Source organism: Pseudorca crassidens, chromosome 13, assembly GCF_039906515.1.
Source record: "Pseudorca crassidens isolate mPseCra1 chromosome 13, mPseCra1.hap1, whole genome shotgun sequence".
NCBI lineage: Eukaryota > Metazoa > Chordata > Mammalia > Artiodactyla > Delphinidae > Pseudorca > Pseudorca crassidens.
Genome location: NC_090308.1, coordinates 43,190,028 through 43,334,206, shown reverse-complemented (window position 1 = coordinate 43,334,206; position 144,179 = coordinate 43,190,028). Strand labels below are relative to the sequence as shown.

At 39.3% G+C, this 144,179-nt stretch overlaps 3 protein-coding genes and 1 long non-coding RNA gene across 11 annotated transcripts; 2 read left to right on the top strand and 2 right to left on the bottom strand.

Annotated features, from left to right (window-relative positions):
• The first annotated feature begins 33,019 nt into the window (after window positions 1-33,019).
• Window positions 33,020-103,194, top strand: DSE (dermatan sulfate epimerase). Of its 7 annotated transcripts, none has more exons than XM_067702293.1 (6): window positions 33,020-33,194; window positions 65,786-66,254; window positions 91,728-91,981; window positions 95,592-95,831; window positions 98,226-98,433; window positions 100,518-103,194. In XM_067702293.1, the coding sequence occupies exons 1-6, from the start codon at window positions 33,116-33,118 to the stop codon at window positions 102,280-102,282; spliced, it is 3,015 nt and encodes a 1,004-aa protein (XP_067558394.1). In that variant the 5' UTR covers window positions 33,020-33,115; the 3' UTR covers window positions 102,283-103,194. The 7 variants fall into 7 exon arrangements, with proteins under 7 accessions (XP_067558394.1, XP_067558395.1, XP_067558396.1 ...); XM_067702294.1 differs by having other exon boundaries at window positions 33,054-33,498; XM_067702295.1 differs by lacking the exon at window positions 33,020-33,194 and adding an exon at window positions 33,788-33,935.
• Window positions 103,195-120,242: 17,048 nt separating this feature from the next.
• On the top strand, window positions 120,243-122,493 carry CALHM6 (calcium homeostasis modulator family member 6). 2 transcript variants are annotated; one of them, XM_067702945.1, is made up of 2 exons: window positions 120,243-121,050; window positions 122,011-122,493. In XM_067702945.1, exons 1-2 carry the CDS (start codon window positions 120,304-120,306, stop codon window positions 122,431-122,433), a joined length of 1,170 nt encoding a protein of 389 aa, XP_067559046.1. In that variant the 5' UTR covers window positions 120,243-120,303; the 3' UTR covers window positions 122,434-122,493. The 2 variants fall into 2 exon arrangements, with proteins under 2 accessions (XP_067559046.1, XP_067559047.1); XM_067702946.1 differs by having other exon boundaries at window positions 120,244-120,588.
• LOC137204994 (uncharacterized) lies at window positions 122,019-127,023 on the bottom strand. The gene is made up of 2 exons (XR_010933945.1): window positions 126,901-127,023; window positions 122,019-122,434 (listed from the first exon to the last, which is right to left on the bottom strand). It is a non-coding gene; the product is annotated as an uncharacterized lncRNA (long non-coding RNA).
• A 12,888-nt stretch (window positions 127,024-139,911) lies between these two features.
• Window positions 139,912-142,574, bottom strand: TRAPPC3L (trafficking protein particle complex subunit 3L). The gene is made up of 2 exons (XM_067702944.1): window positions 142,401-142,574; window positions 139,912-140,031 (listed from the first exon to the last, which is right to left on the bottom strand). The coding sequence occupies exons 1-2, from the start codon at window positions 142,572-142,574 to the stop codon at window positions 139,912-139,914; spliced, it is 294 nt and encodes a 97-aa protein (XP_067559045.1).
• Between the last annotated feature and the right edge of the window lie 1,605 nt (window positions 142,575-144,179).

Below are 144,179 nucleotides of genomic sequence, written 5' to 3'. Positions count from 1 at the left end.
TATCTTGCAGTATATGAACAGAAAATACATTCCTGTTGAAAAGGTTCATGATGACCTAGACATATAAACAGTTGAATGGGAGATGATATACAAGCTACAAGATGCTAAATGATGTGATAGAATTAATTTTAGCCAAAATCTTGCTCATCTGAATGTTATAACTTATAAAAGTTGTGTTAAAAATAAAGAAATGGGGAGACGGTGGGGCAGGGGTGCAAAGGAACAAAAGGGAACGGGGCAGTGCTTTCCCTGTCCACTTAGGCACTGGGAAGCCTGTTGGGATCCTGGGCCTAATCCTGTGCCCTCGGAGCCTCCCTCCTGCCACGCAGAACCCAAGCCCTGCACCTACACCCTCACTCATGGCCCTACCTCCAAACTCCGGAACCCCACACTCCAGAGGCCCTCCTTTCCACGTGCTGCCTCTCCCCTTACATGCAGGTCCTAAGCAGAGGTCCCACCCCACATTTGAACGTCGCCCCACCTAGGCCTCGCCCCACACTCAAACGTCACCCGTACCCGCCTAGGTCCTGCCCCACCCTAAACCCCGCCCCTGCCTAAGTTCCACCCCCACCTAAACTCTGCCCTCATAACCAAGGCTTTTTTTTTCTTTCTTTTTTCCTCTTTTAGATTGGGATTCTGTTTTACCTTGCTGATTCATTGTTGTTGATTCTTTTATATTTTTATTTTTCCTAATAAATCTTTTATTTTTCTAATTTTATTTTATTCTTTATAGTTTGTTAGTGATCTCTCTTTTTGGCTTGTTGCCCCCACCCCTTTTTTTTTTCTTTTTTCTGCTGTGGTTTTATTTTACCTTATTGCAGTTGTTTCAATTATAGTTTTATTTTTCCTAATATATTTTTTTATCTTTCTGGTTTTATTTTGTTTTTTACTCTTTGATATTGTACTGCTCTTTTTTCTGTCTTTCTTCTTTTTGTATTTTTTTTTACCATGCCACGAAGCTTGCGGGATCTTGGTTCCCAGGCTGGAGGTCGGGCTCGAGCTCCTATGGTGGGAGCTCCAAGTCCAAACTGCTGGACTAACAGAGAACCTCAGACCTCAGGGAATATCAGTCGGAGTGAGGCCTCCCGGAGGTCCTCATCTCAGCACCAAGACCCAGCTCTATCTAACTGCCTGCAAACTCCAGTGCTGGACATCTCAAGCCAAACAACGAGTAAGACAGGAATACAGCACCACCCATCCAAAAAAAAATGAAATGACAAAAAAATATGTTACAGATGAAGCAAGGTAAAAACTTACAAGATCAAATAAATGAAGGTGAAATAGGCAACCTACCTGAAAAAGAATTCAAAGTAATGATAGTAAAGATGATCCAAATGTACTAAATAGCAAAGAGATCACTGAAGAAATCAAAGAGGAAATCAAAAAACACCTAGAAACAAATCACAATGAAAACACGATGACCCAAAACCTATGGGATGCAGCAAAAGCAGTTCTAAGAGGGAAGTTTATAGCAATACAGTCTTACCTCAAGAAACAAGAAAAATCTCAAATAAACAACCTAACCTTACACCTAAAGCAATTAGAGAAAGAAGAACAAAAAAACCCCAAAGTTACCAGAAGGAAAGAAATCATAAAGATCAGATCAGAAATAAATGAAAAAGAAATGAAGGAAACAATAGCAAAGATCAATAAAACTAAAAACTGGTTCTTTGAGAAGATAAACAAAATTGATAAACCATTAGCCAGACTCATCAAGAAAAAAAGGGAGAACTCAAATCAACAGAATTAGAAATGAAAAAGGAGAAATAACAATTGACACTGCAGAAACACAAAGGATCATGAGAAATTACTACAAGCAACTATATGCCAATAAAATGGACCACCTGAAAGAAAGGGACAAATTCTTAGAAAAGCAAAACCTTCCAAGGCTGAACCAGGAAGAAATAGAAAATATAAACAAACCAATCACAACCACTGAAATTAAAACTGTGATTAAATATCTTCCAACAAACAAAAGCCCAGGACCAGATGGCTTCACAGGCGAATTCTATCAAACATTTAGAGAAGAGCTAACACCTATCCTTCTCAAACTCTTCCAAAATATAGCAATGGGAGGAACACTCCCAAACTCATTCTACGAGGCCACCATCACCCTGATACCAAAACCAGACAAAGATGTCACAAAAAAAGAAAATTACAGGCCAATATCTCTGATGAACATAGATGTAAAAATCCTCAACAAAGTCTAGCAAACAGAATCCAACAGCACATTAAAAGGATCATACACCATGATCAAGTGGGGTTTATCCCAGGAATGCAAGGATTCTTCAATATATGCAAATCGATCAATGTGATACACCATATTAACAAATTGAAGATAAAAACAATATGATAATCTCAATAGATGTAGAAAAAGCTTTTGACAAAATTCAACACCCATGTATGAAAAAACTCTCCAGAAAGAAGGCATAGAGGGAACCTACCTCAACATAATAAAGGCCATATATGACAAACCCACAGCCGACATCATTTTCAATGGTGAAAAACTGAAATCATTTCCTCTAAGATCAGGAACAAGACAAGGTTGCACGCTCTCACCACTATTATTCAACATAGTTTTGGAAGTTTTAGCCACAGCAATCAGAGAAGAAAAAGAAATAAAAGGAATCCACATCGGAAAAGAAGAAGTAAAACTGTCACTGTTTGCAGATGACATGATACTATACATAGAGAATCCTAAAGATGCTATCAGAAAACTACTGGAGCTAATCAATGAATTTGGTAGGGCAGCAGGATACAAAATTAATGCACAGAAATCTCTTGCATTCCTATACACTAATGATGAAAAACCTGAAAGAGAAATTAAGGAAACACTCCCATTTACCACTTGCAAGAAAAAGAATAAAATACCTAGGAATAAACCTACTTAAGGAGACAAAAGACCTGTATGCAGAAAACTATAAGACACGGATGAAAGAAATTAAAGATACAAACAGATGGAGAGATATACTATGTTCTTGGATTGGAAGAATCAACATTGTGAAAAATGACTATACTACCCAAAGCAATCTACAGATTCAATGCAATCCCAATGAAACTGCCAATGGCATTTTTCACAGAACTATAACAAAAAATTTGACAATTTGTATGGAAACACAAAAGACCCTGAATAGCCAAACCAATGCTGAGAAAGAAAAACAGAGCTGGAGGAATCTGACTCCTGGATCTCAGACTATACTGCAAAGCTACAGTAATCAAGTAATTGATTGCCAGTACAATGAATCATTGTACTGGCAGAAAAGCAGCAATATAGATCAATGGAACAGGATAAAAAGCCCAGAGATAAACCCACACACAAATGGTCACCTTATCTTTGATAAAGGAGGCAAGAATATACAATGGAGAAAAGACAGCCTCTTCAATAAGTGGTGCTGGGAAAACTGGACAGCTACATGTAAAAGAATGAAATTAGAACACTCCCTAACACCATACACAAAAATAAACTCAAAATGGATTAAAGACCTAAATGTAAGGCCAGACACTATAAAACTCTTAGAGGAAAACATAGGCGGAACACTCTATGACATCAATCACAGCAAGATCCTTTTTGACCCACCCCCTAGAGAAATGGAAATAAACAAATGAGACCTAATGAAATTTAAAAGCTTTTGCACAACAAAGGAAACCATAAACAAGAGAAAAAGACAACCCTCAGATGGGAGAAAATATTTGCAAGTGAAGAAACTGACAGAGGATTAATCTCCAAAATATACAAGCAGCTCATGCAGCTCAATATCAAAAAAACAAATAACCCAATCCGAAAATGGGCAGAAGACCTAAATAGACATTTCTCCAAAGAAGATATACAGATTGCCAAGAAACACATGAAAAGATGCTCAACATCACTAATCATTAGAGAAATGCAAATCAAAACTACAATGTGGTATCACCTCATACCAGTCAGAATGCATCATTAAAAAATCTACAAACAATAAATGCTGGAGAGGGTGTGGAGAAAAGGGAAGCCTCTTGCACTGTTGGTGGGAATGTAAATTGATACAGCCACTATGGAGAGCAGTATGGAAGTTCCTTAAAAAACTAAAAATAGAACTACCATACAACCTAGCAATCTCACTACTGCACATATACCCTGAGAAAACCATAATTCAAAAAGAGTCATGTACCACAATGTTCATTGCAGCTCTATTTACAATAGCCAGGACATGGAAGCAATCTAAGTATCCATCAACAAAACAGATGCATGGATAAAGAAGATGTGGCACATATATACAATGGAACATTACTCAGCCATAAAAAGAAACGAAATTGAGTTATTTGTAGTGAGGTGGAAGGACCTAGAGTCTGTCATACAGAGTGAAGTAAGTCAGAAAGAGAAAAACAAATACCGTATGCTAACACGTATATATGGAATCTAAAAAGAAGAAATGGTTCTGATGAATCTAAGGGCAAGAAAGGAATAAAGACACAGACCTTGAAAATGGACTTGAGGACACGGGGAGGGGAAAGGGTAAGCTGGGACGAAGTGAGAGAGTAGCATTGACATATATACACTACGAAATGTAAAATAGATAGCTAGTGGGAAACAGCTGCATGGCACAGGGAGATCAGCTCCGTGCTTTGCGACCACCTAGAGGGGTGGGATAAGGAGGGTGGGAGGGAGATGCAAGAGGGAGGGGATATAGGGATATATGTATGCATATGCTGATTCACTTTGTTGTACAGCAGAAACTAACATAACACTGTAAAGCAATTATACTCCAATAAAGATGTTAAAAAATGAAAGAAACATTATTTTTAAACTAATATTAAAATGCCTGAGTGACATGTGGTCTGCTGTATTTACTTGCATGTTTTAAAGAAAAGAATAACATCAAATTCTATTAGTGTCGTTATATTGTGCTCAAAATATGTATGTATTTTATGCTAAGTTCATAGTCTTTGATGCAAAAACATTAATGACTATGTGATACATGTGAATATTTATGACTATAAAGAGAATAAGCTAATGATAGTGATATATTGATAATGTCGAAGTTTAGATTTTATCTTTGTTAATGCAGTAGCCCTATGAGGTGTAAATACTATCATTATCTCTGTTTTACAGATAAGTAAACTGAGGCACACAATAAATATTTGCTCAATGTCACACAGCTGATAAGCGGTAGAGCTGGTACATAAATTTAAATAAAGTGACTCAGAAACCCCTGCTCCCTACTGACATGCTATGCAGTACCTCATATATATGAGGAAAACATATATAAGAAAAGATGCTTTGTGCAGGATTTACTTTAGCTAAATTTTTCAACAGTGTCATTATTCATCATTTAAGATTAGAAATGCTCTTATTGCAGAATTCATCTGGAAAAAATGAAAAGCATTGGTATTACTGATGATTAGAGAGAGTCCTGAGGTCAAATAAAGGCTAACGATTTACAAAATTTGATGAAGTCTGAGATTTCAGATACCCCATGGTAAGAAATGGTTTCACATACTTCTTAATCACTATTTGTAAGCTAAAATGTCCCATGTGATTTGGTTTATTTTTTAGAAGTGGCTCTGAAGATATCAAATATGTTAAGTCTGCTGTGATTTATAGAGACTTTTTACTCCTGTATTCAATAATACCCTTAGCAATTTGGGGGGACATAATAAAATTTGGCATAACCGTGACGATTATCTTCAGCAATTGCAGCAGAAATTTTATAATTACATTGATCCTGTCAGGTAAGAGAAACAACAATAACCACAGAGAGTAGACTTCATCAGTTCCTTTCTGTAAAACAAGAGCTTTGTTTTTCTTCACACCTCTGTTTTGTGTCCTGATTAACCTTACTTTTCTGGCTCTATTTATCTTTAATTAACATGCATCCTTTCATAGTGAAATGTTTTAAATTTTGATCCTATAAATTCAGAAATCATTATAATTCGTAAACTGAATGAAAAATTGCCTTTGTCATAAATACAGAGAGAGTGGAAAGCTTAGCTAAACAACTTGACCCACACCCAACCAGCATCTGCAGGGTTTTTGTTACCTAATTTGCAAAATCCACGTAGCTTATTCTATGCACACAGCTGTAGAGTGATAGAAAGCTTTTTCCATTTTCCAGCAAAGTACTGTACACGCAGCAGCATGCTTATAAAACAAAGCAACTTCTTGCCAGTTAATCAAGATTCTCCAGCTTCCCCTTGTCAAGTGTGTCTGGACCTCTGAGGGCTTTCCTAGACATCTTCGCCCAGGTCCATCTGGAACTGTACGTTCCTCTATGATTACAAATAGCAAAACTGAGTATTCCAGAAATATTTCCTCTAATCTTTATTTGTCTCATGTGCCCTGTGCTAGAATCTCTGTTCATCTGTATCCATTTACTAGTAACTTGCTTCTGTCAGTAGATAAATTAGTTGGTCTTCTTGTCTATAACTGGCTGAAAAAGCCCAGCATGGGATCCTCCACCCCAGCCCCATCCATCTGTTCACCATATCCCATGGCCACGTGTCCCAAACTTTTCCTCTCCCATAGCTGATGTGGCTACTCTGCGCTTCCAAGAACTTACATAATGATAAAACTTAGAACATTTACAAGTTGTCAGGGAACATGCACTCACCCACAAATAATAATCTTTTTTTCATGTTTTTTCAAAAATAAACTTTCCTTTTTCTCTTTTAAACATCATGGTTTATTTCAGTTGAATTGAAAACAATCTCCAAAATTTTTTTTTTCACAACTGGAATTGGAGGTTGGTGAAAGGAAGTGGTAAATATAGTTTCGAAAGGAATGTTCTGTTAACAAACTCAGATATTATTTTGTGAGCCACGGGAAACCATCATTTTGTTGTTTTAACATGGAGTGAAATGATCAGAGCTATGGTTTAGAAATAGTAATCTGACTACTGTGTTTTGGATGGATTAAAGAGAAGAGAACAGGGTCATGAAAGCCAGTTATTGCTGTAGGATCAATCTGGGTGAGAAAGTAATGAAATCCTTAACTAAGGAAGTAGTAGTGAAAATGACTAGGAAGGAGACAATTGTCAGTAGAATTGGTAGGATTTAACAACTGAGTAAATTGGGGGAGATGGAAAGTCAAAGGTAACTGAGGTTTCAGGTTGCCTGTTGCCCACTCTTAGTGCTAATGCTGTTGTAGAAATATGGAACAACAGAAGAATATCCATTCTGCAGTTAGGGAGATAGTGAAATACCCAAGAAGAGGTATTTAACCAGGCAGTGGAAATACAGAAGTTATAAGTTTTGAAAGTCTCTTTACTGATAGTTTTTGAAAATGGATAGAATTTCTATGTGAGAGTGTGTAGTATAGAAAGATGAGTTGCATGGGGTTTTAAAATACATTCACTGAGACAAAAAGGATTGAGAAAGACAAGTACACAAGAGGAATAGTCATGGATGTGTGAGGGGACCCATGAGAGTACACAACCACAAAAAACCAGGGAGGAGAGCTTCATGCAGAAGGTTTATATACCTGGAGTTGATTGAGACTCTTGGATATGCAGATTAATGTTTTTACTCAAATTTGTTATGTTTTCAGTTATTATTTTTTCAAATATTTTTCTGCTCTCTTCTCTTTCTCCTCTTTTTGTGGAACTCCCACTACTTGGATGATGGCACACTTGATGTTGTCCCACAGATCTCTGTTCTTCAGTTTGGATAGTTTCTACCAATCTGTCACTGATTCTTTCTTGTGCCATATTAAATCTACTATTGAGCCCTTCTAGTGAATTTTTTATTTTAGTTTTCAAATCCAGAATATATGCATTTGGTTCTTTTTTACTAATTTCTGTCACCCTACTAAGAATTTCTATTTGTTGATTCATTGCTATCATACTTTCCTTTAACTCTTAATCATAGTTTACTTCAGTTCTTTGAACTAAATAGCTGCTTTTTTAGAATAAGTGTTTTGTATTTTTTGTTTGCAAGATTCAACATTTGGTGGCAATCAGAGAATGTTTTTATTGACTGCTTTATTTCCTGAATATAGGGCACACACTCTTGTTTCTTTGCACATCTCATAATCATTTTGTTGAAAACTGGACACATTAGAAGTCCAGTGTTCTATCCATGGTGCCACAGAGCTCTACATAACTGGATGTATTAGACAATATATCTCAATGAGTCTGGATTCTGATTTTTTTTTTTTACTTCTGAAGGTTATTTTTGCTGTGGATTTTTGTTTGCTTGTTTAAGTAACTTGCCTGGGCTAAATTTGTGAAAATTTTCTCCTCTGCCATTTGCGTGTGCTGATGCCTCTGCTCAATTTAAAAAATATATAGATGTATGTATACAAATATAGAATATATGTATATCTATATGTATCTATACATTATATATATCATATATATCTATGTATGTATATACATATTTTAAAACTGAGCAGAGTTATATATGTATGTATAAAGTGTATCTACACCCCCCCAAACACACACACACACACATACATGCACACACACACACACAGTTATTTTTATTCTAAGCCTGGTTTCCTAAGGATGTCCTTTTGTCTACAAAAGGCTGAGTGATTGGACAGAGGTTGTGTTCAACACCTTAAGCCATAAGACTTCTGTCCTCTGCCAGTGAACCTCTGTGTGTGTAGGGGAGCTCATTCAAAGTTCAGGCTGTTCCCAAGTCTGCTCCAGCTCCAGCTTTTACTTTACACTGGGCCTTTTCTTATCTCCTCTGTGCATGCACACAGCTCCAGGGTTGGCTAGGAGTGGGTGACTATCTTTGGCCCACTCTAGTCACCACATATACACAGCCAAGAATGTGCCTCAACCATGACCACAAGCTCAGACTGGTAGAGCTCTTAGCTTTCTTTGTTCACCCACCTAAGTGAGATGATCACTTTCACTGAGAATGCTGCTGGGAGTGGTTGTCTGCCACCACTCCAGGTTGACAAAGAGGCTGCCAGTCCTCATAGCTGCCCTGCCTCTACAAAACTTCTGTCCTTACTGAGGGCAGAGTGGGAGGCAGGGGAGGAATAGGAGAGCAGGGCAGGGTGGGAGCAGCTTTAGGACAGAATGGCACAGATTCTAATTATTCTTACTCTAAGTTCAGCAGTTTTTCAAACCTAAACCCTTCACAGATTGTTGTATGCCTTTGGTCAGTTTTCAGAGTACTGCTACAATGATTGTTTTTGTCGATTTTATCTAGCTCTATGGTTGCTTTTTGGAGAGAGGATTTATCAGTCTCCTCAAGTGTTCATTACTAGAAGCTCCACACCTATTTATTGCCTTAAGAAGAATGGATTATATATTAATTCTGTTTCATGTTTACATGAATAAAATTTTTAAAAGATTACTCTGAGCTCATAAGCTTTAAGAGATTAAGTCACCCAAATCTGTTTCATTTAAAAATTTTATAATTTACTTTTTCTCTATCTCAAAGTGATTTAATGTGTCCTAAAGAAATAGGATAATAAGAAAATTGTAAAGTGATCAGGCCATTTCAACGCATTAATAAAAACTGTTCAAGGGGATTAGCTGAGGACTAGCATGAAGGTCAATGTAGTATCAATATACTTACTTCCTCACAGAGCAGAGACCTTCCACTCTCTAACTTCTGTGGCAATAAACTTTTTTGTTTGGCCGTGCCATGCATCTTGTGGGATCTTAGTTCCCCAACCAGAGGTCGAACCCAGGCCCACTGCAGTGGAAGCACAGAGCCCTAACCACTGGACCGCCAGGGAATTCCTGGCAAAAAAAACTTCTTTTAAAGAAGCATGATTATATCAGAACTCATTCTTCAGAGAAAGGAACTTGAATCTCTTTTTCATATCACAAAAGCTTTCTTGAGAGAAGCCTGGATAAGCAAATCACTTTTAGAACTTGCAGGGTCTTGACTTCTCCCACATTTTCTCAGGGAAAAGTGTTAAACAGACAATCATTAGCCCATTAATCATAAAAATATCCACTGACACAATTGTCTCCTCTTTGAGAGAGAGCAAAGAATCCAGTCAGGTCTTACACTGTATTCAACTGGTGATTATGATATTTAAGACTGTCCTTAAACAGCAAAGTATAGGGCTCTGTAAACATCAGGCAAGTCCTCACTGTTGTCATGGTATTCTCAAAGAGGAGTTACGTTCCACATGTGTATTTTCACTGAACACGTACACTACCATCAGCCTCCAGTAAAGAAAAAAGGTAGAGCAATATCTGGGTGTTTTTCGTGACTTTAGACATGATGAAGATAGACTGTTTTATTTATTGTATAATGATTTTCCTGGCATATCTTCTGTTCAAAGAAAGGAAAGAAAGAAAGCCCTGAAAGTCCCACGAAACATCCCAGTCTCTGTTCTGTGTTGTATTATTTTACACAGAACTTACAGTCTTAGAAAAGAATGTTTATTCCTGTGTTAAAAGCTACTCAAATTGGCTAATATTACCAATACTCTAGTTTGTTTTTACATAGTGGTTAGTAGAACATTTGCTGTGATTGAGCATGAATTTGGGGGGTTTTTTGTCTTTCTTTTTTCTTCCAAATAGTCAACATCATTAATAACTTTCCTGTAACAGAGATGTGAATGTTTTCTCCTCACTGAATCCCCAGTCTCATGAATCCACAGTCTTAGAACCCTTATTTTAACCGAATAGTCATCTGATCTCAGTTTGGCTGTTCCTTACCCAGATCTCCTGGCAGCAACAGAGTAACCCTTGCTAGTACCTGTGGGAGAAAACAGTGTGTTTTGAGTATAGTAGAAGATAAAAATAAATCTGATACTTCATATCACATTTTAAAACTTTTATTTTTTTATTTAAGAAAAGTGTTAAGTTGGTAACCTTATTAACATTTAAATTTCTAAGAACCATTTTTATAGCTGATTATAATATTATTATTCTTATTGGCTAAGTATATCACAACTACGTTCTACTACAATTTTATTATAGTAATGCTTGTTCTTTATTAATAACTTCATTATTTTTACCTCCTTATGAAATAGCTACATATATGCTGAAATTTTTAATAATGTTCCACAAAAAGAGAAAAAGAATAAGGGTTATTGACCGTCTTGGATTAATTTTTCATGAATCCAGTGTCCTCAAGTATATAATTTTAGAAACAGATTTATCAATTTAATTCAAATGATCAGTCTTTGCTGATTAAAATAGTCCTCTCTGTCATCAAGTGTACTCCGATTCTAATCTCAGGGCTTTAGGGATTTGAGTTTGTAATTAGAAAGCTCCCTGGTAAGCTATGAATGAGATAAAGGTCTTGAATGTTCGTCTCAACTCTGGTAGAACCTGGAGAGTTGTCTCTTACATTTTATCACACACCTTTCTAGTGACTGCAGTTCTCCTATTCCAGAGTGCTGCTTTTTAGTTTATGAGAACTTTAAGTCCCATCATTAAACCTTTACTAATTGTGTGTAACCTCCTTGGTTACAATTAGTTTCCACTGGACTGTAACCAAAGCTCATTCCAGTCTCTGCCCATCATCTGGGAAAAGTTAGTTAGAATCTCCAGACCTCAATTCTGTCCATAAATATGTAAAACAAAAGGGTCAAACTAGATGTCTAGCTGTAACATTTCATGATTTTAGGTGTTTATATATTCTTGGAATCAGTATCAATAAACAGTGGTGCCTTGATGAATGTTACTTTGTGTGAGTCAGCTATTATCTAACTACACATTATCTATCTACACATAGCTTCCTGGGCACAACCAGTTTTTTCAGACCTTACCTTACCCTGTTACTATGTCCAAGGATAAGTTCAACTAAAATGACCAGTTAGAACCATTTCTTTGCTCAATCATAAAGGTTCCCCAAACACAGGTCTGCCTCAGATGATAAAGTACCTGCCCTAGAAGAATCTCTCAATATGTACTGAATTGGCATGGGTAATTGATCCTAATTTCTAGGCTCTGCGTGGAGGCAGCTGTGCCAGGAATGGTGGTTCTGAAAGGCAAAAGGACTTAAAAATCTACAGAGTCAGTGCTAGAGAGGGTAGAGTCACTAGCTTTGGAACTGGGTAGTAGGAAATTGAGAAACAAAAAGCAGGAACTTTGGGATTCTTTGAGGAGAACACTTCAAACCACCACAGCCCACATGTTTGTGCTAAAGAAGTAAGAGGGCCAAGAAGAAAATGTTAGTCAGGTCTGGGACTTCACTCATTCCAATAACATGCCTGGAAGAGAAATCACTACCCGTTTTACAACATAACCTTAGGGCAAGTCTGGGCAAAAAAGTTGGCTTCCCAAAACTGACCTGGCTTGCCAAACCAACCCACGCACATGCCCTACACATGGAATCTTCCTTTCTTTCCTCCTTCCTTTCCTCTGTTCTTTCTTCCTTCATCCCTTCCTCCCACCCTCCCTCTATTCTCTTCCTCCTCCTCCTTTCTCCATGCTCCCTCCTCTCCACTTCCTCTCCCTCCTCCTTCTCTCTCTCTTTCCCCTTCTCCAGAATAATCTGTGGGATTGTGGAATGTGTTCGTCAGACAAGTTCATCCGGGACGATTAAGAATAAGAGAGGCATGAGTCTTGTGGTCATCATAAGTGTTTGGGCTTCCCCACCACCGTACTCATTTACGTTATCTAAGCACTAAAACCTAGGTCTTTACTAATTTATTGTTCAAGTATACATATAAGTAAATGTGTTTGTGTGTATGTGTGTACATGGAAGTGTATATCTCTGTGGGTTTGTCTTTGTATAAACACTGATGGATATTTTTACAAATGACCTGACAATGACCTTTAATTTGTGTTTAAGCAGAAGGAACTTTATGTTCTACTTTTCCTCTTGAGAAATGGAAAGACTACTTAAGGGTGTGTGTGTGGCGGGGTGTCGAATCATGTGTGTGAGTGTGTGTTAGGTAATATTTAATGGAAAATTTGGGGATATTTTCCTTTGTAGTAGTCCAAATTAACCTGTTTATGTCATGGATAGTTGCTCTGAATAAATATCTTTCTTCATGGAGGCCTTCTTAATTTCCAGAAAATCTTATAAATGTTTATCAGTAAAATCTTTAAATAGACTTTGTTTCATTAATAATAATAGCTACTTTTGAGCATTTACTCTGTCTGGCATTGTGTCCAACACTTTACATTCATCCTTATAACCTTGCAAGATGGGCATTAATATCCCCAGAAAACTGAGATTTGGGGGTGCTAAGTAATTTTCCTGAGCTTATAGAGCAAATAAATTGTACAGCTGTTACTTGAACATAGATATGATTGTCTCTATCCATAGGACACTTGCCGTTGTGATATAGAGGGACTCGGGTAGATGTGGGGCTTATTTTATAATTTTTCTCCTTTGATGAGGGCTTCTCTATCAAGATGTTTGTTTTTTCTGAACTTTAATGGGCTAATGTAAAATAATTTGATAATTATTATTTTAAGTTTAAAAAGTCTTAGAGTCAATCTAAACATAGTGATACGTTTTCTTAGATTCTTAGAAAAGGTTTTAGAGTATATGGAAGCAGCCTTCAGATACTGAATCATAGTGGTTATCTGCTTTTAAAAAGTGATGTAACGTCATTTTCTAGAATGTAGACTTCAGATAGCTTTTAAATATACGCCTATATTTACAGCAATATGTAGAGGTAATATTTTCTGATATATAGTCCTTCTCTTAAAAAGAATGAATATAATATTTAGTGCAGTCTACACAGGAACAGTCTTCCTCATGTTTGTCCTTGAGAAGTGAGGTAAGGATTGGAGATTCATTAAGTAAATGTTAACCTAGACTATATAAATTTAATTATCAAAATCCCTTTTTTAAAAAATTAAGGAGATTGGAAAACGTTTTTATTTCCAACCAATGAGTAAATTTTTATGTATTGATTGAAAGCATTTTGTGTGCTATGTGCTGCTTTGGTCTTAGACAACATAACCTCATGTAGATCCTACAGCTGCTGTTCAGGCCAGTTTTCATTCTCAAGTCAGGCTCTTTCAGTTGCAAGAAACAGAGTTGCCACTCTCATTGCTATCTCAAAAGGGGTAACTTATTTTAAGAGAGAGTGGATGGAAGGTTTGCACAATAAGGGAACCATGAAGCGTATGGAATTGCTGTACAATAAGGCCTTACAAGAACTTCAGTTAGAACTCTGTCAGAATGGGAAGCAGCTCAAGAAACTCACTCTTTCCACCTCAGGAAGGATAATATTTTTCTGGCATTAATTCTTTTTTAAATGTTTGGTATCATTCACCGGTGAAACCAGCTGGTCCTGGGCTTTTCTTTGTTGGGAGGTTTTTGATTACTGATTCAAACTCCTTACTCATTAATTTGTTCAGATTTCTATATCTTCATGCTTCAGTTTTGGTAGGTTTTATGTTTCTAGGAATTTACCTATTTCTTCTAGGTTATCCAGTTTGGGGGCATGTAATTGTTCACAGTAGTCTCTTACGATCCTTTATATTTCTGTAGTATCAATTGTAGTGTCTCCTATTTCAGTTCTGATTTAATCCTTTAAGTCTCCCTCTCTCTCTCTCTTCAGTTAGTCTACTTTCTTAGACTGCTTTCTTAGTTAGTTTAGTTTTTAGTCTAGTTTGTCCATCTTATATTTTCAAAAATTCAATCTATTTCATTGATCTTTTCTATTGTTTTTCTATTCTTTACTTATTTCTGCTCTGACCATTGGTTATTTCCTTCCTTCTGCTAAAATTGGGCTTAGTTTGTTCTTTTTTTCCTAGTTCCTGGAGGTACAAAGTTAGCTTGTTTATTTGAGATTTTTTTCTTTTTTCTTAATATAGGTTAGAACTGCCTTTTCAGCATTCCTTAGGTTTTGATATGTTGTGTTTCAATTTTAGTTTGTTTCAAGATATTTTTAAAATTCTCTTTTGATTTTTTTCTTTGACACATTGGTTGTTCAAGGGTGTTTTGATTAATTTCCACATATTTGTGAATTTCTAACTTTCCTCCTGTTATTCATATCTAATTTCATACCATGCGTGTCAGGAAAGATACTTGGTATGATTTCAGTTTTCTTAAATTTGCTAAGACTTGTTTTGTGACTTATCATGTGATCTATCCTGGAGAATGTTCTGTGTGCACTTGAGAAGTGTATTCTGGTGCTATTGGATGTAGTGTTCTGTATATATCTATTAAGTCTATTTGCCCTAAAATATGTTTCACATCCAGTGTTTCCTGGTTGATTTTCTACCTGGATGATCTATGCATTGTTGAATGTGTGGTATTAAAGTCCCCTACTATTATTGTATTGTCTATTTCTCCTGTCAGGTCTGTTAGTATTTGCTTAATATATTTAGGTGCTCCATTGTTGGGTGCATATGTATTTATAACTGTTATATCTTCTTGATGACTTGACCCCTTTATCATTATATAATGACCTTCTTTGTCTCTTGTTATCATGTTTGTCTTAAAGTCTATTTTGTGTGATATAAATATAGCTATCCTTGCTTTCTTTTGGTTTCTATTTACATGAGATATATTTTTTCATTCTTTCACTTTGAGCCTATGTGTGTTAAAAAGCTGAAGTGAGTCTTTCGTAAGCAAGTTGTTGGGTCTTGTTTTTTTAATCCATTAATGTCTTTTGATTGGAGAATTCATTCCATTTATAGTTAGAGTAATTACTGATAGGTAAAGACTTACTAATGCCATCTTATTAACTGTTTTCTAGTTCCCTGTTCCTTGCTTCCTCTTTTGCTACCTTCCTTTATGAATTGACAATTTTCCATAGTGGTATGCTTTGATACTCTTCTCCTTACCTTTTGTGAATCTACTATAAGTTTTTGCTCTGTGGTTACCATAAGGCTTACATAAAACAGCTTATAGACATAACAGTCTATTTTATGCTAATAACAACTTAACATTTATTGCATAGAACAACACTACCCTTTTATTCCACCCTTTTATGTTTTTGATATTATAGTTTACCTATAATAGAAATTACTTTTATATTGTGTATCCACTTGTTTCAGCATTTCTTTCAAGTGGTTATAAACTCTCAGCATTTCTTGCAAGTGGAGATAAACTCCCTCAGCTTTTGTTTGTTAGGAAAAGTCTTTATCTTGCCTTCATTTCTAAATGACAGCTTTGTTGGGTGAAGTATTCTTGGTTGGCAATTTCTTTCTTTCAGCACTTTGAATATATCTTCCATTTCTCCCCGGTCTGCAACATCTCTGCTAAGAAATCTGCTAATAGCCTTATGGGGGTTCCCTTATATGAGAGAAATTTTTTTTTCCTAGCTGGGCTTTTAAAATCTCTCTTTGTCTTTGATTTTAGATGGTTAAAATGTGTCTTGGAGAAGATCATTTTAGATTGAAATTTTGGTGTGAACTATTAGCTTCATGAACTTAGATGTCCAAATCTCTCCCCAGGTTTGGGAAGTTCTCAGTCATTATTTCTTTAAATAAGCTTTCTACCCCTTTCTCCCTCGCTTCTCTTTCTGGGACTCCAATGATATGAACGTTGTTTCTTGGAATGGTGTCCTATAAATCTCATAGGCTTTCTTCATTCCTATTTATTCTTTTTTTTTTTTTTTTTTTGCGGTACGCGGGCCTCTCACTGTTGTGGCCTCTCCCGTTGTGGAGCACAGGCTCCGGATGCACAGGCTCAGCGGCCACGGCTCATGGACCCAGCCGCTCCGCGGCATTTGGGATCCTCCCGGATTGGGGCATGAACCCATGTCCCCTGCATCGGCAGGCGGACTCTACGCCACTGCGCCACCAGGGAAGCCCTTATTTATTCTTTTTTCTTTTTCTCCTGAGATTGAATAATTTCAGTTGATCTGTCTTCTAACTCGTTGATTCTCTCTTCTTTTCAATCAACACTGCTGTAAAGTTCTCTATTCAGTTCTTCAGTTCAATCATTGTATTCTTCAGCTCCAAAACCTCTGTTTGGTTCTTTTTTATGTTTCTATCTCTCTGTTGAACTTCTCATTTTGTTCTTGTATTGTTTTCCTGATATTGTTAAATTGTTTATTTGTGTTGCCTTATAGTGCTCTGAGCGTCTGTAGGATAATTATTTTGAATTCTTTGTTGGGCAATCCCTGGATCTCCATTTTGTTGGGGCCAGTTATTAGAGCTTTTACTGTATTCCTTTGGTGAAGTCATGTTTCCCTAATTCTTTGCATTCCCTGTAGCCTCGGGTAGGTGTCTGTGTTTGAAGAAGGGCTGACTTTATCTGTGTTTTATGGGCTGACTTCATTAAGGGAAGACTTTCACCTATGGGTGGGGGCACACTGAAGTGTACTCTGGCCCCAGGTCTAGTGGTACAGGGTGCCAAGCATGAGGGTATGTAGCAGCACTGGGTTCTTAGGGGGAGATGATGTCTCTTTGCTTCAGGCTGCTGGGGTCCACATCACTGACAATGGTGTAGTGCTTGGTGAGTACTGCAGGAGGTCCACAGTGGCTGCAAGGGCTATTGGGGTCCTCAGTGGTACTTCTAGGTCCAGTGGCTAGGGACCAGGGCAGGCAACAGTGGCGGCTGGAACTGGTGGTGTGCACACACTCAGCTGTGGGGGCCACCTGCAGGTACCTGTGTAGTGGTAAGGGTTGGCTGCAAACACACACGTAGTGTAGTGGTGGGGGCCAGGAGCCAATGACATGTTCACTGGAATCTGCAGGGGCCCTGGCTGTTAGCATGTTCTTCTGTGTCTCCAAATCTCCCCCTAGGTATGCACCCTTCAGGAGGTTTGTGATGGGCATCAGGCCAGTGGGTGAAGGTGCATGGCTGGAGGGGCTAGAATTGAATGTGCACACGGCAGTGGGGGCAGCTGTGGGAGTCTTGTACTCATGAGTTGCAGAGGCCTAGGCTGGTTGCTGGTGTCCTTCTGGGCTCTGGTCGGGGTGGGAGAGGGGAGGTAATAGGGAGGGACTCAGGTGACTGGCGTCAATGAATGAGAACACCTTTCATCTGTTGGGTGAAAGCTAGTGAAATCTGCAGGGGGTCTGTTGTGACTGTGCTGGCCACTAGTTTCTTCAGTGGCAAAATCAGCTGGGTTTGTCTGCATATCAGGTCTCTGTAACTGCAATTGCTCCTACTGCATAGCTGCCATTGGTAGCCCCTGCTTTGTTTCCTTGTTTCCTAGCTGTCTCTGTGTGTCTCAACTTTGCCTGCCTGGGTAAGGGGAACCAAAGTGGGACCTTTGTGTAGTGTTCCAAAAGGCTGGGTAAGCAAGTTGCTCACCCAGCTGTTCCTTTCCTGACAAAGGGAACTCCCTCTAGCTGGGAAGTTCACTCTTGGTGCTGAGCAATGCCAGCCAGGGGATGGGATGATAACAGGCAAAATGAAGCTGTCTTCATTCTCTTCTGGTGCTGTTATTCTTAGGTGTTTCATTCCACTGTGCTGTTAGGGTTTCTTAAGTGGACTCCAGAGCTCTCCCAGAGCTGTTTTTGTTTGTGGATAGCTGTCTAATTGCTGATTTTTGTGGTGGGATGCAGGCTGTATTCTCCTACATCACCATTTTGGTCTCACCTATTGTTTTTTGGCTGATACTTTTAAATTATCTGCTCCAGTTAGGCCACAGATACCCTCATCTATTGATGCACTTGAGACCCCTTTGCTTTTCCTTTGGAATAACATTAGCTAGGGCTCATTCAACATAATTTCAACTCGTATGTTTTCTGAAAATTCCCTAGTAGCCTCCTTTGTCCATGCTTAAATGATTTTGGAAGTCGAGAAGGGAGACTTCTAATATGTATACCCATTTTTTTTCTGTCAGTAAAATGGAAGTATTATGGGACTCTTCACTTTGATAAGTTCTCCCAACTACTCTGTTATCACTCAGTTGAACACATATGAAGGTGATAATGTCTTAGATCGAGGGCAACCAGTCTACAAACAAATGTTAAGTGGCTCAAAAATAGATCTATAACCACAGCTGCAGCTCCATCAAGTCACCAGCTGGACACGTCCTGGGAGAATAGAATCTGGCTTCCTTTGTTTTGCAACATCAGCTCACTGTTTTTTGTTTTTAATACATTTTAACTTGAAAAAGTTAAATTACCCTCAATAACTGAAAGCACCCCATGCTGTCAGAATTAGTGTTGAAATCTTCCAGCTCACATAGGAGACAGAAGATAGTCCTCATGCCCACTCTCTGGAGAGTCTCTGGAGGGGCCGCTAACCACATGATCACTGCTTCCCTTATTCCACCTACCTCTGAACAGCATGAAGCCTCAATTAGGTCAGTGAAGAGGTTTTAAACACTGCTCTGCAGACTGGAATGTACTGGTTGCACATCAGGTTTATCTAGGGAGATTTTTAAAGACATGACCCATGCTCAAGGAATGGGATGTGCTCAGAAATATTTTTTTAAGTTCCTCTAGTAATCTTGGTGAATAGCCAGACTTTGGAATCATGACTCAGAGCATCAAAGAGAAATGTAGCTCCTTTCCTTTCTGTCTTGTAAAATTTACACTACTGTCTATAGCTGTGCTGTCCAAAATGGTAGATGGCAGCTACTCCCAACACGGGGCTATTGAGCGCTTGAAGTTACATGGCTACTTGAGATTTCAAAGGCATGTTGAAATAACAGTATTTCGGACATAGTGGGTTAAGTAAAAATTTTTATAAAACCTTATTTCACCTGTTTGTTTTCATATATTTTAATGTAGTTACTAAACATTTAAAATTACATATGTGACTTGCATTAGATTTCTTCTGGACTGTCCTTATCTGGAAGGCATCTGTACCACAGCTCAGGAATTTTGAGTCATACAAGGAATCTTGTAGATGATACAACCTTTCATTTCATAAATGAGGATACAGGCACCAAGGTGGCTGCTGCGACTTACTCAGGTCCCTGACTTGGTGGTAGAGCCAGGATGTACATAACTGGATCTCCATTGAGCGGTAGCTTTTCCCTCCCATGCTGCCTGTGTTTGGCTGCAGTTGCCACACTGAGTGTTTCCGGGTTCCTACAACACTGGGGCATGAAAAGGCTTACTACCCTCAGCCCCTGCTGCAGTCTCTGCTCACCAGATCCTGTCTGCCTAGCTGGTACTTCCAAATTCATGACTAAAAAGCCATATATGGGCCTTAAGTCAATGTCTCCCCTTTTCATCATCTCACATTAATTACTAGCTTTGACTCCACAGGGAGCTGTGATTTCAGTAAAGTCTTGATATCTTTCCAAAGCATGGCTGGGAAAAACAAAAGCAAAAAACCCAAACCAACAACAACAACAAAAAAACAAACCCTTCTAACTAATTGAGAAGTGTGAACCTTTGAAATTCATTAATAATTTTTTCCCCCAAAGTTTACTACATCTTGATTTTCTCTGGCATCCACAAAACAATGTTCCTTCTCCAGTAGTAGTTCACTCTTCAGAAGGATGAAGTGCTGATGGGTGGTGAGCCACTCCTTGGCTTCTGCCCTTTAGCCATAAAAACAAGGTTTTTTTTTGTTTGTTTTTTTTAATGACATCAACATAGCCTTTCTTATATAAGACTTCTTTTTAAGCTAAAAAATATTTTTCCTTCTTTCTCATCTGTTAATAAATTATTTGAGAAATGTAAACAAATAATGTTAATAGGTAGCATACAAAATATTTCTAGAATCCATTGCCCTGCAACAGGAATATCTGCTGCTCTGAATGGTGCATTCCAGGGACCCACTTTCCCGGATGATTCCAAGCTGGTTGAGGTCCATGTACGTACATGTTCCAAGATGTGTGTATATGTGTGTCAAAGTGAAGACACAGAGAAACACCTGGCTGATGTCTTTGCGTTTTGATGTCTTTTCTTCTGGATTCCTTAGGTTTAAGCTGAGCTGTCAAGTGTAGACTTTATAGAGTAATTAACCCAAGTCACTGATAAATTAAAACGCCCCAGGAAAATAAAGCTAGGTAAATAAATCTGGTTTTAGAATTTCTGAGAACTAGGTCACAACATGATTTCTAACTTCAGTCCATTACTATTTAGTTGAATCCTTGCTGCTGGCAGAAAGCAGGCAAGTTCTCCTTCCCTGACTCCAAAGCCCTTGTATGCGGGACAGCAAAAATTTCTTTTTATGGCCCTATTTTCCTCGTGACTTATAGATGTCTTTCACTGCTGCTGATTCTTTCTGACCATAGAGATAGTCACTATGTGAAAAGAAATAAGAATAATAATCAATGGATGACATGTTTAGAGATGACAGTATCAACACCATCTGCAACAGCAGGCTGCAGCCTATGCTGGTATGTATGCTACCATACAATTATTTATAAATGGAGGAGGTGGAAAGAGTTTTTGAAAGTCTCTAGCTTTGTTGAGGGGAAGAGCTATTCTTTAGTAATAAAAAACCTGAGATGAGGTAGTGAGGGAATATGGTGGGTGTGGTCTGGGATGTGGCATCCTTGGAAGCCTTCTTCCCAGTGGCAGGGATTGATGATTTATGATCATCCAGGTGCACTTTCTCCTTGATGAACTGATGACTTCTAAGGTGTGGGAAAACTCTGGTGCCTTACAGCTCTAACAATCGCAACTTTTCTTGATGTACCTCAAAAACACACACTCTTCCTGTTAAAATATCTATGTGGGGCTTCCCTGGTGGCGCAGTGGTTGAGAGTCCGCCTGCCGATGCAGGGGACACGGGTTCGTGCCCCGGTCCGGGAAGATCCCGCGTGCCGCGGAGCGGCTGGGCCCGTGAGCCATGGCCGCTGAGCCTGCGCTTCCGGAGCCTGTGCTCTGCAACGGGAGAGGCCACAACAGTGAGAGGCCCGCGTACTGCAAAAAAAAAAAAAAAAAATCTATGTGACCCTTGGGAAAATCTCAAAGGTAGTGTATTGCTTTAAACATTATCTGTGTTGCTACTGTTTCCTTCTTCTCCTGCTACTATGAGCAGGCTTCTCAATGTCACAAGGTATCTGTTTTTAAGCAGAGTTGTCTCTACTTCTCTATTTAAAGCATCAAGACATCTTCCAGATTTACGTAGGTTAGAAAGAATGCAGAAGCCACAGTTTCAGTTTCATATTTCTTAGAGGTCTACATCCTTAAACTTTGAAACAAAACATGAACAATCTCTCTCTACACATACATAATAACCCCAGTGCAATGTTTTTAAGCTGCAAGTTGCAATCCATTAGTGAGTTTTGAAATCTATTTAGCAATCAAAATCTTTCTTTTTTAATGAAATCGACTAAAATAAAAAATGTAAACATTGGTTTCTGAAACTTTGTTTTATATATATCTATTTCTATATCTTTATCATCTATCTACCTAGCTTGTCTATTATCTATCATCTCTTTTCTGTCATCTCTCTATCTATATTAGTTTCTAGTTAAACAAGAGTTTTGAAGAAAATCTGTTTTGTGGGAACTGTCAGAAATAGATTATTAGATTCTGTGACAATTCTTATGATTTCTTACTATGCTAAATAGGGAACACTTCCTGTGAGTTTGCATATATGATGATGTCCTCCTTTCATAACTTCTTCCTCCCAGAGGTACATGTTGGATTTTTTGGGGGGAGTTTTGGGGACTTCTTTTTTTTGGCCTTTTAAAACTGTGTGTAGGGACATTAATAATGATTAATACTAACTCTTTTTTTTTTTTTTTTTGCGGTACGCAGGCCTCTCACTGTTGTGACCTCTCCCGTTGCGGAGCACAGGCTCCGGACACGCAGGCTCAGCGGCCATGGCTCACGGGCCCAGCCGCTCCGCGGCATGTGGGATCTTCCCAGACCGGGGCACGAACCCGCGTCCTCTGCATCGGCAGGCGGACTCTCAACCACTGTGCCACCAGGGAAGCCCTAATACTAACTCTTAAAGACATCTAGAAAAATTATTAGAGGCCTTTGAATCCTGGCTCCAAGCTCTCTGGGCCAGATCCAGCTTCTGTTCCTCCTCACTGATGCCATCCAGCAGAAGAGGCAGGTAAAATGTCAGCTCCTTGAAGCCTTTGTCTTGGTGGGCACTGGCTGTCAATGGGGCATTAAATGAAAGAGGTTGTGGAGGAATCAGGCACCTGTTCAAACAGTCTTTCATGTATCATTCTTCATGAATGTACTTGGAGGTCAATAGCCAATGAGACTTGTTTAAACTTCTGAGCAATAGGAACACCAAACCAGAAACAGAAATTTAAAGTGAAAACTTTACAATGGTATGAAAAGCAGAGCATAATTTCTAAAGGAGTAGATATCATGTGAAATATTGCTTCCCTATGCAATTTTGACACTTCGGTCATCCACTCTGGGTATAGAATCTGGTACTTCTTTGATTGTCAATCCAGAATAATAGAGCTGTCATTTGTCATCTCAATGTCTAAGCAACAAAAGTCACCTACAAAGATAGAGGCCAAAAATAATTTATATTTTCTGGTTTATCCTTCATTAGAACTATTCTGCTTCTTGGGGAAAGGAAGACACAGACACTGCTGTCAGTTCCTGGTGAGGCTGGCAAATAAGACTTTCTTATATATTTCTGAACTAAGAAAAAACATATAGTTCTAACTGACAACGCTTCTTTCAATAAAACAAAAAAATTATGTTTAGAGTGGCATTTTATCAATTTCCTCACTGAAAATGAACAGTGTATATTACCCAGATTCTTAGTAATAAAATACAATTTAACAACCATTATTACCAGGATTTTATGGATTTCAGTAGTCATTGTCAACCATCATGATCAAATTTAAATACATTCTTTTTCCTGTCTATAATTTTGGCTAAGCTACTATATTCATATATTTTATTTCCCATATATAGCAAATAGTATTTTGATACTTAGCAAATACAGTTTAATCCTGAACTATGAAGTTCAGAAGCTTTTTGGCTTCCAGAGAATGACATCTGACAGATCATGGACCTACAAAAGTTAGTACTATTCTTTCACACTCAGAATAGAAACTCTGTAATACAGATCTTTCATTTCAATACAGTATAGATAACAGATGATGTGGTTAAGTGGAAACAGCTGGGAGTTTTGCACTATTATTACAAATCAGAACTCTAATACTTCCTTTTCACTGCAAGCATTTGTTAATCTCAGCTCATCTGTGGTTCTAAGTGTTGGTTTAGTTTGCTTTCTTCATAAAATGGTATCTCTTGACTTGTGAGGCAAGATCTCTTAGGTTAAATTGCTAGGTCATGGTCATTCTTACTGGTATCCAATAAAAGCAAAAGTAATACGGCAGCATTGTTTTCAAACAATTCTCCAGCAGATTATGTTCTACTTATAAACTTGCCTATAGAGAAGGAATATTGTCATGTATCTGCATGTGGAAAGGAAGTTACATCTTGACATGTTTTCTAATATTTCATTTGTAGTTTTCCTGTTAATGTTTTTACTTGTTGAAAGATGCAGAAAATATTTGAAAGCTAATTTTTGAAGGACTTGTAAACAAAGGTGACACCATTATCCCACTTTTAATAGAGCATGAATTTTTGAGTGGATGTACCAATTTAGTGTTAATTTCCCCAGGTGCTTTGTGAACATTAGTATGGATATTTAACATGTCCATATGTTTGAAAATGTTGCTCCCTTGGCCTCATCAGAACAGAATTATAATCAAGCCAAGTGCTCAAATACTATTCTTAATAACTCTTCTATTAAACCCCAATATTATTAGGAAGATTATTAATTTTTATTCGTTAGTTACTTGTTCCTCTCTGATGAATTTGAAGTTTTTAAATAATTCATGTACCTGAAGAGAAATGACAGTATTTTAGGGGGTTGTGTTTTTCTACTTTTATGTGCTAACTTTTATGCTGACAGTATTAAAATTAAATTCACTGGTCAGAGCTCTGGTGATTTGAGATATTTTAAAATGTCACTTTTCTACAGCTATTATTGTACATTTTGGGGGTAAATGACATACAACTTTTATCCTAGAGCCATTTATACCCTGGTATCAAAAGAGATTTTAAAATTATATATAAGTTTATATATATAAACTTATATTTGAATGTAAGTTTTAATACTAAGAAATACCCATATTTCCTTTATTTATATGGTTGAATAAACTTTTTGAGATTTACAAAATAATCACATTATTTTTGTTTTTTTAGAATTACCCCTGGACTCTAAATTTGTAAGATTCTTTTAAAATATCTCATAAACATCTGGCTACTATCCAAACCCTCATTTAGTTTTATACAGTGGAAAGACATTTGACCATCAAATAGATCTTTGATTCTTATGAAGAATAAAGGACCATATATCTAGTAAAATAGTACTATCAAAATAGTAATTCTCGGGCTTCCCTGGTGGCGCAGTGGTTGAGCGTCCGCCTGCCGATGCAGGGGACGCGGCTTTGTGCCCCGGTCTGGGAAGATCCCACATGCCGCGGAGCGGCTGGGCCCACGAGCCATGGCCGCTGAACCTGTGCGTCCGGAGCCTGTGCTCCACAACGGGAGAGGCCACAACAGTGAGAGGCCCGTGTATCGCTAAAAAAAAAAAAAAAAAAAAAAAAGCAATTCTCAAAAAAGTTCCTGTTTATTGCGTCATATAATCAAGTGATTAATGAAAAGAGGCTAACAAATGGTTTGTATCTGAAACTACAAAATAGAAAGAGCTATCTGATCACCCTCATTTTGATGTACATTATCTAGATTATGTATATTACATATATCATATATATGTGTATATGTCATTGTATTAAAATCCACACCAGTTTAGAACTGAAAAGACCCTTAGAGACCTTCTACACCAGAGGTTCTCAGATTGGAGTCACCTGCAGAGCTTTAAAACTTGCTTAGAGTGAGCATCCTGTAACAAATCGAAATTTCTGGGATTGGGCCCCAGGCATCAAATGTTTAGAAATTCCCCAGGTGATTCAATGTGCAGCCTAGTGTAAGAACAAGTGGTCTAGGCCAGTAACCCTCAAACTCACTGTGCATAAGAACCACCTGTAGAGTTGGTTAAAACATAGATTCCTGGTCCTTACTCCCAGAGCCTGGGCTTGGAACTGACATTTTAAAAAATCCCATGGTCACTGGGGGATGGGGGGGGACGGATAAATTGGAAGATTGGGATTGACACATACACACTACTATTGATATATTTGAAATAGGTAACTAATAAAGACCTACTTTATAGCACAGGGAAATCTACTCAATACTGTGTAATGGCCTATATGGGAAAAGAATCTAAAAGAGAGTGGCTATATGTATATGTATAACAGATTCACTTTGCTGTACAACTGAAACTAACACAACATTGTAAATCAACTATGCCCCAATAAAATAATTAAAAATTTTAAAATCCCAAGTTCTATGTATTGAATTGTTTCTCCCCCCACCAGCCCTAATTTATATGTTGAAGCCCTAACCCCCGATATGACTGTATTTGGAGACAGGGCTTTTAGGAGGTAAAGTTACATGAAGTCGTAAGGGTGGGGTGATAATCCAATAGGACTGGTGGTCTTAAAAGAAGAGGAAGAGAGAAAGAGATCTGTTTCTCTCTACATGTGCATGCACTAAGGAAAGGCTATGTGAGGTTACAGCAAGAAGACAGGAGACAGGAAGAGAGCTCTCACCAGAAACCAAATCAGCTGGCACCTTGATCTTGGACTCCCCAGGGTTCAGAACTTTGAGAAATAAATTTCTGTTGTTTAAGCCACCCAGTCTCTGGTATTTTGTTGTGGCAGCCCAAGCTGACTAATATGCCAAGTAATGCTGATGCTAGCAGTCCAGGGACCACATTTTGAGTACCACTAGTCTAGGCCACATACCCCAGAAACTTTTTTAATTTGTCTGAGGGTAGTGCAGGGCGTCATTATTTTTTAACATTTCCTGGGTGATTTTAGTGTATAGACAGGATTGAGAACCACAGATCAAGACCAGCTTCTTCAACTTATGACTAGGATGCTGAGACTCAAACAGGTTAAGTGATTTGCCCAAGTTATCATGTATGCTATTGCTGAATTTTGCAAATTTATAGGAGAAAAAAAGAATTTCTTCACACAGCTGGTATTTGACAGACACAGTCCTAGAACCCAGCACTCTCAGTTTCCAGTATTAAGCCACTCATTTTTCCCCAAACAACATTAAAATTTGCTTAATTCTGGCAGATTCATTTTAAGTGCCTTTTCCATTATAGTACAATCCAAGAATGTTGTAGTCTGTGCCCCTCGTCTGCTTCATAACAGTTGTTATTTGTTGCAACATGCTTAAAGACTGAATAGAAAGTGATATTTTATATATATACATATACATGTATATGAGTATACATGTGGCTGACCTTCACACCACAATATTAATTTGCTCACCATGAACAGAAACACTGCTATCTAGCATTATGCTTCTTGTATAATAGCAGGAAACTTAGAAAATTGATTCATGCAATAAAAAGATGAAAATTTAAGACTTTTGAATGCCTTAAAAAACCCCAGGCATAAATGAGGATAAATGACCAAGATGGGTAGAATTTTACTGAAATTTCACCTCAAGGACAGGAGCTTGGTTTGGTAAGTATGTGGTGCTGAGCTTACTTTGCCCATAACTCGGTGGAAAATTATATCACAAGTAATATACACCGTCAAGTTTAACAGTGATAAAGGAAACACGCTATCTTGTGTACATTTTGAGTAGGCATTTGATTTTCCGTAAAATAAGGCTTATTTCTCCTTATACATTGACCTTTTGTTAATGGAAAAAAATGTATCTTGACATTTTTAAATAAATGGCCACAGTTAATGTAAGATATGAGAATCTCAAAAGAAGTTAGTTGTACTTTCTTGGCCAGTGATGCAGCATGGAGAAGTGGGAGAAAGGAAGCTTGGCTAGGAACCAAGAGGACTGACTTCTTATCTCTACCAGTAATTAGCGGCAGGGACTGTAACAATCACCACCTATGTTAACCTCAGTTTCTTTGTAAAAGGAAAGGGTTGGTATTATTCCAAGGTTCTTTTTACCTTGCTTCATAGATCATAAGTGCCTCTAAGGAATGCTGGTTTTCTGTTAGACTGTACTTGGGCTTTTAAATTTTGTTTCCATTTGTCCACAAAGGGTAAAAATGGCCACTCAAAAATTGCACCATTTTAAAAAGTCTTAAAACTTAAAACACAGAAGAAGAAACAAGTCTGTATTATTTGGAATCAGGTTAGAAAAAGATATTGAAAAATGCCATTGGATCACATACTTAGGTTTAATATCAGCAAACTGTCAATTATTCCTTATCTAAAAGATACTATGAATGCAAAGCAGACAAGATTTTCATTGCCTGATACAGTTAATCTCACCAGTAGAAGAAAAAGCCTGCATAGCCTGGCTATTGGAATTCATTATTTATAATACTTGGGCAGCAGAAATGTGAAATGAAACCTTATATTCTGAAAGCAACTTCACTAGTTCAGCCATTACTGAAATCAAGTAATACTTCCCCAAACTGCATATCCAACAAAAGTATTTAGAAATAAATATATCAGTGAACTGGTATAAATGAAAACCAATCTTCACAATATTTTATATCATCATTAAACCAGTACAAGTGTGGCAAATAAACCTATCGTCTAAATCTAATGCTTCATTTGATTCAAGTGCCCATTGAGTAATACTCCTGTAGACCCGTGGTTCCCAAGCTTTCTATACATTGGAATCACAGGGCTTTAAACACCCTGTTATTATGCTTTGATTGGTACAGGCTACAGCCTGAGCATCAGAAGTTCTAAAAGCCCACAGGCTGTTCTAAAGTACAGCAAAGTTTGGGAAGCACTGCTATGGAGTATTGGTTCTAACTTTGGCTACATACTGGAACCATCTGGCATCTTAAAAAGAATATGGGATGTCTGGACGTCATCCTAGAAAGAATTAAATAAGAATTTCTGAGAGTAAGCCTGAGCATTGGTGTGTTTTAGGTACTCCCGCAGGTGATGCTAATATGCAGCCTTAGGGTTAGAGTTCTACTACAGAATACTGCCTGAATAACTCCTTATGGTCTCCCGAATACATGAGCATAAAGCCTCATAAGGTTTGGCTTCCAAACTAGTGCAAACCTGGCATGAACTCAACTACTTCAGCAGGGCTGTGAGTGGGGTGTATGAAGAGAGAAATTGGGCTATTTCTTGAAATAACAGACCATAACAATACACGGACATTTGGCAATCAGATTCCTGGGCCGTGAACCTGTCCTCAGAAACTTCTTAACACAATTCTTCCCTAGTTGTACTTTTCTGGAAAAAGCCAGAGTTTGGTAAAAAGAGGGGAATTAAGTACTACCCAAGCACCTGAATCACCCAATTAAAAACACCTCAATAAATATTTATTTTCTAAATTCCTCAGTGATGTCCAGATTTCTTTACAATTCTCAAAAGCCATGTTTAAGAAAAATACTAAATGCTTAAAATTTTGAGCCATTCCATAACTCTAAGTAAAGAACAAACTTCTAATTTCATCCATTCATGTGGCAAAAATTAATAATCATTTTTGTAATTTCAGAGAATAGTGCTATAGTTTGGTAGGTGTAAGGGACACCTTGGGTAGTTGTATGGTTAGGCCATTCAAGATGGCTGTTCTCTGGCTCCCTGTACATCTCCTGCTGGACCAGTCCCTGATTCTCTCATACAACTATCCAACCTCATAATTATAGGGCTTAATTTGTCCCTGTAACTGATGAGCCCACCTGATGTCAATTCCACCTATAAATAGTAGCCTCCTCCCTTGAGTAGAGAAGATTGTTGCCATGTTGTCTGTTGTAGGCAGTGGGGTGCCCCTCCAGGACATTTTGCTTAAGATCCCCTGTCCAATAAACCATTGATGTCTCTGTCACTGTTTCCAAGCTCTTTCTTTGGTCTCCAGGCTGGGCAACTACAAGGCTTGCAGGCCTGCAGGGTGCAGCCCAACAGTAGTTTAAGGTAACTCAGGGGATATGTAAAAATCATCAATTTCAAAAGTCAATGGAGCATGAATGGAGGATAACTTTCATCTGAGACCAGGACACAGACTGTAAGTGGGGCTTTAGATATGAAAAGTTAGTATGGGCCAAGTGGTTTAGTGGAAAGAGCCTGGATTTGATAACAGACAACGTAATCATATGTGGTCTGAGCCATTACATCTTGGGAAATTCACTTCAACTTTCTGAGCCTCTGTTTCCTCATCAGTCAAATGAACATAGTAATACTGACATCAGTGCCTGTGAGGGTAAAATGAGACACAGATGGAAGTACCTGGCACACGTAATGATCGATCTGTTAAAAGATTGTGAGGCCAGGAAACATGTATCTGAAGAATTATACGTAAACGCCTCAAATTGTGACTGAGGGTGGAGGGTTACAATTCAATTATGATTAAGAATGTAGGTGAATGTTTCCTTTCGTATTAATGATGAAAGCTAAGTTCAGGAAGCTTGAATCATCTGGAGATGAAGCAGTAGCAGCAGAACAGTCTAGGCAGTGGCAAGGAGCAGGTCAGCACTGGAAGAGTCAGGGAGGTGACAGGCCTGAGAAAGGAAGGTTGGAGAAATTGGTGGTGGATGTCTGACCAGGGCTGAATGCCCGGAGATGGAAGGGGAAGCTGAAGGATATTATCACTGAGGAAGTTAGTACAAGTATAGGGCAATAGGGTTTGAGCAAACCAAAATGATCACACCTCTTCGGTGACTCGACGATGTATCTCTTAGATGTAGGGTAAGATGGTTTTATGAATAGACTAATTTGGTCTGAGGGGGGAAAAAAAGGCTTTTCAAGGATTGAAGCAGGTATACAGTCATGGACCAGCTGGCTGGTTAGTAAAACCTAAAGGGCAAATTTGAGTTTAATGACTTAAACAAGAGAACAGAAACCATATACTGGTAACAGCCCTGTAAGACTGGGGTTCATTAGGCTAGAGCCAAAAATAAACTAAGGACAACAACAACAAAAATACATTTTGTAAGATCATAGAAGGGATATACCTACTTAAGGTAAGTGGATGATAAACCAGAACTAACTCCCTTTTTTCTTCCCTATCATGGAAAAAAATAACCCTTCAACCTGAAAGAGTAAAATGTACTTTGCAGTAGTTAATTGAAAGCTAAGATAGGTGAAGAACTTGTAAGAAAGCCTAGCTCTCTAAAGCTTAACTTCTCTTGCCTAGAAAAATTACATCTCAGCAAGGAGAGTTTACAAATAAGGACTTTCATCTAGAATCATCAGAGATGAACACTGAAAGACTGGGGATGAACAAATGGAGTTCCAGTTTTCAACAAAAAGAAGCAGCTCGATTCCTGAAACCAAGACAAGGAGCTTGTCACAGATCCTGAGCAAAATGAATAAACCTATGATTAAGGTAATATCTGGGCACTTAGAAAAGGAAGAAACTCAGAAGTTAACAAGAATTCACAAGTAGTCATTTCCTTTTTTGGACTATGTTGTAACACCATATAGCAAGGACATCTAATAGACAAAGCACATCTGCTGTTTGGGGCTGTAACTGGGGGAAGAGGTCACTTTTCCCTAATCCCTCAGTCTGGGAAATGATGGTGTACTTTAATTTCTACAAAGATGTCACGTACCCATGTGCATTAGCTGCTCTGGGACAAGGGAAGAAAATATTAAGTTACGTGAGGTTCCTCAACTGATGAGAATATTCCTCAACAGCATGCTAATTCAGTGTCAGCAGTGGAAGGCATCTGAGAATGAGAACTTGAATGTTGACATGGCATACAGACTGAATTTGCAGAACACGTGAAGCTGGGACGTAGAATTACTCAGTTACATCAGTGATACATAACATGTCAATAAGCTAAAAGAAGAGGCCTAACTTAACATGTGATTCTATTAAATTTTATTGTGCTAAGTGTTGAACAAACTATAATGGGTGTGGCTCGGGAAGAAGTGTTTTGGAGTGGGTGAGAAAAAGACATTATTGCTTCAGAATTTTAGTAGATTGTAATATAGGAGTCAATAGGGTAATATTGCTGCCATAATAGTGCCTAGGATTTACTTGGGGAAAATACAGTAATTAGAACCAAGCCGTTAAACATCTGTGTTATTTGAATAAAACCTTGAACTCAATTTTGGGGATCAGATTTTGAGAGGAACAATGGCAAAGTAAACCACCTTCCAAGGGCTTTCAGAAAAGATAAGGAAAAGCTGATGGAGTTGGTACGTATCCAGACAAATTGAAGCGCTCTCCTGTGGAATTCATGCTAAATGCATCCTAGAAGACCCCAGAGGGCAGGATTGCAGATCTTTGAGCCCTACTATTTGGGGGACCATTTGCAAGAGGTGGATGTTATTCAGAAGCAGATTTCCAGGTCAATTTACAGCAAAACTGGGGGCGAAGGGGAATAAAAGACAGTGGGTACTGTCTCCTTTGAAGATTTCTTTTCTTTTTTTTCTTTTTTTTTTGCGGTACGCGGGCCTCTCACTGTTGTGGCCTCTCCCGTTGCGGAGCACAGGCTCCGGATGCGCAAGCTCAGTGGCCATGGCTCACGGGCCCAGCCACTCCGCGGCATGTGGGATCCTCCCGGACTGGGGTACGAACCCGTGTCCCCTGCATCGGCAGGTGGACTCTCAACCACTGTGCCACCAGGGAAGCCCTCCTTTGAAGATTTCTTAATCCTGGTTGCACATTCTGATCGCCTGGGAAGAGATTTTAAAATGCTGATGTTTACATGTTAGCCCTAGAGATTCTGATTTATTGGTCTGGTGTGGGGTCCCCATTAAAAAGTATTTTATCAAAGCTCCCCTGCTGATTTAATGTTCTAGGTTGGAGAACCACTGAGTTAGATGACTACTTATCTAGAGGTTAAATAAATCAAACCAGACGCTTTTTCTAAGGTCTCTTCCAAATTTGAGAAGGTAAGTGTAAATTAACACTTTTTTTCAATTATTAGAGAAGATTCACAATGAATCTTCTCTAATAATTGAATTAATATATGTAAATCTCTTAGCACAGTATCTGGCATGTAGTAACTCAAATATTCAATATTTTTATTGTATCTTCTCTATAGCTGTTCGATGGAGGTATTATATCTCTACATTACAGATGAGAAGACGGAGGCTCTGAGGTTAGTTTTCCAAGGACCCTCGTAGTAAATTGCAAAATGAGGATTTAAACCAGATTAAACTAGTTTTAAGTTCTAGAGCCCCTTATCTCCTCCACAGTCCACCTCTAAAACATCTGGAAGTTTATGCAAATTAGTGGTTTACTTGAGTGAACATTTAAAATATTTTAACAAAACCACTTCCTCTTGACCATTTTGTAAGGAATTTCTCTCCAAATGCAATTTCTGAAAAAAAGAAGCATAAAACTCGACATCCACATTTCTTTCTAATGTGGCCTGAGGGAAACTACTCTGTAGGTCTTGAGATACTCTGAGGATGGGAAAATGGAAGGAGGTGGCCCTTCAGAACTCAAACAAAGCATGGGAGAAGCAAGGGAGAAAAGCACTGCTCTCAGGTAAAACATCTCTAGTGCTAAAGAATGGATGAACATCTGTCACTGTACCGCCTAGCTCTGGCAGGTTAATTACAAGCCAAGGCTGAGGAAGCCCTGCGGTGACGGCCCTGGTCTTGTCTGCCACTTTCCTGAGGCCAGGTTGGATCAGGCTGTGTGCAATGGCTGCTGGAAGAGAAGGCAGGAAACTTCTCCAAAGGGGCTGTGACTACTAAGGTTGCAAATCCTCCACCTGAAAAACTCAGACGGATGAGGGGAGTCGGTCTCTCTCTTTCTCTCCCTCGTCCACCCAGGCCTAGGAGATAAGGTAAATTAAATTTCCTCTTGTGCGTTGTATATATCAAGTGTTCTGTTCCTGACCCTTTACCTTTGATTAACATCCGTTCAGTTTGCAGGGTTCAGTGCTTTTGGCTTTACTGTATTTTGTTAGTACGGTTAAGGCGAGGACCGCTTCTAAATAGGTGATTTCCACCCTTCTGTCTGAGAAGAGAGTAAAACCGAATTCGGGAGAAACGGAGGGGTAACAATTTTGGAAAAGGCGAGGGGAGTGGGTAACAGCCTCGGTGGTAAAGTTCTCAACGTTGGAGGAAAACGGTTTCCTCTCCCGGAGCTCTATGGAAGCATCAGCTCCTCCCCTCGGGCCTCCAAAAGTACCCTTCGCTTGGGGGCGATTCTAGAGTTGAACCCGAAGCGCGTGGGGTCATTAGAAACTAGAGCAAGTTGAAGCCAAAGAGGCCTGGCAGGGTAGGGGTGCGTGGAGTCGGGGCCCGAGTGGAGGGGAAGGCCGAGAGCCGCGAGTCCCGGGAGAGGAGGAGGAAGAGAAAGCGGGGCGGGCCGGAGGTCGGGGTCCGGCGGCGGGAAGGGGTCCCCGTTTCTCCCTCCCCGTCCTCGCCTCCCGGGGCGCTGGTGACGTTGCGGTTTCCTCCTCCCTGCAGCTGAGCCTCAGCGCCCGCCGCGTCCCGCCCTCCTCCCCTTTCGCCCACACCCCACCCGCCCGCGCCGGCCCGGCTCGCAGTAGCGCCGCCCGAGGCTGCAGCGGCGCATCCTGTGGCGCGGCGCCCACCCGCACCCATGGCGCGGCGGGCGCGCTGAGGGCTCGGCTCCGAGGGCGCCGGAGGCCCGGGCGCCCTGGAGTGAGGGGGGCCGGGAAGGGCTTCCGGAGCCTGGGCCCAAGCTGGGAGGCGACGCCCGAGAGGACGAAGCCGCGGCGGGGAGCGGTAAGCGGAGGGGCGCGCGAGTGGTGGGCAGGGGCGCGCGGCGAGCGCCGCTCTGGGCCCCGCGCGGCGCAACTTTCTTCCGGAGATTCGGGCGGGTGGCCGGGCGCCGGCGGGAGGCAGGCGAAGAGCCACGTCCCCCGCCGGGCGCAGAGCGCCGCGAGCTGCGCGCCCGAGCCCGGTTCCGCTGGGCTCCTGGAGGGCGCGCGAGGCGTGAAGCCGGAGCCGTGGGTTTCTCCGGCGGCGGGGCAGCTTTTAGTCCCTTCCCAGCCCTCGAGCGCCCAGCGCAGAGCCGGGCGCACCATAAGAACTCAGATCACTTTCGGTGCGTCGAGTCCGGCCGGCCCAGCAGCGATTTCCTGGACGGCCGGGGGGCTCCGGCTTCCCTCTGCCCGGTAGCCTGGCACAGCTTCGCGCCCTCCTTTCCCTGCATCTCTCCGTTAATTGGGGGTGGTAGTGGTCGTGGGTGCCGATGCTGGCGCTGGCAGCCCGCCTCTGCGATTGTGGAAGCTGGGCAGGCACGTCCCGAGCCTCCCCCAGGCGCTGGATTCCAGAGCCGCCCGGCTCCGCAGACACTTGGAGAAATTGTTGGTAAACCTCACTCCCTGGCAGCCCCTGGTGGTAGGGTGGGGCTGGGACGTGCTTGACTCACAGGCTGGGAAGCTCTGTGAGCAATGCCACATGGGCGCAAGATCTGTCGCGGCTGGAAGCTGAGCTAAGTTTGTGACCCGAGAACTTTCTCATTTTCATTGCTCATTTGAGGCATCAGCCTCTGCTTAGGCTCTCGGGCATTAGAGCTGAAACCGAATCCATTGCTTAAAAAAAAGTAGGTGAACCTCATTTACCTGGAATTCCTTAGATCAGGAAATGCCACTTTTAATTTCTGGGAATCTCCGTGTTATAAAGTTTTTTAAAACGTTTTTTCATTAGTCATGGTTTAGTTAATGTTACATTAAATTTGAGAAGGGACGTTCTCACTGAGAAATAGTTTCAAAACAGGTTTGTTTTGAGTATTTTATTTTTCACATTATAGAGTTAACCTTTCAGGAATTTCCTTTTCTTCAGTTTTTAAAAATTTCTCAATAAATGATAACCCGTAGGAAATGAAATATTATGTGCAATGTTTTTTATTATTATTTTATTTATTTTATTTTTGGTTGTGTTGGGTCTTCGTTGCTGCACACGGGCTTTCTCTAGTTGCGAGCAGGGGCTACTCTTCGTCGCGATGCGTGGGCTTCTGATTGTGGTGGCTTCTCTTGTTGTAGAGCACGGGTTCTAGGCACATGAGCTCAGTAGTTGTGGCACGTGGGCTCAGTAGTTGTGGCTTGCGGGCCCTAGAGCGCAGGCTCAGTAGTTGTGATGGCCGGGCTTAGTTGCTCCGCGGCATGTGGGATCTTCCCGGACCAGGGCTCGAACTCGTGTTCCCTGCATTGGCAGGCGGATTCTTAACCACTGCACCACCAGGGAAGTCCCTATGTGCAATGTTTTATAGAATATTCTGACACTACTTCTAAAATGGGATCCCCAAATTGTTCGTAATGTGCATGGAAAAAATAAAATACAGCATTATCTGAGTATTTGTGTGTCATGTACTACAAGGTCCCATACAGATTCGTGTCCTTTTATGAAGTGTGCAGGTAAGATGTGTTCTAGTATAACTGGAGAAGAGAAAATATTGAGTTTGATGCCTCCATCATCTAGTGACCTGTGTGGGTTCAGCAATAAGTGCAAGACAGTGCTGTTTACTTAGGAAACATACGGAAGGATATAAGAAACTGCCCCGGCTCTCCCCAAGCTCTTAAGGTAGAAAGGGAGAAACCATAAATAAGCAGCACCTGAGAGTCTGGGCTTGGGAAGCATCATTTTTCATTAATTGGTATATGATGTCAGTATTAGTGTCGTCTAGCTTTCGTTAAATAAAGACAGTGGCCTACATAGTACATTTTTACATTCAGGTTAAAAAGTATCGATAGTACAGTTACCAAGTAAAATGGAATTCTCAAAAAAAAGAAATGTGGATAAAGAGGGAAATTTGCCACAGAATACGATTTAGGCCTTTGTCACTGAGGGGATTATTAGCACCTTCCTGGTCCTGCTGGGTAGAAGCTGTTTAAAGTTCCTCCATCTGAGGTTAGGGGCCTGGTAATGGAAAGACACTGGGTAAGAAGTTAGCTAGGTTTGCCACATGAGGTCAGGACCATCATAATACCTAATATTTTTGTGTGCATCTACTTTAGTGTTTATAAAATTATTCCACAAATTAGCTAATTACAGGTTTTCAATGATATTTGTTTTCCAGTCCAATATCCCACAGTACTGCCTTGATCTGGTGGCCATCCAGGAGGGAAAGTTCTTAGCTTCACAGATGTTGCCCCACCCTTCCCAATACCTCATTATAAAGATTTTTTTAATCTCTGAAAAAGTGTCTTAAGATCATAGATGAAAATGCATTCTGCAATTAAACAAAAAAATATTTGTTTATACATTTCTTAATATTATTTGTAGCAGAATATTTTGGTATTTATTTCTACTTGCCTTGGATTACACTAAGGCATGAAAGAAATTACATGTTCATGAAAGAAATTACATGAGATCCACTCTATTATGATTTCAACAAATAATGGAGAGGAATAAAGAAAGATACATTTAAATTTGGGTTGTAATATATCAGTAACCTTCGTGTTCCAAAGGGGTAAAGAAACTACTAAAGGACTAGCCTTTTGTATTTGCAGCATGTGTTAAATATTACTTAAATCATTAGCATGTTTGAGTCCTAGACATAACACATTTTCTTATCCTTTTTTCACCCTCCTCCATTTAAAAAAAAAAAAAAGAAATACTGTTATTGTCCTGGGATATGTTTGTGGCAGGCCTTTGAGGAGATCAAGAATGTCTGGTCCAGGGAACTCCATCATTATAGTGGATACTTTTATTCCATTTACTGAGAGGGGCTGGATCTTTACTATTATGAAGGAGTGGGTAAGGCAGAGATTCCATGTCCAGCAACCCTTCTGAAATAATGGGTCCAAGCGGAGGGCAGGACAGTTCTTATTACTATATTATAAAATGCCTTAGGGTTTTCTCATCTTGGAATTACATTATCTTCACCTACAGTGATTTGGAGAATAAAACTCTTTGGTGGTCACCAAATTACCAGTAGGTATTTGGATGACGCAGTGTAATCCTCTAAACCTGAGTCAGTGCCCAGCATGGGAATTAGGCAAGCGTGTAAGCCCAGAGTACCAAAAAGAAATTATTTTCCAGTAAAATTCATATGATTAATTAAGGGCAGAATGAAAGTAGAGATTAAAGTCCTAGATTCCAGAGGCACTGATCCATGCTTCTATTTGGTGATAGCAATAATTAGAAATGGATGAAGTTCAAAAAGTCTTGCCAACTCTAATGCCCAACTCTAATAGGAAATTATATTTTAAAAATTAAACTTTGCAAAAAAAATATAGTTCTGATGAACCTAGGGGCAGGACAGGAATAAAGATGCAGAGGTAGAGAATGGAGTTGGACTCGGGGAGGGGGAAGGGTAAGCTGGGATAAAGTGAAAGAGTAGCATTGACACCTATACACTACCAAATGTAAAATAGATAGCTAGTGGGAAGCAGCTGCATAGGACTGGGAGATCAGCTTGGTGCTTTGTGACCACCTAGAGGGGTGGGATAGGGAGGGTGGGAGGGAGGTGCAAGAGGGAGGGGATATGGGGATATATGTATATGTATAGCTGATTCACTTTGTTATACAGCAGAAACTAACACACCATTGTAAAGCAATCATACTCCAAGAAAGATGTTAAAAATCAAACTTTGCATTAAGTGGATAATATTTTTAATTGAAGCAATTTTTCTTTAAAGAAAATCTTTCTATATATGTTAGTTAATAAATGTAGTCCCAAGTTCTGACCCATCTAACTTTATTGTTTCACAACTTCTAGTTGCATATGGAAGAGTGGTTTGGTTAGGGGATGGTGGAGAGATATTGCAGGGAAGAATCATACTGGAAAGAAAATTAGGAAGTATTGTGGACGCGATTAAGAGGAGAAACTAGCGTTAATAAACTCTTATGAATTCATATACATTTAGACAATTGAAGGAAGAGTTCTTGATAGGTCATACAGCTACGTGAATGCTTGCATTTTAAAACTGACTAGTAATTTAATATTTTTTCAAATAATTCTAATATTCTGATATTTTAGCCTAGTGGAAATGGAGAGTGATGTAGAGCAGGTGTCTTATCCTCATTTTAGGGGTGTAGAAATGGAAATACCATGGAAGTAAGAGACTTATCTCTCATTTTTTTAAAATTTATTTTATTTTTGGCTGCATTGGGTCTTCCCTGTTGTGCGCGGGCTCTCTCTCTAGTCGTGGCGAGTGGGGGCAACTGTTTATTGCAGTGCACAGGCTTCTCATTGCAGTGGCTTCTCTTTGTTGCTGAGCACGGGCTCTAGGCGTGCGGGGTTCAGTAGCTGCGGCTTGTGGGCTCTAGAGCGCAGGCTCAGTAGTTGTGGCTCATGGGCTTAGTTGCTCCGCGGCACGTGGGATCTTCCTGGACCAGGGCTCGAAACCCGTGTCCTCTGCTTTGGCAGGCAGATTCTCAACCATTGCGCCGCCAGGGAAGACCTGTTGTCTCTCATTTGCAAGTAATTAGTGGTCTACCTTAAACATGAGATTAACCTAAATGGCGTATGTAATTCTACTTTTCTCCTTTATGACTCCACATTCATGTTGTTAAAGACTCTTATATTTCATTTTCCTACAGATCTAATTTATTATCCCGCTTACTCATTACTGTCCCTGAACTGTCAGCTCCCTGGAATGCTTATGTGCTTCCCAGGCTTCCGTAAACTGGCTGTTTACAGACCCTCTTCCCACAGCTCTCTCCTCTCACTCTGCCTATCTCTTCTCATCCTCATCAGGCTTCCATCCTGGGGCCCCTTCTAATTCCCACAAAACCCTAGGCTCATTGCTCAGCTCTCATTAGCTGGCTTCAGGTTTTTGGGTGCTTTACCAATTGTGTTGCTTCCTTCTGCTTGTCTCAGCAAGCTCCAGCCTGTTGAGGGTGTGGATTTCAGATCCTCTGTCAGATGCCCAGAAGAGTATAAACCTGCAGGAGGTAGAATATTCAGAGAATCTGTTGAATATCACAGAAAATAAAAGGGAATGATTTTACTTTGGGAAGAGAAGAAAAGATTGTTGAGGCCATCTGTTTATTTCTTGAATGGAGTTCAGTTCTTAATTCCGAATAACACTATGAATTTTGATGTGCTTTAAGATTACCGCTGAATTTCCTTCTATTTGTTTCGACTCCCTTGGGGTGTTCCATACACATGATCTTGGTAAGTGTTGTCATCAAATGTTAGTAGGTAATTTCTGAAAGAACAGAATTTGCCTCTTTAGTAATATGTAGAAGCTATAAACATCCTGATAATAAGCATGATTTGTTTTGGCATTTTATATGTGAGAATAGTTATAACCATTAGGTAAGTATAGTCCTGTTTTTAAAAATATAGCAAAAGGCATGTATGCAGTTAACTCTCAATTACATATATGTGACGTATCCATTGTAGGTTGTGCCCATCTGCTTTGTCCTAGACAGAGTCAGAGAGAGTTTGCAACTGAGTGTATATATATGTCTGCATGCCAGAAACATTTTCTGGTATTATTTATGGAATTAATAGTGCCTCTCTTCTCCCCAGTAAATGTGGAAAATAGTAGGATAATCATAGTAGAATTCCTTGTGTGTGTTTAAATTAGTGTACATGATCTTTCAGAAGAAATTGAGTAGGTCCACACTCATTTAAAAAGCTGTCATTTAAATTTTTCCATTTGAAATATTCATTGCATACATAGATGCCATAGGGTTGTGAATCTGTTGATTAAATCAAGGATTTTACGTTTTTCTCATGTGTAACAAACTTAGCTACTAAGCAATAGGCATTTAATGTGTGCAGATGTTCTACCACAACAAAGTTGAGTCAGCATTTCATAACTCTTAAAAAGAACTTGTAAAGGAAATGGGCTCACCAAGCTTGTGGGTCTGTAATATTTTTATTGATGAAGTACACAGGCAATATACTGGCTTTACTGTGGGAGTCTAATTGCTATTGCAAGAAGAATGGAGATATTTGTTAGCGATTCCTGAAGTGGGAGATAACAACATTAGGTTGGTTATATAAGTCTTAGTGTAAAATGTAGCAATCTGTAGATTATGTTGTGAATCTGGTAGAGATTACTCATGTAAAGAAATAACAGACTACAAATTGACACCTTCATTTAGAGTAGTCCTTTACATTGAAGTATTGAAAGGGTTATAGCATTTCTCAAGTTAGCTTACACCCAGAAAGTTGTGTCAGTGACAAGAAACTCAAGAATTGCATGATAAAAATCATCAAGTAGTTTAAAATTGTTTCACGCCAAGGTGCACTCAACACCCTGACACCAGGTAGAGCAGTAGTAAAGGTGGCCTGGCTGCAGGATCACACCGCTTACCTTCTTTACAGTTGTGACTGTCAGCTTTTCTTCTTGACACGGTGCTCTTTTTGTTGTTTGGCTATATCTGAGGACAGACTATAAGTAGTGGATTTCTGGAATTCCACAAATTCTGGTTAAGAGCTCTTCTTGGGGCCTTGGCAGTTGAATGATATCCTAGGAGGTATGGATGGGGCCAGGCTCACCAGACCCGTGGATAATCGGGCAGGGGCCAGCTGGATTTAGGAATCACCTGCAGTGTTTACACTGCTCCCAGGGGGGGAATGGGCCTGGCAGGAAGGAAAAAGGAGACTGAAAGGGAATGTTGAACAGCTGTTTTCCATCTTCCCTGAAGAAAAAGAAGAGGAAATCGCCGTAGAGCAGGCATCAAGAGGGATTTATGCTAAATACAGGGAAGTTTTTCTGAATGTTTTAACCTTTAGAATGGATTTATGAAGGAGGCCTTTTGAGTTCTTCTCTGTTTAGAGAGGTTTAAGTGAGGTTGTCCAGAAGGGATGTTAGCATTTATCTTCTGGGGTTCTAATTTTATGACCTCTGCTCATCTGGATTTGAAAATCTTAGAAGTTAAAAATGACTTAATTATATGAATGTAGAAGAAATGGTCAGTTTCAGTGTTTGAAATGCGAGTTGTTTTTATAGTTTCTACTTAGCATTTTTATTTATTAGAGCAAAGTATTTGCTAACTGGTTAAATATTGATTCTATGTAAGACTGCTTCAACCTTTCATACAGATACACATTACAGTGTCTGAAAACTCCTCTCCTCTATGCTTAATCTGTTTTCTCCCCAAACAGGTCACTTTTCTCCACATTTCTTTTTTATTTTAGAAAATGTTTAAAAAGGTCTTGGCATCAGACTATGGTGTTCCATTTGGACTTTCAGTAATATCTTTTACTTTTCCCTGCCCCATTTTTTCTAGTAGAACTAGACTGGCAACAGTGGTCACCTGAATGTATGGGGCATTCATTAACCATGTGGTCAAAACATAGAGGTTGCCCATGTCAGAAAGAGTCTGGAAACTTCCCTCATATTCCAAACTTCTTATAGCAGTATTTTGGTTAAAAATAATAATAGCATTTATAGAAACAATGTGAACTTTGCTTCATTTTTGTTCAGGAAGATAGACTCTCTAGTAGAATTTTTTTTTCCCTCTCCAGTTTTATTGAGATATAATTGACATACAGCACTGTATAAAAGTTAAAGGTATACAGCATAATGATTTGACTTACATCATGAAATAAATTTAGTGAACATCCAGCATCTCATATAGATACAAAATTAAAGAAACAGAAAAAATTTTTTCTATAGTGAACCAGTTTTTCTACAGTGAAGTAGGAGTTTACAGAAGAGGAAGGGGAGGAGGCCAGAATGATCCTTGTAATGGATTAGAGCTGGAGACTAAGTGTGAACTCATGTTTAGCTTAGTATCAGTACAGATGGTTAAATTTAGAATTGTTTATAGATACATGTATTATATATACATGGTTTAGTATACATGCATGTATTTCCTCACTGTGTCAGCTGCAAAGGACAAGCAGCAATGATACCCTGGTGGTAATGAGCACACCTAGCGCTCAGTTCTTGGTTTTTAAAATCATTCTTCACAAAAGTAACCAGGGCTCCTTAGAGAAATGGCTGATTCTAGGACTGGGCAGGAAATATACAAGGTGATTCTGGAGCATCTTGCAGTGGCAGAAAATAAGGAAGTGTTAAAAAAAAAAACCCCAAACCGAAACTAAATTATATTCAAATTTTCTTATCTTTTACCTAATATCCCATTTCTGTTCCAGGATCTCACCCAGGACACCACATTATATTTAGTTACAATAGCATGTCTCCTCAGGCTCCTATTTTCTGTGAAAGTTTCTTAGACTTTCCTTGGGTTTGAAGACCTTGACAATTTTAAGGACTGGTCAGGCATTTTTATAATGTCTCTCGAGGGCTTCCCTGGTGGTGCAGTGGTTGAGAGTCCGCCTGCCGATGCAGGGGACACGGGTTCGTGCCCCAGTCCGGGAAGATCCCACATGCCGCGGAGCGGCTGGGCCCGTAAGCCATGGCCGCTGAGCCTGCGCGTCCAGAGCCTGTGCTCCACAACGGGAGAGGCCACAGCAGTGAGAGGCCCGCGTACCAAAAAAAAAAAAAAAAAAAAAAAAAAATATATATATATATAAAAAAATGTCTCTCGAGTGGGATTTGTCTAGTATTTTTCTCATTATAATACTGGGGTTTTAGGTTTGGGGGAGGAAGAGCATAAAAGTAAAGTGCCATTTTCATCACATCATATCAAGGGTACAGATCATAAATATGACTTATCATGGCTGATGTTGACCTTGATCACCCGGCTGAAATAGCGTTTGTCAGGTTTCTTACTGTGAGGTTATTCTTTTCCCCCTGGTCCATACTGTCCTCTTTGGGAGGAAGACACAGTCCACACTTAAGGAGGGGGAGGTCATGCTCCACTTCCGAAAGAGCAGGGTATCTACACCGAACATTTGGAATTCTTATGCACAAAAGATTTGTCTTTTCTCCCTCATGTATTTATTTATTCAGTCATTTTTATATCAGTATGGACTCATGGATATTGTTTTTATACTTTGGGTTGTAATCCAGAACTATTTTATTTATTTTGTTGCTCAAATTGTTTCAGCTTTGGACTGAATTTGGGTCCAAATTCAGTTGGACTGAATTTGGGTCCAAATTCAAACAATTTGGGTACTCTTTCAGTTGGCTCCTTTGTCCCTTTGACATACTGCAATCTAGTAGAATTAATTTGTGGTGTCAGACCAGTTGTGTTTTTTCTCAGTAAGAAAATTAGGTAGGACTTAAGATGTAATCATCTTAAAAGCAGGCTCATAGCGATGCTGCAAAAGGTATTGGAAAATGCACGCTTAGCCAATATTGGGTCAGTGGGTTTGGGGGATGTCAAGAAGTGGAGCCCAACAATGTCAGTGTCTTTGGCAACTGGAATTAAATGTTTCTACTTAGTTTCACAGCCCATAGTTTCAAAGCAATTTTGAAACGTTTTTCACAATTACCTTTCTCAGAGGAAACTGGTTCTTGGAATCACTGAAAAGCCTGCAGAGTTAACTTAGGTAAAAGTGTCTTTTAGTGTCTCCCTTAGTTGTGAGGTTAATTTCTTTTATTCCTCTGTCTTTAATGTAAGTCTTTTACAAGTTAGAGCCTGTTGGCTCTAATGAGAACCCAGGAGGAGTAGAGAGCAAGATAAGAATCGATCTGTTACTTTTATGCAATAGTTCAAATTATCCTTTCTTAAACTCTAGTGTGAAATTTTAAGATCCACCTTTTTTTCTAAGGAAACCAGTATTGTTCAGATTAGATTCATCTTGTTTACCACATGCTCTGCTAGGGTTCTAAGATTTTCACCATTACAGTTTTTAGATTTACTGTGACTTGCATAGAGTTATTCTGTATAATATTCAAATTAACAAATGGTATTTGAGTATGTGCTGTGGGAACTTTAAAAATTCTGTTTCACCTCTACTTGTGAAATTTCATCTGGCAAGTTTTAGGATAAGTTGGACCACTTTCAGTATCTCTTTCTTGGGGAAGAAATCTGTTGGCAGTATTTATACTACTAAATTGCCATAAAATGATCAATTCTGCGCCTAAAGAAGTTGAGTGGAGCTAGAAGTATTAGGGTGGTTATGTAACAGACCCTTCTTTGTGTGTTTACATCCTTTTTTCTTGTTGGTGAAGCCACTGAAGTTTGTTTCAGTGATTGCAAGTTTTAGAAAAGATAAATCTGTGTTATCAGAAATGAATGCTTTGATATATAACTTTTTTTCAATGTACTTTTGAACCTGGAAAGTCAGATGAAAGAACGTTCTACTTTAGCAATAGAAATACTGAAAGGATTTAGTCATTCAGCGAGTACTTGCCAGGTACTTCTGTGTTTGAGGGGACGTCTGGGTGGAGGCAAAGAGGGGCGGCATGCAAAAGAAATATGACATGGTTTCCAGCCTTCAGGAGCTATAAAATCTGGTTGGAGGATAACTAAATATGAAACTTTATGAGAACAATTAAGTGTTGAACAGAGACAAATGCGTGCAGCAGGATTGCAGGAAGGAAGATGTCTGTGAGGCTTACGTGGGCAGAGAATACTCAGCTAGGAAGGGGAGAGTGAATTGGGCCTCAGAGGATTTTTATGCCAGAAAGGGGAGGGGAGAAAGCATTGCAAGCAGAGCCCGCCAGCTAAGCAAAGGCACAGGAAGAGGAGTGAGCAAAGGAATGGGGTGGCTGCCAGGTCAAGGAGAACTTCTTAGAAAAATCATGGGAATTCACTTGTCTCCTTTTATGACATTCTCTCTCCTTTTGTCCTTACCTTCTTTGTATACTCTTTCATTCTTTTCCACAAATATTTTTGAAGGCCTGTGTTGCATGTAATCATTGGTGCATGACACCATAGGAAAGACAAAGAAGACTCAGACCCCTGCCTTCTACCAGCTTATACTTGAGCAGGTGAGATCTGCCTCAAATCCCTTTTGGAGCCAGAGAGGACTGACAATAAATGTGAGAAAAGAAGATAACAAGTACCTTCAAGTAACTCAGTGTGCATATTGACTCCTTTTTAGGGCCCAATTCAGATACCACCTCCTCAGTGCATCCTTCCTTCTTCAACTCAGCCGGAAGTATTAACTTCTGTAAATTTAAGTAGTACTTTGTAATTCTCATGCAAACTTACCTCCTTTTTCTTTCTTTGATTTTTTGTCTTGCGGGATATGAGTTCCCAGACCAGGGATCGAACCCATGCCCCCTGCCATGGAAACACGGAGCCCTAACTACTGGACCACCAGGGAATTCCCTTACTTCCTTTTTCTTTAGTGGTTTGTGTTAATATTTTCTTTCTTTTGTCATGTTATACGATGGCATCAGCACTTTCTTGGTTGACATCATCCCTGAATTCCCAAAGAGTATTGAGCAATGCATATATGGGGCCATAGGGGAGACCACTTATGGATGGAGTTGCTAGGGAAAGCTTCATACATAGCACTGTGTTCTTTGAGAAAGGTATGCATTTGAAGTAGTGCCCGTAGAGGGAACCCCCAGAGAGAGTAACAGAGGGAATCAAGGACAAAAATATGAGTTGTGCTCAAGCAAGGATGAACAGGTAAGTGTGAAGGGAGAGCTTGTGTAGGGAGGAAATGAATGATAATGTTGAAAAGGTGGGCCAGCACTAGACTGTGGAAGCTCTTGGAGGAGAAACTTGTTCATTTTGCTTTGTGTATTAATTTGGGAGGAACTTTATGGTTTACAAAGATAGTTATATCATGGGTAATATTAGCAGACTGCCTAGGTTTATATCTTGGCTCCTTCACTTTCTGTGTGACTTACTTATTATGTCGGTGCCTCAGTTTCCTCAGCTGTGAAAAGGAGATGATACTAGTGTCTATATTATGGCACTGTGGTGAAGATTAAATGAGTTAACCCATATGGAGTACTCAGCATAGTTCCTAGGACTTGGTAAGCACTATATGTGTTTATTGTTTCTAGCAGCCTTTGGTGTAGATATAATAAGAATTACGATCCCTACTTTAAAAATGAGAAAACTGTAGAGCTAGGACTATGTATAGTTCGTTAGGGCTGCTGTAACACAGTGCCTCAAACTGGGTGGCTTTCACAACAGAAATTTATTGTCTCACAGTTCTGGAGGCCAGAAGTCCAAAAGCAACTTGTCAGCAGGATTGGTTCCTTCCAAGGCCATGAAGGAGAATCCGTTCCATGCCTCTCCCAGCTTCTGGTGGTTTCTGTCGATCTTTGGTATTTCTTGGCTGGTAGATGCTTCACCCTGATCTCTAGCTTTATCTTGACGTGGCATTCTCCCTGTGTGTGTGTTTCTGTCTCCAAACTTCCCCTTTTCATAAAGATAACAGTCGGATTAGGAGCCCATCCGACTCCAGTAAGATTTCATCTTAACTTAATTATAATTATTATATCTTAATTATATCTGCAATGACCCTGTTTCCAAATAAGGTCACATTTTGGTGTATTGGGTATTATAACTCCAACATAGGAATTTTTGCAGGACCCAATTCAACCCATTACAGATTTCAAGTTACATCTTTTTTTTTTTTTTTTTTTTTTTTTTTTTTGCGTTACGTGGGCCTCTCACTGTTGCGGCCTCTCCCGTTGCGGAGCACAGGCTCCGGACGCGCAGGCTCAGCGGCCATGGCTCACGGGCCCAGCCGCTCCGCGGCATGTGGGATCTTCCCAGACCGGGGCACGAACTCGTGTCCCCTGCATCGGCAGGCAGACTCTCAACCACTGTGCCACCAGGGAAGCCCTCTTCTTTCTTTTCAACATGGACTTTCTGTGACTTCTTTCCATTTAGGATTAGAGATAAAGACATTAAGAGAAGTTTAGGGACATTATACTTGCACTGGATAATTTCAGTTTTCTCTGTAAATGTGGATGATATGTCACCGTCCCAAAGTATAGGTGATAAAGGAAGAATGGAATGCTTTTGGAAAGAGGCAAAAATCTAAAGTATCAGAGTAAAGATTTTACTGAGAAGTTAGCTGGAAATGAATAAGTGGGTAGATATGCATCTGAGTGATGTAAGATAGAAGTTGATGCCTACCAGGTTTATATTAGGGATCGAGGTAGAAAGGATAAATGCGATTGAGGTTCCCGAATCACTGAGGGAGTTAGAAATATCGCCAAACAATAAAAATGACCTGTGAAGATTAAAAAGAGTACAGAGACAGATAGTGATTGCAGGTGATGAAAGTGTCAGGAGAGTCACTCCTGGCGAGTCACTGAGAGAACTAAGATGGCCCCAGGAATGGAAGAGGCTAGCTACCATCTTGCTTATGGCTTGGGGAGAACGGCATTCGGTCTCCATGGGAGAGCACAACAGAGGATGTATCACTGAAAGAGTCAAAGTTGCTTCACAAAATCTTTAATTTGAAAGCATCTCAAGTCATCTCTGCACCATCCCTTGCCCCATTTAACTCAGGAATCACCTGACAGGTGGTCATCTCATCACCATGTTCATTTAGGACAAGACATGAGAAGAAAGTCTAAGACATAAGATTAGTAGAAAAGGACTTTTCTCCACGATGGATGAAGAGAACTCAGGTCGGGTTTGACCAAAAGAAATAGCTAGGTAAAATCTGGCCATGAGCAGATATAGACACCAAGTTAAACGTTCATGACCTTGAATATACACACAGGCACAAATATTAAATATCTGGCATTTCAGGCCCTGAATTGGGGTGTTTCTGGCAGGAGCATGTTTTTTGGCCTGTGGATCTGTGACCATCAGTTCAGAAATTATTGTCTTGTTCTGCACAGCATGCATGGTCTCCAGCAGTCTAGTGAAGCTTTTCCTTAAAAATTGTTTCTTGACTAGTAACATTTTATAGACAGATACATAAAAGCTCATCATAAGAAGTTTTTAGCACAAGATAATAGGAATAGTGTAGGTGTGAAAGGAAGAATAATTCATTGGAAAGTATCCTTATTATTTTGACATCTCTACATAAAAGAAACGTTGGCAGTACAGAGGATTTTTTAAAAATTTCCAAATAGTAGCACTAATAAAGCGCTTAAACCAAACCATTAAATAATGATGATAATCTTTGGGAATGTGGTTGAAAGTGGGGACTTGAAGGGAATCACTTTAAATTTGAAAACAGAAGAACCTCAGTAAAAGTCTTGGCACCGAAATAGTTATCCCGCAGAAAGGGAGGCCTGGCCAGTCTGGGCTTGAGGAGAGAGGGGAGGGACGGGATGTCTAATCCTGTGCAAGAGGGGCTGAAAGTTTTGAGGTGGCATTTAGGAAAGACCCTGAGAAAACCCATGAAAACCACTCATGGAATGCTAGGAAACAGCAAGGGATGCTCAGGGAGTGGACTGTGGTCAGAGGCGGGCCAGGCACATTGACAAGGGCATGGCAGGCTTGGGGGTGCAGGAGCCAGCCACAGCCGAGGGTGAGCATGGAGCTTTGTGCCTAGCAAGTGTTGGGAGGGCACAGGGCAGGGGGCAGCTCTCAGTAAGCTCCATAAGAATCGCCCTCAGCAACCTTCAAAGGTTCAAGCATTGTAGTATAGTTTACCTCCAAAATGTTTATCTTGGTACACAAAAGATTTTTTTGTTTGTTTGTTTTTGCGGTACGCGGGCCTCTCCCTGCTGTGGCCTCTCCCGTTGCGGAGCACAGGCTCCGGACGCGCAGGCTTAGCGGCCATGGCTCACGGGCCCAGCCGCTCCGCGGCATGTGGGATCTTCCCGGACCGGGGCACGAACCCGTGTCCCCTGCATCGGCAGGCGGACTCTCAACCACTGCGCCACCAGGGAAGCCCCACAAAAGATTTTTATTGCTTCTTTTTATGTAGTTATATAGCTATCTAACTATGTGTATAGTTATCTCTGAGTATTTAAAGGTTTACATCTTAACACATTCATGAAATTCATCTATTCAGTAAATATTCTGTTTCTTAAGTGCTGGGCACTCTTAGATGTTGGGGATATAGCAGAAAGCAAAGTGCCCTCACGGAGCTTACATTCTAGAAGGGGGAGCCAGGCACACAAAAGAAATAAGTAAGTTGTGTGGTAGATTAAAGGGTTGTAAGTGCCATGAAGAAAAATAAAACCCCGGAGGGGGTTAGGGAATGGTGGTGGTCGTGCGTGGTAAGAATGTAACTTAAATAAGATGGTCACGTCCAGCCTCACTGAGAAAGTGGCAGTTGAGCAAATACGTAAAGGAGGTGAGGGAGCGAGCTATGTGGATGTCTGGGGGAAGCATGCCAGGCAGAAAGAACAAGCACACAGGTGCTGAGGAGGGAGCGCACCCCGTGTGTATAAGAATAGCAAAGAGGCCACCTGGCTAGAATGGGGAAAGAGTGGGGAGAGCTGTAGAATGTGAAGGCAGAGATAACACAGTCAGGCCATGTAATGACTTGAGAGCTATTGTCAGTACTTTGGTGCTGACTCTGAATGAGATGGGAAAACACTGGAGGGTTTTAAACAGAGTGGTGACATAATCTGAGTTATGGTTGAACATGATGGCTCTGGTTCCCATGTTGAGAATGTCTACTGGAGATGAGGGTGAAGCCAGGGAGACTAGTTTGGAAGCTATTGCAGTAATTTGGGCAAGACATGATGTGGCTTAGGCTGTTATGGTGGTGGCAAAAGTAGCTGGATTCCGGATGTATTTTGAGAATGGAGCCAACATAATTCGCTGATGGTTTGAATATGGAGACAGAGGCGGGAAGGGAAGGAGGGGTAGTTTGGGCCTGATTGGTTGCCAGTAACTGAGACTGAGATGGGGAAGTCTGAGAAGGCAGTGCCTGCCTGTATCTTTGGGTTAATTACATCTCTGTATCATTGTTTCACAAACCAAGTCTGTGGTATTCTGAGTTTGGATTATGATTCATAGGAGGACATTTGGAAAGTGCTCAGGGATTTTGATTCCAAAGAACTATGATCTGAGACAAAAATGAGAGTCAACAAAAGTACACATAAAAATGTTTGAGAATGTGAAAGGCAACAACAAAGAAAGTGAAATTTATCATTGGTGAGTATTTGAAGATTAAAAAATGGAAGAATGCTTGAATATAAGTGAGAAATGAAAAAAGAGCTTGTGTGTTGTGATAAAAGCATCACTCCGTATGTACCCATCCAATAAATGAAAGTTTAATTTTAATCAAATGAACTGGAATTGTATGTTTAATGCCAGCAAATTACTTTCCAATGAAAGGCTTTTAAGCTTTTTGCCTAACATCATGTATTTCATTTTTAGACAATATCTAAAGCTTTTAAGCAGTTTCTGAGTCCAGTGTATCCTGCTGTGTCCTTTGCTTTAACAGCAACATCCTTGGACAGAGTCATTTTTCTGGGTTGAAGTTAGAAAAATAATAGAAGTTGAGTAAAGAAAAAGATTTGGTGAAAAGTATCACGACATTTTCTTGTCTAATGGGACAAAGAGTTATGACGAGACTCTCAGAATTCAAACAGGAATTTAGATGACTGAACTAAAAGGAAGTCAGGGAGTCCCCAAGACCACTGTTGGGCTCAGTGACTCATTAGAAGGACTCAAAAAGCTGTTAAAATCAGGTTATAGTTTAAAACAGCCAACGTATAGAGATTGAAATCAGCGAAGGGGAAAGGTGCGTGGACCTAAGTCTGGGAGAAACAGGCACTGGCTTCCAGTATCCTGTACTAATGAAGTTCCACTCCCACCAACAATATGTGATAACACGTGCAAAGCTTTGCCAGCCAGGGAGGCTCACCCGAGCCTTGGTGTCCAGGGCTTTTATTGGGGTTCAGTCGTGTAAACATGCAGCGCCTATATGAATGACTTCAGATATTCAGATTCTAGCCCCCCAGAGCAAAGACAGGAGTTTGTCGTGAATCACATTGTTAGTATAAATTATCTGATCTTACTGGTACCACATGACCCAAGGCCTCAGGCATGCAAAAAAAACCTCTTATCACATAGAATATTACAAGGGCTCAGAGCTCATCTCCCATGAGCCAGAAAAGGGTCAGTCCTGAAGACAGGCCTCTCTTGGAAATGTGTAGGTTTTGAGTTAACCCTTTCCGGCATAGCCTGGTAGGGCTTTGAACATGGTATTACTGCTTCTTAGAGTCATTATCATTAGAGGGTAAATTTCCAGGACCTGATGCTGGAGGGGATGATATAAGGACCTACCCCAAGTATACATAGTTTTAGCTAAATTTGTCAATGAGTGAACCAGAGTAGATTATAGATGAGAGGTTAAAACGTGTTTTGTGGTACTTTGCCTGAAAATGTATAATTGATGTCATGACACATCCCACATAAGTTTGCAGATGCTGGGCTAGGAGAATAGAGGAACTAACCTGCAATTATGTGGTATTGATTGGGATCAGGAAAGAGGTGGAAAAGAGGAAGGGAGTCTGGAAGTTGAAGTTGAGGCAGAGGAATTGACTCATGCAAGTATGGAGGCCGATCTGCTGTCTGCAAGCTGGAACCCAGCAAAGTTGGTGGTGTAAGTCCCAATCTAAGGGCAGACGTCCTTAGATGACGTCTAGATGAGGAGACGACGTCTTAGATGAGGAGACGACGTCCCAGCTCATCAGTCAGGCAAAGAGAGAGGGAGAAAGGAGGAGAGGGGTGGGAGGGAGAGAGAGAGACAGAGAGAGAGAAAGGAGGGGGGGAACTCTCCCTTCCTCTGCCTTTTTGTTCTATTCAGACCCTCAATGGATTGAATGAGGCTCACCCATATCAGAGCAATCTGCTTTACTCAGGCTACTGCTTTTAACACTAACCTCTTCAGGAAACCTTTTCACAGACACAACCGGAAATAATGTTTAACCAAATATCTGGGCACTCTTTGGCCAGTCAAGCTGACACCTAAAATTAACCATCACAACTGGTAAGAAAAGAAGTCAACATATCTCAGAATCAAAGGGGGAGATTTGGTTACAGAATTAAAGGCACTTATAGTCACAAATTCAAAGAATTACATTACCAACTGAAAACTAATGTATAATATCATTTATGGGAAGTAGAAAATATATTTCAATCAAACATAAGATACGTAAAATTTTAAGTTCAGAAGTAATTTTTTCATCCTTAAATTTTACCAAGACTGTTGTTTCTATGTTTAGGATATTTTTCTGACTGTGTAAACACATATGTATCAGTATGGTGTATCAGTAAGCTTTATCTCTGTATATCAAATTTGGTTGGTGAAGAAATAGTATTAAATGTGGAAACTTCTCCTCAGATGTGTTCAGTTACATGGAATGTGTAGCCTGAAAGTTACAAATGTGCAGTTGTGCAGGAAGAAGGACCGACTTCTCGGCATCCAATACTTTATATCTGTCAAAGTATTTGATATTTTTAAGCTCTTGAAGATTCTGCAAGGTTCTGAGTACCCGGTGCATTGTACCTGTTTTAAAAATAACTTTCTGTGAGTGATAGTTCGTGAGCACTTCCTCGTAGTGTCATGGCACACTTCCTCTTATGTGGACTGACTTTGGTGTTCTCGTTGACAAGGTGATGACAACCGCTAGCATTTGTTGAACTCTTTCTAAAATCCCAAGCACCCTTTTAATGCTTGAAGCTAATTTAAGATCACAGAAACCCTGTTAGGCAGGTATTATTTTATCCGTTTTACAGAGGAGGAAACAGGAACATAGCTAAGAATGTGGTGGTGCTGGGTTTCAAACTCTGGAAGTCTGGCTCCAGCTTGTGCCCTCAATTGCTAATCAGGTTCGGAGGTGAATGATGAGAACCAGCATTTGGGGGAACACTTACCAGAAAGCGTGAAGTACTTTATAGGTGTTATGTCATTTATCCCCCAAGCAGTCTGTGAGACCAATACCATTTCTATCTTCATTTTAAGTAAGGGAGTAGGTTTAGAGAGTTAGCTTGTCCAAAGTCATACAGTGGTGAAAAGAGCCACTCTGACCCCCGAGCCAGCACTCCTAACTACCTCACTGGTGTGCCCTCATGAATCTATGGCAGGAAGAAAAATTTTACTTTAGTTTTCATGGGCATTTCGTGGTTTAGTTTAACTGTTATAGAAACTGTATAAGGTTATATTTAGCTCTTGGCTTCATTATTTTATTCATCTTTTCATGCTTTATATTTTTAGTCAGTAATGCCAGAAAAGAGTGTTTTCATGGTTAAAGCGATTGCTGAGAAAGCCAGAGCTGATTTTTCAGACTCTTCTAGAAAAATCTTTGATTACTCACTATTTAAAAAAATTTTGGAAAAAAAAAATTAAAAGATTGCTAACTGTCTTTTGGGGCCAGGTACAATAAGTTAAATAAATTGCTTTGGACTAAGGAAGAATTTTCATTTTGTATCCTCATGCCTAGTATATAGTTCCTGGATTTAATGGCTTCTCAATACATAGCTGAGTTAATTAATATTTGCAAGAAACTCTTACCCCCAATATCGATAGGGAACTGATATTCCAATTCTGGAAAACAATGCAGTGGAAAACTTAATACGCATAAGTTACTGCTTTTTAAAAGATTCAGAATACCAAAAAAGAAATACACTCATTAAATTAGCCTGAAAATAATATAAGAGTAAAAAATTCAGAAAATAGGATATTATCGTCCGATGTCATCATTAAGAAAATTGATTAAAATTGTAACAAAAAGTACCATTCAGAAGATATGCAATTGTTAGACTGCTAGATAAACTAGAATTTACTCATAGCTTGTCTTATAAAGTATAACCATTTCATTTTGTCTTTGAGGCTTTTTGCAGGCAAAATTCAGTACTCCACTAGTCTCATCAGTGACTTTGTAGACCTTGCCCCCACCTCTACCCTGCTCTCTCTGCCTCCATGAAAATGATACAGATTTTACTTCCTCTCTGCTTTCTGTAGGGCAACCACTCTCTCAAAAGCTGGATCTTAATGATTTTTAGTTTTGTAGGAATGAGCACCAGGCAAAACTCTCCTCCTAAATTATGCCTTCAGTTTGATAGCCCCCAAGTTATTCATTCAAGTATTGATAGTATCTGGTGTGTGGGAGATGGAGCCTTCAGACTTGATACCAGAAAATATCTCTGACCATTTAAAACATAATTTAGATGAATTATTCTCATATAAAGAAGTTATACTGTTATCATTGTTGGTGTAGGAAAAAAGTGAGCTTCAGATTATATTATGAGAAAATGTGGTATCTTCACAACTTTCCTGGGGACAATGTAGAAATGTTCTTTGACTACACAGAGCTGCACTTAACTTACAAACTTAACCTAAAGTTCTCCAGTGTTGAGTGTAAAGGTGGTGAACATCATTATTATACACAGTGTGGTTTTGCTGTGTGGGTTCAGGGTTATAATTACTCCCTCAGTAGTGTGTATAAATTCTTTGGGCTTCCATATGTTATAATTTCATATTGTGGACTTTTGTTTGGAAATGACTTTTTTGGGGGAGATGTATTTCGTTTCACCCTTAAACAATAAGGAAACAATAAGCCTTCAGTAAAAAGAACTTTCATTTTGATTAAGAACCCTTGGTTTTTAAAATTTTCTTTTTTGGCAGAGTCCATAGGCTTTACACGTCAGGGAGTATAATTGTAGGGAATGATCGCATAGTACCAAAACCATATGTTTTCTTAACATTTGACATATTTAAGAATAATGTTAGATTTATTTCACTACAAAAATTTACCAAGGACATATAAGGCTTTATTTTGATATTGAGGAAAAATAACTAAAATTATCCTAATGATACCTTTAATAAAATTGAAATAGAAAAGTGAGGAGAACTTTAAACACATGTATATTCCGTTACTTAAAATATATAGAAACAGGGAAGTAGTATGTGTGAGACCATGACAAGATGTTTCTCAAATACTTGGAATTAGATTTCTTTGAGAGTTAAGTCCTAAAATAGATCAGAGAAGGAAATAAGTAGCTCTGCTGGGATGTACTAGTGCTCTTAGGCCATTGCTTTGCCTAAACCCTGATTGGAGGCCTATAGAGGGAGGGAACTTGGGTTTTACTGGAAGCATGACGAGGGAGGAGTTGTAGTTGCTAACTCCTGCAGGGTCTGCACATTTTCCAGGGCAGAGGGTACGGTGTCAGGGGTGTTCAGTTGTCTGGTCTGCTGGGCTGTTTCAGCCCTTCATGGATAAGGGCACATCCAGATCCAGTGTGGAAGGGTTAGCTGTCCTAGTCATATTATTAACTACTGGGCCTATCCATTGGGTTGGGCAAACCATAACAGCTGGTGTTGGGCTGGGCTTGGTGGAGGTGGTGGCAGGAGCTGTGGGGGGCATACATTTTGCTCTTCTTTCCTAAATGTTCACTACAATTCAATTTTTTTTTTTTTTTTTTTTTTTTTGTGGTACACGGGCCTCTCACTGTTGTGGCCTCTCTCATTGCGGAGCACAGGCTCCGGACACACAGGCTCAGCGGCCATGGCTCACGGGCCCAGCCACTCCGCGGCATGTGGGATCTTCCCGGACCGGGGCACGAACCCGTGTCCCCTGCATTGGCAGGCGGACTCTCAACCGCTGCGCCACCAGGGAAGCCCCTAGACATTGATTTTTAATGATGTCCCAGGGGCATTTGTGACATGCTGACAACACAGACTCCTTTCAAGGGCAGCTATGGTGGTGATCTCTACTCGTTGAGTTGCTCCAGGCCCAGGGCCCTTCCCACTGCCTTTGTTCTGATTCCTTGTACACCAGGCAATTGTCTAATAATTTTACTTCCTTTGTATTTTTCTGATGAAGCCAGAAAATATTTCCTAATCTGCTTGATAGTTGTATTTCTCATAAATGAGTACACTGACATTCTGGTTTTATATATGTGGAGGGAGGAGGGTTTTAGTTTCATTAACATCAGATAGCGTCTCCTAGGGTGATCAGCTGAGATGCTGATGACATAGCCTGACCCAAGACCAGAGCCAGGACTGAGTTTAAATCATCATCTCTGGCAATGGCAGCAGATGTCCTCCAAGTACTCATGTACTCCTTCCATAATATCAACTTGTTCCTAGGAAACAGCTCCCCAGCCAGAGATTGTTTTTCCCAGCACTTACTGTATCACTGGGCCTTTCTTTCCAAAGAATACAGTAAGCAGCAGTCACCTTTTGTACACCAAGAATAAATAACTGGCCTTGGAAAGCAATCAAATTCAGATAATAGTTTATTTAATGTTTATGCTTTTCTTTGGGGGCAAAACCCCCAACAAATTCTTGAAAAATTTCAAGGGTCATATGCTTTCCTGTCCAGTGAGTGTGGAGCTTACTGTGAATGATGCCTTAAAGAGTCAGGAGCCTTGTGTTCTAGTTTCAGCTAAGTCTCTAACACGTGGCATGACCTTGCCCTAGTCAGTGGATATCTTTAGTTCTTATTCTTTTACTATAATATTTAGTTTCTTTCAAATAAAATATTTTACGGGTAGGTTAGTATCATCTTGCATGTCTGAAACTTCTTCCCTTTTATTAAAAATGACAAATATTTATGAAGCTCTTCATGTCAGGTTCTATGCTAAGTGCATCACATAATATTTATTTTGCCTCAGGAAGTTGGGACCATTTTACGAATGAGAGAATGGGGGTTCCGAGAGCAGGACTCAGTTGATCAAAACTAGTAGACAGCAGAGCTGGGACTTATACTCATGCCTGCCCAACTCCACGCCCATAATGTTAATCATAATGCTATGCTCCTTAGACTTGGCGCATATTATAAGGGGTTTTTTAATCCATCTTAATTTGGGACATGGTTTACTTTCTATAGGGTGATTTCTTCTATCCTTATACTTTGTATATTTCTAAAGCCAGAGGAATTGAAAGAACTTTTATACTACTGTATGTTTCATTTATAAATCGCCCAGACTGTTTGGAAACCCATTTCATTTTTGAAACTCGATGTACTCGTATAGCTTTCAGTTCTTGATCCTTCTCAGCATACTCTTTCTGTGCTTTCTTTGTGTAAGGATGACAAAAATGGAACCTTTAATGTTGTTGAATGTTAACAATTTGGCTAAAGGAAAGAACCTTGGTTTAGGGTTTGGGAGATTGAGGTTGTTTTTCTGCCTCTGAAGTTTACACTAAGATGTTGTTAGATTAACTCTTAATACTGCTTTACCACATTGAGTTGTTGTAAAGGGAAAGATCAAATACGTGAAGAGCGTTTCACACAAAATTTCTCTGTGTGTCAGCAATCATAATAGCTGCAGTGGCTTGTTGGAACCAGAATTAAAGCAAAACGACTTTAGGCTTATTGTTGCTTTGTGAGGCCCTACTTAAGATAATTGGAATTCGGTCAGTTTGTTAAGTCCTTTTTGCATTATTTGGCTTGGCCTTAGCGTTATGCCATTTGAGCTGTTGCAGATATATGTAGGGCATGCAAGCAGAGAAATGATTAAATTGCTATCTGAATTATCTCAACTATACTGTATTCATTGATTAGGTCAAAATTTAGGAATGTTTTGCTCTCTAAGCTGTGTAGAGTGAGACCAAAAAATAAGAAGGAAAACTGGATTAGAAAAACTAGTGGAGAAGAGAAGAGGAAGACTGTTAGGGGAAATGAGGCCTTAATAGGGTCATTCAGAACCATCCTGAGAATTGAATTATGGGTAAACTGTGTACTCTTAGGCAGCTGCTGAGGGGAGCTCACGAATTTGCCATATTGAGAGTTCCATGCTCTTGAACTGGGCCAAGGGCAGCTTAAAGTTTTAAGGGAGGTGGCAGCACGCTGCCGTGTTTGCAGCACAATGAACTAGGGAGAGAATGGCTTGAGAGATCATCTGCAGACATCTGAAAGTACAGACTTAATTTGTGCAAGGGGTGTGTGTGTGTGTGTGTGTGTGTGTGTGTGTGTGTGTGTGTGTGTGTGTGTGTGTGTGTGTGTGTGTGTGTGTGTGTTGTGGTAGGGGGAGCCAGAGAGTCAGGGTTGGTCATTTTGGTAAACTCATTAGCCTTTAATGGCCATTGTTTCACTCACCATTTTCAGCATCTTCCAAACTTTAGTCATTCAGGCACCACCTTCAACGGTTTTTGCTTTATCCATTTACTTTTCTTTTAAAATTATTTTTAAACTTAAATGTATTTTAAACAGGAAATTTATCTGTTGAAACCTCAGGTTTGATGTGATAGTTATAGTTTTTTCTAATGTACATTGAAATAAGTACATAAAATTAGCATAAAACCTGTCCACCTAATTTTTTTTATTGGAGTATATTTGCTTTACCATGTTGTGCTAGTTTCTGCTGTACAACAAAATGAATCGGCTATACGTATACATATATCCCCTCCCTCTTGAGCCGCCCTCCCATCCCCCTCAATCCCCCCCGACTCTCCCCCCAATTCCCCCTGACTCCCCCCACCCACCATCCCACCCCTCTAGGTCATCACAGAGCACCAAGCTGAGCTCCCTTTGCTATACAGCAGCTTCCCACTACACATAGTTGTGTATATATGTCAATGCTACTCTCTCAATTCATCCCACCCTCCCCTTCACCCCGTGTCCGCAAGTCCGTTCTCTACGTCTGTGTCTTTTTTCCTGCCCTGCAAATAGGTTCCTCGGTACCATTTTTCTAGATTCCATATATATGCGTTAATATACAGTATTTGTTTTTCTCTTTCTGACTTTCTTCACTCTGTGTGACAGACTCTAGGTTTATCCACATCACTACAAATGACCCAATTTCATTCCTTTTTATGGCTGAGTAATATTCCATTGTATATAGTACATCTTCTTTATCCATTCATCTGTCGATGGACATTTAGGTTGCTTCCATGTCCTGGCTCTTGTAAATAGTGTTGCAGTAAACATTGTGGTACATGACTCCTTTTGAATTATGGTTTTCTCAGGGTATATGCCCAGTAGTGGGATTGCTGGGTCATATGGTAGTTGTATTTTTAGTTTTTTAAGGAACCTCCATACTGTTCTCCATAGTGGCTGTATCAATTTACATTCCCACCATCAGTGCAAGAGGGTTCCCTTTTCTCCACACCCTCTCCAGCATTTATTGTTTGTAGATTTTTTTGATGATGGCCATTCTGACTGGTGTGAGGTGATACCTCATTGTGATTTTGATTTGCATTTCTCTAATGATTAGTGATGTTGAGCATCTTTTCATGTGTTTGTTGGCCATCTGTGTGTCTTCTTTGGAGAGATGTCTATTTAGGTCTTCTGCCCATTTTTTGATTGGGTTTTTTGTTTTTTTGATATTGAGCTGCATGAGCTGCTTGTATATTTTGGAGATTTTTCCTCTGTCAGTTGCTTTGTCCACCTAATTTTAGCTCTTCTCTTTACAGAGAGGATATACAAATGCCGGAGGTAGAAGATTAAAGGGGAAACCCAAAGCCTGGATATAGGGGCTTTTCGATGAAATTTCCTAGACAGATTTAAGATGGTAGATGGGAACTAGGTCTCCCTTTGGGTTATCAGGCTAAAGCAAGTTTGCCTTAGACTTTAGTTAAGTTTAATTTGTTTACCTCTTTCATTTTTGTTTTTTGAAAACCTAGTGAATAATACACAAATCAATAAATGTGATAAACCATATTAACAAATTGAAGGAGACAAACCATATGATCATCTCAACAGATGCAGAAAAAACTCTCAGCAAAATTCAACACCCATTTATGATAAAAATCCTCCAGAAAGTAGGCATAGAGGGAACTTACCTCAACATAATAAAAGCCATATATGACAAACCCACAGCTAACATAATTCTCAACGGTGAAAAACTGAAACCATTTCCACTAAGATCAGGAACAAGACAAGGTTGTCCACTCTCACCACTATTTTTCAACATCGTTTTGGAAGTTTTAGCCACAGCAGTCAGAGTAGAAAAAGAAATAAAAGGAATCCAAATCAGAAAAGAAAAGTAAAGCTGTCACTGTTTGCAGCTGACGTGATACTATACATAGAGAATCCTAAAGATGCTACCAGAAAACTACTAGAGCTAATCAATGAATTTGGTAAAGTAGCAGGATACCAAATTAATTAATGCACAGAAATCTCTTGCGTTCCCATACACTAATGATGAAAAATCTGAAAGAGAAATTAAGGCAACACTCCCGTTTACCATTGCAACAAAAAGAATAAAATACCTAGGAATAAACCTACCTAAGGAGGCAAAAGACCTGTATGCAGAAAACTATAAGACACGGATGAAAGAAATTAAAGATGATACAAACAGATGGAGAGATATACCATGTTCTTGGGTTGGAAGAATCCACATTGTGAAAATGACTATACTACCCAAAGCAATCTACAGTTTCAATGCAATTCCTATGAAACTACCAATGGCATTTTTCACAGAACTAGAACAAAAAATTTACAATTTGTATGGAAACACAAAAGACCCTGAATAGCCAAAGCAATCTTGAGAAAGAAAAACGGAGCTGGAGGAATCAGGCTTCTGTGCTTCAGACTATACCACAAAGCTACAGTAATCAAGACAGTATGGTACTGGCACAAAAACAGAAATATAGATCAATGGAACAGGATAGAAAGCCCAGAGATAAGCCCATGCACATATGGTCACCTTATTTTTGATAAAGGAGGCAAGAATATACACTGGAGAAAAGACAGCCTCTTCAATAAGTGGTGCTGGGAAAACTGGACAGCTACATGTAAAAGAATGAAATTAGAACACCCCCTAACACCATATACAAAAATAAACTCAAAATGGATTAAAGACCTAAATGTAAGGCCAGACACTATAAAACTCTTAGAGGAAAACATAGGCAGAACACTCTATGACATAAATCACAGCAACATCCTTTTGACCCTCCTCCATTTAGAGAAATGGAAATAAAAACAAAAATAAACAAATGGGATCTAATGAAACTTAAAAGCTTTTGCACAGCAAAGGAAACCATAAAGAAGACGAAAAGACAGCCCTCAGAATGGGAGAAAATATTTGCAAATGAAGCAACTGACAGGATTAATCTCCAAAATTTATAAGCATCTCATGCAGCTCAATATCAAAAAAAAACAAACAACCCAATCCAAAAATGGGCAAAAGACCTAAATAGACATTTCTCCAAAGAAGATATACAGATTGCCAACAAACACGTGAAAGGATGCTCAACATCACTAATCATTAGAGAAATGCAAATCAAAACTACAATGAGGTGTCACCTCACACCAGTCAGAATGACCATCATCCAAAAATCTACAAACAGTAAATGCTGGAGAGGGTGTGGAGAAAAGGGAACCCTCTTGCACTGTTGGTAGGAATGTAAATTGATACAGCCACTATGGAGAACAGTATGGAGTTTCCTTAAAAAACTAAAAATAGAACTACCCTATGACCCGGCAATCCCACTACTGGGCATATACCCTGAGAAAACCATAATTCAAAAGGAGTCATGTACCAAAATGTCCAGGACATGGAAGTAACCTAAGTGTCCATCGACAGATGAATGGATAAAGAAGATGTGGCACATATACACAATGGAATATTACTCAGCCATAGAAAGAAACAAAATTGAGTTATTTGTAGTGAGGTGGATGGACCTAGAGTCTGTCATAGAGTGAAGTAAGTCAGAAAGGGAAAAACAAATACCGTATGCTAACACATCTATATGGAATCTAAAAAAAAAAAAAATGTTTCTGAGGAACCTAGGGGCAGGACAGGAATAAAGACGCAAACATAGAGAATGGACTTGAGGACACAGGGAGGGGGAAGGATAAGCTGGGACGCAGTGAGAGGGTGGCATGGACTTATATATACTACCAAATATGAAATAAATAGCTAGTGGAAAGCAGCCGCATAGCACAGGGAGGTCAGCTAGGTGCTTGTGACCACCTAGAGGGGTGGGATAGGGAGGGTGGGAGGGAGATGCAAGAGGGAGGAGATATGGAGATATATGTATATGTATATCTGATTCACTTTGTTATAAAGCTAAAACTAACACACTGTTGTAAAGCAATTATATTCCAATAAAGATGTTAAAAAAGAAAAACAAACAAAACCTAGTGAATATGTTTTAGGCTACAGAAGTTTCTAGGCCTCGTGAGTGTTTTTCTCTGTTCGTTTCCTGGCAGAAACTTTTTCTCAAAAATTCTAAACTTGCTTTGGCTTCAAATAAGGAGGAATAAGGTTTCTCCTTGCTCATTTCAATAATGAGATCCACTCTATCAGCTCCTAGGCCCACAAGTTCAGCCAGCGTCTGTGAGCTGCCTTTTATATACCAGGCACACACTGCTAATCCCTGTGATGCAAAGAGGAAGCTGTGGTCCCCTCTTCTGTGAGGTGTGGCATAAACAGCTGAAACAGTCCGATGTGGTACAGGTACCCGCCAAATGCAGGAGATGTTAACTCTTCAGGTAGCTCAGCAAAGGCATTAATAACTTACAGAGAGTGGAGGCTGGGCTTGTTGTGTGTATGCTATTAGGAAGGCTGCACAATTTGTGCCACCGCGAGTGCCACGGTCTTCTCTTCTCATTCATCGTAGATGATTGTTCAGCAGAATTTCTGTGGGTTCTGCACTGGCCCACATGTATTCCAACAAGAATGTTTCAAATGTGCGGTAACTCAGGTCTTGCTGCCCTGACACCCTCACGTGAATATGAAGCAATAACTAGGGAACCTTTGGTAACAGTTGGCATATTGAGGTGGCATGGTTCCCAAAACAACATCTTAATGAGGTCTGTGCTTCAGGAACAGCGCTTCTTGTTTAAATACCCTCGGGCATGTCCTATGTAACCGGAAGCAATGTGGCAGAAGTGGCTGTGATCATAGCTTGCGTCAGTTCTCGATTGGGAGGGTCCCTGTGGAGCAGCCGTCTCTATCTCAGTGACTCCAGACCTGGATAGGAGGGTGATATGCATAAGGCAGGAGAAAGAGAATAAAACAAATCAGCCTTAGCCCCTTTTAGGGAATGTGTGTGCAGAATCTGAGGTGGAGTTTCTGGTTTCCACATAGCTTCCAGCCCATCCATCCATAACCCACGCCACCCCTTACCCACCTAGAACTTGAGCTACACATTAAAAGCCAGTAGTTGACGCAAAACATTTTCATCACCCCAAAAGGAAACCTACGCCCATTTTAAGCAGTCATTCCCTATGTCCCTCTCTTCCAAACCCCTGGCAACCACTAATGTATAATATTTTCTGTGTCTATGGATTTGCCACTGCTGGACATTTCGTAGAAATGGAACCATATGATATGTGGCCTTTCGTGTCTTCTTTCACTTAGTTGCATCCATGATGTAGGTAGCATGTATCAGTAATCCATTCACTTTTATGGCTGAATTCCCTGATCCTGTTTTCTTCATACTGTTTGAATACAAACTTAAAAATATGTTGAGAGTGAAGCTCTGTTTTAATGGTACATCTGTTAGGCCAGTTTTAAAGAAGGTGAAAATGGAGATATTGTTGTGAAATGATAATCGTTAAGAAGCCTCAGACAATTTGATAATGAAAAGTTTGGGCAGTGTTGCAAAAAATTATTTGCTTTATGTTAAAAGCCTTTTAAACAAGGAAAACAAACAAGCAGACAAACAAACAAAAACCCAGTAGTTGAGAGAAGATCTTCAGTTCTATTCTATGCACGTAGAGGTCAGTTAAAGGAGAAACTTCCAAGCCATCCTCAGTCTGGCTGCCTACAACACCCTCCCCCCTCAACAGTGCTAATTGCACTGATGGCTGCATCCAGTTGTAGACTTTTGGGGATTTAATATATGCAGGCTTTAAAAAAAAATTAGCACACTTGTTCTCTGAAAAGAGCAAAAAATACACCCCGGGGTGGGGGCAGTGGGGACTGAGCATTACTTCAGACTCAGCCATGTCTCTGTGTCGCCAGAGACCACACCCCTCCTCAGACATAACCACAGAAGACTCTGGGCAGCTCTCTGGCCTTGAAGGAGGCAGCCAGTTGCCTTGAAGATTTGGGTGCTAGACACAATATGGGTGGAGTCCAAGAGTTATTTCTATTTTGTGTATTTTATTTAGCATGGCTATATTAGTTGTTTTTATTCATTACAGGTTCTACTCTTGAAGTACATCTAAACTGCTTCATAAAATCACTGCCACTGAGTTTTATATATATAGTCTAAAGCACGTTCAGAAATACAAAGAATACTAGAGTTCATGGCAGCGTCTACAAGTGATGCCATGTTGCCTTTCTCTTGGAGATAGAGCAAGTTGAGAATATGGATTGTTCTCCAATGTGTGTTAAATCCTTAGTTTTCTTTCTTCTGAATGTGATGAGGCAGATTTTCCTTGGAAAAATAGTTTGTGTTCAGCTGGAGAGGTTGATTTTTCTCCACCAGTTTCTCCGTTGAATAATTGAAAACTACTGTTCATTATTTACATAAAACTGTCTTTTTCTGGTCTGCTTTCTATAACCTTTCCCCTCTGAGGAATTTTAAGAATTCCCTGACTTTCCTCTGGGGGATTTTATGCCTGCTTTATCCCAGATGTGGGACATAGACCAGGCTGAGGATTTTCTTCCTTTCTTTTTTTTTTTTTTTAACGTTCCTACTTTGAAAGACGTTCTTGCTAACCTGTGAGCAAAGCTGCTACTGAAAAAAAGGATTTTCAAGAAAGTTAAGCAGTTAAGAAAATATGTGAGCTTGGTTTAAATGTCTGACTTACTGAAGACACCAAAATCCCAAATGCAAAATGAAAAAGTAGACAGTAGTTTCAAATAATAAGGGGAAAATGCACACATGTTCTTTCAGCCTTTTAATTCTGGAATTTTATTTTCTGAATGAAGGCATGTCAGTCTCTAGTCCCTGCAGCCCCCTGTCTGATCATGCCCTGCACTCCTGCCGATGTCAGCCCAGGGAACACATGGGCTTAGCAGATGTTTACCCTGCTTTTGTTGTCGCAGTCCCCACCTTCTGCTGACACAAAGAGAATCTTTAGCCTTAGTCATAATATTTTGTCTGCTCACATTCATATAGATGTATTGATCCTAATCCCTGGTTCAGAATGGAGAATGCTGAGAAGAGGGGAGAACTTAGAGTGAAGGAGGCTGTATTAAGACAGGATTTTCTTTTTTTTTTTTTTCCCTAACGTCCATCCTGATTCCCAGACGATATTTCACCACAAGCTTTTGGTTACTGTGGTTTTCATATTAATGTCCAAAAATACCATAAAATCAGAACGTTTTTTGTGTGATAAAACGTGAGAAGAATGCCAACAAGAGTTTTTCTTCTCTACTCGAGCAGATATTAGACTGTTTTCCCAAGTCCAAAGTTTCTGTTTTCCACAATGAATATGTCTGTTGTATCATGTGTAATTAATTAATGAGTTAATTAAATGATTAGGTTTTAGTGTCTTCCTAGCTCAAATTTTTGATGTATTTTTGAAAAGTCTAAAAATTCATAAGCTTAATTTTCATAGTAAGCAAGGTCGCTACCTACCACGTATTTCCTGCTTCACCATGGTCCCCTGGTTGACATACCCTCCTCTTCTCTTTTCTGTCCTGTAGGATCTTTCGAAGATGGTTTGGCTGCCTTGGAGATTTGGAGATCTGAGGCCACGATGAGGACTCACACACGGGGAGCTCCCAGTGTGTTTTTCATATATTTGTTTTGCTTTGTGTCAGCCTACGTCACCGACGAGAACCCAGAAGTCATGATTCCCTTTACGAATGCCAACTATGACAGCCATCCAATGCTGTACTTCTCCAGGGCGGAGGTGGCCAAGCTCCAGCTCAGAGCTGCCAGCTCCCACGAGCACATTGCCGCCCGGCTCACTGAGGCCGTGCACATCATGCTGTCCAGCCCCTTGGAGTACCTCCCTCCCTGGGATCCCAAGGAGTACAGCGCCCGCTGGAATGAAATTTACGGCAACAACTTGGGGGCCTTGGCCATGTTCTGCGTGCTGTATCCTGAGAACATTGAAGCCCGAGATATGGCCAAAGACTACATGGAGAGGATGGCAGCTCAGCCTAGTTGGTAGATTTTTGTCTTTTTCTTCTTACTGTATTAAACTCTGCAATTTAAAAACATGAATTCATAGTCAAATGAAATCTCAGAGGCCAGATTTTCACATACTTGTGTTTGTGCGTGAGTGAAGGGGATAGGATACTTGTTATTTGTGTTGTTAGTGGCTTATGAATGGTCCCTGGTTTCAAAAGACCTAGTGACTTCCATGTTTAAAGTTAGAAGAAAAATATTTAGGTAGAACCTAACCAAAGAAAAAATAATTTGCTGCATTGAGTAAATAGTCTCATCTTGATTGTTGAGATTTCTTTCCCCCTTGTTTAACAGCCTTGTATTACCATCATCGGGTCTTAGGTTCTGATTGACCCGCAAGTGGTTAAAACCTTTTGCCAGCAAGAGGTTTCCGCCAATTAAGATTTCTTTGCATTTTAGGACAATTAGGAGCTAAAAGTAAATGTGATAGGATTAACTGACAATTTATAAATAAGATCTTATCCAGTAACCAGCAAATTGCCCAAACCTGTAGGAAAACCAATGTTGTGGTATAATTATGTGAGGAATTCTAATTGTGTAATAATTTACTTTCAGGAGTTCAAGATTTGAGAACAAACTTCCTGTCTCTTCTTGATTAGCTTAAATTTATTTTATTTGTGTATAATTAATATGTCTACCTGCTTCCAAAAGGTATGGGATGAATTAATTAAACTAGGGATTCCGCGGGTATTCTCATTTAAACTGTGTTTTAATACACATGGTCCAATTACACTACAAAAAATTACGAACTGTATGAAATATCCTTTTAAAATTACATAGGCTGATACTTGTCATAGGGTTGGAGAGAGCTCATTTTTAAATGCTTAGAAAAATCAGCGATGCATTTAATGTTGTGAAGAGTTACATCTCAGATATCATAAGGGTGAATAATGGTAGCTTGCAAGCTTCCTGAATTCTGCCAGTATGGTAAGTAAATTTAATACTTCCTAAATTTCTGCCAGTATGGTAAAGAATATTGTTTGTTTATAGAATTTGAAGGAGTTTCTGGAATTTCTAAATGAAAAAGATTATGGAAGAGTTGACATTAAATCCATATCAGAGCTTATTTTTTTAAGGCTTGTTATGAGGTATGTATAATCATTTTGAAGCTTATAATATTTTAGGTTGAAAAGAACCTTTTTATTTGATTTGTTTCAAAGCTGAGCCGTGTATGCCTTAGTTTCTGTTCTTGACTAACCTTCTACTCCTGACACCAAGAAAGAAAATAAAGATGGATGAAAATTGGATATTTGACTTATAAGTTTCTATTATCAAGTGTTACAATTACTCACTTGACATTGTACTGTTAGTTAAAAAGTGGCAACCATATTTACTTTAGGGGAAAAAAACCTTTGTTGTCTATAAGGGTACTTTTAAAGTCCTTTTTGTTTTAGATAGGTAAGTGAAATTTGACAGATTAAGATGCGGATGAAAATGTTCCAGAGAGCCGTCTGTTTCACTTCATGAAAGAGTAGCTAACTGTGAAGTACCACTTTTTAATGGAGATTTTTTTTTAGTACAAATAAAATCTCATTAAGAGAATTCACAAGACCGCTGCAATTGTATTATGATGATATAAAACATTCAGGCATATAAATACCAACTTAAATGAATGCTGTCATTAGAGAGGACTAGACTCCTATGATAAAAGGAGGAAAATAAATAAAAATGAACATTTTCATAGTTTCTACAAGTTCAGAATTACTGGTTGTGGAGTTGTGTAGGAATTTATTAGAGGACTAGTACTTTGTTCATGGCAGTATTGATAAAAATAGGTATACCTCTATGCCGTTAGCCAGTAACCCAAAGCCAGTCTGTGATTTAATAGAGCTGAACAGTTGACTTCTTTCCCTAGACCTCTTAGATGAAGGTCAGAAATTGAGAATTTACCTTTACATCTGGTTTCTAGTTCCAGAAGTGATCCTAGCATAAAAAGTCGAGCTACTGGAACATTTTTGTCTTGGCAAGTACTGTTACTAGGTTGTACTTTTAAATGATTTTATGGAAATTTTAACTTTTTAAGAGCAACCACACCCAACCCCTAGACCCTTAAATTTTTATTAAACTGTAGTTGAATGTAATCAATCACTTTTTGACAACTTAAAACACTGCTAAATGTTTTGGTAGTTCAACTGTTCCTATTTAAATCAACTAAATCATATGTCGCCACTGTGCCCAGAGAAAGGTATTGTGGTCGTTGTCATTGTCTTAGGACATAGTTCGCCTATATTTGGTTTCAGAGGAAAATAAAAGACTGACTCTTATTTATAAAGATGCAGACCTACTAGACCTACTAGAGAATGGACTTGAGGACACGGGGAGGGGGAAGTGTAAGCTGGGACAAAGTGAGAGAGTGGCATGGACATATATACACTACCAAACGTAAAATAGGTAGCTAGTGGGAAGCAGCCACATAGCACAGAGAGATCAGCTTGGTGCTTTGTGACCACCTAGAGGGGTGGGATAGGGAGGGTGGGAGGGAGGGAGACGCAAGAGGGAAGAGATATGGGGACATATGTATATGTATAACTGATTCACTTTGTTATAAAGCAGAAACTGACACACCATTGTAAAGCAATTGTACTTTAATAAAGATGTTTTAAAAGAAACTACTATGTATAAAATAAATAATCAGCAAGGATACATTGTACAGTGCAGTGAAATATAGCCATTATTTTGTAATTAAAAAAGATCAATAATTAATATTGATTAATCAATTAATTTGATTAATTAATTAATTTTAAAAGCTTCCTACAATGGCTTCATCAAACTTAATACATTTGCCATATTCCGTGAGGATCCTTTCTACTCCTTTGAAAACCAGTGACTAAATTGTGTCCACTCACTTATTCAATTAACAAACATTTATTGAGCATCTGTTGTATGTCATGTACCACGCTAGGTGCTGGGGATTCAGTGATGAAAAAAATAGCCCAGTAAGTTTAAAATTTGCACCTAGGGTAAGGGCTGCAAACATTGGGTATTTGAAACCTAAGCTAGGACTATATTCTCTGCTCAGAATTAAGTGTAAGCATCACTTAATAGTAGGGGTTCATTAGTTTTTTGTTTTTCAATTAAGCAGAATTCAAGACTATCTGGATTTTTAAATTAATTTATCTTTAAATTAAAAAATTTTTTTAAATAATTTTTATTGGAGTATCTTATTAGTTTTTATTCATGACTTAAAGATTTGAGGATTAAATGAGGTAATGTAAAGTACTTAGCACAGTTCCTATCAAATAGTAAGCCTTCAATAAATAAGAGTAATGATAATTATTGTTACTGATATTTGCTTAGTACTTAGATCCTGTTTAGTTTATAATTTGGTGTATGTAGGCTGTAAGGAAATAGTATTTGTTTGGGATTTATTTGGAGATTTTACTTATCTTTGTCCAAATTGCTCTCAAAACTAGAACATCTGTTTAACTCATAGCATATTCCTTTTGGCTTTATTCCATTAAAACTTTCAGCAATGCTCCCCTGGGCCCTTTTTTTGGCATATAAGAATCTGATGGTAACACCAATCATGATGGCTTAGGGGAAAGTAACAGTGATGTGTCTTTTGTCTGGTATTCAAAAGAAGTACATCTGAGATATACATGCATACAGATTTATTCATGTGATTCATTTCATTTGAGTATTTTGGGGGTTTTTTTTCTTTTACTTTTTATTGGAGTGTAGTTATTTACAATGTTGTGTTAGTTTCAGGTGTACAGCAAAGTGAATCAGTTGTACATATACCATTTGAGTAGTTTGTAAATAAAGAGCTAAAAGGTCACAGCTGTAGATTCACTTATTTAAGAGTCTAGGACCATTGGAAAAATTAAATGGAAAATATTATCTAATGATATACTGATCTTTTGTGTTCATCTGATATAATATACTACAAAGTAGAAAGGGAATCTCATAGATTGATAATGATGATGGTGGTGATTGAAAAATAACAACATGCAAACCTTTCTTCTTTTGACATTATAATTCTGTGTGTCAGCGAGTACCCAGATGATTGGGCACCGCAGAAAGATGAGACACGTCTACATACTGTATCTGCTTTTGCGGAGATGCCCATATTCTCTCTCAGAAGCTCTCTCCTTTGTTCTTCTGCCTTCTGTTAATGTCATGCATTCTTCATAACATCCTTCATAACAGTAAAAGTAACAGAGTAATTTAATTGTTCTTAACTTAGTTCTAAAAATCAAATTTAAAAAGATATTATTTTAACCTATATATAAAATGGCAAATTATTTTCAGCATCACCAATAATGTCTCTGACCTTTGAATTAAGTCCCCTATAGATCTCATCTTCCAGATGAAAGCTAGGATTTGGGTTATAGTTGGCTCTGTATTATATAAAAGTGTGATTAGAACTTAATCAGACAACTTCTTTAAGAAAGCTTAATGAGCTGAGGTCATAAATCTAGAGCTGGTAACAACAGAAAATGCATTTTATTACACTTAAAGTCAATTCATTTTTTTAATACAATATCACCTAGTCACCAGAGCAAGTTCTGTGTATGTCAGCTGGCACATTGGGGGTATTCTCATTTATAAATAGTTGCTTTCTGCATTCAGTCCTTACATAATTAAAAAGAGAACATTATTGGATTCCAAATAACTAAAAATTCTCCATCAGCTTTTTTCCCCCAGAACCTTAAACTTTAAGGTGGGAAAATAAATTAAAACGGTTCTTAGTCAAGATTTACGAGATTTCCAAAAAGTCAAATTTTTGGAGTTTTTGGAGTCAGCAGACATTGCTCTACTTTCCTAAAATTTTCATACGTGTGTATATTTTTATTTACTTATTTTTACTTTTTTCTACTATACCTTTTTCCCCAAAGATTAAGGAAACAAAAAACAATATTCAAATAAGAAATATCTGAAAAAGAAAGGAGGAAAGAAAAAGATAAGGGACATCAGCTGGACTAGCAATGAGACAGTTACTGAAATGCATCTTATGTCCCATGGGTGAGTGGGCCACATGTGGGCCCTGAATTTTTTTTAACAGCAAAGAAAGTAGGCTCAATTAGTTTTGAAGTATAGAGTGTCCATGGGATTAAAAGTAGATCAGCTTTTCTACAGAACTACTACTCTTGACCCAAGGACCAGAAAGAAATTTCTCCTGGAGTTTTCATGAGGAACCTGCACAATAGTTTCATGAACATCCTTCCAGTGCATGTGTGATGAATTGCACAGTGCTGGCTTTTTTATGTTAGACTAGACTGAGGACAGGACCGGGTCTGTTTTGCTCATGCATGTATCCCTCAGCACTTAACACAGTGTCAGGTAGATTTCTGCCCAATGAATGAATGCTCTAGCATCCCTGGAGATACTCCAAAGTGAAATTCACTAAAACCAGGGTGGAGGTAGAAGGGATGGACATACGGTTTAGCCCCAGGCCACTTTTTTTCCTAGTCTAGCTTTGTCCTTCAGCAGAATTTGAATATGCAGAAAAATGAAATGACCATGTATCTATCAGGCAGCCTCTTTATACACTGTGTATCTCAGCTGAGCTCATGATTGATGGGTTCTGTGAGCTTGGGTATTATACTGCGCTGCCTGTTCTTACAGTGATCTTCTATATAGCTAAAAACAAACATAAAAAACTCACTCAAACACAACACACCTGAATCACTTAAGAAAGATAGCGGTAAGTTGACCATATCTCACTTACTATTGAAGAGATGAATGGCAAACATTCAACATTGAACAGTGATTGTAACAGAAAAGATTTGTTGTTCAACCTCTGTTGACAGCACACAGTTATCCAACATGCATTTCTGAGCAGTGGGCTTTTCAAGGCTTTTGTCTAAACATTGTAAACCCTGGGGAAGGGGCCTAGGATAGCAGTCCTTGGAGGCACAGGTGCACTTGCATCTTGACTCTGCTATTATATTAGGCTTTAGCAGGTTTTTTTTTAACCTCGGTAAACCTCATTTTCTTTATCTTTAAAATGTGGATGATTCTTTCCATGCAAATATGTTGTTCCAAGGATTAAATGAGATAATGTATGTAAAGCTCTTAGCATTATGTTCCTGACACATAGTTTTACTAAAAAGTTTATTTTTATTACACAGAAATAGATATGACCATGTAGCAATATTCTTAAGTTTCTTGACACACAGGACTCCATTTTACCTACTCTCACTCTGGAGTTGTGTTTTTGAGAAGTACTCATTTTGCATCATTCTTTCACCTTTCTTTATAGTATTTTTGCTTTCTTATCATCAGAAAATAAATCACAGAGGAAAGAAATTACTTCACTCTTGCGTTGGTGCCAGTCAGCTTCAGGAATTCAGAACTGGTGAGGGAAACAAAGTTGAACTTTTGCACAGAGAAGTAATTATAATTTTATTCGCAACAGACCTTGTGTTAATTCCCTTGCCTGTGGATTGCAAACTTCTGGAGATTGACATGTGAGGGCCCATTTGCAAAGTAAAATATTAAAAAAATAATAAAGTAAGGGGAAAAAAGGAGAAAGAAAAGCCCCTGGCAGATCGAAATGAACCAATCAGTTTCATTCCTGTACATTCCAAACTGAAGAGTCCACCCATCTTTCTCAGCGTGGCGTGCTGGGCTCTAAATACAGTTCCCTACAGCTGTTTCACAGGCTTCTTATTTCTCTAAATTGCATGTTAAGGCTGGGAATCAAAGTAGGGGAGGATGTAGCTGGGCCCCAACATGTGGAGCCGCAGCACCGGGAGCAAATAGATCAGGTTTTCCTCTCCTGACCTTACAGTGGTGAAGACCGGGTGGCATAGCCCGGAGTGCACCCGGAATCCATTGGATTCAAGGAAGCAAATCCAGTGGCCCCGTGAAACAAATGCAGGCTCTCAGAAAACCCAGCCCCCAGTTCCCCTGGCTTTTTCTCCTTCATGCTTTCTCTTCCTTCTGCCCTTCCCCCTCCTCTTTCTGCCTCTTTTTCTCTCTGTTCCTTCCATTCTGTGATCTGAAGAAAGTTACTGCTTTTATCCTGCTGCAGATCCTTGGAAACAGAAGGCTAAAACTGATGACAACGAGGCTTTTTATGATGTTCAGATTCTTTAATATTTACAGAAACACATGGGTTAGGAACCTGGCTGTTGGGAATTTCCTTCTTTTACGCCATTTAATAAGCAGGTTGTTGCCAGCATCGTTGCAGATGAAGACACTGGGCAAGGACTGGTGTCAGGAGACAGCAGGTGAGGAGTTGCTCAGGGAGAGGCCAGGTCAGGTGTGTGGGTTAGCTGAGCATCTCAGTGCAGGTTTTCATACACACCGAGCAAACTCCTCTCCATCTATTTCAAATTGAGTGAGGATAAAATGGTTTTAATAACGCTTCTTTCTAACAACAAATGTGAGACTGTTTATAACACCTCTAGACATACACAGCTGGAAAGAAATGCAACGTTAGTTTTCTTGTGGGATCTGTTTGTTGTTTGAGTCTAACATGCAGTACTGGTGCAACCCTCAGCTGTCTCCACGATAAGCAACATTCTCTCCTATCCTGCTCCTCTAGTGTCACTTGTTGCCTTTTTAATAAAACATGCAACGTGGGCTTGCAGAATTGTCTGAGGGAGCTCTGCTTAAGGCCAGAGGCATCCTCATCCCCCTTCTGATGGGATTCTGAGCCTGTGCCCCTCACCCCATGTATACCACAAAGATATGAATGTAGTAAGTTCCACACCGACTTTACAGTCTGGCTCTTACATACTACTCAGCCATAAAAAGGAGCGAAATTGAGTCATTTGTTGAGACGTGGTTGGATCTAGACACTGTCATACAGAGGGAAGTAAGTCAGAAAGAGAAAAATAAATATCTTATATTAACGCATATATGTGGAACCTAGAAAAATGGTACAGATGAACCAGTTTGCAGGGCAGAAGTTGAGACGCAGATGTGGAGAACAAACGTATGGACACCAATGGGGGAAAGCCGCCAGGGGTGGAGGTGGGGGCGTGATGAATTGGGCGATTGGGATTGACATGTGTGCACTGATGTGTATAAAATGGATGACTAATAAGAACCTGCTGTATAAAATAATAAATAAAATAAAATTCAAAAAGAAAAACAACTTGCTAAGCATGTTGTTTAAATTTTGTGCCTTCCTTGCCCTGTGTCTTGAGGGAAGATGTTAGTTAGCAAGTGCTGCATATATATCTGTATTCTATTCCAATAATGCTTTATAATTGTTTTTTAAAAGTGGCCTTTGTCTGTTAACTGAGATATGTGTTTAGTTCTAATACCACTAAAGATGTAGGGCCTTGCTGACATTAAGTTCTTACTAATGCTATATATAGAGATATATATAACTACTGGAGAATAGTAGTGACATGAGTATGTCCGTGGAGTCTCTTGTAAAGCTGCGTAGTTCTTTTTACCTTAGTTATCTTCAGAATAGCATTTTACTTCTTCATTTCCTTCTGCTGTATCCATCAAGAGAATATGTTTTAGCCACGTTTAACACAGTCTCTCTCCTCCATCCTTCCTTTTTCTTTCCAGTGTCAACATGCTGGCTTAGGACAGCAGGAGGAACCATAGTCAGGAGCCAGATGATTGTGTTTCCCACATAAGCCTGTGTTTAGAAGCTTTGTGTGTGGATAGCTTGGAGGAGAGGAATCAGGAGGAGGGGAACTAGGTGGAAGCTTATATAAGTCTAGGGGGGAAATGAAGACCACAGTTAAGTCAGTGAGAGTGGGGAAAAGAATGAATGCATCTGAGACATTAAGGGCAGGACTTCCCTGGCGGTCCAGTGGTTAAGATTCCATGCTTCCACTGCAGGGGCCACGGGTTCAATCCCTGGTCAGGGAACTAAGATCCCGCATGGCACACGGTGCGGCCAAAAGATTTAAAAAAAAAAAAGAGAAGAGAGAGAGAGAGATGTAGGACAGAGAATCTACAAAGAGATTGATTGGATATGGGACACTTTCTCAAAGTATGGTTCTTTCATCAGAATCATAGAGGTATTTTTAAAAACACAGATTCCTGGGCCTGGCCCAGACTCAGTGAATCACGATTATTTGGAGTAGGCCAAAGAACAAGTCCCCCATGTGATCTGAGGCACGCTAAAAATTAACTAGCAAAGAGCAGGGTGTTAGGAAGCAGGGGACTTGGTTTTCGTCTAGGCATTGTGCTAGGTATTGGGATATAAAAATTTGAGGGCAACTTAATACATCTTGCCTAGAGTGGTTGACCTATGGAAAATATGAACTAATAGACTATATTAATGCAGATGATAAAGGCTGTGATTGAGAAAGTATAGTGTGTAATGGGAAGACAGAGGGGTACTTCGGGATGCCCAACATTGGAGCCCTGGGAAGGCTTTCCTCCTGGGGCCTGAGGGACAAATAGGAATCCGCCAAGTGAAGGGGAAAGAGAGCACGTTTGATTGTTCCAAGCAGAAATAACTGATGTTCAGAGGCCGTGACAGAAGGAAGCAGAACGCTTTTGAGGAACTGAAAATTTAATGTAGGGAGGAGACAGGCAAGCATTGAGGCTTTGAGTAGAGAGCCAGATGCTGCAAGACCTTGTCCACCATGTGAAGGAGTTTGGACTTTTTCTTACAAGAACTATGAGGCCATTGAAGGGTTTTAACAGGGCAGCAACATGGTCAGATTTGTGTGTGTGTGTGTGTAACTTTTTCAATTCTAAAATAAAAGTAGAGCACCATACGAACAAACGTGTGGCTTAGTAAAGTATTTTAAAGCAAACGCCCTGCTAACCACAGCACAGCTCCAAAAATAGAACGTTGCCAGCCACCCTGGGAAGCCCCTCGTAAGGCTCATCCCAATCACAGCTCCCTCTGTCCCTACAAAGACTACCCTGACTTCTAGGGTCATCAGTCACGTCCTTGTGTTTCTTTATAGTTCATTCAAGTGTGCATCCCTAGGCACAAGTTTAGTCTTGCTCATTTGTTAAATGTTTTTTAAGTCTTTTTTATCTGCAGTTTCCCCTCCATCCCTTTATTTTTGTTACAATTTATCTGTGGAAGAATCTGGGCCCTTTGACCTGCTCAGCTTGCCACAGTCTGGATGTGGTTGATTGCAGGCTCAAGATGCAGCTCCGTGAGTTCCTCCACCCTTGGCATTTCCTACGAACTGACAGCTGGGTGCTGAGGCTCGCTCCAGCTCGGTTTTGATCACTTTGACACAGCATAGGTGGTGGCTGTTCTCTCATCAGGAGACGCAAAGTGGCTGCTGGTTTCTCCATGTGACAGATTTGTGTTTTAGGAAGAATCTCTGGTCATATGTGGAGAGTAGATTGCAGAGGTCAAACCAGGAAGACCATTTAGGCCTTTTGTGTTTATCCAGATGACAGCCTGGAATAGGGGCTCTGAGAATGCAAAGAAATGTTGGGTTCCAGAAAGTTTTAAGGATTAGCATGTATTGGGTTGGCCAAAAAGTTTGTTCGGGTTTTTCCATAAGATCTTACAGAAAACACCCAAATGAACTTTTTGGCTGACCCAATATAAGACTTGACAATGATATTTGAGGACAAGAAGGACTAAGAACTTTCTTTTATGGGGTGCTGAGAGGCATGGGACCTTTCAATGAGATCACAACACTTGGAACTCTTGGAGAGTACTAATAAGGGGTTTGGTTTGGGATCGACTGAGTTTGAAGGGCCTGTGGACCCAAGAGGAGATGTTGAGTTCATGTCCCTCCAGCATTATTTTTAGCTACCTCCTGTTTGCTAGAAGTGTACTGTGAATTTAAAAAATGTCATCACCAGGAAAAAAAAAAATTTATCCAATATAAAATATGCTTTCAAGTACAACAGACATAGTTTCTGTGGATGATAGGAAAATGTAGAAGGAAAGTTCAAAGAAGGTCAGATTTAATTAAAGTAAGCTTATCACAACAAATAAATGAATAACAACAAGAAGAATGAGAAGAAAAGGTAAAGTGCTAGAAGAGCCGCTTGGGTGTCCTCAAATCACTTTCTGGATATGAAGCCAAATGAAACATCATGCCGGCATCACTCCAGGAAGAAAGTATCAGCTTGAGAGAATCCTGCTATTTCTTCTTAAGTTGGAAAAAAAAAAAAAAGATTCTTGATGAGGTGTGGATGGATGGCAGTTTGGGTTTGTAACAATTTAATGTGCAATTTTTAGTTCATTTCCGTGATTCAATTACAGGGAATACACTATTCCAAGAAAAGAAAGTCTCAGGAAAGGGAGAGTTAAGAATAAATCCACACATATTGCTAAAATTTTGTATTAACTTTAATATCTTTCTGCCCTAAACTTTGGGCCATAATTTTGAAAAACCATATGGAGCTTTTTACTATTTTACCTTCTTTGGAGAACCTGTTGACATGGGAAAGATTTTACACTATTACTAAAGCCAGTTTGAATCTTTTACTCTTTGCTTTTCTATCATAGCCTGTCACTTGGTTAAAGAAGATGTGACTACATTCAACCTTTGGGGTGGGGTCAACTTTTATTTTCCATATGACAGATAACTCTAGATCTAAAACTCGGGGAAGTATTTAATGCCCATGGCATGTTGAAGATGGCTCACAAGTTTGGCTCATAATTTAATCTAAATTTACTTTATCCATTAATTCTATTTTATGGCAAATAGCACATCCTCCAGATTTTTTATGATTCACAAACTCCTAAACTGACTTTTTTCCACTTTGTTGCCAAATTAAGAAATACTCTTTAAAACTGTGTCCCCGGGACATGAAATAAAATAATAAACATTATTGGTACAAGGTGCTGTTCATAGGTATTATTTCATTACCTCTCTTGAAAATAAATGGCTTCAAAGCCAAACAAACGTTTTGGGGGATGAGAAATGTTTTCTTGTTCTTTTTTTACACAGTGACAAATTACTTTTCGTTCTTGAATTGACTGTGTGGGCCCATTTGGTGTTTCACATCTGCCTCTGTCATACACTGTCTACTGGCCTCTTTGAACATTCCGAACTTCTCTGGTGGTCTGAGATCCTTCCTAATGAACTCATGATAGATTTTCCCTCATGGTTGGCTCCAGATCCTCTGCTGGAAGGTGTTTGGGGCAACCCAGTCTCAACCTAGCTCCACGCACTGAAGCAGGCCCTGGGCCTGGGTCCTCTCTGCCTGCAGGATGCATCTGATGGGCTGCTTGTTTGGTGGCACATTTACCCTCTAAGACAGTGGCTTTCAAACCTTTTATGACTGTGACCCACAGTAAGAAATAAAGTTTACATCCCAATATACACAGAACTTTAACTCTACATATGTAAATATATAAGTAGAAGTTGTGCGAATCAGCCCTTGCATTTAAGTCATGCTTTGCACTCTGCTATTTCCTATTCCATGCCATTAAATTCCACTAAAAATATGCTGGTCACGACCCCTTATATTCATTCCACAATCTATTAATAGCTTGTTATTTATAATTTGAAAACTCTGCCTAACATTGTGATAAACCCATGATTCCTTTTCAGAGAATCCCTTCTCAATATCCCTCTTCTTGAATATCTCCAGTGAGGTGGCTTCCTTAGTCCATAATTGTAGTGTTCAGAGTACTTGTTCCTAAAATATATTAGGAAGCGTCGTTTTTTCATTAGGAAACAGTGTGTGTCTGTGATTAACGGCTACATTTCAGGTTTCCAGGGCTGAGTGGAATAAATTCTGCAGCACATTATTTCCAGTTGGCACCCAGAATAAAATCAAGAACAGTTCATTCACTGTTTTAAAAAGGCAACTTCAGCAAAACCTTGAAATAGCATATTGTAAAAGAGAGAAATTCTGATAAAGCATTAAAAAGTGGGAATCTTAGGTAAACATTAACCTTACTGAGGAAACCATAATAGAAAGTAAAATACTGTTTCATGTATCCTAGCACCTTAAGGTCGGCCTTATTTTAGTTTTGGTATCTTCCTAACATCAGGGTGGCAAGATTTAGCAATTTGATTACCGTTTTTGCCATTGTTAAAGTATCCCTCACTTTTTAAACTTACTGTCACAGATTCTTTGCCCTTTTGCATGTGGTGGTGTCAAAATCTTAGAGGATTTCTTTAAAATAAATGGGAGTCACCACGTGTTCAGGCAGCAGCAGGAAGATGGTGCATACAAGATGGCAGTGATGACAAGTCAGGTTCTTGAAGGTCAGTGTATTATTCCTAGGGCAGCCGTAACAAAGTAACACAGACTAAGTGGCTTAAAACAAACAGAAGTTGATTCTCTCACAGTTCTGGAGGCTAGAAATCTGCAACCAAGGTGTCAGCAGGGTCTTGGTTCCTTCTGGAGGCTCCAAGGAAAAACTGTCTCACGCTTCAGGTGGTTGTAGGCAACCCTTGGCATTCCTTGACTTGAAGATGCATCCCTCATCTACCTCTCACACGTACCATCCACCACCAACACATACAAACTGCGTGTCCCTCCAGCCTTCCAATATAGATATGTTGTGATTTTAATTGAATGAATATTGTGTTTGCATATTTTAACGAGGCAAAAGCTGTTGACAGCTGAACCGTGTCATATACTATGATTACTTTCAGTTTGTGTGCAACTTTTTGTTTTCTCTAGGATTAATAACAGCCTTTTTGCTTTATTTGCTTAGTTTCCTATACACTTATCACTAATTACCAACCAGACTCTCACTCAGTTATGTAAGTCTCTTAATCCATTCAAACAAGATGTTCTTAATAAGACATTCTTAACAATTCATCTTCTTGAAGAGGAACCTGCCAAAGCCTTTGACTGCTTATAATCTAGATCTATGGTATGCCTGTTGACTAACTCTTCTTTTCTCTCATGGGGTGGGTCCCCTCTGGAACATGAATCTCATGTTGTCTTCTTTTTGGTATATATCTTAATTTGGGTGGAGAAATTCTTCACTAGTTTCCAGAGGAAGTATTGATGAGCAGGAAATTTTGAAAACTTGGATGTCTTCTTACATTGTGTATCTATTAAAAATTATTGTATGGTTATTTTTTAATACTGTCTTCTTTTAACCTTTATACTAGAGTTATAAGTAATTTACCCACCACCATTACAATATTAGAGTATTCTGCGTTTAAGTGTATATTTACCTTTACTGGTGAGTTTTATACTTTCATATGTTCTCACGTTACTAATTGGCATCCTTTCATTTCAGTTTGAAGAACTCCCTTTAACATTTCTTCTAAGGCCTGTTAGTGGTGATAAACTTCTTCAGCATATGTTTATCTGGAAAACTCTTTAACTCTCCTTCAATTCTGAGGGACAGTTTTACTTGGTAGATTATTCTTGATTGGCAGTTTTCTTCTTTCAACACTTTGAGTATATCGTCCCACTTCCTTCTGGTCCCCAAGGTTTCTTTTGAAAAATCTGCTGATAGTATTATGGGAGTTCCCTTGTACGTAATAAGTTGCTTTTATCTTTTTTTAAAATTTTTATTTATTTATAAATTTATTTATTTATGGCTGTGTTGGGTCTTCATTGCTGCGAGCGGGCTTCCTCTAGTTGCGGTGAGTGGGGGCTACTCTTTGTTGCGGTGCGCGGGCTTCTCATTGCGGTGGCTTCTCTTGTTGCAGAGCACGGGGTCTAGGCATGCAGGCTTCAGTAGTTGGGGAGCACAGGCTCTAGGTGTGCGGGCTTCAGTAGTTGTGACACGCAGGCTCAGTAGTTTCAGCTCGTGGGCTCTAGAGTGCAGGGTCAGTAGTTGTGGCGCATGACCTTCGTTGCTCCGCGGCATGTGGGATCTTCCCAGAGCAGGGCTCGAACCTGTGTCCCCTGCATTGGCAGGCAGATTCTTAACCACTGTGCCACCAGGGAAGTCCCTATCTTTCTATTTTTAAGATTCTCTTTAATTTTTGAAAATTTAATAATGTGTCTTACTGTGAGTCTTTGTAGAGGCATCTTTTTTGATACTCTGGGCTACCTGTATCTGGGGGCCTGTTTCTTTCTCCTCAGGTTAGGAAAGTTTTAAGTCATTATATCTTTGCATAAGCTTCTCTCCCTTCCTCTCTCTTCTTCTTCTGGTACCCCTATAATGTGTATATTAGTCGTCTTATGGTGTCCCATAAGTCCCTTAAGCTATCTTCACTCTTTTTTATTCTTTTTCCTTTTTGCTCTTCTGATTGCTCTCTCTTTAAGTTCACTGATCCTTTCTTCTACTTGATCTAGTCTGCTGTTGAATCCTTCTATTGAATTTAGTTCAGTTATTGAATTTTTCAGTGCTCAGTACAATGCAGTGCTCAGTACTTTTTAATATTTTCTGTCTCTTTGTTGAAGTGCTCCCCCTGTTCATGCATTGCTCTCCTGACTTTGGTGAGCATTTATGACTGTTATTTTGAACTCTCTGTCCGATAAATCACTCATCTCCATTTTGTTAAGGTTGATTACTAGAGATTTACCTTTTTTTTTTGTTTGGAACATATTCTCCTATTTGTTCATTTTATATTGAAGCAAATCTGAAACATAATTTCATCTCAATATTTATTTCTGACTTAATTTTAAATATCTGAAATATTTACATGGTTCACAATGTACCATGTCAGAATCATATTACAAATAATGCCATGATAAATAACCTTATGCATATATTTTTTTTATTTGTGGTAGATTACTATAAGTGGTATTACTGGATCAAAATATAAAATGTTTATAAAATTTGTTAAATGTTACCAAGCTCTACCCCATAGGATATGTACTGCTCTGCACCCCTAACAGCATTTTAAGAGTGTGCCTATTTCTCCACAGCTTTGACTAGAGTATTTGTCCTATTTGAGATTTTTACTGATTCGAATGTTAGATCAGTTGTAATTTGATTTAAATTTCTTTTATAATAAGTGAAGATGAGAATTTTGAATGAGGGATGTTTGCCCTTTTTTTTTTGTTAACTGTCTTGTCACTTGCTCATTTTTCCAATAAGATTTTGATCTTTTTCTTAAATTTTATGAGCCTTTGGTATGTTAGGATAAGTCCAACTGTATTCAGAGTATATGATACAAATATTTTTCCCCGGTTTATTCATGTTTACTTGTGGTCTTTTTTTTCCCCCTGTGCAAAAGGTTTTGTCTTATTTTTTCTTTTAAGCTTTATATGGCCAAAATGATGTCTTTTCTTCTATTGCTTCTTGTTTTTGAATCATAGTTGGAAAGGCTTTTCCTTCTCCAGGTCACAAAGGAATTCATCCATGCTTTCTTTTAAGATTTTTTTATCTCATACTTTATATTTAGATGCCTAATTAATTTAGAGTTTATTTTCTTGTATTCTATGAGGTTTGGATCCAATTTTCTCCTTTTTTCAAATGACTATCTAGTTGTTCCAGTATAAGTTGTTGGAGGGTACTTCTTTTCCCTATTGATTTTTGATGCCACCTTTATCACATACCAAGTTTCCATATGTTTTGCACCTGTTTCTGAATTTTGTTTCATTCCATTGGTATGTCTATCTATTCATATGTCAGTACCACTGTATTCTGATTAGCGAAGGTTTATAGTGTGTCTTCTTCTCTGGCAGAGCTAGTCACCCTCCATCATTGTTCTTCTTTTCATTGACTTCCCTGGCTCTTCTTGCATGTTTAATTTTTTCTTAAAATCAGATCAACTGCTTCTAGGCATTGTTTCTCACATGATCACTGGATACTTGCATAGTCACTGACTGAAGTGATGACATCTATGAATTGTTCAACTGAACTTTTATTTATTTATTTATTTGGCTGTACCACGTGGTATGTGGAACTTTCCCAACCAGGAATTGAACCCGTGCCCTCTTCCTTGCATTGGAAGCGTGGAGTCTTAACCACTGGACCACCAGGGAAGTCTTCAACTGAACTTTTAGAAACATTTTACACGTATAAATATAAAGCATGTTAAACCTATAAAATACCAAGCTACTTTTTTAAAAGGCCAAAAATCATTTGATTAAGCTTTTCTGAACAATGCAGGAAATCTGGGTTATTCTCTCCTACCACCTTTTCAAGTTTCAGAATTTCTCCATTATAACAGATGCTTTCGTAATTTATTATTAGAATGTGATAGATGAGCCTGTTTTAAACTCTAGTCCTTTGAGCTCTGCCTTTCTTACAAAACAGAGGTCGTCTTATGAAATCTGAATCATCTTAATTATCGTGCTTCTCCCTCTTACCTTTTCAGGCTGGACACTAGCCCAAAACACACTTGGCCAGCAAAAAGGGATTACAATTTTGAATGCTGTTTGATTCCATTTAAATAGAATGAAACAGCGTACTTGGATAGCATACTTGGATATTTGGATAAAAGGACTTTGTGTCAGCGAATTAAACACTGGAATAATGACACGGCAGTGCCATTTCCCACTTAACAACACTACTACATTAGCTTGGTGTATATTTTCACACTCAGACTAATTCATTTTCTCTATAAGCCATCTAGAATCCTTTTTTAAGTAAAAAAGAATATTCTTTTTAGTTTCTGCTTTTGCATAATTGACGCCTCAGTATTCTTGAGTAGGGCCAAACTGACCTAAATTTTTGTATTTTAGAATTTAATATTTGGAATATTGAATTTATAGCTTTAAAATGAAATTAAGTGGTAGTACTCTATATATTGAATCCAGTGATTTCATGAATATGGAAATGAAGATTGTGGAAGAAAATGATCTTTTATAGTTCATGGTCGATAAGTCATTTTCCCTGAAGATGTCTTAATATATAGTCAATTCCCATTCTATCATTCTGTTATCCTTTTAGCATTTGTTCTCTAGTAAGGAGCAAAGTAGATGTTCAGAAAGGAAAGCTCATTGTCTATTTCTGTGTCTGTAGCCCTGGCTAGCTTTAGGAGCTGAACGTTCTCAGCATGCAGGTTCAGTCAGGCCCACTAGCCCCTGGACCAGCTGGACCTGGAGCAGTACATGAGGAGCTTCACGCTCACCAGAGGTCTGTGGGGAGAAGGAAGAATTGTTTCAGGAATGCTACATGGTTGGAATCACATGTTCCTAGGGTGAGCCCTGAGCAACCTTGTGAGCACAGTATCATGATATCTCTCCTCATGTCTGCCCCTTTTCCCACACCTCTTGCCATGTTTCTCTCTTGGTATCATGAATATGGCAGGGCTTTGGAACCCTCTGTTGTATTTCAGCATAAGTGCCCTTCTGCCTAGCTCTTGGTAGGTTTGCTGACTAGCCCTTTCTTCTGGCTGGGTTCTTATGGCAAAGTTGGTGACTTTCCTTATAAGCACAGTGCTTTCCCTCACCAGGAAGAAGTAAAAATTCTAGATTCAGGTAGTCCTGGATTCCATTCTTTAACTTAGCTACGTAATCTTCAACGAGTAATTTTCCTATCCAAATACCGCTTTTACAATCTATGAAATGGGGCTATAACATCTAATGTGAATTTTGAAGATTAAATGAAATAAAGTATGTAAAGGGCTTGGCACACACTATGTGCTTAATTAATATGAAATATAATTTCTCTCTTTCCTCCCAACTATAAATAGTTAATTTTGCTTCATGATGCAAATGCCACCCCTTAGCCACCTGATCAAACATTTGGAATATGGACTACAAACCGGGCCAGAGTTGAGTTTAACATGCCCCTTGGATAGCTTGCTACCCACTCAGAGGCCCCTAGATCTAGTTTATCTATATTCCGGGCTTACTCTGCTCTTCTTGGCAAGTCACTGTCAGGGTCCCACTGTGCTTCACAGGCAAGGCCACACGGGTTAGAAATCCACTTCCTTTGGCTAAATGTTACAGGAATTACTTACAAAATTTCACATATTACTGACATTTAACATTTATGGCTAGTTTTTATGTTTAACTTACAGAGGGGAAAAAAGACGAATCACAATTGCCATGAGTCATATTTTTAAAAGCAGTGGGAACACATGACTCTCCTAACTTACTGGAGGTTGTTTCCAAGCACAGAAAAACTGAATGACTTTCTGTCAGGTTACTGTCTTCAGGACTCTTTTAGAATGAATAGATTGATTTACATTTTAAGAATGGAACTGACCTGGGCTTCCCTGGTGGCGCAGTGGTTGAGTCCACCTGCCGATGCAGGGGACATGGGTTCGTGCCCCGGTCCCGGAAGATCCCACATGCCGCGGAGCAGCTGGGCCCGTGAGCCATGGCCGCTGAGCCTGCGCGTCCGGAGCCTGTGCTCTGCAACGGGAGAGGCCACAACAGTGAGAGGCCCGTGTACCGCAAAAAAAAAAAAAAAAAAAAAGAATAGAACTGACCTTATATTGGCATATTTTGGTGGTGTGAGCCAGTACATGCTATAGGCAGAGGTGTAGCTTCTGTGCAGTAGACGCAGCTGCAGCAAAGCTGGCAAATGTGAAGCTGGTGCTGCTCTGCCCTGTAAAGTTACATCTGGGAATTTCTAAAGAGCTCATCGCTGCACTGTACGTTTAAATTCTTAATTCCTTTAAGGCTTATTTCATTTTCTCTTACATTTATATTTATACATGAACATCTAGTGTCTAAAATAAACCAGATTTTGAAATATGAATCTTCTACTTTATGAATTTACTGTGTAAATATTTTATAGGGTTATAAAACTGTATGTTATCTCAAAATGAGAAAAAGAAGGATTGTTTTGAGTTCTACTTTTTGGAAACGTTTAACAAACAGTGGAGCCTCATTTAAACATACTTTTGAAAACACATAGACTTGCTTATACCATGGATCAAATCATGACCTTCAAAATACAGTTACATATGAAAATCCTGGTATAAAATTGTCAAGCTGTAAAAAGTGCTCAAAAACAGGACTAATAACCATAATAACATTGTAAAGAGAGTTACGAGTTGTCCCTTTGTTTCCAGTATTTTTTTTTTTGTATATCGTTGATTCATTTAAATATTTAAATATCAGTGACCTCTTGACACCTCTTAGATTTTAAATACAGAACTTCTGTTATTCCAAGTATTTATTTTAACAGTATGTGTATAAATGAAATAGTATAAAAATTTAAACAATATTATACATAGACTATTCTGTGAACCTCATAATACCTAAGATTAATCTTAGATACCTAAGTATTAATCTTTTCCCAGATAATAATTTTCTACAAAATATCTACTAAGACTATATGGAAAAAATTTGAATATAACTGATCATTTAAAACAAATCTATGCAAATAAAAATGAATGCCAACATTGTTATTAGACTTTTTATATTAGTCATTGCATCAAGTAAGCTGTCAATTTTTAAGTAATAGACTCCTTAGATTGCCTACTTTTGTACTCTGTACATAGTAGTTCAAAAGCATTTATGATAATGGAAGCAGTCTATCCACAGGAAATTGTTATAAAAATTCTGATTAGTGAAGCTACTAAATTTTGGAAAGGTTTTTATGTCTCTTCCTTTTACAGTCACAACTTGATTTATGGAAATAGCACATCATGATAAACCCTATGCCTTTCCCCACCAATACCGTGCACCCCAACCCAGGCAATTAATAGTTCCTTTCTATGTTCACATCATTCTGTTTCACATAAATTCACTTAAATTCACCTTTGGAAATATTCTAGGCAGCAGATTTTAAATGTTTTGGACTCAGAACTCTTTTGCACTCTTAAAAATTAATGAGGACATCAGACATCAAAGAGCTTTGTTTATGTGGGCTATACCTATTGAAATTTACTATCCTAGAAATTAAAGCTAAAAATTTTTTTTAAATATTTATTCATTCTCTTGAAAGATAAATCCATTTCATATTAACATAGATAACATATTTTTAGGCAAAAAATAACGAGATTTTTGGAGACAAAATATTTAGTGTGAAGGAGATCATTGTTTTATACTTTTGCAAATCTTGCATATCTTCTTCTGTATTCAGTTTGTTGCAATGTAGTGTTTAAGTTGAAAATATGAAGAAATATGAAGAAAATCCAGCTTCACACAGACATCTGACTGAAAAGGGAGGAGTATTTGAAGAGTCTTTTCAGATAATTTTGACAGTTTTCTTTGCTACTGTACTAGAACTTGACAAGTGGTAGTTTTGTAAAAGTTAGTTCTATGTGGAATCTGGATTATAAAAGTTAGTTTCAATGTGGAATCTGAAACCATGTTAGTTAATAAAATTTCTCATATATTTTAATTGGTAAAAAATCCATTAGTATGCTTTGCACTTACAATGAATCTTTTATCTTTGTATGGTTTTGTAATATGCCTTTTTTATTTGAATGTTTATTCACTGAGTTATTCCCATCTTCCAAATGTTGATGCATTTAGTTATATAATATAAAAATAAATCACACTTGTTATCAATACAATTTTTCCAAAATTCTTTTTTTTTTTTTTTTTTGCTTGAAAGCTCAAATTTTGTCATTGTCAACAAAACCTTTCAGTTGTTCTTGAACTGGCAGGCTTCCTTGTTTCAAAAAGACTTCCACTTAAATACCCAAGTCTAAAAAACTATAATTTGTCAGTTGGTCATTCTCTGACGTAAAAACGATGTTTCGTGAAAAAGCAAGGAGCTAGTTCAGCTCTCAACTAAATGCACAATTTCTTCCTCATGATAGTTATTTACTTTGCTACGGATAGTGCTTTTTACATACTTCCCATTTCATCACATGGGCTATTAGAAAGATATGAACTAAAAAGGTTGAGATTTTATAAAATTAATAATTTTTACCACTTTTTTACCACTTTAAGTGAAACTGGCTTTTTTTTTAAAAACTTAGAGTGCACAGCAGTATGCAGAATCATACAAGGATTACTAGAACAGTTCAGTGCCCCTGCCTGGCTTGCTAAGATGCCAACATTTTTAACCCACTAGTACTTTTGCACCATTAGGGCAAATATCAACATATAACATCTTTATATTATTATGAGAATAATTTGTAGTCATGGATCCCCTGAAAGAGTCTCAGAGACCCCAGGGGTCCATGGACCTTAATTTAAGAATCGTTCTCTAAACAGGGGAAAGTATAGCTTATGAAAAGGAATACAGTAAAAATTTTCCTAACTAACCTCCTCTTAACTTACTTAATTTTCTTAACTAACCACCTCTTAACTGACTTGCCAATGAAATTAACCTCCATTCCTTGTATAACTGGCAGCAGCTCTCAGAGACTGCTGAATGTCAAGGCTGTGTCCATTAATTTCTGTTGCCACCCATAGAATTATGTGCTTAGCAAATGTCAGTTGTATTTGTTCTCAGACCAGTTTATGCCACTTTCACTAATACCTGTAATTACACAATTTTAATAATATTATACAAATAGAATAAGTGTGAGTTTATAAAAAAGAATTAATAGTTCCGAAACCAACTTAAATGCTTTGGAATGACTTACTATAAAAAATTGCTGTCATAATTTAATGTGGATGAGGTTAGTAAAAGTTTAGGGAAAAACTCATAAAAGTCTGGAAGGATTCTATATTCCTTCACAAGTATCTTTAATTTCTTCCTATATTAAAGAAACCAAGGCTGGACATTGTGATGATGTGTTATATGTGTTCTTTGCAGGGAAAAACAATGACACTGATCCGTAGACCCACATTCAAAGACAAGGCTTTTAGCTCCCCTTCAAAAGATTGGTAAATATGTACATATAAATATTTTAAGCTGAAATAAAATTCATATATTAATACCTGTATCTTTTTTTGTGATTCTTAACATGCTTCTTTAGTAGTTTTAGTAGCTGCTAGTTAGGATCACATTGAATACGATAGTTCCTTTGCTGCTATTCATGAGCTAGAAGCAAATTTCCTTTGGTTTCCATGACAGTAAAATATAGTCTCATCCATAATTACTCTCTGTGTCTGAAGATGAAGCTGGGTAAGAATGTATTGGTAAAGAAACGTCTTAGAAATGTAGCTATTACAGATCAGATTTCGTAATGATATAGTGATGCACCTGATGGTACCAGGAACTCTTTTTTTTTTTTTAATCAGTGTGCTAGGATTTTGTTGAATTGGAAACTGCTTGGAGTAAGCAACTATACGTGGGAACTTGGAAATTTTCTCACAAATTGCATAGTACTATTTCCTGAAGAACAATTATATTAAATGTTCTTTTATCTATAAAAAATAAATTCACTGGTGTATCAGACGTGTCAGGGCTCAGTAGATGGTAGCAGCTCATTGATGCCAGCTTTATCATGGCTACGTGTATGTGCTGTCATTTATAGGTGACATGGTGCAAAGACACAGGGCTGGGGAAAAAAATGCCTTGGAGCCTCTGCCTGCTTCCCCAATCACTGTAAGTCAGTGAAGATTGTGTTTCTAACTCCCTGGCAGTGAGCTTGCAGTCTGAGTTGGTTTTTTTTCCTAGAAGTAGGGAATTAATTTACACTCTTCATAGTCTGTTTACAACCAGTACACACACTGGCCAGCTGACTGGCAAGGCAGCTTTGTCCGTGGCCAACTGGTTAAGAAGCTCATCAACTGTAGTCATTTTAGCACCAGGCTGTATCACTAGCACAGCTAACCAAACACTGAAGTTATTGTTAAATACCAAGGGATTCTTCCAAATTCCTGATTTCTTAATCATCACATATTCATTGTCAACAGTGTAGCCTAGTTTTATAGGCTTGTTCCTTCATTTTTTTTTCTTTCTTCCCCAAAATATTTATTGAAAGTCTCCTGTGTGCCAGACACTGTTGTAGGATTGGGGATCCAATAGTGAATACAACAGAGAAGAAAAGATAACCCTGCTCTCGTAGAACTTCAATTCTAGTAGGGGATACTATGCATATGCATATACATATACATACTTAAACGCTAAGAGGACAAAAAAGTGAGGAAGGCAAATGAAATACTGTGAGTTGGGGAGTAATGCTGAAGTTCTGACAGAGTGAGCAGAGAAGCCCTTACTAAGATCAGGTCTTTAATATAAACTCCTGAAAGAGGAGCACAGTCTAGAACAGGTAGTCTCTCAGAACATTTTAAGTATTCTTAACCTAGGGTCTGTGAGGTTTGTATGGGAGAAATACTGCATCTTAATTTTCACTAACTCTAACTGAAATTTTAGCATCTCTTCTAAATCATAAATCTGGATAACCAACTATAGTAATATCAGGAGAACCTGTAACTTTGTCACAGATATTTTCATGTCACATTCAGTTACTGTGTACATCTCAAAATATTATTTGTGCTCATCACTACTTATACATTATCATAGTTACTATCCCTGCCATTAAATCTTGTATTCTAATGCCTTAATAAAGAAGCACATATATCACAATTTTTAAAAATATCTGTACTGATAGTTATATTTCAAAGTAATACCTTTCCTGGTATCCCTATGTTTTATATGTTATGAATTAACATATAAGATATTATATGTTAATATGTTATTATATGTTAACATATTGAGAAAGAGGCTGAGGCTTCACTAGTTGGCCAAAAAGAGGCTCTGGCATAGAAATGTTAAGCTTTAGTTTAATCCCTAATTGAGAGCTTTCTTCCACCTCCCGCAAGTACAGCACACCCTTCATTTGTTTCCCTGTTTTAGAGATTACTCAAATACATCCTGAACAGATAGGGAGGGTTTTCTGGATAATTCCCTAGAACTGTGATTGCGAAAGATCCTTTTTCGCTTCCTGTGTCATGCAGGCCACACAACTATTAATGTACTTGCAGAATTATGTAGCAAGTCAAGCAGAAATTTGGTTTCCGAGAAAATGACAGTTTAATACTTCACAGATCAGCTTTTATAGACTTCCCTGAAAAGTACTTGAAGAATCTTAAAGGCAGTGCACTTCATTCTGTGAGAAAAAATGAGACGCAGAAATCTGAGTTAGAATCAGCTCATTTTACTCCCTTACACCAGCGTTTTAGCCACTCTCCTCATCATGGCATTGACCAAGCGGGTCTGTCTAGATTGAGAGGTCCCAAACTGTACACCGTGGTACCTTCACCTTGACCAGCCCGTGGGAAATAAGATAGGATATACATACATGTTGGACAGTTTCAGCACAGCAGCCATGGAACAGAACTGAGAACCCTACTTCAGGTAGAAAGGGGAGGGCAAGCACTAGTTAATGGGTACTCCAGAGAATTTTGATCTGCCATGACGTTATGTGCTTTCGATCTCTTTGAATATATTCTTCTACCTCCCATGAAGAGTAAAGCAAAAAGTCAAAAGTGGGCTTCTCTGTTGGCGCAGTGGTTGAGAGTCCGCCTGCCAATGCAGGGGACACGGGTTCATGCCCCGGTCCGGGAAGATCCCACATGCCGCGGAGCGGCTGGACCCGTGAGCCATGGCCGCTAAGCCTGCGCGTCCGAAGCCTGTGCTCCGCAACGGGAGAGGCCACAACAGTGAGAGGCCCGCGTACCGCAAAAAAAAAAACCAAACCAAACCAAAAAAAAAAGTCAAAAGTAGAAAAATCTCAACATCTTGATGTTGCCAGAAGCTGGAGAGAGAAAAGTGTGTACTCTGTAATTTTCACATTAGACAAACTTTATGCTTGTGTCTTATGTGGAGGGAAATCTGTCTTTTGTGTCATTAAACCTTTTGGATTGTATCTCCACTTGTGTCCTTTAGTTCTGAGAAATAGACACTTTAAAAGTGTGATGAGGGCTGTGAGCCTGCTGGCACTCATTTGCGTGGCTTCTTTTCCTTTACAGGTTGGTGAAAGATGCTCCTTGGGATGAAGTCCCGCTTGCTCACTCCCTGGTTGGTTTTGCCACTGCCTATGACTTCTTGTACAACTACCTGAGCAAGACACAACAGGAGAGGTTTCTTGAAGTGATTGCCAATGCCTCGGGATATATGTATGAAACTTCATACAGGAGAGGGTGGGGATTTCAATACCTGCACAATCATCAGCCCACCAACTGCATGGCCTTGCTCACAGGAAGCCTGGTCCTGATGAATCAAGGTGCGTACCGACACACCGAGGGGATGCCTGAGCTGACATCACTTGTAGTTACCATGTTGTGAGCAAAGCATTTATATAACTAGTCTAAGTATATGTTCATGCTTGAATCCTAACTAAGCCCATAAGATGAAGTGATATCTGGGACACCTCTTGAAGAGTTGAGAGACATCTCTTTCCTCATTTCTGCTTGTTATATTAGCCTGAAGGTTACTTGAGTACGGCATTTGATTGTCCCAAGCCATATCCTTACAGCACAGGATCAGTGGTGAATGTTCCTTTTTCCAAAGATTTTTGACAGTGAAGGCAGCCAGCCTGGATAGGGTTTTTAAAAGCTGAACAGATGGTTTATTATATGAACTGAATAGTCCTCATACACAGGTGTGTATCATTACAGCACTACTTTTTTTGTCCCTCTAAAGACTTTAAAACAATCAGTCTACATCATTCAGGTCGAATTTGGAATTGCCTTTTGTGGATCGTATAGCTGCTTTACCTTATTGTATTATGTAATTGCTAATATCGCATTTTCTTTGTTCTTGTAATTCTGACTTAATGACAACTCCTGTGGAAGTCTATAAATGACTAAATAAGATTATGTTTAAGAAAAACAACCCTAAGGTCACAGTAAGTTATTAGAATTAAATATATACTCATAACTGGCAAATCGAAAAGAGTTTAACTCTTGATTATATTCCCCATGAGAATTAGTAAGCATTTTGCACATTACCCAGCATCAGATTCTACCCAAGCCTAGCTTTCTCCCTTGTCATATGAACCATCACTTTTAGTTAGGTCTTAGAAGAAAAGAAACTAAAATTAATTGAGCCTATGGCATGTGCTAATCCTTGTCCATATTTTATTTAATTCTCACCTCAACCATATAAGGTAGCTGGGATTGGGACCCAGTTCTAGACAAACTCAAACTTCATTGTCTTTCCACTATATTTTGTTACCTCTCTCAGAATAGAAGTTCAATTTTAGTAACTTAAGGAAAGCTTGATTAAGAGGGTAAATTTTCATGCTAGCTCCCTTTGCCCCCCACTCTCACAAAAACAAATGAAATTTTAAAAGTCAAGAGGTTAAGCCATGTGAACACCTACCATCAGACCATTTATAAATCCACAGGCCTGTGGAAAGACAGCATCATGAACTGGTGGAAAGAACCTTGGAGTGAGCTGGATCGCAGCTTGGGGCCTTGAGTTTTAGTCTAGCACAGTTTTATTTCCTTAGATAAATTTTAGTTCTTTACCAACAGGAATAGAGCTTATTTCTTCATTCTTCACAGTAGATAAAATTGTTCCAGATATTAAGCAGGCACCTAAAATACTGGCTCGAATTGGGTCAAAATTTGAATTTTCTTCTGGCAGGAGTTTTCACATGCCTTTGTTTTCTGAGTAAAGTAATGGCTTGCTCTGGGATGCAGTCTCCCAGAGCCATTCCGTAAGCAGCACACACGTTTCTAAGAAGATGGGACAAAAGAAGGAGTGAAATCTCTGGTCCTGCACATCTCAGTTAATAATCAGACTTACAGCCCCGGCTTTCTTGGCAGCCTCGCTCTAACTTTAGGAGCTACCTCAGCCGCACTGTGCCAATCATTCCATGTTCTCAGAGCAGCCTTGTAGATACTGACTGAGGTAGCTTAGTCAGGTGTAGCTCCTGCTGGACTCAGATGAAATTTCAGCAGTGAGAGAGTTAGGGTTTTTCCTCTGTTCTGCTAACCCTGTCTTAAGGCTTAGGATACAGGGCCCACAGGGTCACACGTATGCAGTTTACAAATCACTTGGAAAGAAGACAGGTGTGAGATGTTTAAATGACTACACCATACTTTTAATATTACCACGGAATGAAATAAGGGAGATCATGAAGTTATGATTAAATATCCAACGAGTGTGTTAAGTTTGAATTCAGGAGAACAAGGTTCTTTAGGTGAGTTTGAGATGGTTCATGAAACTTTGAAGGATGGGTAGGATATGGATAACTGAAAATAATGAACATTCCAGGCAAGGTGTATGGATGATGGAAAAAAAATACAGGGCAGAACATCAGTAACAACAATATTGGTACCTTGTATTGACAGATTTGAAGTTTACAAAGGTAGACGTTGCCTCGTCTCATGCATAGGGTTTTTATAAGGAAAATCAGGTAATATCTGGGGAGCAGTGAGTAGCAGTTCTAATTTTAAACATCAGTCACATTGGTATCTGATTGGAGTTGGAGGATATAGAGAGAAAAAAGATGAGGATGATTGAGATTTTAAACTCTAGTGACTAATGGAAATTGAAAACTATGCAGAAGGCTGGCAGGTCAGGGGTGGAGCTGGATGGGAGAAGGAACCAGTGTACAATTAACAGTAACCTCTGCACAGCAGAGCCTGAGAATGGTGCTGCACCCCCGTGAGATGAGAGCTTGGTCTGTCTTAGCCTGGAACCTTGGATTTAGGCTGGGAGGTACCTGGTGGTGCCTGGGCCTCTGGAAGCCCCCATACCCAGCACACCTAGTAGACTGTGGTAGAGGGTTCAGCATGGGTGATCACACGCACGTCTATGGGAGTGATCCAACAAAAGTCCACTCATTAGGAGGCAGTGAGCTTAATTTTATCCTTAGGGGTTGTGTATTTTAAATACAAGCAAACAAAACAAACCTTAAAGCTAAAGACCTAGGTTCAGATCAAAGTTCTGTTCATTTTTAGTCATATGCCAGAGGACAAGTCAACCTTTCTGTAATTTTGGGGTAATAATGCATAATTGAGTTGTTAAAAGGATTAAGTAAGATTATGTTCGGTGCTGTGTGAATTATAAATGTTACGAGATGTGAGGACTTGTTATTGTTGCCTGAACGCTGGTCTCACAAGAATTATAGGAAGATAGCATTTCTGAGTCAAAAGGATTTTAGAAAAAATTTTAGACCTTTAATTTTCAGCTGGGGAAATTGAAAAATGTGGCAGGTGGAAGAAGTGCTTGAACAAAATCATGTGGCTCGTTTTTGGTAGATTAGGGACTCCCAGTTGATTTTTGTCACCTTTAGATTGCCACTCCAATGGTCTCTCCACCCCACTGTGCTGCCTTTTCCAATGCTGTGGAATCTAAAACCACGTAAAGGATGAGGTATTGTCTTCTAAGAACAGGGCACGTTGGAGAATATTCATGTAGCATTTATAGTATTTGCAGCTCGTTAAAAATTCTGTAAAATAATGGTGACAGTTTTTGTGAAGCGGAAAACTTCAAAAATATTTTCAGTGTTTTCTAGAAAAATTGAGTAAAAGTTTCAATGTACAGATCCTTTCTTGCAGACATAAAGTATGTACAGTTTGTAATCTTAGATGTGGTGTGGTTTCAGTTTATTAAAGATTATGAAATGACTGATACTTATTTAAAGGTTTGTCTTTAATTAATAAATGACCTGTATTCAAGAACTTCTTAACGTAGATCATGGACTCATCATAAACCTGGACTAGCAGGATGTTATTTATAATGTTGATAAGTGAGAGTTTTCCAAAATGCAATTTGCAGTATAAACTGGTCAGATAACTCAGAGGGTTTTATTTGGCCACATTTTTGTTTTTAGTTTGTTACAGCCTTAGTCATTGTTTCCATGTGTTTTCATCTTTCAGGGTATCTTCAGGAAGCTTACTTATGGACCAAACAAGTTCTGACCATCATGGAGAAGTCTCTTGTCTTGCTCCGAGAGGTGACAGACGGCTCCCTCTATGAAGGAGTTGCATATGGCAGCTACACCACTAGATCACTCTTCCAGTATATGTTTCTTGTTCAGAGGCACTTTGACATCAACCACTTTGGCCACCCATGGCTTAAACAACACTTTGCATTTATGTATAGAACCATCCTGCCAGGTACAGTGAGGACTTAGCAGTGGGAAAACATTAAACTACTGTAATTTTTTCTGATTACGAAGATGGACTAGACTAAGAAAAGAAACATGGGATTTGAGCCATATTGAGGTTAAAGGGATTTTTTTTTTAAAATCAAAGAATAATTCAAGAGTTGTGTATAGCCAGGAATATTTGGAGAGTTAATGTGATTTAGGTATTATAAAGCTTAGAACTTAACAGATCAAATATAATTTGTAGCCTCCACAGTACTTTTATTTTTGTATGTGTACAAACTTGGGTACATATACAAACTCATTTTCATGAATCTAAACGAAACAAAAAAAATTATGATTACATGTTAATTTTCCTTTATGTGTGATCCCTAATTGATCCTACTTTACTTTTTTAGTTTTAAATTTTTTCTTCCAAACTATACAAACATGATTCAAAAGAAAGATTACATCTACATATTTAAATTGGGGGTTTAGTATTCTCTTAACACATTTTTGACCAGAGACGTATTACAGGCATAGGCGTTAGTTTCTGCAGAAATCCCCTGGCCAATAATGTGTTAATACTCAAAATATTTTATGGAAATAAGTGGTATAAGATATAGAAAGCAAACCAAAAAATGAATTTCTGGGACTTCCCTGGTGGTCTGGTGGTTAAGACTCCGCTCTTTCACTACAGGGGGCGTGGGTTCGATCCCTGGTTGGGGAACTAAGATCCACGTGCCGTGCAACACGGCTGAAAATTAAAAAAAAAAAAAAGATAAAAATGAATTTCTATGAAACTTCTAATTTCTTGTTGCTATGTAGCTTAGCCTTTTAAGAGAACTGGCGCGCACACACACACACACACACACACACACACACACACACACATATATAAAGAGTTTATTCATTTCTAGGACAGCCTATAACTCTCCTTATTTCTAAACAGGACTACCGTGTTAGAAAAAGTTTAGGAGGTAAATTTTCATCAGGGTGGGTTTTCCCTCAGTGAAATGCAATTTTTTAGTTGAATGATTCGAGACCTACAGCAAACAATGCAGTTTTTAAATCTTTTTGCTCTGGTTATATACACATGGATTGGATAGAATCTCCATTATTGGATTAGTTATCAAAAAAATACTGCCGAGCAAAAGAACCATGTTTAGTTTAGAAAAATTTAGTTTAGACTCACATGCGGAGCCCTATTGTTTTGGTTATCCTTAAGCATGCAGGAGAGGCCTCTTTTATCTTTAGTTTATCTTGGTAAACAAAGGCCATCTAAAGCAAGGGCCTTTAAGAGGTCTCAGTGCTTTGTAATTTGATCTGAGTTCTAACAGCCAGCCACATCAGGGCTTGGGTTTGCTGTGAACTATGTATGTGGCTACTGCCTAAGGTGGAAAAGACAATATGAGCACCTCTAAGAGGAGAAATCATGTATTTGTGTCAATTAGTAAAACAACCTTTATTGAACATTTATGTGCCAGGCACTATAATAGGCAGGGGATTCAGAGTAATAAAACATCCCATCTGCTTTTAAGATACAGGTTAGTAGAAGATTCAGAAAATCACATTTTATAGTAAGATTTACTTGGACGAGAGTTTACTAAACTGCTAGAAGCAAAAACATTAGCTGTAAATCATGGTCATGCAGGCATTTTTAGAAGGGATTCTGTGTTAAGTCAGTCTGTTCTCAACAACATTTCTTTTTTATTTTCTCTACAATGGCTATTCTAGTAACGATTATTCCTGTCTGACCCAGAATTTTATTCCATTCTTCTTTTTCAAGAATGCCTGGAGCATTATCTGGTCTTACCTACATTTGTTTTTCTGACCTATTCCAGTATGATCTTTACATTTTCTCTCTTTTCTTCAACTTCTAATAGTACATACAGGCAGGACCTTCTCTGGAATTGTTTCATTTTCTTCCTATAGAAACTCAGTTTCTCCCCGAAACCTTATAATTTCTGCTGTATTGGATGCCAAGTTGAAGCACCTTACGTTATTATCTTGGTCTGGGATGTGGGATGAGTTGGTGGGAAAGCTAGTGCTGATTCCAGGTTCAGGGACTCACCATGCACAAGAGGATAGATCTCCCATGTATCCATGCAATTATATTTGCAAGCAGCATGGACATTAGAAAATGAGGAAGGTAGGCAACAAACGTAAGCATTAATAGTTGTTTCCATTACCAAAGACAAGTTGCCACATGACAAACTTGCACACAGGTTTGTGGAAGACTTAGAAGGATTCTGATTAACTGGCCTGGGGTAGAGTGAGGACATGGTGGTTTTTTGTTTCTTATTTTTATCCAAGGTACACAATTGAGTCTAATTTGGAACCAGGATTGAGAATCATTGTTTGGGCCTTTATGGAAGTAGGCAGTTTTAAACTTATCTTAATTCTGTCAAACTTCTTTCCCCAGGGTTTCAAAGAACTGTGGCTATTGCAGACTCAAATTACAACTGGTTTTATGGTCCAGAAAGCCAATTAGTGTTCCTGGATAAATTTGTCATGCGTAACGGCAGTGGTAACTGGTTGGCTGACCAGATCAGAAGGAACCGTGTGATGGAAGGTCCAGGGACGCCTTCCAAAGGGCAGCGCTGGTGTACGCTTCACACAGAATTTCTCTGGTATGCTACCTTGTACTGGCTTTAAAGAGAAATTGTACCCAGGGGTATAGTGTGCTAATTTTTTTACATTAAAAAAGAAAAACTAATCTACTTTTTAACACTTTCTCCATGCCACCTATGTACTCGCAGCTTCAATTCAGTTCATATCACAGTTTTGAAATTCTGTTAGAAACATTTCCTTCCATTTAAGATCTAATTACTGTTTGCAGTTTTTGCTTTACATGTATTAGAATCCTAGGCTCACACTATTTCCTAGATATGCATGTTTTCATTTACATCATTTTTGAAATCATATAAAGAGAAAAACCACGAAATTTAGACTGAGTTATTCTGATAATCACACCAAAAAAAAAAAAGTAGTAAAATGTTTTGTTTTGATAAATGGAGCATTATAATCTTCTAATAGCAAAGCTGTGGCTAAATTTTCAAAACTATTTAAAAGTGGTGACAGTATTTGACAGTTTTACTTTGATAATAAAAGAACCATGTAATTTTTTTGCCTTAATCTTTTAAGCCTAGAAGGAGAAGCCAGGCTCTCCTTTTTAAAGTACTGCCAAATACATTTTTGGCATCTAATAAATTAAAATAAAAATTACAGGGCACTGGTTAATCATTAATCCCTGATGTCTTTTCAAGCTACTGAAATTTGCATTCAACTCCAAAGTAAGCTTCTGTGGTTTGATTGCTTCTTTTCATGCACAAAAAAAAAAAATTAAACAAGAGGGGAAAAAAAGTTAGTAAAGTGGTAACTGTCATAATTTAACCAGCATTTTTAAAAACTATCTTCACAGATGAACTGCATATATTAACATGCAACCATTCTTGGCTCCTTTTAGGTATTTAAAGTAATTACTTAATAGTGTTTTTCACTTACCCATAAATAAACAAGAGAGTTCTATAAAGCTGATTATAGGAGTCAGATTAATGCTAAGTCTAATTTGATTCAGAAAGTGCCTTTATGGGAATATGAAAACTGACCAAAACCTGAGAGGAGGATGGCCAGTTCCACTTGTTTCTGGATTTGTTAAATCATCATAATTAAGCCAGCACTGTACACTAGACCGAAGCAGAGAGACAATTGCTCATGTCCGTAACTGAGACTCCAGAACAAAAGACAAAACAGCCCAAATCAAATAAATATCAGTAAGATTAACTCTACCATAGGTGACTGATTCACTTTAGAGAAAAAGTATCTTAGAGCCTTTCTTCCCTTGAGCAGCAAATCATATGAACCTGTCAAGGCTGTTGTCTCAGATCACCAAAAGTGAACAGTCATCTTCATTATTATTTTTGGAGCCTTCCTGAATCAAAACCTGTGTTCTTAATCACGGTGAAAGTTTAATGTGAATTATCTTACTTTGATAATAAACATCATAAATTAAAATAAGAAACTTATATCAAAAAAGCATGACATCATCTGCAGATTAAAACAAAACAAAACCTTGGAATCGGGCTAGGCAGTGGGTGGCATGATCATAAATCCTCCACTGTTAGATCATTTCCTGAATTTCATCCATTCATATTCTTAGATGTGGTATTGGCAGTAAATTTTATCTAATACGTGAAATTCGACTCTATTTAAATTTATTTTTTTAGAGGGGGAAGAAAGTACTCTACCGAACTTTCAATAGTATCAGTTGTTTGCAGAACAGTGCTTCCTCAGCACTCAAGGATTGCTAAAGTCCAAATCTTAACATGTGGTTTCCTAGAATAGGAGCCCCTCAACTAGAGGTTTGGATGAGCTGCTTAATTCTATGAGCCCCCGTCGTTTGGGTGGCAGTTCTGAAATCATTAAGTGAAGAGGGTCCACGTAGCGATTATCAGTAGCTGTCATTTCCCGCTCAAACCCTTCACAGTTGTAAAGACACACTCCTCTCCCATTCACCAAGGGCATGCCCCTACACATGCTGATTATACGTGGGTGTTTTCAGAAATGCCCCTAATACAGTCTGTGCTGCCAGTGCTCTGGGTGGCATTTTTATGTTGTTTCCTCCAGCCACGTTGCCGTGTGGCCTCGCGGCTCTGCTGTGTTCCTTTCACTTCTATCGGAAAACCATTTAATTTTTAAAAATTGATTCTTTCAGGTATGATGCCAGCTTGAAATCTGTCCCCCCTCCAGATTTTGGCACCCCAGCATTGCATTATTTTGAAGACTGGGGTGTTGTGACTTATGGAAGTGCGCAGCCTGCAGAAATCAATAGATCTTTCCTTTCCTTCAAGTCAGGAAAACTTGGGGGACGTGCAATATATGACATTGTCCACAGAAACAAATACAAAGACTGGATCAAAGGCTGGAGAAATTTTAATGCAGGGCATGAACATCCTGATCAAAACTCCTTTACTTTTGCTCCCAACGGTGTGCCTTTCATTACTGAGGCTCTCTATGGGCCAAAGTATACCTTCTTCAACAATGTTTTGATGTTTTCCCCAGCTGTGTCCAAGAGCTGCTTTTCTCCCTGGGAAGGTCAGGTCACAGAAGACTGTTCATCAAAATGGTCTAAATACAAGCATGACCTGGCAGCTAGCTGTCAGGGGAGAGTTGTTGCTGCAATGGAGAAAAATGGGGTGGTTTTCATCCGAGGAGAGGGTGTGGGCGCTTACAACCCCCAGCTCCATCTGAAGAACGTGCAGAGGAATCTGATCCTCCTGCATCCACAGCTTCTCCTACTCGTGGATCAGATACACCTGGGAGAGGACAGCCCCTTGGAGACAGCAGCAGGCTTCTTCCACAATGTGGATTTTTCTTTTGAGGAGACAGTGGTCGATGGGGTCCATGGGGCTTTCATCAGGCAGCGAGATGGGCTCTATAAAATGTACTGGATGGATGATACTGGCTACAGTGAGAAAGGAACCTTTGCTTCAGTGACATACCCTCGGGGCTATCCCTACAATGGGACCAACTATGTGAATGTCACCACACACCTCCGAAGTCCCATCACCAGGGCAGCTTACCTCTTCATAGGGCCCTCCATAGACGTTCAGAGCTTCAGCATCCACGGAGACTCTCAGCAACTGGATGTGTTCGTAGCCACCGGTGAGCATGCCTACGCCACTTACCTGTGGACAGGTGAGACTACAGAACAGTTGGCCTTGGCACAGGTCATTGCCGACCGTCAGAAAATTCTGTTTGACTGGAGTTCAGCCATCAAGAGCACCGTTGTCCCTGAGGTGAAGGACTACGCCGCTATTGTGGAACAGAACCTGCAGCATTTTAAGCCAGTGTTCCAGCTGCTGGAGAAGCAGATCCTGTCCCGAGTCCGGAACACAGCCAGCTTTAGGAAGACTGCTGAGCGCCTACTGAGATTTTCGGATAAGAGACAGACTGAGGAGGCCATCGACAGGATTTTTGCCATATCACAGCAACAGCAGCAGCAGCAGCAAAGCAAGTCCAAGAAAAACCGAAGGGGAGGCAAGCGCTATAAATTTGTGGATGCCGTCCCTGATATTTTTGCACAGATTGAAGTCAATGAAAAAAAGATTCGACAGAAAGCTCAGATTTTGGCACAGAAAGAACTGCCCATAGATGAAGATGAAGAAATGAAAGACCTTTTAGATTTTGCAGATGTAACATATGAGAAACACAAAAATGGTGATTTGATGAAAGGCCGGTTTGGACAGGCTCGGATGGTGACAACGACTCGCAGCAGAGCCCCAGCACTGTCTGCTTCGTATACCAGGCTGTTCCTGATTCTGAACATCGCTATTTTCTTTGTCATGTTGGCAATGCAACTGACTTATTTCCAGAGGGCCCAGAGCCTCCATGGCCAAAGATGTCTTTATGCAGTCCTTCTAATAGATAGCTGTATTTTATTATGGTTGTACTCTTCTTGTTCCCAATCACAGTGTTAGCACTGAAGCTATAAATTGCTTGATCATTTTGTGGTCACAAGTCTGTGCAAAAAATAAAATCATTGCCCTTGTTTGTTACTGGATTTTTTTTCTCAGATTCTTTTAACAAATTAAGGGGAAGGTACTTTCACACAAGAAAGCAGGGGCATGGAGAAATCAGTATGGGTAAAGGCAAAGAATTTATCAAAGGAATAAGAGTAGCTTGGTTGTCACATGGTGTTTCTGGAAGTGGCTTGGCTGAATTAGCAGTCCATATAATACTGCTCTTAAAAGAACAAAATGTCTGGTTTTAAGTAATATTTCTTCTTAAGAGAAAAAGACTTAGATAGAATTGGATTTTATTAATATTAATTTAATGCTATTAGCGATCTCCAGATACTATTTTATGAAAAGACTGAAGTACACAATTCTAAGAAATACAGAAAAAAAATTTTAATGGTGTAGTCATGTTGAAAATAAATGTTAATAAGTCCTGGTGTGGTGGTGTCACCTTCCTTAGAGTAATTCATGAGTTAAGTGAATAACAGCATCTGTACATTGGGTTACTATTCAGATAACATAGTAAAATGATGGCAGGATATTATTGAAAAATTTGGGATATATTTCCAGTGGAAAACATATATCTATGAATGAATTTCCTTGATGATGTTGGTTTCAGCATACACATAATTGACTGCTTTTACACACCCATTGGTTATTCAATAAATGAGACAATTACAGGTAACTTAATTTTCTATTTTCCTTCTGTGGAAAACTGTTATAGACCCAATGACTAACTTCAAAATAAATATATCCTGAACATTGATTCAGTACCAAAGAAGATGGGGAAGCTAAAATTTGGATATGATTCTTACTTTTTTTAATAGAAAACTTTCTTCAATTTATTTTGCTAAATAAACATCATAATTGTGAGTTTTCTATAGTGTCTTTCTTCTTTTTTCCTATGTATTCAACAATTTTGAAATCTTTTAAGAAAAACTGTTTATTTGAACATGCGTTAATTAAACAAAGTAGAGTTGGAATTGAAAGAAGTAATTTCTCTGCTTATTTACCTTTTTGTTTTTTAAACATATTTTAAACATTTAAAACAAAAGCCAAATTCTGATATTTAAGTAATACCAAACTTTTAAAACATAAAATTTTCATATTTATTTTCAATTAAGTCCTCAGGAGGTAATAGCAGCACAGAGTACTGGAAACACATTCCACAGATTGATATTTCAGCACAAGAAAATGATAAAAGGAACTTAAAGTGCATTATCGCACATTTAGCATATTTGAGTTTTATGTATTTCTCCTTTGAAAACAAAATACGTTTGGCTCCAGTTTGTAACGAGAACACGTTCCCTGATACAGGTCTAAGGTAATAATGGCAATCTTTTCCTTTCACTTGTCCTTTTGGTTCATGGAAATACCGGTAAGTAACAGAAAACAAAAACATTCAGAAACTTATGAGCCCCTTTTTGCAGTTCTAATTTTGAACCTTCTTACATAAAAAAACACAAGTCTGACTTTTCACTGTACTTCACTCATTATACTGGGAATCTAGAAGATGACTTCTGAGGAAGTATTTTTTTTTCTTTTATGGAAGAGGTCTCTGGGGAGGATGTCATTACACACTGTTTAAAAGAATAATGTTTTCAAAAGAATAATGCTTCCGTTTGTCCTGCATGGATGCTGTTACGGGGCTTTAAACTTGCTTTATGTGACAGATTCTCCGTTTACTTAACCTCATTCGACATTCCTCTCTTCTAGTCTTTCTCATTCAGAAAGGATGAATTGTCTGAAATGATCAAAAGCAAATTTTGAAAAAAAAGGTAAATTGCTCTTTGAGGCTACCAAGCAAACCTGATCTCAGACCCAAAAACTCAGGCAAACTTTCTCATAAAGATGAAAAGTGCAAGCGAATGCCGAATCCAGCTTTCCTTTTGTTTTTACTAGGTTAGGGCAGACAATAAATTAGTCCCCATAGCATGATCCTAGTATAACACATTAGCTCATTTTCAAAGCAACTTTTAAAAATATGGTAATCACATATCTTTAAAACAAAATTATTTGATGGGTTTATTTTCCTTCTAAGTGGACCTTGTATTTATTTCAATTTAAAAAATTTCCGCAGTCAGTGACTTAAGTGGTTAAGTAAGGAAAAAGAATGCTGAGACAAATCACAGCTCTTCATAATGAGACATGTTTTATATCAGGGATAGTTCATATTTGAATAAAACTAAGGAACTCTTTGTATCTTCCAGAAAAGCAAGCAATGTTAAATCTCTCTTGAAACTGAGTAATTAATTATGGAATGTTCACTGCTGCTCACTGTGAAAGGAGTGTTTCAAGTTCATTGGATAATATGGGAGCTTTTGTCTGGGGGATTGGCAGGACATTAGTCCTCATCTTAAAGAAAATTTGGGAATCATTAGCAAATAGAGCTTGTCTGTGCAGTGGGAGGGTCATATTCCCTGGTGGATAACTGATTAGCCTCTTAACAGCCATGCTGATGGATGAGACCTGTCATTTGCTGAGAGAACAGTATTGAGATCATTGTTATAATTGTTAATAAAGTCAAGTGGAAGACATTCTCAATTCTCAGACTGTTTTAATAAATAGAATCTATTATATCACCTAATTCTTCCACAAAGATTTTAGTCATAGTTTTTAGGAAGTACCAAACGTCCCAGGGTTACTAGAGAATAGTTTTAAAAGGATATTATGCACACTGAATAATGTTTTAGAAGAAAAATTTATATGACACCTTAATCTGCTTTTAAAAAATTCTTGGTAGTTCACAAACCACCACAAAGGAATTGGAAATTTCTCCAAATTTTTAAGAGAAAGCAAGTCATGAAATGTTATTATTATTTTTAGAAATGTTATATTTTTAAGTTAAAAAGTAAATGCATGTTTTTCCTTAGAAATCTAAAACAAGATTAACTGGGCCACTTTTGAGAGTTAAAGGAGAAGCAAGCAACAGATTCCAAGACTGTTCTAGAAAAACTAGGACATGGTCGTCTGTGTCTTAGATTAATTCAGGAAATAAAAGGGGCTAGGGATGTGTGTGAAGGTCTAACTTGAAGTTTAGCGCTAAAAACAGGAACTTGAGATGATCTGATGGAGCTTCCAAAATCTGCAGGTGAGGAAACGGGCTCAAGCAAAAGGGGCTTTTATCTGCTTATTCTTGTGCTTACTTCACTTCTGTTGGCAAAGCCCACGGGCTTGGTTTTTCCTCTTTATTCTCGCGCTGAGAAGAGGTCAGTTTCTGCAGCTTACTCAGCCTACTGGCAAAGATGAACCATCTTGCCAGCAACGTTTCAGCTAGATATGTGCTTTACGCTATGTAACATCGGTGAAGTACTGACAAGGAAATCATGCATTCCAGTACATGGTCTAAATATTTCAATTGTAGTCATCAATTTTGATAGGTTCAAACTCTGTTAAGCAAGATGTAGTTGCCATGTGAAGAATAAAAGTTGATAAAGTTACATTATGACTTTCCTGTTCTTTTTCTTGGCTGTGCAGTTTCTCTTTGGGGGGTTTCTTTTTTGTTTCTGTTTTGTGTAAGTTATAAACATACATGATTGGAAAAGTAAAATAGTACTAGAAGGCTCATATTTTTAAAAACCTCCTGCCCTCTCCCTTTTCACTCTTGATTTGTGCTTCCCAGAAGTAACCAATTTCTGACTATCTTAGCCGTTGGGTCCGTTACATCCTTGTTTATGTTAAGGTCTAAACCTTCCTACCGGTGAAAAGAGGATTTATCTCTTTTTTCCATCTCTCCTTTCTTCATACCTGTTTCATTACTGCCTTCCTTCTAACAGGGCTATCATAATTTTTGGCTAAGTCACTATTCAGTATTTATATGTTAAAACTATGTAAATATGACCCAAAGGCTAGCCATAAAATGTACTTTCTTACTTTCATAAACAACTTTGGTTTCCCCAGAGTTAATGATTATTTTCTTCATTTCCTTAGTTGTCAAGCAACCTCATTTTATCCCCAAACTTAGCACTGTAAGTATCAATCTCCTCCCTCTGTCCAATCACATCTATGTAATTTGGGGTTCTTTTTGTTCTTGGGGCCATCCTTGCATGATGGTTGTCTTCAAATCTCCTTTCTCCATCATTCTAAGGATTCTCTCTACCACTTTTCTGTGTGAATCTTTTGTGTCCTGGGCCCCATGCTTTTCTTTTCTTCATCAGTGTCTCTTTTTGATGGAGCATACCCTCCTCGAAAATCCCGAGAAAGGATGCATAGGGAGTAAAATCTTGCCTCCTTCCATTTCTGGAAAAAAAAAGTTTATTCCCTCCTTCACTTGATTCATCATTTTGCCAACAATTTTAGTCTGGAAATAACTTTTCCTCAGAGATGTGAAGCCATGGCTCTATGACTCTCCAGTTTCTAGTGTAGCCATTGAGAAGTCTGCTACTGAGTTTTCTCTTGGACAGAGATTTTAACCGGAGAAAGTCTGTCATCTCTCTGCTTAGTTCAGTGGAGGGATGCTGGAGGAGGGAGTTGTTTAATAGGTCTAACTGCTTGTGCTCTCAAAGTCAAGCGGAGAAAGGGGCTAAAAGTCTCACTGTTTCGTAAGTAGACACCTATCCTCTAATTACAGTGCCTCCACTCGGTTGTGCTGTGTCTTTAAACCAGAACCCTCTTCTCAGTCTCTCCAGGGAGTCGAAGCCTCATCTTCTGCTGGAGTCCAAGGGCATTCGGCCTACTGTGGTTCCATTTTCCACTCCCATGCATTCCCACTCTCACAGGCACCTACTACCAATTCCTGAGCATCTTTGTGGTTCTGCTGAGTGAACTGGCTTGTTTCTGTCAACTCCAATCCCATTTTCTTGCTGGCTTATATTTCAGCCTCCTGTTTAGTTACCATTCAACCACCTACTCTCAGCTTCCATGGTCTTGTTTTATTCTCCATTCATTCATTCTGAAAGTACCCACTAAGTGCGAGGCACTGTTCTGGTGCTTGGAATACTACATTAGTGAATAAAAAAATTAAGATCCTGCCTTCTTGGTGCTTACGTTCTAGGGATGGGTCTGACAAATTAGCATAATTCATAAGTAAATTATATAATCTATTAAAAGCTAATAGGTGCTATGAAAGCAAGGGAAAGATGGGATAAGGAGATTGAGAAGGGGAGGGTGTAATTTTAAATAGGGTGGTCAGAATAGGCTCTACTGATGTCCCCACTCCCATTCTCTTTTTCATTTTTAAAATCCCTTTAGTGGATTTAGTAGAGTTTCAGGAAGGACCAGAAATAATTCATATATTGAATCCAATATGTTTAACTAGAAGCCCCACTTCACTGTTCAGGTAAGTTGACAAATAACAAGAATGACAGTAACGTGTGTTTATTGAGCACCTACTATGTGCCAGGTACTGTTTTAGGAACTGGAGATTTGGTAGAGAACAACAACAAAATAAAACCTGGTCCTCATGTAGTTTATGATATGAGTGAGTGGGTGGATGGGAGGGGCAAAGAGCAACAAACTCAACAAAAATACACTAGGTCAAGTAGTGATAAGTACTGTGGGGAATAGTCTAGATAGGAGATAATCAGTTCTCTTGACTAAGTCCAGAGGGGGAATATTTAAGGCCCAGCTCATAGGCAAAACATGTGACCAAAGGCGTGTCTATTTTGTGGGAGCATGTTGGTCAAAAGATGATTAATCAAGGGGCCCTCAGGATACTGTGTCTCTGAGTCTCATTTACTGTAGAAGAGCAGATTGCGTGACTTGGCTCTGACCCAATCACCTGACTGTCCCTTAATAAACAGAAAATTGTGCAAACCTTCCTGCCATTTCTATTTTCAGCCTGCCTGTTTCAGGCCTTCACCTAGACGTGTGGCTGGAGTGTAGGGTGTGTAATGGCAAGGTGGTGGGAAACAAAACTGGGAAGGTAAACAGGGGTGCAGAGGAGGTGCTCCTTTCTTAACCCTCCACTTAATTTTTTAAAATAACACCAATTGTAGGAGCATTTTGAGTAATCCAGGCAGTTGGAATACCTTCCACATGGGAAAAATAAAAGTGCTTCTTCTTTTCCATGTCTTATTGGGAAGTCTGTGTTGTAGAAGAATCATATGATTTTCATGGTGAATCTCAAAGGAAACACCAATGATTTGGGAGGGGTCTTTGAGGCTTTGGTTTAAGGTAGATTTTCTTAAAGCAAGAGCTTCTAAAAACATTTCAGTCAGCCCATCACTTTCCAAATTAAACAATGAAAACTGATTTTAGTATATATTTAGGAATTATTTTCTGAACAAAAAAGTTTTCGGTGGTTTAGGTACCTTCTTTTTCTTTCAAAGAAATAGTAATAACGGTACTGGAAATACCTTTCTGTCTGAAGGGAACATTTGTCAATTTTCCCTACTTTTCCTTGTTTTCCATTTTTCAGCATTTATTATTTACCACTTCTAAAATTTTGTCCAGGATAAGAGACAACCAGTAAAATAAAAGAAATTGCCTTCCTGTGCAGATACTCTTGATTTCTTAGCTCCTTCACCCCACTCTCTAAGGAATTTGTTTTACTGACGGAAGGATGGACCCATGCCATTTATTAGAGTTCTGAGAAGAATTCTTGGAGCCCTTAATATATTCCATATTTAAAGCTCTGTTCTTAATACAAAAAGAATTGAAGAGAGGAAAATGTGATTATTTTGAAAGATGAATTCACAGAACTTTTAATCAAAGTTGAATATAAATTGCAATAACAATTTAAAACATTGCTATTACTGAATATTGCCCTTCGGTAGCTCACACTTAGGAGATATAAAGAGATTATAAAAGTTGCTACTCCACCTGTCTTCCCCACTGGACTACACTCCTGGGGGGCTACATTCCTTGAACTACACTCTCTTGCTTATTGTATGTACATGATTCTTACACAGTACCTGGCACATACATGGTATTCAAAAAATACTTGATGAATTGACTAACTGAATACATGAATGGAGCACAGAAGACTGTGGCCCCAAAAAACCTTAACATACAAAGCTCCAGCTCTTACGATGAGCTGACATCACTAACCTCCCACACACTAGATCCTAGAGCTGTTTCAACATTGTCACCTCTGGGCTATGTGGTGGCCCTAAAAAATCAATGTTCAGGACAAGTTACATGAAAAAGACAGATGTTAACAAGATACACATACAGTTGCTATATGGCTGTTACACATGTGGCGGTCCCCTGTGGGATAGAAAGCCCAGATGCCAAAGCACAACTTAAAATAACACACCGTTTGTGTGGGATGTTGTAAACCACCAGTAATCAACAGACTGTTACTAAGCTTCAGCAGTTACCCATGAGGATGCCTTTTGAGTGCAGTCCAGCAAGCGAGGCTACGCCAGCACAGCTGACTTCCTAAAGAACACAGGACAGTGCAGTGTGGGTGCAGGGGATGTGAGCAGGCAGTGCGGCTGGGAGGGTGGCTTGTTCAGCTGGCTTTACAGCCACACCTACACACGTGGAGAGTCCCACCTTGGCACCTCGGAATACGCCAGACTTCCTCAAAAAGACTCTGACAAGGACTTCTCATTGCGGTGGCTTCTCTTGTTGCGGAGCACGGGCTCTAGGCGCACGGGCTTCGGTAGTTGCAGCACGTGGGCTCAGTAGTTGTGACTTGTAGGATCTAGAGCGCAGGTTCAGTAGTTGTGGCGCACGGGCTTAGTTGCTCCGCGGCATGTGAGATCTTCCCGGACCAGGGATCGAACCCGTGTACCCTGCATTGGCAGGTGGATTCTTAACCGCTGTGCCACCAGGGATGTCCAATATTTGCCTTTAATTATTTGGAATGTTCAAAATGCCGCATTATAATCATTTAAACTATTAGTTATCAGCATAGTTATATCAAACCTATTTTGATATAGCAATTTTTTACCTTTAATCTTGTGAAACTGAAGAGAGTAAGCAAATTTTTCTTGTCAAAATAGATTTTTAAAAATAAGACAGACTAAAGGACATCTCTGTAATTTAGAAATTACTACAACTCTGTCAGAGTTTAGGATCCTGCAGGACAGCTTACAGAGAGTATAAGATACACCATTAGAGCAAAATCAGACTTCGGTTTTTCGTTTCTAGTCTCATTCTGCACTCAAACTGTGAGTTATTTCGATGCTTTCAAAATAGAAGAGAGTCATAAAGGTAAAAACAAATTATTTACTAATTTATTCATATCCATCTTTAGTATTGTTTTCTGGATTTTGCCCTTAGTCATAGATGTTTGTGGTTTTTCAGGTGGTTGAAATTAATGAAGTCATTGTAAAACTTGAGTTTTTTGTTGGCCAGCTCATACTTTCTACAAAATAAGCCCACTTATCACCCTCTCCTAAAGAAGACAGAGATTTAGCTGAAATAGCTATTAACAGGTGTGAAGATACAGAAGAGGCTACAGAATATTTCTTTCACAAACAATACATCTTTTAGACATCCAATCTTTTGTCACTCACATTGACTTTTTAAACTCCAGCATTACGTGGAAGAAAAATACGGAACTTTTGTCTTCTGTTTTGGCACATTTTAAAAATTCTTTGTTTTTCACATTTGATTGAATTTTGTCACTTCTTGGTTGAGTGTTTGTATTTTTGGAGACCATGACTGTTTTTTAATAAGCTAGAATTGTATATCATAGAATGTTAGAGTTAAGAAGGACCCTGAAGATGATCTAGTCTAACCCTCCCATTTTACAGTTGAGGAAACACCTTGCTTGGCATTTCTTCACTGTAGTGCGGGTGAGGGCATCACCTAAATCATCACTGCCTGTTTTGACTTTTCTACTGTTAGTTGGTCAACCCTAGGTTGGGAAATAAGGTTTACGATGCCATCAATCTGGCTGTTGAACTGTTCTTCCCCAAAATAACTTCAAGTGAGTTATAGGCTTAAATTTTTGAATTATATTACTTTATTTCATTAAATACAGATGGCTGATAGTTTGCTTACTAAACTTCCAGTTCTTTCTTTTGTTCTTGGTTAGATGAGCCAGTTAAGCGTTACTGCCCCATAGAGCACAGTAGCCTATTATATGGTGCCTTAGCGCCCTCTGGCACATCTCTGAGTCACCACTGTTAAAAAATCTTTTACAAAGTGTAATTGTGAAACTAAAATGTTCTAAGTACTGTGCTGGGTTCTTTACACTATCTCACTTTATTTTTTAATACAGAAATTGTATGACAAAGGTTGAGACAGCTCCCAGTCAAGACCCCAAGACAATAACCATTTTCCTTGTGATTCTTAATCACTTCTTTTTTTCTACAGTTTTGTCGCTTATGTATATATCCTCAAAAAGTAAAGTTTAGTTTTGTCTGTTTCTGAACTTTTTATGAACGGACTCATACTGAATATATTCTTTGTGTTTGATTTCTATTGCTCAACATTATGTTTTTAAGAGTCATCCTTGTTGTTGATTGTTGCTATAGTAGTATTTATTTATATTGCTGTATAGTATTCTATTGTTTGACTATTTCGCAGTTTATCTTGTCTGCTGTTGTTGGATATTTGTTCTTTGATTTTTAACCAGTTTTCACAGAATGCAAACAATACTACTATGAGATGTTTCTACCCTGTTCACATGTGCATAACACTTTCTAGGGTATATTCAGATTCCTTTTTCATGACTGTGTGGCAGAAAGAGTGGGATGAAGTAATAAGGGTCTGTCCACTTTCAGTGAGGATGGAGAGGTCCAATCTGAGAAATGGTCCTCAGGATGAATTGAGCTACACAGGAAATGGAGTGGCATCCACAACTGACCCTGAGTTTTCTAGCTTGAAAGACTGATACCCTTAACTGACATCAAAACTCTGGAGGAGAAATAAGTTTTAGGGAAAAGAGAGTTCTGTTCTGGGTTTGAGGTGACTGCTGGACATATAAGTGAAAATATCTGCTAGGCAATCAGAAATGCCTATCTGGAACTTAGGAAAAGGAGGAGCGGGAGATGAAGATTTGGAAATGGTAACATACAGTTGGCTGTCAAAGCCAAGGGAAAGGAGAATAAGGCTAACTGACAATGCTTTCTGAGCATTTACTATGTGCCAGGCATTGTGCTAAGAATGTTACTTGTAACAACTCACTATCTAAACAACAACCCAATCAGGCAAGGTAATATTATTATTTTCATTTTACAGAGAGAATTGAGGCACAGAGAGGCCAATTGGCTTGCCCAAGGTCACACAGGTAGTCAGTGTTGGCACCAAGAGGAGATTATTCGGAAGTTTATGTGGAAAGGATTGAACTTTAGTGAGCACCAATATTAATGGTTGGAAGGCAGAGGAGCCTGGGAAGGAGACTCAGATGAAGTCATCAAGTTAGGACGAGAGCCAGAAGAGTGTAATTAATAGTCAAACTGAAATTAACTTAATAAGGGAAGTACTGCAGGTGCCTAGCCCTCCTGGGGGAGGTCAGGTAGCATACCAAAGTAGAGTCACAAATAGTCTGAGTCTAGGTGTCGACAAAACCTACTCAGGCTCAGTTCATTACTTCCAGGAAAGGAAGTGAAACCTCTTTATGGAATCTAATAATAACATATAGAAAAATAGTTACTTCCCTTTGGTTGCTGTCTACAGCTAAAGTACAAAGAAGAATCTCTCCCCTAAGGAGTTCAGTTATGTATGGGTATGGGAAGATGGTGGAGAAATGGGGCAGGTAGCGGGGAAGTTGAGCACTACATTCCAGACAACTCTGCTGAGAAAACAAGCTCTGCCAGGCGGGAAGGAGGCCAGGAGGCAGTCACGGGACCGGCCCTGCTCTGCCAAGGCCTGCGGCCCTAACAAACACCCCCCACTGTGGTTTGGTGACACTGATGAAAGTGGGTGGGAATGGGTGTCCAGGTGGCCCTACAGCTGTACCGGGACCTGCCCGATGGCCTTGTCCTCTCTCTGGTATTGCCCTGTTCCTGTCTGCATAGACTTACCTACTGTCTGTCACAAGGTTGGCAATTCAAGATGCTTTATGTTATTCTGAGCTGGGTGGCATGCCCAGAAGGGCTCAAGTTCTGAGCTGAAGAAAGCAGGCACGGTGCTGACTCTGCAGTAAGAGCAGAGAACATCCAAGTCTGCTTCTTGTTCTTTCATTCATTCACTGATTCACTCATTAGTTCCACAAATATTTATTGAACACCTATAATGTCCTGGGTACTATGCTAAGACCTGTGTGACCAAAAAGGGATTAAATCAAACATGGTCCTTGCCCTCATGAAATGGATAATCTAGTTGGGGATTTGAAAGACATAGTAAGCAGCAAATAAAAGACTATAAAACTATCATATGAAATAAGGAAACAAATATGAGGCTAAAAATGGTCAAGGGATGGATGGGGGAATTGAAAAAGAATGGTCATAGAAGACATGGTAGACATATCCCATGTCCAGTTCTCTTTTCCTCAAAGTCCTGGGAGAGGACCATACTTCTTTCCCTTGCAGTTACATAGAGCCTTGTGACTAGTTCTGACCAGATATTGATACTGGAACAGGATATTTCCATAATAAAAGTCTCCTTTTGTCTTCCTCACTACTTGTCCCATTTCTCCACCATCTTCCCATACTCACACATAAGTGAATTACTTGACGGAGGGATTTTCTCTGTACTTTAGCTGTGGGCAGGAACAAAAGGGAAATAACTATTTTTCTATATTTTATTATTAGATTCTTTAAAGACATTTCACTTCCTTTCCTAAAATATGTGGCAATAGCTTAGCAGTCCAGTGGTAGATGGAAAGCACGGAAACTGATCATGGAGGCTGGAGAGATGGCATTTCTTCTTATGTGGTTGTTGATAAAACTGACTCATGCCTTAACTTGGAAGGAAGATTATGTAGCTTCAAAAAATGTGACTCTAGGGAGAAAGATTGGAAAACAATGTTTCTAGTGTGTGTTGGTTGCTCCTGGCTGTGTCTTGGCAAGGTTTTATAAGCTGAAAAAGGAACTGGTTGACTTGTAAGCAGAAATGAACAGGAATAGAGATATTTCACAAAACTAGGGCTTGCAAAACTGGAAAACCTGATGAGTTTTAGACTCCAAACACTAAGAGGGAAATTGAGGAAACCTCAAAAGACAAAGTCCATTAAAATAAACCCGTGGAAAGGCCAAATTAAAAGTATGGTCTCCACACCTATGGGTAATACCTCTCAGTAAATTAAGGAACTTCAAGGCAAAGGTAGAATTAAGATATTCAATTGGATAAAGAGCCAGGACAAAGATCAAAGTACAAGTTTTCTACAGAAAACTGTAGTCTCATATTTACTCAGGGTACCTGTAATGGCAAGAGAGAGACAGATTATATCTATACCTATACCTATACCTATACCTATACCTGTATCTTTACCTAGAGAGAGAATGGAGCAAGAAAGCAAAAGGATACACCAGATCTGAGAACCATGTTTTGAAAACAACTGAGTATAGGTATTGGCAAATATAGTTTACTGAATAAAAAAGACAAGAAGCTTATGAAAATCTGAGAGACATTTATACTGAAAGGAATCGTAATCCCAACTGGACCTGTGGTCTTTCAACATTGTACAAGTAGCACATGGATGAAGAAAACAGCCACCAAGAAGGGCAAGTGCGCATTAAGTAGTATGGAGCCAAGGAAGATAACAGAAGACCTTCCAGAGGGTCGAGTCATGAGAATCCAAGAACGTTTTGCAGTCACCAGGGTAGGGACCTCTGTGGTGTTGGCCCAGGAGTAATTCAGAATTGTAGCAGGTCAGTTAGTGCCTGCTGCCTACTTCCATTTTTCCCTTTCAGGATGGAGCATTTCCTGGGGTTGTCCTGGCCCTGTTTCTCCACTAGGCATTGTCTGTGGCAAACGGATTAATCTATTACTGTGAATTCATAGTCTGCGGACCAAGAAGGGCCATGTGAAGACCTGATGTGGAGACTATCACACACTACCCAGATATTCTGGACTCTGAGCTCCATGTCATGACCGGTTTGTTTCATTGGGGAAGATTAGTGAGTTTCAGCCTCTCACCCACCTCCTTCCCTCTCCACCCACCTTTCCCCTTGACCTTGTTTCTATCCCAACAGTGGGCACACAGGAGACTCTACAGAGCACAGCTGGAGCGTCGTCTGAATGAGGCAGGTGGCTCTTTCCATCCTGTATCCCCCAGGGCTTGGGCAGACGCCACCAGATCCCGATCCCATCTTTTCCACTTATCTTCCTATTGATTTTTGATGCCTTTCAGTTCTCAAATGGTTCTTTATCCTCCATATTCTTTAAACACAGTTTCTCACTAGGATTTACTACTTTTGGCAACAAGAGGTGAGTTATTAGGATTCTAGGTTCAGGGAGCAGCCCTTGATATGAGCCCTGTGTGCAAAGAAAGAGAAAGAAGAGACTGAAAAAGCCTCTTCCCAGAGTTGTTCCTTAGATCTTCTCATTACATCAGGGCATTTTATATTAGTTTTTTAAATTGTAGAAATAACATATGCATGTTAAAAAATCAAATACTGTATATATATCTTAAAATTTTTTGCTTTATTTTTACACAAATGGATTGTGTGACATGCAGTGTTTTTGCTTGCCTTTTTCAATTACCATGTCTACTCTGTCTTTTCAACCACACCAGCACATACAGATCGACCTCAGTCATACGGATCTGCTTTGTATTCTATTGCACAGATGCCCATAACTTATATATATAGTTCTCTACAACTGAACCTTACCTGATTGTGAATGTTTTAAATATGCAGCATATTTCATGTGATTTATTCTTTTAGGGAAGATCTTTCACAGCAGTTTAACTTCTCCAATGAGTTGATTTAAATTTTTGAGATTTTGCAATAGTCACGTTTATAATTTGAAGAAACACAAATTTTCTCCTATTAAGTTATTTTCATTTCCTTTATCCTAATCCTTTAATCTTATTTGTTATTCAACGTTATTATCTTTGGAAGTCCAAATCTTTGGTCATAGTTCCTAAACTAGCAAACCAAATTTGAGTTCAGGGGAACTAGGCTTGTGATGAAGCAAAGGATGAATGGCCATTGGCAGTGAAGCTCTATCCCATGTTAAAATCACTCTAAAATGACTCTCTGAATTGATGGGAAAACACAGTTTAATGTGTGTTTATCAAGATTCCTAATAGATACAGGTCTTAAGAACCGTGGAAGGAAAACTAGGACCTTTAATAGCCTTTTATGGTACCAGATGATGACGATGGTGGTGACAACAAAGACTGGCCACATCTAGGTTCTCAGAGTTAAAATAATCATCTACCATAAGAAAAAAAATGTGGGGGGTGGGAATCACGGAATACTTAAAATTTTGTGATAGGTTTAGGAAATTCAAGCTCAGAAAAGGGGAAACTAATCTATTAAAAGGTTACTTGAAATGTTATGGGATTGCCACTTAGCAACTGACACTGCTGTGCTAAGGAAAAGCCTGAACTTTCCTTCTTTCTGCTTTATACTTCCAGAGGAAGAACTTTTATAAACATTCAAAAATCTTATTATATTAGCAAGTCCCAGGTCCCATACTCTCAAATACATTACTTAACATAAACAGTATATTCCACAAATTACAGCATGCAGAAAGGTACACTCTAAGATTCAGAATATCAGACGTTCTAAATTTACTTGTTATTTTGGCATCCAAAGTTGTGTCTTGCATATTCCAGATACTTAAAAGATATATGAACCTTAATTTGATTTTACTCTCGCAGGTCTTGGGGCCAGGATTGACACTTTGCTGGAATATAGCAGTTGTATTCCAAGCAGGACCATACAAAATTAGTCTCAGTTCTCATGAGAACTACAGAGACTAATGTTTGACATCCAGCTCACTTAAGGATGACTGCAAGGGACTTTCAGATTCACAGTGTGAATGTATACTTCCTTTCAAGAGTTTCTCTTGCTTTCTTTTCCAAGAAATGGTTTGTGGTTTCTGAAATCCATTTCTGACACCGATAATAACAGTGTTGAGAAACAAAGTACTACAGTTTAACAAAACAAAACAAAACCCATAACCATTGGTTTTTCTCTGTGTTTAACATGCGAGTCTCTCACTCATTTCTTAGAAGCTAAAGTAAATTGGTGTTAAATTATAGGTTTTCAAAAGTGTAAAGTTCTTTCAAATATTATTTAGTGTACTCTCAGAGAAAATTCTTGAATCTTCTTGAATTACTATGTTACTCTATTTGCACTAAAGGCTGAACTTCTGAGCAATGGCCTCTCAGAACAGAGCTGGCTATAAAGGGCTGGACAATCTTCAATAGACCCAGAACTAGAACCACCCATTGCTCCAGAGGTGGTAAGGGTGGGTGTCCGGGCACTAGACTCAAATCAGGGGCTGGGAGGAAATTCAGGCTGGTGGGCCGCAGCTGAACTCTAATAGTTATGGAAACCTGGAATAAGTACAGAAGGATCGTCTTATCTGGGAGATCTGTGATCGGGGGGACACAGTGGTGGCATCCCCAGGAGGTGGTGTTTAGAGACACAAGCTGACAGGATAATAGGTGAGGATGCAGCTCAGTCTGTAATGAGTTTCTGGGGCAGGATCATAAACCTCATACCCTGGTCTATAAAGCCCCTAAACCTGACCTTCCACCTGCAGCTCTGCCCTCGTGATGCACCACCTTCCTTCTCACTCTCAATGCTCTCGTCACTCTGGCTGTCTTTCTAACCGCAGAATACTAAGCTCCTTTACACCCAGAGCCTTTGTCATTCGCATTTCTGCTTAAATGTCCTCTCCTCATAGAGGCTTTCTCAGGACACTCTGTACCACATGATTGCATTTTAATTATCTGCGTAACCTGCAGACGTTCCCCCTCATCATCTATATCCTCTCCACTAGAACATCAGCTCAATGAAAGCAGGGCATCTCTTGGTCTTGTTCCTTGTTGTACCCAATAACACCAGGCACTTTTATAGGTACCTGGCATATTCTGGGTGCTTATTAAACCTTTAAATGAATGACTGAATGAACAAATGAACTAATTAATAAATTGGTTAACAAATGAATTACTCTAGTCAGGATAGTAACTAAAAATAAATGAAACCAAATCCTTGACAGCGGCGAGGAAGAAGAGGAAGGCTGTCGCCAGATGCAAACGTCTTAATAAACGAAGGGAATGAAAACAGATTGCAGGACGGAGGTGACGGAGGAGGTCATGCTAAACAGCTTGAGCCCTGGTGGAGAATAAACTATTAGAAGTGATGGGAAAAGCCCAGGTGTGGATGTAGTAGTGGGGGAATGCCAGCCCTCCCTCTTGTTCTGAGAAATGTGGGAGAATAAATAAATCTCACTCAAGAGAATGGAAGGGTATGTTTGAGTTAGGTTACAATTAAGGGAGATTTGGATAAAGCACAAAGGTTGTGATATAGTGGAATTTGTTCAGGACAGTATGTGGAAAGCGTGGGAAAGGAGGCAACATCTCAGAGGAGTAGGGTGGCAGTGAAGAGAGGAGAAGGGTCACCCACAGGAAAAGGGAAGGAAGAGTTTTTGCATATGTGGGCTTACAGAGATGATAGTCATAGCAGAAGTGATTTGCCTCAAACATGCAACTTTGATGCAAGTTTACAGGAAGCCTGGCAGTACCTGGTCCAACTCCAGAGAAGAGGGCCCCAACTGTCCAGCATGACAGAAAGGACCTTGATCTGGGGACAGCTTCTGAACACTCACACAGAGAGAGTAGCTATTCATCCCAGTGCCAGGTGGTTCTGTGCCAGGAACTGGTGCTGGGCGGGAACTCAGGAGGCAAGTTGAACTAAGAAAAGAGTAACATGTTCCTGCCCCGTCTCTAACAGTTCAGTAGGCTCTGTGGGCTACCTGTTCTTCCCAGATAAATAAGGCAAACCTAGGGGATGGGCTTGAGCAGCAACCAGTTCACTGCGACCTGCCCCCCCAGACTCTGTATCCAGACACCCTCCTTGAAGTGAAATGGACAGCTCAGGGCACACTGATCCTCTGAAGGTCGTGGAGGATCATTGAGTCACTGAATACAATCCTTGATCTAAAATAGAGCATTCATTTGGATTCTTAAATAATGTACAACACAGTTGTCTGTTGTCTCTTCCTGACGTTGCAAGGTGAGAGGTAATCCCTCACACTGAGCATTCACTAATAGGCACACCCTGTGTGTAAAAGTGCTTTACAGATGCTACGCAATTTACTCGTCTCAACGATCTTGAAAAGTGAGCACTATCTTCTGCTTTTACAAATGAGCATGATGAGTCTAGGGGGAGCTAACTTCTTAAACACACACATACACACACACAATGCACCTGACTTCACAGCCCATGTCCTTTCAAGTACACCTCACCTCACTCTAGAGCTGCTCAGAGTAAGGCTCAGTTTCACAGAAGTGGTTTTAGCTTGTGTCAGAGAAATGCTGCTTTGAGAAAACTGAAAGTGGAGGAACTAATGTTAGTTAGATGTGGCTGCAGATTGAAATTTTTTGGTTCAACTAGTGTTTTTTGAGCAACCATGTACCGCTCTCCTCTGCTGATCAACTTGGTGGTCACTGAGTAAGGATTTGACACTTGTCCACATACTACCAGTGTTAGGACCCACCTGAGGGGGAAAAAAAGAGGCAGAAGTCAATACTGTCTATTCAGGCTAATGTCCTGCAGGAGACCAGGCAGAGGAGAGGACAGTGGTAGTTCTGTCCAGAAGGGGGACAGAAAGGAGACAGACATCATGGACATACTGGAATTTGAGCGGGGCTTTGCTGCGATTTAGTTTATGAAAGAGAAACTGGAAATTTGCCCTTGAATAATGTTTCCTTTAAATGATCAGTTTTGTTTGGTTTCTTTGTTTTGTTTCTTGCAATTGTTTGGTCTGACTGAGAGTGGGTTTAGGAGCCAGGGTGGCTGCCATCGAGGAAAAGCTGGTGTTTTTCCCAGTTTATCCAAGTAAAAAGTATTCATTTGGTGACTGCATAGGGTCATTAAGGGTAAGGAAAGTCCCCTTGTCAGGAGGAAACAAAACTCACAGTGGAACAGGGCCTATCTTCCCTCAGAGTTCCGGAATTGAGGGATAAAGGTCACCAGTACCTCCGCTTCTGGAAAGGCATGAGTACTAGGGAGGTCAATGGTGTGTGTGTTTGAGTCTGCCGCACCTGGTCTGGTTGAAATAAGAAAGCGAAAGCTCAGGAAACCCAGAGAAGACCCTTTCTTTTTTGGAAGGCTTGGCTTAGCAGACCAGGGAAAACCCCAGACCCCAGACCCTCCCCCAAATCATTCGAGGAGCTGGGCAGCGAAGAGGCAGAAGCACACGGGCACATCCACGGCGCCCTGGGGTAGGAGACCAATGGAGAAGTTTAGGGCGGTGCTGGACCTGCACCTCAAGCACCGCAATACGCTGGGTTACGTCCTGGTGAGCTTGCTGACGGTGGGTGGGGAGCGCATCTTCTCCACCGCGGTGTTCCAGTGCCCGTGCAGCGACGCCTGGAACCTGCCCTACGGCCTGGTCTTCCTGCTGGTACCGGCGCTGGCGCTCTTCCTCCTGGGCTACGTGCTGAGCGCGCGCACCTGGCGCCTGCTGACCGGCTGCTGCGCGCCGGGCGCGCGCACTGGCTGCGGCGCAGCGCTGCGCGGGGCCCTGGTGTGCGCGCAGCTCAGCGCTGTCGCTGCGGTCGCGCCGCTCACCTGGGTGGCCGTGGCGCTGCTCGGGGGCTCCTTCTACGAGTGCGCCGCCAGCGGGAGCGCCTTCGTGGCGCGGCGCCTGTGCTTCGGCCGCAGCCCCGGCTGCGCGGACCAGCTGCCGCTGGTGCCGTGCCATCAGGTCCAGGCTCCCGACGTGCAGGACCTGCAGAAGGAGCTCAAGGCCCAGTCGCAGGTCGGGCGCCCGCGCTGGACGCGCTGGGGGGATCGGAGAGGGACGGGCTTCTACGGGGATGGACGGGGGAGGTAGAAATGCGTGCCCTTTCTCCAGACATACGACATCCGAAGACTAACTAGAATGGTTGTTGACTTCTCGTGAGCCGATAGGCATTCCTTCCTTCCTTCCTCCCTCCCTCTCTCTTTCTTTCTTTCTTCCCTCCCTCCTTCCTTTCTTTCTTTCTTCTTCCTTTCCCCTAACTCCCTTCTTTCCTTCCTTTCTATCTCGGTGCTTTTTCTTTTCTTTTTTAAATTGAAGTACAGTTGATTTACAATATCGTGTTAGTTTCAGGTGTACAGCACAGAGATTCAGTTATACGTGTGTGTGTATCCTTCTTCAGAGTCTCTTCCCTTACAGGTTATTACAAAATATTGAGGATAACTAATTAACGGGAGAAAGGCACTTGGGCACTCGTATAGTGTCAGGCATCCACTCTGTACCAGTCACCGTGCTGGGCCCTTTACTTCCTTTATTATTCTCTTCTGTCTTTACAGTGAATACACTGAGTCCAGGTCAAGTTGCTTGTCCAGTCAGAATTGTTACAGTAAAATGAGTCTGCCTGGCTCTAAAGCCATCACCCCACACTACTTCTGGGCTTGTAAAGCTAAGAGGTTCTTGGAAATGAATGTTTGTTTCATTGGATTTTCTGAAATTCCACGTTTTGAGTTCCAGGGATTCGACATATAAACTCCTCCTTGGGCCCTTGACATGCCTTGGAAAATGACTGTCTTGTCAAGTGAGCACTTGTACTGAGGGGTTCGAGAGGTTACTGCCACTTCTTTCTCGTAAGGGATTAAGACCTAAAGCTGTTGCTTGTTCATCATCATAACTCTAAGTAGTTCACACTTTATCTGAGGATTTAAAAATTTCTAAAAAAAAAAATGTGACTAAATTGCTATTTTGTTGTGTTTTCTGAAGGTGTTGGGCTGGGTCCTGATAGCAGTTGTTATCATCGTCCTCCTGATTTTTACATCCATCACCCGATGCCTATCTCCAGTTAGCTTCCTGCAGCTGAAATTTTGGAAAATCTATTTGGAACAGGAGCAGCAGATCCTTAAAAGTCAAGCCACAGAACATGCAACCAAACTGGCAAAAGAAAATATCAAGTGTTTCTTTGAGTGTTCACATCCAAAGGAATACAACACTCCAAGCATAAAAGACTGGCAGCAAATTTCATCACTATATACTTTCAATCCAAAGGAACAGTACTACAGCATTTTGCACAAATATGTGAACAGAAAAGAGAAGAATCAAAGTATCAGATCTTCCAAAGAAGATGTGGTGGTTCCTGTTCTTGGCTTTGTAGATTCATCTGATATGAACAGCACTCCAGACTTATGACCTTATGAATAGGAAAAAAGTTCTTTTGAGTTATTGATTCATTAAAAAAATAAACATTGGTATTGTTTATGACTTTTTCTTTTGGTCTTCCAAATTATGGAAACATAGCATATTAAATCAAATAAAAATTTAGAACTTTATCTCTTTATTATATTATAAGAAAAAAAGGAAGCAAAGGTAAATGGTTCACTCAAAGTGACAACCTGGAACTAAATCAGAATTTTTATATCCCTAGCCTAGGGTATTTTTCACTGAAAAATAATGCTGCTTTCAAATAAAAGAATTTAGTAGCAAAAACAGCAAAATAACAATTGAACTTCAGACCTTTCTTTTAGGGTATTTGATTTCAAATTCACTTTCATGCAGACAGCACATCGTTTGGTACTTTAAAATACTGGCGTTTTATGGCTACTAAAACAAAATACAAAATAAAATCATCATGAAAAGGGAAGTAAATTTTTTTAAAAACAAAATTTGAAAAACTATGATAATTGCAGGCATAACCTGTATTTAGTTTGTAGGATCAGAAGGAAATTTTTAAAGCTGTTTATTGTGGTAAATTTCAAATATACACAAAGGTAGAAAGGATAGTATTATGAACCCTCATATGGTCATTACACAGCTTCAATGGAGTGGGGAAGTCAGCTAAAGCCTACACCATACAAATAAATATAGAAATACAAATTGTGAGCTGGTTTAGATTGAGGAGGAGGGGATTGAGGAGGTCTGTGAGAAACTGAAATCTGTAGAGTCAGAGAAGAGCATTTCAGTTTGCAGAACAGTATGTACAAATGTGGAGGTGAGGAAGATCTTAGTACAGTCAGAAGCCTTAAAGGCGACTAGAGAAAATGTGCAAGGGACAGCTCGTGCAGCCCCTCGAAATCATGCAAAGGATTTTGGTTTTCATCCTATGAACATCTCAGGAAGATTGATCTGCTTTTCTTTTTATTTATTTATTATTTTTTTTGTGGTACGCGGGCCTCTCACTGTTGTGTTGAGGCGGACTCTCAACCACTGCGCCACCAGGGAAGCCCTGATCTGCTTTTCTTGTGGGAAAAGGAATGGCAGGGGGAAGAGGGAGAGCCAGGGTGGAAATGGAGAGATTAATCAGGAGGCTACTACAGGGGAAATAGGTGGGAGTGAACTTGAACCTGGTTGATGGTGATGAAGACAGAAAAAGAAGACAGATTCAAGGTAGACTTTGACAGCATTTGTTGATGGAAAGGATGCAAGGATGTTTTTGAGAGCAAAAATATCTATAGATAAAATTCTGTTGCTTGATAATGCCAGGACTTTCCAGGGGATCTTAGACTGTCATTCCTGTCCATCTCCCAAATTTATGGCTGTTCTGTGCGTTTAAAAAAATGACTTATGAAAACTTTGCAAAACAACTAAGCACAGATCATATTTAGCCCTTCTTCCTCTTTTGGCAGATCCTTGCTCCTGCTTCTATTTGCCCTTTGTTGCATAGGGGCCATTAAAAAGTACTGGTCAGTAGAGCTGAATATCCTGTTATTGAGAGTCATATATTGCAAGAAAGTTGGCAGAGAAACTGCATGATCAGTTCTTTTCTATTCCCTAATGAATAGTTTTGAAAATCATAACATGACTACTTTCATTTTTGCTTCCCTTATTTTAAAATTTCTTTAGTATATTCTTCTCTTCAACATTTTTTTTCTGGCCTACCATTTATACTTATGTATAATACTGTCTTCAATAGTCTCACGTTCCATTTTATTGACTTATGCTACACTTTCTCTTGCACGGTCTTTAATATTGTTGTGAAAGTATATATGCTTAAGATAAAAAATGATGATGGAGAAATGTGTGAAAGAAAAAGTGAAATCACCTCATTCCTTTGCAATATGTTCTTCCCAGGGAAGCTGTATACTCCATGTTTAGATAAATATTATCTCATACTATAAATGTGGCTCTGCACATTTTTCATATAAAATATCATAGTTCCATGTATATATACATAACAATTTACCTCCTGAAAAATTACTGCATAGTATTCTACTGATTAGTAGGATATGATTCCTTTTTTGTTAAAAAAAAATACACACACATGCACACATTCATAAAGTATATAAAGATAGGCACAAAATTGTCAGATTTGGTCAATTCTGAGGAATAATAATGGGTCAGGGGATTCTTTTGAACCTCATGCACTTTTTTTTTTTTTTTGTGGTACACGGGCCTCTCACTGTTGTGGCCTCTCCCGTCGCAGAGCACAGGCTCCAGATGCACAGGCCCAGTGGCCATGGCTCACGGGTCCAGCCGCTCCGTGGCACGTGGGATCTTCCCGGACTGGGGCACGAACCCATGTCCCCTGCATCGGCAGGCGGACTCTCAACCACTGCACCACCAGGGAAGCCCAAACCTCATGCGCTTTTGATCTTTGGATTTTAAAATAATAAATAATAAATATTAAGAGTATAATTAGAAACGATTAAAAAGAACCCTTACTACTGGTGTAGGGTTTTACAGTCAATAAAGAGGTTTTGCATCTTTCACTTCATTTTATTTTCAGGAGTTTGTGGAATACCCATGAAACATATCACTCACACTTACAAGTAAGGAATCGAAGGTTAGAGAAGTCACGTTGCTAGGCCAAGGTCACATGGTAGAACCGAAGCTAAGGGACTGCTCCTCTCTGGATCATGTAGTTCAAAGTGGCCACTTGGCTGTTTTTATTACTGGGTTAGATTTTTTCCTCTTTTAAATCCATGTGCCCTTGTGAGTGGAAAAGATACAGATGTCCTTAGTGACCCCCAGGAATTTTCATGTCCTTCAGAAACTTGGCGACTACTGATAGCTAAGACCACTTTGAACAAACACAGTGAGATCAGGACACAGCACAGTTATTTCATGGTGGGAACATGGTCACCACTATTTCGCAGGATACATCACTCTTCTGACCCTGGCCCCAAACAGGCCATGTTGTGGGCTCAAGAAGCATTTTTATACTCAATATATAGTCTTTATAATATCGCAATTAAGAGCTCAGTCACTGGAGACATATGGGTGGTATATGAACAACTGAAACTTATTTTTCACAGTTCTGGAGGCTGGGAACTCCAAGGTCAAGGCACCAGCACATTAAGTGTCTGGTGACAGCCCACTTCCTGGTTCACAGATGGTTATCTTCTCACTGTGTCCTACATGGTGGAAGGGGCAAGAGAGCTGGGGTCTCTTTCATAAGGGCACTAATCCCATTCATGAGAGCTCTGCTCTCATGACCTAATCACCTCCCAAAGGCCCAACCTCCAAACACCATCACATTGGGGATTAGGTTTCAACATACGGATTTTGGAGGGACACATTCAGTCTACAGTACTGGGTTGTTGTTCTGGCTCAGCCTCTACTAAGGATATGAGCTTAATCATCTCTCCAAATCTTGGTTTCAGCAGTTGTAAAATATAAAGTAATCATATTATTTACCCAGATGATTTTTGCTCACAACTGAGATAATGCCAGGAAAATGCTCAATAAACATAATATATTTTTATTATTGTAAGGTAGTAGGCTAACTGGATTGGAGAAAAAGAGAGAAATAAGATAACACTCTTAAGGAACTCTCAAGGAATTGATAGGCAAATAAGTAAACAGTTAACCATCATAGGAAGGGGAATAGAATATACGATAATTAGAAACATAAGCAAGGTGTTTTGAGAAAAGAGAAAATAAATTCTGCCTAGGAATATTTGGAGGAATTTTCACAAAAGAGGAAATAGTTTAAGGCTTCCTAGTGAGTTGGATCCCACTCATCAGGGAGGGACTGAAAAGTCAACCTACCAAAACTGTAATAAACTCCCAAGCTACCCAGAGCCTCCCAACGAAGGTCCCTTGAGTTTCATTCCTATTGAACATTGCTGCTCTAGAACATGGTAATCAGCGTTAAGCCTTAAAGAATTCTCCCCGCCCCACCCCGATGTGCCATTTCAGAGTTTCTCCACAATAGCTTCTTTCTCAGGAGCGTTCTTTCTTGAATTCAACTTCTTTTGTGGGCGTAGTGATTGTAGATTTCAATGTAATGTTTCATTCGGTGTGTGTAGAATTTTTTTAATTTATTTTTTAACAGTGGCAGCTTAAGAATCTATCTAATTCAAACCAATACTGCTATGGAGACTAACTTCTTCAGAACTCTTCCCAGTATGTTCACAGTGTCTGGTCACCTTTTCTCATATATTAAACAGTGATTATCACAAAAAGCTCAATAACCACAAATTTTGACATTCATTGCGAATCAAAACAAACCAATTCAACATATGAATTTTGAAAAGTCACAGATATTCAGTCCATAGCATCGTCATTTAAAGCTTTTAAAACCTACCTGTCCTCCACTCCATCCCACCTGTCTACCCTTACTTTTTAATATTATCCAATATAAATATAATCTCTGAGTTAATCAGGCTTTGGACGTCCTACCACACCCATTAAACAGCGTGAAAGGCTCAGTCTTACCTCTTCACTCAACTGGTTCTCTTTTCAGTCATTCTTCCAATGTCTTGACTGGGATTTGATTTTATCCTACTTACAAGCTAATAGTTAGCCTGTTACTGTAACATGGAGGCTGGCAGGAGAGATGAAATTTCTGGGCCAACGACCAAAATCTATATTAATCACAGCAGTGCAGACAGCATGAGCATTGTGTTTGCATTGGTTCCCCTTGCCCCCAAGTCCTAGGGGGAACAACACAGAAAGCTAAGATGGATACCTGCACACAGTGTGCGTTGTGTTGCTGGAAAGAACACTGAGCTTAGGGCACCACCATTTTATAGCAAGTAGTAATGAAGCCTGCTTTCTGTCTAAGAGAGAAATTGTTTCTATCAAGGCAGGTTGCTGCAAGCACAACCCTGAGAAATGACCTGGGAAAAAACAGTCAGAGCCTTGCATTCCTAGCATACTAGTAAGACGTGCAAATGCATGAGAGACCAAGGGAGGACTATCTCCCATCACACAATATCTTCCAACTTTCAAGCCCCATTTCCAATCATACTTCCCCCCAGTGCATCCCCCAACTGCATCAGGCCACAGCAACTTCTTCCTTCTCTGAACTCATGACTTCACCTCTCAAACTCACTGTAGCACTTGATCAGATACCTGCTTGTATCATATTAAAATTTTGTGTTTTCTCTTCCCAGAATGATTTTATGACTTCTGAAGACTTAAAAAAAATTATCTTGTAAATGCCACAAAACAACAACAAAACTGATAAAAACAAGTGAGAAAGATTAAATATATTTATCATTTCATTAAGAAGAAAAAAGAGTTTAAGTATCACAAATACTTCTTGAAATTTTAAGACACAGGGTACATGACCATGATAATATATCAGTAACCAGAGACTGTGTTTTGGTAAATACACTATCATTTCTAGACTTGGAAACCACTTGTTTGTCAATCACGTGATTATTTATGTTATTTGTTCGTCTTTTGTGTATGGCACTCCGTTTCTTAAAGGCAGTTTATAGCATAAGAAAAACAGTTATATAAATATATTTAATATCATAGAGAAACAAAATTTAATAGCCAAAAGTTTTTTTTCACGGTGTATCCACTAGCAACTTGAGTTACTGATGTTCCACAGAGTGCAGTTTGGGAACCAGTACCTCAGATAATCAGAGGCAGATAGAAAATCCACTGTTGTTTGGCTTGCTTCACGGTATTCTCAAATCACATAGTCTATTCAAAAATAGCAACTTGAATGAACTCAAGACTGAGACATGGTCAAGCTGTGGGGCAACATTTCAATGGCCAAGCAAGTAAATGGATACATAGGGGATTCATTAAACTATAGTTTATTTCATGGAGACCAGATCATCATGTGTCTAGGCATCTTTAAAGATACTTAAAAGCACTTGGAAAGAGGGCAGTGCATAAAATAAAAACCAGATGTTTCTCCTCTTAAAAAATCAAAACAATCCTAACCCCTTTCTCAGCTCCCAGCTCTGCTCAAGAACTCTTGATGAGACAACTGCTTTTTATTCAATTCCTATGCAATCTAAGAAGACTAACTTTGAGTCCACATGCTTTAACTTTAAATCTGCTTGCCACTGTACATACCAACAAAATTCCACAACCCTTCCAGTCTCATAGGCACATTTACCCCAGCTAGAAGCTGCCTAACTCTCCCTGCAGATGTGTGCTGAATCTCTGTCTATAAAATAGGCATTTTATTTTCTAAAAATGTAAACCTTTACTGCACATCCTCTATATCCCCACTCCAATTTGAGATTCAATAATTTATACTTGCTTAAGGAGTGCTTCATAAATGTGACCATTGGCAGTGAAAGGCTACCCAAGGAAGTACTTCTGGTTTAAATTGTTGGTTTGAAAATACATATTCAGCCACAAGCAAACAAAATAAAAGGATTTTTTTCATGTCATAAAGCAACCAGAGAACAGGAGAGGAAAAGGCAACACTTTTTTTGGAAGTTGGAAAGCAGGTGGTAAGTGGTGACTGTACTACCAGGCCTGAGAAATCTGAATCCCAAGCCAGAACTGGAGAAAGATAAGAAGCAATATGATTTGTACCGTACAATCTGTACAAAAGGATCAGGATTCAGCAGCAGCAGCCACCTCTGGAAATGGGTCTGGCAGCAGAGTTATACGCAGGATTGGTTGAAAGCTTGTTTAAGAAGAACTGGTCCCTCAGATCTCTGCTGCCATTCCAAGCAGCTGGACAGCTGCTTCTCCCTACCTTAGCAAAAACGGGGGTTTTAATTTCTAGATAGAGTTTTTCAAAAAATTTCTGAACTGAGACAACAGGATAGTTGAAGACAGGGATACTGTATTGAACAAAGTGAAATAAAAGTTAAAATATACATACTGAATTTTATTTTCTCCAACCTGGCTCCCAAAATGCTGGCATTCAGGCTCACATTCTTCAAGCAGTAGGTCAGGAGTCATATCTAGCAAATTTGACTGCCCAAGAGAAGAGACCGCAATAAAATGACACATTTTGAGGGTCACATTTAAATTCCCCAACTTGCCATACTGCTCGGGGGTGGCAGGCAGCTGGGGCAACTAACATCACATCTGCCCTCTCCATGGTCTGAGTGGCAATCCTGACCTCCTGGGGTGTTTACAGTGCACCAGTTTAAGATGCAAAATTAACAACTGTTTTCTCTCTCCTTCTGCCTTGCCTTCCTTCTAAAGAAGAGCTGTTTGTCTCAGTTATCATTCCTGCCCCTCTCTGAGCCTTGAGTTTTAGTGCCAGGGCTCTCACACAAATCTAGCTTCACATCCTGAGTGAAATATTTCACAAGAATGTAATTCTGGAATTATCTCACTGCAAAAGCACAGCCAGAAAAGGCCATAAGCATTCACACCCATTGCCCGTTCACACCCAAGGCCAAGGAGATCGCAGACCCCTTTCCCTTAAACAGAGAATGTGCTTGGGGCCCAAAGCAAAGCCCACCAGCTGCCCATGGATATTATCCTGCCCACTGCCAGACCCCCTGCTTGCAGACTGAAGCCTGGGTGCAGAACAGCCACCACCACAAAACATTCTGCACTGTACAAGGACAGACTCAGGAGAGAATCCAAGCAAACAGGCCTCACTTTGCAGATGCTCCCTATGTTTCACAGGAGATATCTGGCTCCAGGAAAGACCGGAAGAAACTATTGACACTCCCCTGTCACAGCCCCATAAGACAGAAGAATGTCAGAAGCCAAGCTATTAAGGATCCTTCCCATAGCTGCCTGCTTTTCCCAACTCTCTAACTCAGTTGCTATCCAACTCTTGAGAGAGTCAGAAAGTAGGGTATTTAACTCTGAAACTAGATGTCAAAGCCAGGTCTAGATCAGTCCAGCAGGGCTGAGACCAAGTGAAACTGGAGAAGAAATAATGTACTTTGATGGACTTTCAAAAATCCTAGCTGAAAAATCACCAAGCTGGAATCTTTGGAAAAAAATTCCTTACTCCAGTCTGCACCCCACTCCCAATGAATCCTCATAAAATGATCCAGAAGAGGAGAAAACAAATTAGTGGTTTGCCAGGTCTATAAATCTAAAGCTATTCTAAAGTAAAATGTTTATTAAGATAAAAAATAATATAATAAGTCCCTCAATTTATTATTCTATGTTGAAGCCCATAATCTACAAGCTCCACTAAAGTTCATATTTTATCCAATATGGGTGGATAACCAAGGAGCTCCAGAGATTTGAAAAAAGTATGAGAGGCAGAAGCCAAAACAAATGGAAAAAGTTACTTGGAGGAAACAGACACTATGTACTCCTAAGAAAACTTTAAAAAGACGACCAATAATGATTTTAGAGATGTAACAGGAGACATGACATGTATGAAATGAGAATAGAATTGTATTTAAAAACATTTGAAGGACAAAAGAGTTCTTGAAAATTAACATGATAGCAGAAATTAAAAATGCAATAGGGCTTCCCTGGTGGCACAGTGGTTGAGAGTCCGCCTGCCGATGCAGGGGACACGGGTTCATGCCCTGGTCCAGGAGGATCCCACATGCCACAGAGTGGCTGGGTCCGTGAGCCATGGCCGCTGAGCCTGCGTGTCCGGACCCTGTGCTCCGCAACGGGAGAGGCCACAACAGTGAGAGGCCCGTGTACCACAAAAAAAAAAAAAAAAAAAAAAATGCAATAGAAGGTTTGGAAGATAAACTTGAGGAAATCTCCCAGGATGTAAAATATTAATATAAAGAGATGGAAAAGAGAGAAAAGTTAAAAAAAAAAAAAAGAGAGAGAGAGAGAACTAGTCTAGGAGATCTAACATCCTACTAATAAAAGCCTAGCAGAAAGCAGGGAAAATGGATAGAATAGGATAAGAAATCATCAAAGAAATAATTCAATGTTTTCACCAAATGGAAGATGGATTTCTAGATTGAAGAGTTCATCAGGTGATCAGCACAGTAGAAGGACACAGAGTCACAGTGAGATGCATCATGGTGCAATTTTGGAACAATGGGGATAAGAAGATCCTAAAGTTTTCCAGATAGAAATAATAGACCAAGAATCCAAAATCAAATGGCACTGAACTTCTGAAAAATATCTGGAAGCTAGATGATCATGTTTTCACAAACTTTATCCCCTATTCACTCTTTATCATGAAGCTACTAAGGTATGCACTCTTTCAGAAGAGGGAGGACACCGAGAAAGGAAAGTCATAGGATCAAGGAAACAAAGGATCCCATAGAAGATAGAGGAGAAGGGAATCTCTAAGAGGATAGTGAGAGGAGAAGACAAGAATGACGGTAAAATTAACCACTGATAATAAGATTAACCCTATCTGGGTTAGTCAAGGTTTAGAAAGGAAGAAAGTTAAACACAACAAAATTATGCATTCTTAATATTTTACTGGAAAATCACTGTGACATCTTTCAAATAGCATGTGGTGTTTATAAAACGTTGTCCACAGATTCTTTGAAACTCCTTCCTTCAAGAGATAGAGATGAATTCCCTTACTTGATTGTGAGCTGGACTTAGTGACTCATTTCTAATGAATGGGAAAAAAGTGGAAGTGATGATATCAAGTGTCTTCAGAACCTAGGTCATAAAAGATGTTGCAGCCTCCTTTCTCTCTCTCTCCTGGATTTCTCTCTCTGGTGGAATTCAGTTGCTGGGTTGTGAGGGTGATAGAGCAGCCTCAGGAGAAGCCCATGTGGTGAGAAATTGAAATTTCCTACCAATAGCCATGTGAATGGCCTGTCTCGAAATCAAATCCTCCAGCTCTAGTCAAGCCTTCAGATGGCTACAGACTCTGCTGACATCCTGATGGCAGCCTTGAGAGAAACCCTGAACCAGAATGACCCAGCTAAGCTGCTCCTGAATTCTTGACCCCCAGAGACTGTGAGATAATTATTGTTGTTAGATCATTAATTATTTTAATATTATGGGGTGGTTTGTTACACAGCAAAGGGTAACTAATTCACTGCCTTTTGAAGTAACTTATGTCTCTAAGGTCCATTCTCCCACCTGTTGTTTTATGACATTATATCTCATTTGCTCTTAGTTGAGTGTCACAGGTTGACACTCTTGCTGACCATGAGGCAATTTTTGGAGAGAGTTTTACACTGTACTCGTGTGTAAAATAACTGTGGTTTTGATGGGTTAAGGAACCTGGATTTGTAAATGCCCAACTACTGGCTAGTAATCACCACTTCTTCATTCCTGAATTGCAGCTCTCAGCATCATCAAAATCTTATTTTAAATTTTGAGTACGTTTTTTTCCCACTGCAGTAGGTAAGCAACAAGACAACATCAAAAGGCTTGAGAGAGACTATCTCTAAGAAGATAAATTGATAGAGAACTTAATGTGTTTGAAAATATTAAGAGGAGATTTATGCACGTGGGGGAAGAATTTAAGGATTACTGATAAGAATAGGGAAAGCTAAGAAAATGTAAAGACTGTTCTATTATTAACTCTAGGGAAAAGTTGTAGAGGAAAGGAAACCTACCCTTAGTGTGCTGCATGGTCCAGTGGTCAATAGTGTTTACACAGTCTTAGCAATGTAACCACCGAATATTGATCTAACCCCGATTATGCCCTAGTAGGAGGGATGGCAGTCAGGAAGTTTGCCTATGTGTGTGGTTAGGATGGAGACTGTGTGTGAGAAAGCCTTACATTTCTTGTGCGGAAATAAAAAAATAATATCTCAGACTGAAAAAATAAAGAGCTATATAAGCATTTTATGCATAAAGGTGAAGTAAATGACAGAAGAATCGGTCACAAGAGTAGAGAGGAGATGCTGAGGTGAAGCAGGAAACGGTAAAAGGTAAAAGTGATGGAGGTCAGGGAGGAGAGGCAGGCAGATGATTCACACTCTCATCTGATGCTTTAGATTGTTTGCACGAATACATTTTTTTAAGTAAATTTTAAAAGAAAAGAGAAATAAGATAATTACTAAAATAATCACTAAAATGTATGGAAAGAGTCTGTAAATGTCACCAATGTTACTAATAGGTGCTTTATGTCTTTTGCAATGTCAAATCCTTTTCCAGGGGCCCCTCAGATATGGTCCTTACAGGTACAGAGAGGAATACTTGCATGATATTAACTTTCACTTAAGATCTTCCAGTGTTTTCTGAACTGATGAAAAATAATCCTATGACTGGAGCCATAATAATCTGCTCTTTGAGAATATTTTTGTGTTTTGAGATGAAACAAAATTTCTAGTGACAACTTTAATCAGTTCTGGTGACTATTTTGTTGACTACTGATTTAAAGCATGAAAAACAATATTCCAGTTATTGAATAGATTTTCTTCATTTTAGCCTTTCTTTCTCTTTGCAATGTCACTCCAAAAACTTTTGAAACGGGAGACAGATTGATTTAATTAATATTTATTAAGCATTCATTACATGATCATAGTCTAGCAGGGGATGGGCAGCCCTGGAACCAAATAATTAAAATGCAATGGGATTTGTGCAAAGATTAATGTGTGTACATGTCAGAGAAATAGTAGAGAGATAATTTCTCTGAGAGTTGCCTCAGGTATTTATGGAAGGGGGCAAGATATAAATTGACTAAGGAGTTGGAGAGAGGTGATAAGGGAAGGTTTTAGAGAACACGAGACCTGTAGAGGTTTTCTGTGTAAGGGTTCTACTGTCCAGGAGAAATATCTACCTTGAGAAAAGTGCCAACCATGGAGCCTGCATATATCAGAATTTGGGGAAGAAAGAGGAACTGGAGGAGAATGAAGGAGACTTAGGATTAATAGCCAGCTAAAATAGAGGAGAAGAATCAGGATAGAGAAATTTTAAGACAAATATTTTAACATAGAATTGTCCAGTTTCAAAGCTGGCACTCTGTCTTTGTTTGGGCTGCTATAACAAAATTCCATAGACTTGGTGGCTTAAACAACAAAACACATTTATCCCTCACAGTTCTGGAGGCTGGGAAGTTCAGTATCAAGGTGCCAGCAGATTCAGTTCCTGGTTTGCAGATGGCTGCCCTGATGTATCCTCAGAAGGCCAGGAGAGAGGGATCTTATGTCTCTCTTCTTGTAAGAGAATTAATCCCATCATGAGGGCCTCACTCTCAAGACCTAATCTAATCTTCTTTCTTAAGCTGCCTCCTCTTCCTGCATCCCTCACCCAGCCTCCCAAGCTAGACACTCGGGAGACATTGCCAACTCCTTGGACTTCCGGTCCCACGAATAATACACTTAAGGCAGGCAAATTTAAGCCCTTTGTAGTTTCATATCCAACTCCTTTTCTCTCCCGGTTACCAACTTAATGCCTCACAGATTATTATGAAAATTAAGTGACATACCACATAATTAACGTGCCTAGCACCTGATAAAAATCTTAATTGAATCCCAAACCAAGAAAGCAGCATTTCCAGATGCTTCTATTGTTTGGCAAATACGGACCACTGGGAATTAGCACTTCCTCTTTTAAGTCATTAAAATCTATGTGGTTCACATGCTACAAGGAAATAGCAAGTCACTAAGTACAGTCTGCTGGCTTGAAAGATTCAGGCCACTTGGGAGGCTCCAGAAATCAGAAGGATTCCGAGTTGGAAATCCTCAAGTGACTCCGGATGTGACTTAAGTTTCCAGTAGAAATAGTTGAAGGAAGAACCTGAAATGTATGAGTTTTTTGTTTTTTTTAGGAGCTACCACTGATTGAAAATGTCTTTTTTCTATGAAATCTACTTTTTCTGGAACCTGTGCTCTGTGGATGCACACCATAATGCTCGTTCTATTCTCTCTGTCCTGTAACCTTTTCCTCTCTGTGAGGAAAAGAGCTATTGTCAATGCAAATTTTATTTCATTGAGCATTCAACCATGTGAAAAATGTAATAATAAGCAGTTTATTCTCTTTGGTACTCCAATATGTTGCAAATTATCTGACCTATCACATAGTTATCATGCAATGAACCTTGTTGCATTACTGTAACAGAAACCCAACTCTACTACTTAAGGAATATAGTAAATTTATTGCCTCATGTAACAGGCAGGTTTTTCTTCTCTTCAGTCCATTCAGCCTTGTCCCCCTCCCTATGTCAGCAGCAATGACTGTGGTCTGGGGAATGCCGTGTCACGATTGGCTTAGATCTGACTGGCAAGATTTTAAACTGGGAAAGAGCCACTGTACCTAGGTAATAGCAATGAAGCTGGGTGTATGGATGACTTCCTCTGAAGTAGATGGTTTGCGTTGCCTAATAAAATGCTGGGCACCTGAACAGAAACATGTCATTCTATTGGGACAGGGAAACATACAGGCAGCCAACAATTGTCCATACATGAAGAATAATTAAAATAAAGGAACTGAAACGGAGAATAAAAAAGGAAGTAAAGGAGCTGCAGGGAGACTTCTTTGGAAGAAAGAGAAGTGTATGTAGTGGAAACAGAGCTCCTAGAAGAAAAAATGGAAGACAAAAGAAACTGAAGGAAGAAAAGCAAAGAAAGATTTAATTGGGAAAAATAGAGTCTGAGTTTAAGGGAGAACAAGGAATTATCCTAGGACATTTATTTCTTAACTGTTTTTAGTGAAGGATTTCCAATGGTTGATGCGTTTTGTTTGTCTTCTGTCAGTGAAACACTTGAAAAATAAAATTTTGCCAATGATTATTGTGGCTATGGCTTGTTTTCAATTTTAGGGTAACTATTACTGATTGAATAAGAACGGTTTCCTTTTCAGATCATTCGAGGTGTGCATTATACTGGCTGCATCCCTTTTCTGTCAGCTGATTATTTGCCATAGCCACTGTAGGTTGACCATTGGTCATGTCCAGTTAAAGTTCTGGAAGGTTTACCAGAATGAGGAAGTGCAGCAACTGGACAGATTTTTTTAAAGGAATAGGCAACCAAGCCATGTAAGGAAAACTTGGTTCATTTTTTAAAAAGGGAGTCTTTTGTTGTCCCAGGTTTCTAGGACTGGGAGGGTGCCCTCGTCAGGGACTCCTTCAGTGTTACTGAGAAGAAATGAATTAGCCTCCATAGCTGGTGGACGAAGCTGTGAACTCTCACCACCACCCAGAGTCTACAGTCCCAACTCCAGAGACTCTTAACAATGAATAACATTATATCTTTCAGCATTTGCTGTGCTACTCGACATTTAGCAGGTCTTGGTTAAAGGGACCTCTTTGGTTACAAAAGTTTTAATGTTATATTTGCACTTCAAGTGTCTGGTTTTCCAAATTTCTGCTTTGGTCCTTCATAAACAAGGAGAAGAGGGAATTTTCCACTTATTCATAATAGTCCATTCCAACTGCTAAATAGATCCAGGCTTCCAATAACTAATGGATGAAACTGAGAGATTTGAGAAGACAATAATTAAATGTGCAGGCTGCTGAGGGAAGTATGTCTGATTCCTGGCATCTTTAAACAGTGAACAGGCAACCAAGGCAGGTCTCCTCAGAAAACAGCTCGAGGAACCATCTGGTGATGTCATTTGAATGGCACGAAACTATCCCTCTGTCCCAAACCTTTCTTCCCTTTGGCTGTGCCAAGATGACAGAAATCTCTGCATTGATTAAGGTTTGGGGTTCAGAGTGAAGGCTTTTATGAAATAAAAATAGTATATAACTCTGTAGTTACACTGTGCAATTTCCACAAGTTCTTTGTGTAAAGACTCAACTTTACACAAAGGCAATGAAAATACACTTGGAGCCCAGGGGGTGGTATGCAACCTTTCTTTACTATGAAGCATTTTTGTTTTTTTGAATCTTCATTCAGTTTGTGAAGAGATAGAATTTCATGCATCTCTGATGTTCTCTTTCTCTTTACCTTTTATCTTTTCTATTCATCTCCATGAACCTGGATCCTCCCCACTTATTCTTTGTGTCCAAGGTCAAGGAGATCCAATAGATCTTTGACTGGGAATTCTAGACCTGTGTACATATTACAGTAGCTGCAGCCACATATGGCTATTGCACACTTACAATGTGACTAGTGTGACTGAGGAAATGAATTTTTATTTTAGTTTAATTTTAATTAATTTAGATTTAAAAACTGAAGCTACTAAACAACACTAAACACAGTTTGATTGTTTTGGTAGGACTGCATTTTACTGTAAACTTTGAAAACTTAGCATTGAATTGAGATGTGCTAAAAGTGTAAAATACACACTAGAGTTCAAAGATTTAGTATAAAAAAGAATGTAAAATGTCTATAATCATTTTTATATTAGCTAAAAGTTGAAATAATATTTTGGATAATTAGTCTAAATAAAATATGTTGTTAAAATTTATGTTACCTGTTTCTTTTTACTTTTTTAATGTGGTTATTAGAAAATTTATATATGTGTCTCTCATAATTCTAATGAACAGCACTTTCTAGATTCTTGCATTCTTCAAGATGGAGCAATTCAAGATTGAATACAAACGAGCCATTCTCTTGGTTATATAGATCATCTTTCATAGCATAAATTCAATGCCAAGAGACTTGCCTCCCTCTCCAGGGTGAGGAAAACAAAAAAGTATGGAGAACAAACCCCATCTTGAAGCAATCACCAGTTCCAACACTCAGCACCACGGAGAGTATCAGATTAGCTGCCTTCAGGGGGTGGGTAATAAAAGGACCGGGAGAAGCAAATTTTGATGGCTGGGTTGGGAAAGAAAGGAGATGACGGTGTAGAAAAGTAGGAGAATATTCCAAGTCATGGAACATTTTCAAGACAGCTTGTTGAGTGCTAACTTCAGAGGGAGACCCTTAGACATGAATATCTTGGGTTTCTGGAGGGATGAGTGTACTATAGAGGAGAAAGAGGAAACTGAGCAGAAGATGGAAACATCCCAAAATAAGTTTTGGGGTGGATTGTCGACAAACATCCTTGAAGGCATCCGTTTAAAATCCATGGCTTACGATATCACTTCTGATATCAGATAACATTCTTCTTCCAGATTCTACTCCTGGTCTTCTGTGGCATTGGTTTGAAAGTCCTTCCATTGATGCTGCAGCTGCCCCAGTGACCTTATTTTGTCCTTAGTACCTACCTCAATGTCCTTTTGAAGAGATAGTTGAGTAGGTGGGAAACAAACAATTTCCCCATAGCCTTCTAAAGTCCAAAAATGTAGAATTTCAGTGGTGGTTGTTTATGTCATTTAAACTCACTGATATAATTTTAGATTTTTTTTTTTTTGGCGTACGCGGGCCTCTCACTGTTGCAGCCTCTCCCGTTGCAGAGCACAGGCTCCAGACGCACAGGCTCAGCGGCCATGGCTTACGGGCCCAGCCGCTCTGCAGCATGTGGGATCTTCCCGGACCGGGGCACGAACTTGTGTCCCCTGCATCGGCATATGGACTCTCAACCACTGCGCCAACAGGGAAGCCCAATTTTAGATATTTACTACATCCAATCCTCTCATTTTACAGATAAGTGAGAGAGAGACAGACAGAGACAGAGACAGAGACTGACAGAGAGACAGAGATGGAGAGAGGCTGAGAGACGATGTGCCTTGCCCAGGATTAGCCACTAGTCAGGATCAGCTGAAGCCACTAGAAACAGAACTGGGACTGTATCTTCAGGATCCTTGAGACCTAGTTGAGGTCTACCACTACCTTATTACTTACACCAGTTTTAACTGATGGTGCCACCCTAATTGGTACTTTTACTTATAATTTGAGTTCTCTGCAGAGCCTAGTAGATTCTGGACTGCTATATGCTTATGGTCTGGTAAAGATTATCATTTATTTAATCCAGTACATTTTGAATTTTAAAAATGTTCTGGTCACAAACAAAATACACTTTGTACGATTTTTAGGGGATAGAAATGATACTAAAGTTCCTAACTGAATAAGCTTTGGGATAAGAAAGTATTCTCAAAGAACATTCTTTACCTTTCATTTTATTTCCTGGCCTGACCATCGGTAATATTTCCTGAGAAAAGGAAGGAATTTGGTTATTACCAGCTATCTAAAAATTAAATGAATTAAAATTAAATGCTATTTTAAAATATTTCAGAATTAGCATTCAAATTAATAGCTTGCCTTGATGATTACAAGTCAAGAGTAACTTCAGGAGGCCGAAGCTATAAGCCAAGCCTATATATGAGAAAAGTCATATCTACAGCTTCTCAAAAATATGGAAAATTGTCACAAATGGTACTGTTCCTATAGAGAATGCAATATACAGTATCTAGAAACTGTCTTTATATAGTGACATTGATATTGTATAATTTCATCCATTTTTCCAGTAAGAAGGGATAAATACACCAACTGTGTAGGTCGTATACTTTTTTTTCATTACCATAAGAAAATGAAAAAAAACAGACTCTCTTAGGATGGATTATGTAATATGTAGAATTCATGCTTACTATTTTACAAGGAGTTATTTGTCTATGAAATCTTGCGGACTCGAGATTGAAAATGTGTGATTTACAAGCAAAGAAAAAAACAGCTTTAAATCTTAGTGCCCTGCATTTCAAATTTCTGGCTGATTTACAAGTCTTTTAAACCCCATGCTATTAAACAATTCAAAACTTCTATGGCTCTATATGTGCAGCTAATATTAACTGCTCAGCCAGCCAGCCTGTGGCATTTTGCATGCTATTCTTCATTTTTTCCGTCTGTATTTTTCCTCATCCAGCATTTTCAGAAATGTCATTCCTATTTCTGTCACACTGTCACCTTTTAGTCTGTTTTGCAAGAATGTAACATCAGCAGCTAAATGAACCTAGGAAAGACAAAAAGAAAAAACAAAGCAAAACAGGCCTGAGTCATTCAGGTTTAAAAAAAAACAACCTCTAATTTTTTCGGTCTTTATTTTCAGTTTGATTTACCCCATAAAGAGCTGACTTTCTTTACAAAATGATAAAAAAAGAGCTTTTTCTGTGGATGAAGGGCCCTTTACTGTGCGTCCTCCATTGATGATCTGGCTGTGGTCAGCTCTGTGTGTGAGTCTGCAAAGAGAGGGGTGGTCCAGGACAGGCTCAACCTGCTTGATTCTGGGGCAAGCCCAGGATGTGGGCCCCTTTTTGTTCACAGTGTGGGTCTAAACTAAGGCTCCATCTCAGGAAGAACACAAATTCCCAACTCAAAGATAGCCTTGACTCAATGTGCCTTGCCAAGCAGAACTTCCAAGGATAAATGGCTTCTTAAAATGATTTTTCTCCAATTGACTTGCTATAAATCACTCTGTCATTAGCTCAATAACATAATCACTTGTCCTAACAACATTTAGCAATTACTTATGGCTTTGAGAGCTGTGAAAAAACACCAACTAAATAAATTATAAGTATAAAATTAAAAATTGAAATTATAGACATGGATATTTGATACCCAGGCCTTCATTTCCACAATAAAGCATTTCTCATTTCCCAGACACTGAAGTAAACCCTAGGGCTTGCTTCTCTATTCATTAAAATATACTCACATTGGGCTTCTCTGGTGGCGCTGTGGTTGAGAGTCCGCCTGCCGGTACAGGGAACACGGGTTCATGCCCCGGTCTGGGAGGATCCCACGTGCTGCGGAGCGGCTAGGCCCGTGAGCCGTGACCACTAAGCCTGCGCGTCCAGAGCCTGTGCCCCGCAATGGGAGAGGCCACAACAATGAGAGGCCCGTGTACTGCAAAAAAAAAAAAAAAGAAAAGAAAGAAAAAGAAATATATATGTGTATATATATATATATATATACTCACATAAGAGCAGCATATTGCTGACCTACCCTCAATAGAGTACCTGTTCAGCTATTTTAAGTCATTGGGATAGATAAGATATAAGCAAAATTACCTAGTAAAAAATACCTAGTAGTTAAATTATGACAAAGACAAAAACGATCTTATGGGGAAAAAATGAGAGTGAATTTAGCTTCCATATTTCAAAGTGCACTGTACATATGAACTACCATATGACCCAGCAATCCCACTATTGGGCATATACACTGAGAAAACCATAATTCAAAAAGAGTCATGTACCACAATGTTCATTGCAGCTCTATTTACAATAGCCAGGACACCATGCTTTTGTGATTCTCACCATCCAATAGAAGGATGTACAATGCACTTTGAAATATGGAAGCTAAATTCACTCTCATTTCTTCCCCATAAGATCTTTTTTGTCTTTGTCATACTTTAACTGAAAATCAGTTAAAATATCAAAAAGACTACATTGAAATTGTTTGGATATTTGGGACCATATGATGTCTGATACATATTTGTCATTCAGCACATATAATCAACTGCTACCCATGAAAGCTGGAGACTTCTTTATCCTATTTCAGACCTGATTTTTTTCCCCAATCTATGTGTGGATCACACTGAACTAGTTCAACTTCCTTGTCCCTTGAACAAAATATTATTTTTGTGCCTTTGGGCAAGGTCCTCCTTTTACCTGGAATATTATTTTCCTCTTACCCCAAGACCTTCACCTAACTGCTTTTTGTCTTTCAGATGTCAGCTCAGAGATTCCGTAGGAAAGCTTCCCTGCCCACCTCCCACCCCACTCCACCCCACCCCATCCCAGGTCCTCCCGTGGCCCTAAGTCATTTGACTTCTCTACTGGACAGAAGATTCTTGAAGGGCAATAACTGTGTTTTGTTCATCTGTGTATGCTCCGTGCCTCTTAACAGTTGCTGATCACTGTCTTGGTTAAATCAATGAATAATTCAGGTGTGGAAGCCAGCCTCCAAGATGGCCCACAATGACCCCGCCTCCTATCATTCAGGGAGTTCCCTCCAACGTTGTCCCAGAGTTGACAGCACCTGTTGTGATTAGAGCTACAAAGAGACCTATGTGACAAAGAACTTCATGAAGCCTCTAACCGACTGCGAGAAAGGCACTGAAGCCACGTGACTGAGCTTGGAAGTAGATTCCCAGCCTTAGTCAAGCCTTCAGAGACTGCAGCCCTGACCAACTGCTTGACTGCATGTGCATTAAGCTGTGAAAGGCTTTGAATCACAGCCACCTAGCAAAGCTGCTACCAGATTCCTGATCCTCAGAAACTGTGTGAGATAATAAATATTTGTTGTTTTAAGAGGCTGCATTTGGGGGTAGTTACACTGCACTAGATAATGAATATACCTGGCAAAGTAGAGTCTGTGCCTTACCATTTCCAGGGCCCCTCTGATAATCCCACAGAGTAAACTGCAGTAGCACAGAGAAGATCGCCCAGCAGGGAGCTCTTCCACAAACTCCACCAGAGGATTCTTTTCTGGAATCAGCGAAAATTCATTTCTGCTTGAATTGTTACAGGTCACACTTGGTGTAGTTCCCAAGTACATCTTGAAAGCAACCTAGTAAACAGGAAAAAATTTACAAAACTTGGTCTAGAACAAAGAACTGTTAGTAAGGCACCCAAATACCCTTTTCCAGGCACAATGGTTAAGCTCGTGGCGTGTGTAGTCAGAAAGCTTGGGTTCACACTCAGCTTTGAAATTTACTGACCCTCTGACTTGGACAACCCTTCAACCCTTTTATTTTCATGGAGTATCCTAAAGGACAAGTTTTCTATGGAAATAATATGGTTTATGAAACTTAGAGTTAAGGCATCATTTTTGAAAAAATCTTTTTCAAAAGTGAATATCCTTTAGGAGGGTAAGAAATTAAAATATTACCAATCATCAGCATACTAGCATAATGTTTGTCACATGTGCCTAGTAAAGGATAAGATCCTGAATTAGAAGGGACCCAAGACACACCTGCCACAACAGGAAGGCGACAGAGCAGAGGGCAGAGGGTGCCATGGGAAGATTAAACCCAAGGGTGTGTTTTGGGAAGTGGAGGGAGCCGTAACACCAACGATGACAAGCCTCTGAGAAGGAACAAGGGTTAGTGGTGGGAGGCACATAAGTGAGTCATAACGCAGCTTCTCAAAAAAGTCTGCTGTTTTAAAGCTGAAAGAATTCTACAATGTAGAGATAGAGGAAGCCTTGGAGACTATTTCTTGCATACCTCCAGTTTCTCAAATGAGTAAACTGGGACTCAAAGAAGTAAAATGACGTGGCTAAGTTTACATTGTAACTTAGTTCCCTGGCTTCCAGTCCAAGGGACTTCCTTGTCACAAAATATACAGGCCTGGAATCTGAAGTTCATTAATGGAAATTTTCAGCTTGACTGTTGTCTTTCAAGTGCCTTAATTAATTTAATTTTAAAATTAAAAGCAGTGTAGGACAGATATGGGGACAATTTCCTTAAATTATTTATAATTAGAAGTACTAGAAGTTTCACCATTCATCCATTCATTCAATAGTACTCATTGAGTACTGTGCCTGTCTAGCACAGTGCCTGGCACACTGTGTAGTGCAGTGTGGAGTTCGATAACTATTTGAAAAATGAATTATTGAGTAAGCATCCATTCTGTGTTTGACATTGTATTTATGCCCAGAATACAAAATGTAATAAGATGTAGTTCCTGTTTTATAAGAGCTCACAGTTAAAGAGGAGCTATAGATATTAAAAAAATAACTGCAATACTATAAGCTCTGCAAGTACAATGTTATATATTTGGTAGCAACCCTTGAAATATTCACAGAATAAGAAGCTTCTACCCTGTTTATGAATATTGAGTGAAAGTTTGCCAGGTGGACAAGGTCAGGTGTGTGTGTGTTGTGGGGTGGGGGGATATTCCAGATAGAAGGAACATGTCAAGGGCATGAAATACCATGATGAGGTTCAGGGGAAGTTGGCATCTATCAATTTGTGGGCAACAGGGAGCCCCAAAGGTGTGAGTAGGCTAGGGAGGAACTGGTTTTCTGTTTTAGAGGGATCTCCTTTATGTCAGCATAGAGGATGGATTTAGGGTTGAGAATGGGGGTGGTCATGAGGTCAAAGGCAGAGATACCAATCAAGAGGTTACTATGAAAGTCTAGGAAAGAAATGAGTAGGAC

Bases quoted from the DNA above. Each gene is read 5' to 3' on its own strand.
- DSE (XM_067702293.1), top strand. From the start codon at position 33,116: ATGGGAAAATGGAAGGAGGTGGCCCTTCAGAACTCAAACAAAGCATGG. The intron at 33,195-65,785 runs GTAAAACATCTC...TCTGTCCTGTAG, and splicing joins GAGAAAAGCACTGCTCTCAG to GATCTTTCGAAGATGGTTTG. The intron at 98,434-100,517 runs GTATGCTACCTT...TGATTCTTTCAG, and splicing joins CTTCACACAGAATTTCTCTG to GTATGATGCCAGCTTGAAAT.
- TRAPPC3L (XM_067702944.1), bottom strand. From the start codon at position 142,574: ATGTACTTGGGAACTACACCAAGTGTGACCTGTAACAATTCAAGCAGA. The intron at 140,032-142,400 runs GTAAGGCACAGA...TGTCTTTCCTAG, and splicing joins TCAGAGGGGCCCTGGAAATG to GTTCATTTAGCTGCTGATGT.
- CALHM6 (XM_067702945.1), top strand. From the start codon at position 120,304: ATGGTGTGTGTGTTTGAGTCTGCCGCACCTGGTCTGGTTGAAATAAGA. The intron at 121,051-122,010 runs GTCGGGCGCCCG...TGTTTTCTGAAG, and splicing joins AGCTCAAGGCCCAGTCGCAG to GTGTTGGGCTGGGTCCTGAT.